Source organism: Mesoplodon bidens (assembly GCF_964165515.1).
Source record: "Mesoplodon bidens genome assembly, chromosome: 9".
In the NCBI taxonomy this organism is placed as follows: Eukaryota; Metazoa; Chordata; class Mammalia; order Artiodactyla; family Ziphiidae; genus Mesoplodon; species Mesoplodon bidens.
Genome location: NC_138166.1, coordinates 48,585,344 through 48,691,987, shown reverse-complemented (window position 1 = coordinate 48,691,987; position 106,644 = coordinate 48,585,344). Strand labels below are relative to the sequence as shown.

Below are 106,644 nucleotides of genomic sequence, written 5' to 3'. Positions count from 1 at the left end.
ACTACACTCTTTGTATAAACGTCTTCCCTGACTGAATGTGTTCTGTCACGGGCTTTGCTCTTCCCCTTTCTCCTCGTATGTATGTTGACCTGAACTATATGCCATAAACCTCAAGTTACTCATTTTAGTTTGTTTTTGTTTTGGGGTGAAGATTGAGTTTCAGTCGTTTGGATCTAGGTTTCCACTTAAGTATTAGTCAAGTATTAACAGCACAAGTTATGGATTAACTTTAGAATAGGAATTGGTGCATGGGGGCGGGGTGGAGTGTGTGCAAGAATCTATTTTATTTTTTTGGATGAAAGTTTATCTATTATACATTAAACATTCTTGCTGCTGCTGCGCTGCAAAGCCATGCCAGATTTGAGGTGCTTTTAAGGGCCGAATTATTCTCCAAGTTGAGAGATGTCCTTGGGTTGAATTAGAAGCCCTACCCAAAACTAAAATGGGATGCCCGGGCTTCCCTGGTGGCGCAGTGGTTGAGAATCTGCCTGCCAATGCAAGGGACACGGGTTCGAGCCCTGGTCTGGGAAGATCCCACATGCCACAGAGCAACTAGGCCCGTGAGCCACAATTACTGAGCCTGCGCGTCTGCAGCCTGTGCTCCGCAACGAGAGAGGCCATGATAGTGAGAGGCCCGCGCACCGCGATGAAGAGTGGCCCCCACTTGCCACAGCTAGAGAAAGCCCTCGCACAGAAACGAAGACCCAACACAGCCATAAATAAATAAATAAATAAATAAATAAATAAATAAATAAATAAATAAATAAATAAATAAAATGGGATGCCCAATGCCTCCACTGCCGCACCCCTGCCCTCCCCTTAAACCCTGTGCCTTTTGACAGCAGGTCGTTTTCACTGAGGTGGTGGACACTACAGGTATCTGTCCCCAGGCCATCAGGGACCTCTGAAACCTTCATGGCCTGGCTTTTTTTTTTTTTTCCCCATCCTGTGATTTTTCTAATGGATATTCAGGACTCTTGTAACCTCACAGCTATACAAGCTCCACTTCCTAAATTTTAAAAACTGTAATTGAAAGTTAAATTGAGGGTGCTGTTTGTAGACACTTAACACCCATGAAAGCCCAGCCATCGTGACAAATCCCATTGTCTTAAGAAAGTGATGTTGGCCATCATAGCTTCAGCACCTCCTGATTTTTAATGCTCAGCTTCCCCCCTCTCACCTTTGCTGTCCTATGTGGTGATTTGGTGAGAGAAATTGATGCCTATTCCCCCACCCCATCCCCAGCCCCTGCACTACATATGTTTCAAGTTTTATTATTGCAATACAAGTGTTTTTATGCTAGCTTTTCTCAAAAAAAAAAAAAAAAAAAAAAAAAAAAGAGGAGTCTTCATTTGGTTTTTGCTGAATTTCTTGAGTTTTGTTCAAACTCTTGCTTTGGTACCCCTTTTCAAAGCCCTGCCAAGATGCACTTACGGTAGAGCTCATATAAGGGCATTCCTCACTCACCGGGGTCCCAATTTGGCTCAGCTGTGGGTACTGCCAAGTGGGCTTCAGGTGTACCATTTGAGTCTACTAGGTAGAGATGGTACTCTTCTTCCCTGGCCTTATCAATGACCATTCTTCTTTCATCTCCTGTAAGCATATCCTCCCTCTAAGGAGGGTTGCGATCTTTCCAATTAAACAAGTCTGAGGTGGAGAAAGGACTATGGATCCATGGAAACCCAGCTGGTTGCCATTTGCATTAAGGCCTCCTAGAGGATATCGGGCACAAGGCAAACTGCCCTGCTCCAGCAGTGGCTCCTGGTTCAAACTGAGTGCCTTGTGGAGGTCTTAGATGGGAATACCAGACTAGGTCCCTGCGCCCAAGGAACTAACACAGGATTTTCTAGTTGCCCCTATAAGGAGGTGGGGCAGTCTGACCACTTCCTGATCCCCAGCATCGGGAATTGGGGCTGGGTTGGAACAGGAGGCAGTGGAAGGGGTGTATATATTAGTATAATGGCTGGAGCAGCTGGGACAGTCAGCTCGGCCAGAGGTTGGAGCAACATATCCTCACCCTCATTCCCTTTCTTTTCGTCCTGTATGACAGAATTTCCCTTGGTTTCTTTTACCATAAAGGTGACAACTGTCTGACTTTTCCTCACCCTGATGTAATAGCACAAGTGCTGCACACAAAGGATCATCATCCTTCCCCGCTCCTTCACAGAATTGCTATAGAGCCATTCAAAGTCCACTGTAAAACCATGAATAGCGATTGATCATCTGTAACCGTTAAAAGAATGCGTTTTTCCCTTGACATTAGCCAACCAGGCTGAATTTTGGAATGGTGACTTTGGTGATTTTAGGAACCCAGTGGAAACTTTTTCTCCCTGAGAATATCCCGCTTTCAGACAAGAACAGACAGGGTTTTTGTTGTTGTTGTTGTTCCTTTCCTCCACTGACATCAGTCTGTAAATAGAGAAACGGTACCAAGACAAAATGAAATGAAAAACCTGAAGAACAAACAGGTAACCCTAAACAAACCCTCAAGTTTGGTCTCGGGGTTTTACATATCACAAGAAACATCAACTTAACCCCAAGGCAATGTGACTCCTTGGAGAGCTGTTGGATCCAGACCAACAACACAGGAGACCACAGACGAGGTACTTGACACAACAAGGGTGACAGTACATGGTGCACAGGGTCCCAAGGTAACCCAGCCTAAACCCCTTGTGGAGATCCTAACAGGTACTGTGGCCACACATCATTACAATAAAAAGTCTTCCTCTCAGTCATGGGTTCATAGCTGTAATCACATCACTTAACCAAAATGTGCTTCAGAGAACTTGCTTTAGGGATAGTTGAAACATTCCCCACTTTGTAAAGACAGAAATACAAGACAAACAAAACACAAATGGTGCACACAGATGCTAGCATTCAAAGAAACAAACAAACTTGTTCACAAATCGGGTAAAAGTCCAAGAACTACTTTCTCTCTCCAACAGGGTACTTCACTCAAATACAAAACAAATTGGCTCATTCCAGAGGAAAAAGCCCCAAATAGAGGAAAAAGAGTTTCTGGCTGTACAAACCAGAGTGACTTACCCTACTGTACTGAGCCCATCAGCTTCCAGATGTCGACTCCTTGCTCCAACTGCCAAGCCCTGGGTCAGCCAGTTCCATTTCGGGGAATTTTGAAGGGAAGACCCTCAGGACAAGTGGTCCTGGCAGCTGCTAGGGCCTTACCTGAAAATTCCCCAACTGGGGATGGCTGCCCACCAGCAGCAAGGCTCCTGGCTAGCTTTGTCAAAATTCGTTAACTAAGTCCAAGCTTGTCCTGCTCACCGCACGACCGGCCAATAAGTCAAGAGATGAGCTCTTGGGGCAAGGAATAGCAAATTTTTTGGAAAGCCAGCAGACAGAGAACATGGCGGGCTAGCGTCCCAAAGAACCATCTTCCCCAAGTCAGAATTCAGGCTTCTTTTATACTGAAAGGGGAGGGGTTAAAGTCCTGGTTCCAGCCAGAACCCAGAGGGCGTGTTAATTTATTCCTGCCTGCAGTTGTTCACAGGTGGGCCTGGTCAGGATGTTTCCTTTGAGCTAAACAAAGGTATTTTAGCTAAATGCGTATTACCTGGGAGGCAGGGTTCCCAGCTGTGGGCCATTATGTATAATTTAAGCTTATAGGCAACATCCCTTTAGTGATTCACTTGTAATAGAATACAAAGTTTCTTCCCTATTACAAGTAAATATTTCAAGATGAGAAAAGATCTACTAAGAATAAGGTAAAAGATAAAACAGAATTATTACATCCCATTACATAAAAATTTAAAACCAATATGCCAAAAGACATTAATAGAAAAAATACAAGCCAGAAAATTTTAGAACATGAGTATTTGACAAAAATTTAATGTCCTGTGTATATAGAGAGCTCTTAAAGTCTTGAAAAACCAAGATATTTTCCAAATTTCAGTTGGTTCCTGATTAATTCTAGACAGAAGGTCACTTCATTCAGATACCTTGATGTACATTACGCAAATAATTTAACTTGGAAGAACATCAGGAAATCACAGTACTCAAAGCTAGGCTTTCTATGGATGTTTTTTGGGAGTTGAGGATTAATTTTAATGGCCACTATATTTAGTTTGCCTTTCTTACACATTTTCCAGACTAATATTAATTAAGACTAGGTTATACTGAGCAGAAATTTGGAACCTAAATGGCCCATCTGTCTGAGAATACATATTCCATTCTTTTTTTCTAAAGAGAATCTTGGCCAAGCTTTAGAGTACTCCCTCAGAAACTCCTGATTATTAGACTCCTAAATTATCCCAAAAGGTGTCGCTCCTACATTTACTCAATGTCCTTTTGTGCTACTACTTTTCCCCTAGATCTCTGTAGTAGTAGAACTCCAGGTGTAGGACATCCAGTTTTGAACTTTCAGCTATCTAATATCTATCAGTTATGGGTTTGGCTTGGGCCAAATGTGTAAAGGAATATTAAAGATTTGGTTTTTACCACTTCCTCAGATCCTTTAAAATGTACCTCAGATTTAAGTAAGGCAAGCACCCAGAAAAGACCACTGGTGCAGTATCTTCCTTCTGTACCCCCAGGATTTGCCTTTGGTTTGAAGCCCTTGGTCAGCATGGCAGGACACTCTACAAAACCATTACATGAAATTTATTATCATGTCACTGCTAAGAATGTTGTTGATTACGTTACACAATGGCCTCTTTATATGGACTCTCAAGAGTTATTTCACTCTGGCCTCAGCACTGGATATTTGTGCTTCTTCTGAACAGTTAGTTCATTTGCTACTATCTTATGGACACTGTGAGTTGGCTTTTCAAATATGCTGATAAAAAACTAGAGCTAAATTTGTGCTCCATCCCAGAATACAGGGCACTTTGGTCTCTGTTATTTATATTAGCCTCATTCTTGGCCCCCTTTTCCCTCTCATCTACTTCAAATGATGTTATCTAACTATACTTTGCCCAGCCCTGTAAGCCATCTTATGTCCTTTCTTCGAACAAGGCACTGTGGTGGTCATAACTGTCTTCAGACCATACCACCCAGGATAGCAATAGAGGCATAGCCAGTGTAGCTCATAAAATGTTCCACAAAGCGTTCATAGTTCTCCGTCTAACTCTTCATAAAAACAAGGCTGAGAGTTCTCCTCCTGTTCCCTCTACATCATTTCTTCCTTCTCAGCCAATACTGTTTCTTTTTTTTTTTTTTAATTACCAAAAATTCTAGTGGTATCTGTGCTGGTTCCTTTCCTAACTCCCAGTTCTGTTTCCCTTCTGGAGGTTACTGCTCTGAGGACCAGATGCCAGGCCACAGCCTCAGGATGTTGGTACACAAGGGCAGTGACCTCTTCTGTGGATACTTGCTTCTCACTGTAACATCGTTACGCTACTGCTCTGACAGCATCTGGCCCCGGCCAAGTGACTTCATTTTAAACCATAAATCAGATGCTGTCTCTCCACTAGAATGTAGTCTCAACTGCCCCCTTTTTCCTGTATCCCAGAGGATGCTGGAGGATTCAGGAAGATTCCTCTGTTTCTTGTGGCTTTAGTTTTCCTGGCCCTTCAGAAAAATTTAAGACACCCTAACGACCTGATATGATGTTGACTGAAAGGAGAGTAAGGTCTGCCCCATGCTCAATCCCCACCCTACACACCGGGGCCTTGAGAGAAAGAGCAGTATTATCTTTAGAGGGACACTAACCCATGAATTCCCAATCTGTAGTCTGTGTCAAAGGGAGTAGTGACCCTTGGCAGAGAAGAGAAGAGGAAGAAGAACCTGGCACTTGGAGGAGGTGTTGAGTAGACCACTCAAGATAGGAGGTTACACTACTTCCCTCCTTATTCCCTTTTCCATATTTTTTAAAAGGGGTCAGTGTTAAAGAGGCCTCTTCCATGCAGAGGTCAGAAAAGGCCTCTCTGAGAAGATCATATTTAAGCTCTGGCAAACTCATATATAGCTAAAGAATTATTTGAGGGAAGGTGTTTTTGTTGGGTTTTTTCTTTTTCTTTTTTTTTTTGATGGTTGGGCCGAATCAAGTCATAATTATTTATTTTCAGTTGTCAAATTTTTTCTTAATAAAGTGCCCATTCATTTCCTTTATCCATATGGAACTAAAAGCTTGCCTTTCTCTTGGTAATCTGTAAGCATTCATTGTATAATAGGATGACAACCCTTAGTCTAGTTTTGCAAATACTTTCCCTGGTTGCCATTTGTCTTCTATTTTGACTGATTATAATTTTTTACATAAAAATGTTCAAGCTCAAAATTTATGTCATTTTTATTCATCTCTTTCCCTCAAACCATGATGCATTTGTGATACCTGTGAAAGGAAAGGGGAAAGGATAGAAATTTGGGTAAGGAGCTGCAGAGTGCATGAAACCCTGAGAAGTCTCAGGCAGGCTGTTGAGGAGACCTGGAGCAAGGATCACCCATTCAGAGGAGTCCTGTGTCAGAGGGGAAGAGGTCGGCTAATGGACACCCACCGTGCTTGCTGTTGGCTGGGGGCAGCCCAGGGAGACGGAGACCTCAGCCTGAACAATGAGGCAGCTGCAAAGGTGCTGTACCTGCAGACTGTCCACTATGGCCTTCTTCACATTGGGTTCTCTTGAAGGGAGATGTGAACAGGGCACCTCCACAGCCATCACAGTTCACCCTTGGTGTTGGACATGAATCCATATCCACACATTTCCAGGAAATTTGTCCCATATGATTTCCATGGGCCACTTTTTCTAAAGATAAATTTTCAAAAGAGAGGTGAACAGGACAACATACAGTCCTTGCATCTGCAGTAAGCCTTCGGGCCACAACTGATGCTCACACCTCCCTCCTCCGCTGCCAATTCTAAATCCCTTTTGCCCCCAGCCATGCAGCTCTCCGTGGCTTACCTGGAGTTGTGATCCAAACTCTCCTTCTGGAAGGGTCTGCGTTCTTGGCAATCATACTCTTTTATCAGGCTAGGTTCCGCACCCATTCTTTCCATCCGCCATTGTGTAAAAGCAGTCCCACCTCCTATTGCTGATTAGGATCCTTTGTCTCTTCCAAAATGGTGACTCCTCTTCTTACATGCTGGTTCATGTGTTTTGAGGGGAGATCTGAGCAGCACACCTCCGTGGTCACCCCAAAGAATAATGAGGGAGGTAGTTGTACTCAACAGTAATAAAGAAACCCAGAAAATTACAACTCAATTCACGTGCTACATCAAAGGAGCAGAAGAAAAAGTTGGAAATAGAGTCTTATAAACAGGACAATTCATAATATAGTGAACACAGAATTTTAAATTAGCAAGGAAAGGAGGGGAAAAATACGACTTAATTTTAATCTAATCTCTGATACAGAAAGAATAGCTTAAACATATACCCAAAAGAAGAAAACAAAATGCACAGGATTGGGATACTCATTTATAAAAAAGAAGTATCTCTCTTGGTCAAAAGAAATGCCATAAATAAATTAAAAGGCAAATTGAAAAAAAAATTTTAAAAATGAGTAGACCTGTTTTTAATATTCTTATATAAAAAACTTTTACAATTTTATTTTTTTAAAGCAAGATTTTCTCCAACTGATGGTTGGTTTGTAGTTTATGATTTCATGTGGCACATCACTACATTCCGTTACTTTGGCTACATTACATAAATAGTTTAACTTGGAGGGTACATCAGGAAGCAACAGTGCTCAAAGCAGGTCATTCTATGGGAGCTTTATTGAGTTTTTCCTTTTTTTTTTTTTTTCCAACGTGCCACTGGGGGCTTTTGGTTACGCCTTCCTTAAACATTCTACAGAATAAAATTATTGAGTCTGTGCTATATGGAGCAGAAACTTGGGTCCTCAATGGCCCATCTGTTTGTGATTAAGAGCAAATTCCAAGTTTGTTCCTGAGGAGCATCTTGGCCCGCCTCTACCCCTCACACACCACTCATCCTGGTGCGGCACAATGATGGTTCTTCTGGTTTTCAAGATACAGAGAGAATGTTTCCCTTAACCCACTGTCCCCTGCCAGTTACTATTTAAATTTGCACTCTGAATCAACCAGACAGAATAGCTGTATGCCAGATATTGCCAGAGGGGTTTTACACTTTTCTGCTAACTGTAATTTCAGCCTTACTACTTCTATCCTGTTTTATATTATTTTATTACTCTTTATTGTTGTGATTGATTTTTCTTTTCTAACATATTGCAGTCGTCCATTTTTTTTTCTTTTCTACAGATTTAAACCTTTGATATCCTGCTTTTACCAGACCCGTGGTTATCTTTCTTTCCTCAGAGTTCTAATTTTATCTGAGTGGGGACACGTAAAAGGAACAGGCATATTATTGGAACAAAAATTAAAATTGCCCATCACTTCCCGCATGAAGCACGTGTACACTTCATTTTTGGCAAGGTGCTAGCTTTGAAAATACCAATGGAGTTATAAGGAGAGATCAGAAAGAAAACACCAGAGGATTGGTAAGCCTCTCTCTCAGCATTCTGCTCGTCTTTAAAATACCGGGGGAGATACGTGGAGATAACAGAAATAGGAATGTATACTGGTGCCAGCCGTGTCCTCTAGCATCTTCTCTCAAGGTCAACTTCATTCATTATTTATTTTCATGTATTTATTTTTGAATAGGGAATATATTTAGATGGTTCAAAAATCAAAAAATATTAAAAGTTTTATTTTTCCTCCACAGTCCGTCATCTGCCTAATTCTCATGACTGCGACTCCCCAAGGACATGTACCCACTTTCACTAGCTTTTCATGTATTCTTACAAAGTCCCTTTATACAGCACAAAGAAATATATATTCCCATTTCTTTAACGTAAAATATACTATCCTATCCAGGTTTCTGTACTTTGTTTTTCACTTAGCAATATTCCTTGGAGATCTTTCCCTATCAGTGTATAGTTTCCCCACTGTTTATTACGCCTGCATAGGGTTATATGGCAACAGCAATCTACCATTCCTTTATTGATTCCCATATTGATCCACCATTCTCTTATTAATTTGTTCCAACCAATTGCTATTACAAATAATACTGCAGTGAACAGATTTATTTATAAGGTCATTTTCCACCAGTATGAATCTATATATAAGTTCCCAGATGTGGGATTACTGGGTCATACAGTATATGCATTTTTAATTTTCATATTTACAGCAAGATTGCTTTTCTTAGGGATCCTAGCAATTTATACTTCCAACCAACAATGCATCACTGCTTGTCTCCTACAGCCCACACCCCCGATGGAGTGTTATCAAATTGCATCCTGTCATATATTTAAAAGCAGTTACTAATTCCATTTCTGTGAATACTTTGCCTATACTGTTTGCTCATTTATCCATTCTTGGTCTTTTTCTTATCAACTTCAAGGAATTCCTTACATGTTTGGGAGAGCAGCCCTTTTCTATAAGATACAGGTACTTTTTCTCAGTCTGTCTCTTGCTTTCCTTATGCTGTTTTTGCTTTGTAGATGTTTTATATACATATAAGATTTTGTCAGTCTTTTCCTTTATGACTTCTGGATTTTTATTTTTTAACATTTTTATTGGAGTATAATTGCTCTATAATGTTGCTTAGTTTCTGCTGTATAACAAACTGAATCAGCTATACGTATACATATATCCCCATATCCCCTCCCTCTTGCGTCTCCCTCCCACCCTCCCTATCCCACCCCTCTAGGTGGTCACAAAGCACCGAACTGATCTCCCTGTGCTATGCAGCTGCTTCCCACTAGCTATCTATTTTACATTTGGTAATGTATATATGTCAATGCTACTCTCTAGCTTCCTCCCAGCTTCCCCTTCCCCTTCCCCATGTCCTCAAGTCCATTCTCTACATCTGCGTCTTTACTCCTGTCCTGCCCCTAGGTTCATCAGACCCTTTTTTTTTTTTTTAAGATTCCATATATATGTGTTAGCACACGGTATTCATTTTTCTCTTTCTGACTTACTTCACTCTGTATGACAGACTCTAGGTCCATCCACCTCACTACAAATAACTCAATTTCGTTTCTTTTTATGGCTCAGTAATATTCCATTGTATATATGTGCCACACCTTCTTTATCCATTCATCTGTTGATGGACACCTAGGTTGCTTCCATGTCCTGGATATTGTAAATAGAGCTGCAATGAACATTGTGGTGCATGTCTCTTTTTGAATTATGGTTTTCTCAGGGTATATGCCCAGTAATGGGATTTCTGGGTCGTATGGTAGTTCTATTTTTAGTTTTTTAAGGAACCTCCATACTGTTCTCCATAGTGGCTGTATCAATTTACATTCCCACCAATGGTTCCCTTTTCTCCATACCTTCTCCAGCATTTATCACTTGTAGATTTTTTGATGATGGCCATTCTGACTGGTGTGATACCATATTGTAGTTTTGATTTGCATTTCTCTAATGATTAGTGATGTTGAGCATCCTTTCATGTGTTTGTTGGCAATCTGTATATCTTCTTTGGAGAAATGTCTATTTAGATCTTCTGACTTTGTGGATTGGGTTGTTTGTGGTTTTGGTATTGAGCTGTTTAAGCTGCTTGTATATTTTGGACATTAATTCTTTGGCAGTTGCTTCATTTGCAAATATTTTCTCCCATTCTGAGGGTTGTCTTTTCATCTTGCTTATGGTTTCCTTTGCTGTGCAAAAGTTTTAAAGTTTCATTAGGTCCCATTTGTTTATTTTTGTTTTTATTTCTAATTCTCTAGGAGGTGGATCAAAAAGGATCTTGCTGTGATTTGTGTCAGAGTGTTCTGCCTATGTTTTCCTCTAAGAGTTTTACAGTGTCTGGCCTTACATTTAGGTCTTTAATCCATTTTGAGTTTATTTTTGTGTATGGTGTTAGGAAGTGTTCTAATTTCATGCTTTTACATGTAGCTGTACATTTTTCCCAGCACCACTTATTGAAGAGGCTGTCTTTTCTCCATTGTATAATTCTTGCCTCCTTTATCAAAGATAAGGTGACCATGTGTGTGGGTTTATCTCTGGGCTTTCTATCCTGTTCCATTGATATATATTTCTGTTTTTGTGCCAGTACCATACTGTCTTGATCACTGTAGTCTGTAGGATAGTCTGAAGTCAGGGAGCCTGATTCCTCCAGCTCTGTTTTTCGTTCTCAAGATTGCTTTGGCTATTCTGGGTCTTTTGTGTTTCCATACAAATTGTGAAATTTTTTGTTCTAGTTCTGTGAAAAATGCCATTGGTAGTTTGATAGGGATTGCATTGAATCTGTAGATTGCTTTGGGTAGTAGAATCATTTTCACAAGGTTCATTCTTCCAATCCAAGAACATGGTATATCTCTCTATCTGTTTGTATCATCTTTAATTTCTTTCCTCAGTGTCTTATGGTTTTCTGCATACAGGCCTTTTTTCTCCTTAGGTAGGTTTATTCCTAGATATTTTATTCTTTTTGTTGCGATGGTAAATGGGAGTGTTTCCTTAATTTCTCTTTCAGATTTTTCATCCTTAGTATATAGGAATGCAAGAGATTTCTGGGCATTAATTTTGTATCCTGCTACTTTACCAAATTCATTGATTAGCTCTAGTAGTTTTCTGGTGGCATCTTTAGGATTCTCTATGTATAGTATCATGTCATCTGCAAACAGTGACAGCTTTACTTCTTCTTTTCCGATTTGGATTCCTTTTATTTCCTTTTCTTCTCTGACTGCTGTGGCTAAAACTTCCAAAACTATGTTGAATAACAGTGGTGAGAGTGGGCATCCTTGTCTTGTTACTGATTTTAGAGGAAATTGTTTCAGTTTTTCACCATTGAGAACAATGTTGGCTGTGGGTTTGTCATATATGGCCTTTATTATGTTGAGGTAAGTTCCCTCTATGCCTACTTTCTGGAGAGTTTTTATCATAAATGGGTGTTGAATTTTGTCAAAAGCTTTTTCTGCATCTGTTGAGATGATCATATGTTTTTTCTCCTTCAGTTTGTTAACGTGGTATATCACATTGATTGATTTGATTTGCATATATTGAAGAATCCTTGCATTCCTGGGATAAACCCCACTTGATCATGGTGTATGATCCTTTTAATGTGCTGTTGGATTCTGTTTGCTAGTATTTTGTTGAGGATTTTTGCATCTATATTCATCAGTGATATTGGCCTGCAGTTTTCTTTTTTTGTGACATCTTTGTCTGGTTTTGGTATCAGGGTGATGGTGGCCTCGTAGAACGAGTTTGGGAGTGTTCCTCCCTCTGCTATATTTTGGAAGAGTTTGAGAAGGATAGGTGTTAGATCTTTTCTAAATGTCTGATAGAATTCGCCTGTGAAGCCGTCTGGTCCTGGGCTTTTGTTTGTTGGAACTTGTCCCTTCAGGTAAGAAAACTGAGGTCACATGGCTAATAGGTGGCTAAGCTGGGATATGAACTCAGGGAACCAGGTTCCAGTGTCTATACTCTTAACCACTACATGAAATCGTCCTCCCTCCTCACCCTAGAGGATGCTCATCCTGCCCCTTTTACAGCTGAGGACACAGAGACCCACAGCCTATTTCATAGAAGCTCACACAGCTAGTGATGGGGCGGGCCAAAAACAAAAAGAGTTAAACTCATGTGACTACTTCCAAGTCTTGTGCTCTCCTACAAGGTACACCGCCTCCCTTTGCTATCCTAAAATAAATAAATAATCAAAAATTTAATTTATTTAGTCACATAAATGACCATGGCAAGAGATTAAGGGTGTGCCTCCCAGATCTTCCCAATCAAACCAGAGGGCCTCTAAGAAACATAAAGGTGCGGTCCCTCTGCCATCTCAGCAGGAGGCAAAGATAGAGAAGGAATTATCTCCAAAAAATCTAGGGATGTGGCTTTTGTCTACTGAAGTTGATCTCAGTGAGATCCATGGAAAGCCCATTAAGTTCTTGAGAAAATCATTCCAGTGGAAACTGCCAGCTGGGACTGAAAATGACAGCAAATGTACAAATTAAAGGAAGTTGTTTAATACCTCTCACCCACCCCCAAAATCTACTGGCAGGAAGCAGGATGATAATACATGATACCTTTCATGAAAAAGAAAGAATGACTCAGAGGATGGAACCAAGAGTCACATAAGATTATTCCCAAGCCTTGAAACCTAATCTAGGAAAAAACAGTTGCCCAACTGGATTTCAGAGCTGTTATGGATCAGTTTCCTTTTTATCTACCATTTTCTCTGCCTTTTGAACCAGAATGTTTATAACTATTATCCTACACGTCTCTCACCATTGTAGCCAAGGTATGTTGGGGGGAAAAACTTGTTTCTTTAGTATCACAGGTTCACAGGTTAAGAGAAATCAGACTTCAAGAACTTCACTTAACAGATGACATCCAGGAGCCTTATCTGCATCTGATTTAAATAATGTTTGACAATGAGGTTTTGCACTTTGAGCCAATAATATCATGAAATCCAAACTTAGATGATGAGATTTTTTTACTTTGAGCAGATGCCATAATAGGATGATACTCCTGGGAACATTGCCCCTAGGAAAGCAACTGTTTGGAAAGGATGCGAATCTTGGGGAATCAGAGGAAGGAGTGTGATAGGCAGAATTCTAAGATAGCTTCCACTATTCAAACTTTTGGTATAATTATACCCTGTATAACCCCCTCTCATTGAGTATAGAAGGGACTAAGAAAAGGGTGTGATTAGGTTATTAATCAGTTGACTTCGAGTTCATTAAAAAGAGATTGTCCCCAAGTCTGGCCTAATTAAGTGAACCCTTAAAAGAGTGACTGAGCCATTCGTAAAGGGAGAGATTCAAAATGAGAGAGATTCTCCTGCTGACCTTGAAAAAGGAGATACCACGCTGTGAACTATGCAAGAGGCTACACGGCAAGGAACTGAGAGCAACATCTAGAAAGTGAGAATTGTCTCCAGCCTATAGCCACCAAGAGAGCAGGGACTTCAGTACTATAACCACAAGGAATTGAATTCTTCCAACAACCAGTGAGCTTAGAATAGCACCCTGAGTCTCAAATGAGATCATAGCTCAGGCCAACACCTTGACTTCAGCCTGGTGAGACCCTGCACAGAGGACTCACCTAATCCATACCCAGCCACTTGACCCATGGAAACTGTGAGATAACACATTTGTGTTGTTCTAAGCTGTTAAGTTTGTGATAATTTCTATATAGCAATTGAAAACAAATCAATGACTGTTATACATCTCCAATGCTTCCCTCTTTTAAAAAGTATCTATTTATTTAACAAGTACCTATCTCATCATTCTATGTGGAATTGTGGGAATGAGGCAAATTACTCATAGTTTAGTATACATCTCCATATCAAGAGAGACCACACACAAATAGAAGCATCTGAACCTGATGTAGATCATAAAATCTTGTACTTTAAGGCTGTTGCTGTGTTTGGATGAGAATTTGGAGTCTTGAAAGGGGTTTAGTGTATTTTGCATGTGGAAGGAACATAAACAATCAGGGCCAGTGTGCAGACTATGGTAGATTGATTGAATTAATGGCCCCAGTTAATAGCTGCCCCATATTTAGGATGCCTGTAATCTTATATTCTTCTCCTACTCTGATTTAGGGCTCAGTCAGTTTACTTGCTTTAATCAATGACATATTAGCAACTGTGTCACAAAGAGTGGCTTGAAAGAAGATGCACATTTTCTGATAACGCTTTTGTGTTTCTGCCATGCTATGAGAACATGCCCATGCCAGCCCAATTAAATGAAATAAACCTGGAGGAAACCACGTTTTCCCACCATACCAGTTGAGGCCACCCTAGATCAGTAGTTAGTCAACTCCACGACACATGAGGAAATTTAACTGAGACTGAAAGAAACTTCTAATAAAACCCAGCTTAAATGGTTGACCCAAAGTGAGCTAAAACATGCTTATTATTTTGGGGGTAATTTGTTACACAGCAGAACTGTAGCAGCAGATAAATGACACATCAAGACATAAGCTGCTTAGCATAATCTAGTTAAAGGATACATATTCCATCCAATTTAAAAATTTTTAGGCACTTGGCATTTCTCACAAAATAGAATATTTCTCACCAAGTAGGCTTGTGAGTCACTCTGATGCAGAATTTGTCAACATAATAGATCCAAGCTATTTTAAGAAAGACCTCACATGTCTAATCCATGATTATCAACTATAAAGATGTAGCACCAATGACACTGTTATGTCTCACTAGAAATTCCATGTGCAGTCAATAAAGAATTCTTCTATCTCAATGACCTGACTATTTGGCTTGGCCTGGGAGTTCACAATCTCAACATTCAGATCCCTGAACACAGGAGGAAGCAATTTTAATTATTCATTTCAATTTTTCAATAATTTTCAGAGATGAGGAATCACCACAGATAAGTTAGGCCATAACTCTATTTTGAAATGTGTTTGTTCTCCTTTAAGTTTGTCTAAGATAGCCCCGTGTTACACATTCACCTGAAACAAGAATCCTGGACTTCATTATCTGTATCCATGACAGAACCTTTGAACACTCTGCACTGATATAGACATTACCACGCATTAGTATACATGTCCAGTTAACGTTTTACTAATACTGTCTGTTGGAGCCAATAAAATTTGTTTCAGAGGCTTACCACAAACTTATATACACGAAAATTTGGCAAATGGCATAGAAAATTCCTCAGATTGCACATCTACCTTGCTGTTTGCCCTAGTAAGAGCTGGCCTTTGTAACTAGGAAAAAAAGTTCAGAACTAAACTCTTGGTTTTATCCTTGATATATATTCTTTGCTCAGCCTTCTCAAACTCAGTAAATAGATAAAAAATATACCCAGGAACTAAGGCCATAACTCTGGAAATTATTTTCATTCCTCCTTTCCCCACATTTCCAAGCCATCAACAAATCCTATCAATTTCATGTACAAAATATTTCTCAAAGACAAATAGTTCTATCCGTTTTTTCTTCCTCATCCTATTTCTCAAAAGTTGCTCTTCTTTCCTCTGCATTAACTCCTTGCCCTTTTATCCATTCTTAATATTTTTGTTAGAGTGCTATTTTTAAGAATTTTTATTTTGAGATAATTTCAGACTTGTAAAACGTTTTAAATATAGTACAACTAGTACCATATACTTAAAGTTATCAAATGTTAATATTTTATCACACTTGATTTTTTATTTCTATCTATATATCTATCCATCTATGTATACAATTTATTTCTAAAAGACCTGAGAATTCCAGCTCAAGATCACACATTGCATTTGGTTGTAATGTCTCTAGTTTCTTTTAATCTGTAGTTCCTCAGTCTATAGCTCCATGAGCTTGATGCTTTTGAAAAATAAGGCCAGTTATTTTGTAAAATGTCTCTCAGTTTGGTATTATCAAATGTTTCTTCTTGTTTGATTTAGGATATGTATTTTTGGCAGAAATATCACAGAAATGGTGGTTCTTTTGATGCATTATAACAGGAGGCATGTAGCATAAACTTGTCCCATTACTGATGGTACCTTTGATTGCTTGGTTAAAGTAGTGTTTTCCAGGTTTCTTTACAGTAAAGTTACTGTTTTTTGCGAAGGTAATTGTCAAGATATGTTGATCAAAGCAGGATGTTGAAGAGATATTTACACACCCATGTTCACTGCTTCATTATTTACAATAGCCAAGCAGTAGAAGCAAACCAAATGTCTATCAACAGATGAATGGATAAAGGAATGTGATATAGATATGCAATGAAATATTACGCCACCTTAAAAAAAGAAGGAACTCCTGTCATATGCTACCACATGGATGAACTTCAAGGACATTATGCTAATTGAAATAAGCCAGTTATAAAAGGACAGATACTATATGATTCCACTCACATGAAGTAGCTGAAGTAGTCAAAAATCATAGAAACAGAAAGTAGAAAGGTAGTTGCCAAGGACTGAGACAAGGGGGAGGAGAAATTAGTGTTTAACAAGTATACAGTTTCAATTTTGCAAGATGACAAAGTTCCAGAGATCTGTTGCACAACAATGTGAATACAGTTAACATTACTGAACTGTACACTTAAAAATGGTTAAGATGGTAAATTTGATGTTATGTGTGGTTTTTGTTACCACAGTAAGAAGAAAAAACAGGATGGCCGGAACACTATGTAAAAAATGTTCATCTTTAGTGATAATCAAAGAAGTATTAAATAGAACCACCAGTACCAGCGATGAATATTATTACTTTTGTCATCTTTGACAACCTGTCTTTGCATAGGTTAGGGTGTAAATTGAAAACATTACCTTCTTTGAAAGTATTTTGGCAATAGAAATACATTAAACATGGGGAAATAAAAGGATATGTTGAAGTCCTAACTCCCAGTACCTCAGAAGTTAATTTATTTGGAAATAAGGTTGTTGTAATAGTTAAGAAGAAGTCACACTGAAATAGAGTCAGCACTTAATCCAATTTGGTTGGTGTCCTTATGAGAAGAATAGAAGAGATACAGAGACACAGACACACAGGGAGAGAAGGCCATGTGATGACAGAGATAGAAGGGCTGCCACTGCAAGCGAAGGAATGCCAAGATGGCCAGCAAACCCCCAGAAACTAGGAAAAGACAAGGAAGGATTCTCCTCTAAGGTTGTAGAGAAAGCAGGGCCCTGCTGACATGTTGATTTCAGACTGCTAGCTTCCAGAACTGTGAGACAGTAAATTCTGTTGTTTTAAGCCACCCAGATGATGATATTTTATAGAGCAGCTTTAGGAAACTAAAAGAGTAATTAATCATTACACTGTACAGAGATATTTTGAGTCTATGTAAATATCCTATATTACTGTAGAGATAGAAGATGTGTGTGTGTACATATATACATCTATATATTTTCTAGCTCTGTTCATTGGGAGGACTTAGAAGCAATGACACTCTAGAATATCTAGTACCCAGATCTTAGTTTCTACTTAATTATCTATTTATGATTCTTGTGTTAAACAGTTTTCTCCATGGTGGTTGCAAAATGATGATTTGCTAATTCCAGCATATCTTCTACATTAGTTGATATTCTACTGTAAGGAAGCATTTCATTCATTTATATCAGTATAGATTCAGGGACTCTTATCTACAGTTTATAATACATTACTATACTTGTTACCCAAATTGTCTTATATTTGGCCAGTGTGAGCCCCTTCTAGCTGGCTCCTGAATTCTTTTGGTAAACCTCCATTATTCTTTGGACATTTAAAAATTTTCTGGCACAAGAAGGTGTTCTGGGTCCATGCTCATGCTATTCCATCTGACAAAATTGCTAAGGGTGACTGACATGTGATCATCTTTCCAATTTTATCTTAAGTGTTTTCTCTTAAGATAGACCTATTCTGATCATTTAATCTAAGCAGCTCCCTTCTCCAGTCCCTATTACAACACTCCTTTAACCTTCACAGCCTTTACTTATTGACATTAGATTAATTCCTTCAACAAATATTTATTTAGCGCCAACTAGTGTCAGACATTGTACTAGACTTTGTTTATTGTCTTTCGTAACACATTGTCTGTTTTATTTACCAAACATAATTCAATGCCTAGAACATAACAGGTTCTAAATAAATATTCACTGCATGAATGAATAAAATGACCTGATACTAAATCCAATTAGAAATTTTGAGATGGTTTGGGGAAAAAAAAGGAACAGGGATATATTATTCTGTTAGACCAATTTATCTCAATCTTACCTCATTGTTTTAGCACTTAATTTGCTTTAGGCACACACATGGACGCCCAAATTTAGGTAATAAAAAGAAGCTTGTCATATAAAAGTCATTAAATATATTATTTATAAAATTACTAACATAAGTCCACAATACATTACTGAAAACTCTTGAGAACAGGTATATTTTAATATTCAATTGTTTTAAGATTCTGTAAGTGCAATTAATATAAGGTATGTTCCTTATATAACATATTCAATAAGGTAAGGGCGGGCTTCCCTGGTGGCTCAGTGGTTGAGAGTCCGCCTGCCGATGCAGGGGACACGGGTTCGTGCCCCGGTCTGGGAGGATCCCACATGCCGTAGAGCAGCTTGGCCCATGAGCCATGGCCATTGAGCCTGCGTGTCCGGAGCCTGTGCTCCGCAACGGGAGAGGCCACAACAGTGAGAGGCCCACATACCACAAAAAAAAAAAAAAAAAAAAAAGGTAAGGGCAATACCCTGTAATAAATGTTAAACTTTCTGTAGCAAAAAATCATACCAGGGCTTCCCTGGTGGCACAGTGGTTAAGAATCTGCCTACCAATGCAGGGGACACAGGTTCGAGCCCTGCTCTGGGAAGATCCCACATGCCGCGGAGCAACTAAGCCCATGAGCCACAACTACTGAGCCTGCGTGTCTAGAGCCTGTGCTTCACAACAAGAGAAGCCACGACAATGAGAAGCCTGCGCACCGCGATGAAGAGTAGCCCCCGCTTGCCGCAGCTAGAGAAAGCCTGTGCATGGAAACGAAAACCCAACACAGGCAAAAATAAATAAATTAATTAATTTTAAAAAAATCATACCAAGTAGGATTAAGAAAGATAATATAAGTATCCTCATTTTTGTTCAGGTCAAGTTCTATCATTAAATGGATTTTCTATGAAGCTGTGAAAAAAACTGAAATCTTTGTATTTGGAAATAGCAGACAAGGGACTGTAAACTTAAAATCACATATTTTTCTACAAGAATTCAAGGCAGCATTTCTCCAAAATGTGTTTATTTAGCTCAATTATTATATCTAGGCACTTTTTTTTGTTTTTAATTCCACTGAATTAAAAATTCTATCTGACAAATTAGGTCATTGAGGACGACAGAACTACTTATCTGCATAATTGTGTCCTTCATTTTCACATACAGCTATTAGTCCACAAGCACCAATCACATGTTTTGTCCAGTCCACATCTGTGGGACAATGCTTGTGTTCACCACTTTTTCTTCCTGAGTACACAGGAAGACTACATTTCCTAGCATCCATGGCAATTATGTCTGGGTAATAAGACATTACCAACCACCAGAGCATAGATAAGAGTGAGAGATGCCATTTCGAAGCCCATCTCTTAAAAACAACCATCATGGGCTTCCCTGGTGGCGCAGTGGTTGAGAAACCACCTGCCAATGCGGGGGACATGGGTTCGAGCCCTTGTCCGGGAAGATCTCACATGCCGCGGAGCAACTAAGCCCATGCGCCACAACTACTGAGCATGCACTCCAGAGCCCTCAAGCCACAACTACTGAAGCCCACACACCTAGAGACCGTGCTCCGCAACAAGAGAAGCCACTGCAATGAGAAGCCTGTGCACCGCAATGAAGAGTAGCCCCTGCTCGCAGCAACTAGAGAACACAACTAGAGAAAGCCCACATGCAGCAACAAAGACCCAACACAGCCAAAAGTAAATTAATTAATTAATTTTAAAAAAACCAAACCAACCAACATGACCTTTCAGCTTTAATTTCCTTTTCCATAGAAATCCTGGGTATCATGTATTCCAAATCATATAGCATACAAAATGGAGGAAGGCTGACATAGTTGCACTGTACTGTGATAAGAGTGAGCAGTAAACTTTCATTGTGTTAAGCCACTGTGATTTCAGGGATATATTTGTCACATCAACACAGCTCACAACATAATTTTTCCCTAAATGAAAATCAGTCCTCTCACGGCATGAGACTCCAATGATGGAGCAAAAAAGTCATTAAGCCATTCTCCCTTATATATGAATCTCACATATATCACAAGTCGACTTGTATGCTGTACATCAATGATTTCATCTCACTGCAGACTGAAATGTCAGCTAATAAATACAAGTGATAGTAATTGCCTTTAAACATTGTATGTCAATAATACTATGCAGAATCCAGCACTGCCCCTTGATCAAGACATTTTGCTAATAGCTTATTCAGTTTTCTTTCTTTTTCTTTCTTTCTTTCTCATCTCAAGTGTCCATAGCATCTCTGAGCTTCTCTGCCCCAGGTTTTTCTCCAGAGCACCAAGATCTCACCCAGCCTACTCACAGCCAGAGCCCACAAGTATGTGAGTCAGTGAATGAAAGACTAAACCTTCTGTCACATGGAGGGAAAATTCTGAGGTTTATGCTACATAGTTCATTACAGAATCCGCAGTAGGACCAAGTTCTGCTTTCCAGAATAATAGCCAGATCCATGACATAACCTTTACTGTCTTTCCTTCTGACCGCCTCACTCTTTCTGCTTCTATACTCTGTCTTCCTGGAATCACCTCCCAAATGAACGAGCTATTCTGGGGGGACCCAAACTAATTCAATACTTCTGTGGTGCTGCTACCTTTCATGAATTTATCTATAAAAGCAATCAATTTCATTCCCAATTGTTTTATTAAAAAGGAATTACATATTGTTTGAAAATGATGCAAAAACAGACAGCAAACTAGTTACTGAGGTACTAGGGAACAGATTTCTGATCCAATAAAATCCACTTTTTTAAGATGAGCACTTTTCTGTTTGTGCTTCTTTTATGTAAAATCCTTACCCAAAATCATGTATTCTCGTACATAGAGACATATATTCTATATTTGCAGTCGGAGCCCTAATCATTCCATATGTTCATGGCATTATTTTGAATTATAGTACATGTACATATTGGTATAGTGTGCTTATTGTTGTCAGTTTTCTTCAGTGAACCATTTTTGAACCATTGATCCACATTTGTGATTGGGAATGTAAAGCAATACTACAGAGATTCATTGGAGCCTCTGGAAAGTAGGTGCTGAAATGGAATTGCAAGTGCAAAGGTTTATTGGGGCCAAAGCTGTGAAAGATAAGAGGGGATGGAAGCAGAATTGAGCAAGGAAAATCTTCAACCCGTGATGGCGATCTGACACCTCTGAAAGGAAAGGGGGTGGAGGGGAAGCTGGATTGAGCAAAGAGGTCATCCGACCACAGTGCACATCTGACAGTCACAGCCAACCCAACAGAAAGGTCCAGAGAAAAGATTTCCCATCAGAGGAGTGCCAGACCCTAGGACTCAGACCATGCTCAGTCATGGCTGAAGGGTGCCTGCCCAGGAAGTTTCTCTGTTCAGAGGCCAAAGGCAGATCCTGAAAGTGCTAAGGACTGGAAGCTGACAGTTAACTGCTCTCCTTGCAGCTGAATGGCAAATTCTTTCCTGAAAGAAGATCTAAGCAGCATGCTGCCATGGTTGTCACAGTTTAAAAAAATATAAACACCAATATGAAAACTACAGGATAAATTACCTAAGATGAACTGCAGCCTATTAATGGAATGTAAAGTGAGATGATCTAACCACAGAAACCCTTGCAGCCCATGTACAACCTTTTAAAACTTCAGATTTATTAATAACATAGTACGGTTTCAATAAAAACGTAAGTAATATTACATTTTAATTTTGTGAAATGTGAATAAAATACCATCCCTACTTTTCTCTGTCCATTAGATTCTGGCAAACACTCAACTTTAAGCACCCTACTCTTTTGCTAGCCATTGGAGGAATAACTGTAACACAAAATGTAGCTGATCCACGAGTGTTCAGGTGACATACCAAGGACCAGATTTCTCATCAACTTTCACGGCGTCAATGACTATGTATACCCAGATGACTTACCAATCATATCACCAGCCCAGACCTCTACTTTGAGCTTCAAATTCATGTATCCAACAGCCTATGTCTCTCGGTTTTCTCAAGGGCACTTCAAGTTCACCTTATGTACAACTGAACTCATACTGTTTTCCTCAATCCTGGTTCTTATCCAGTATCTCTTATAACAATGGACAGCACTACCATTTGACACGGCCCCATCAGAATTAGCCCCTTTCTTTTCCTTAACACCATTTCCAAAGTATCCAATGTACCAACAACTGCTGTTTTTCACCTCCTAAATAGCTCTTTTGTTTGTTTTTATTTCCAATTCTCTACGAGGTGGGTCAAAAAGGATCTTGCTGTGATTTATGTCATGGAGTGTTCTGCCTATGTTTCTGAATAGCTCTTGAATCTCTCCATTTCTCTCCATCTCTTCTACCACCAAAGTTATTTCTCCAGTTATATCTACAATAGCCTCCTAGCTGGTCTATCCACTCACACTCTGCCCACCTCCTCTATCTCTTCTCTATATTACAGCTGGATTGATTGTACAAAAGTGCAAAGGATGACCACATCACCATCCTTCGCTCTTAAAATGCTTTTGCCTTTAAAGTCATGCATGGTTGTTTGGTCCTACCTGTTATCTTGGGTCTCACTTTCCCAACACCTCCTCCCTATACTCCATACTCTGGCTGCACTGAACTTTCCGGTAAACTTCTACACTCATCAGGAACTCTTCTCCCCAAAGGACTTAGCAATGCTCTTCTCTCTGCCTCAAATACTCTTTTTTACTCCACTTCATCCTTTTGCTAGCAGAGCAAACTTCCTTAGGAAATCTTTTGTGACCCTGATGACCAGGTCACATCCCCCTGTGATAAGCTTTTATAGCACCAATGACTTTCCCTCATAGTATTTATCACAGTTGCAATTTGACATTTATTTGTATGACAACTCGATGAATGTCTGTCTTTCCTACTAGAGTGTAAACTGCATGAAGGCAGAGCCTGTGTTTCGTTTGGTCCACCACAGTGTCCTCAGAACATGACTTGACTCATATTAACATATTGGGTGTAAAATAGATAAGCAGCTAGAAGAGTGTCCCATAAGAAATTCCAAAATGCAAATTTGTGAGGCTGCTCCATCTTAGAATGGTTTGCTTGAAAGTTTGGATCCATCCCCTCAATTGGGTATAGTCAGGACATGGGAAGCAAGAGCTCAAATCTTGGACCACTGATCCCAGAGGTCACACACCCCACCTACATGCTATATCTGTACTCAGAGGCTCCAGCCTTGATGTTGTTTTCTACTTAATTATTCTCTAAGTACTCTCTTAGCCTCAAATTTAGCCTTAACATTTTTACCTAATGCTCTCTTCTATCATCGGTGTAGACCTACGGACGTGAACTTCCCCAAAGAGAGCTCATCATTTATTGAGTGGCCATGGAAAAAAGAAAAGTCACAAACTTTTAGGGGATATTTGAAATCTAAAGCTGAGGTTTCATGAGTTCCTGAAAGTGCAGACAACCATTGCAACTGTTTTTTTAGGGCAACAGCTTACTGAAAAAAGGTGTTCTAATTTAAGTTCACCATTGGGACCCCAAACTCACCATGTACTCATTTGCCCTCTATGAGGGTGCTTAGTTGGGACAGAAATCCTCAGCATGGGGCAGAATCCCCACATTTTTTTACCCATAAAGTTAAGGGCTATTAAGGTAGCAACAACCACTGGGAAAGCTATTTGGACCTTCTTCCCTATCGAAGTATTAAGCCAGAGGTAAAATCACTGGTTTAGAGGGAACTGCAGAGATTAAGGCAATTATCAAAGATTTGTGAGATGCTGGCCAATGATTCTTATCCCCATTCAGTTCCTCAATATGGTCAGTGTGAAAACTGATGCTAACTCCAACTGCATTTTCCAATCCCCACAGTAGTCTCTTTCCTAGAACAGATGAATAAAGTTCCTGACTCCTGATCTGCAGGTCCTGATTTGTGGATTCTGTATTACTTTGTTCCTGCTCATTTGGACTACCAGTAGTAGTCTGATTTCACCTGGCAGGAGCAACAGTTTGTTAACTCTCCGCCTTGTGCGGAGAGTCTAGTCTAGTCGCTGGGAGTTGTGGCAACATTTCCTTTCTCCTAGCACATGGCCCTGACCCAATACTTCTACAGCCTCAAGCTGATCAATCCAGGAGAAGAGCAAGTGGCAATACCCTAGCTGTCTTGGAAAGGAATATGAGGTAAATCTTAAAAAAATCAAAGATCCCACATCCTCTGTTAAGTCCCAGGAAGGTGTGGCTGGGAGGGGGAGTTTCAATGACAGGGACATGGTAGGCTATTTCCCCTAAGGGGAAGACAAGTTGTACACAACACTAACAGGGAACCTTCTTGGATTCTGGAATCAGATCTAGATAGCATTTGTGTATCCTCTGACCAATTCATAGGTAACACAGAAATCTGCCCAGATCAGATTAAGAGAAGGCTTTCTAGTCTGCAACAAAAGCGGCCTGCTCGTTGGCCTGATGACCACATTGATCCGGTAGTATCCAAGATGCATGAAGCATGTATACCAACATGGTATAAGGAAACTCTGCTAAGCCTTGAAAGTAGTGTTACCACAGGGAAGCCTGGGGTTTGGGAGCTCATTCATGTCACCATCAGCAGGTAACTATTCTCTTTTTGAGTAACAACTCCTGGCGTGCTTCTAAAACCAAATATCTGATTATAGAGTCAGGTTAAGTATGCAGTCTGGGCTGCCCTGCATGAACTGGGGATCATCAGATCCACAATCCAAAGGGCCACGTTTACCCTAAAACACTGCAACAAGCGGTATATAAAAGAACAAGCTTTACAGGCCACAAGGATAAAAGTATTAAGTAAATGGGTAGCCCACTTGGAACACAGAAGCACAGACATTTCATACATTATAGGAAGTGCTTAATAAAAATCTCATTAAATAAAGAATGAACACATGAACCTGTTCCTAGCAATGAAAGGTTCCTACTACACAGGAGGCAATCAAATACTTTCTGAAGTAAATTTTGCCAGACTTCAGGCTTCATTAATAATATTTATTTTAAAGATCACTTTTTATTGTAACAAATATAAAGTCATCAATGTTTTACAAATTGTCAAAAATGCCTTAAGTACCAAAAAAAATACATCAGTAAAATGAATGTTATATTGTATTATTTGGTATATACTTGATACTGTCAACATGCATACCATATGTCAGAAAAGCTCATGCATTATTGGAAGAGAGAAAAAATAAGATATAAGTGCTATATTGTCTGATTACAAATTCATTGCTTCGGTTAGCTTTCTTTCTTCAGGGATACCATTTACCTGCAATGTGTAAGAATGAATATGGGCATGAGTTAAGCATGGACACTTTTAGATTTGGAGCAAAATGAATTACTGCAAGGCATAATTTTCTATCCTCTTAACATAATTTAAAATAATTATGTTGCATTATTTCTCTGCATTTGGTTTTCAAAAAAAAGGAAATTCTAAATTAGTCCTCTCCTTCTTGGGTCAAAGCTACAATGTTCTGTATTTCTCAAAAGGCATGGCCTGAAAATTCCTCCCACAATAAACAAAAAGAATTAGTTTGACTGCAGGACGTATGACTGTACCTTTTAATCGTGGCTCTTTAGAAAATATTATGTGGTTTGGAAGGGCAGAGAAAATGAGAAAGCCTGAAGTGGCATCAAAACTAATGGCTTGGGCCTGGTCCAAACGGTAGTGCTATTGTCAGCCCTTAACTGCTCTATTATCTCAGCTAGTGCTTAAGTCCAGGATTACAACCCCAGCAGCTAGTTCATTTCTTAAACTTCTGATGATCTTTTAAAAGAAAACAACTAACTAAAGAAAACAAACTTCAAAATATACCCTCCCTTGACAAATTCCATACAGCAAGCTGCAAACAAAATAACTTGATATCCATGGGACGAACTCTGTGCTTAAATTACCTTCATAAAGAAAATTGTGACATTAGCATAGTGCTTTGAGGTACTTGGAAAAAACAAATTATGAAAATCCTGCACAAATGTCGTTGCCTCTTTGCGATACCAGGATAACCAGGATAGAGGGTCAGCAAAGCTGTTGTGCACATGAAAATACATACATAGCACTGAATCCATGCATGTGCAGACAGAATGGAATAACTTATAAATTGAGAAACAAACTTCATTTTTTCATTCACATGAACAGAATGGGAATAAGGAATGTAACCTGCCCATTTAGCTCTTCTCTTCAGGAGGTACGACTATTTGGTGTTACATTTATCAGAGGCAGAAACACAAAAATCTAATATCATAATTATAAAAGATGCCAGGCTGGTCTCTCTCCCTTTAGCACTTAGGTACTTTGGGGACTCATCAAAAACAAGAACAAGAAGAAAACAACCAAGAAGATACGGTGTACTTTAGTCAGTAATACAGAAAATTACAGAAAAATATAAGAAAACAAGAAGGTAATAGGCTATAAGTGTTAACTAAAAAGGAGATGAAAGCTTTCCTGACTCAAGCAAAATGCTTGTTCCCCAAAACCCATCTTAGAAAAATAACTTAGAAAATTATGTTGAACAACCTAAAATCCCCCTAGGGAAATTCTTTGGCTCTTATAACATTTGCTCAGGCATAAATTGTCTTTGTATCTGGAAACGGTGCCTATTACTAAAATGTAGCAAGCTAACAAGTCTACTTGCTAAAAATTTATACAACTATTAGGTAAATCTCCCTAACATCATCTACTTAGGTTTCCTTATTTCTCCCAACGGGAGTGGGGGAGAAGTAAAATCTAGATTTTTTAAATATTCAAAAGAACTATTTACTACTTTTCTAGATATTGTCTTCCTTCACTCCTTGTCTGAAATAATTAAGAATCAGAGGTAAGGCATCTTAGGAGAGATGGAAGTCTGAGGTTAATGAGGAAGAAGTTCTAGCATTTCCATTGAAGAAGCTTTCTTTTAAAATTTTACCTCTTTAAAAAAAAAGTCATGAAATCAGTGGTAGTAGGGAATCATTTATTTCTTTGCTCTTTAGACAACACATATTTACAGCAGTTTGTTCCTTCATTAATCTCCTGAATGGTCACACAGTAGCACCACTGCATTAATATACTGAACAGTCTTGTTGAAACATGTTAGCATTTAATTAAAACAAGCAATCAAAATTGTGGGGGAAATTCTTATAAACATTATTTCATAATTAAAATCTGATGAACAACTTCATTATACTTGCCTCAAATCTTTGAAAAGTTGTCAAACGAAAATCTCCTTAAATTCCCGAAAGCAGTGATAGAGAAGATAATTTTTTGAATGAAAACAAGCAATACTTTTCGATATGTGCCTAAAGTTTTTATGAGACTTACTTAATAGCTTCCCTACCACAATACCACTATTCATACTCAGAATTCCACATCCAACTTACATTTTTAAAACTTCTCTGGCTTTTCCAAAAGAGCTACAAAGGCATTACTGGTTGCTCAGCAATTAGAACTAGGAATCAACCACTAATTAGAAAACAATCATGAATACGTTATCTACTTGGTACAGAGATGAATGAAATAATTGGCTGTGGAAATTTTTTAGGGACACTTGAAAGAAATAAACTTAAAGAAAGCAAGTCTTAGGGAAATAGAATAGTCCAGGGAGAATTGCCTGCCATCTTGTTGTCACTGGTCATGTTATAAGAGCTTTTTAAATGGCATTAAAACCAGACCAACCATTTCTCATTTATCCCCCTGAAGCCTCAGTGATTAGTCACAATGGTTTCCTTTTGTAAGAGTCAGTTTCAAGCTGCTCACTTACTGAGACAAATCCTGGAAGCATCCAAGCTAAGAATCTTTCATACCAAGGGGAAGAATAGGGAGCTTCACTGAAGGAAGGGGATTTTATTCAGTCTTCCTTAATTAGACAGGACCTCCATGGATGCTTTTGCTGTAAGATCATTTACCCTGTGTTTATCACTCTTACGCCAATCTACGCAATGATCTAAGCTATTATTCAGAGGTTCTAACTCTGATTAAGGAATGACACAACTGTTTTGCCTCACTTGGTGAAGCTAAAGCTTCATAAATTATCTAGTAGTATAATTATCTTTTGATCTATTAGCTTCTTTCATAAACATGAACTTATTACTTTTCATACTCACCTGTAGTCTGCTGTTGGGGAATCTGAGTCTGATGTGGCAAGTTCCTAGAAATGATTAACATCTTTTAGTAAAACCGTATTTGTCCACACACATGTTAGCAGAGAGCAGACACATTAGAATGAAAAACTTTATGGCTGGAAGGACCCCAGAAATCATCTAATCCAGCACAAACACAGCCCCCCACCTCTCATAAGTTTACGGATGCGGAAACTGAGGTCTGAGGAAGATGAATAATAACAATATTTGATAATATTCATGGAGTTTCTACTACATGTTATACTCTAGCTCACAACGACATAGGAGGTAGGTATTATTTTTCTCAATTTACAGATGAGGAAATAGGCTTGGAAGTCCAAGGCTACGTAGCCAGGAAGTGGTGGATAAAGATGAGAACATAGGACTCCAGGGCTTGTGTCTGTAACCTGTACACTTTCAGATCCAGGTCTAGAACACATATACACACTCACAGAACAACATATATTACCGTCTTCATTCACTGTGCCAAACCTGTGCTCCTCCACCCAAATCCCAGGGAATGCCACTGGCTATCCACCCAAATGCACCAGTCAAAATATGGAAGTCATCATTGACTCTTCCCTCTCGTTCAGTTTCTACAATGAATCCCTTGGGAACCCTTCATGAGTCTCCTCAAGCTCCTTTGAATCTGTTTGCGTCTTCCCCATCTCCACTGCTACCTTGGTTGAAGCCATCATCATTTCTCATTTGGAACTCTGCAACTGATCTGAATTATTTCCTCATTCCCATTCTTGCTCCCTTATAATCCACTGTGCACATTGCTGTCAGATGATCTTCTGAGACACAAATCTGATTATGTCATTCAAATGAACACATTTCATTATTTCCTTATACCTACTGCAAATTAAGTTTCAAGTTTCTTAGTGTGATCTGGAAGGCCATCAATGTATCTAGTTCCTACCTGGAACCCTTCCTGAACTTCCTGAAACAGAATCACCGCCACCATGGCCACTATCATCTCTTGCCCCCAACCAGCTCCCATTTATCCTTGCAAACTCAACCCAAAATTTGTTACAGTGGACTCATATTATTACTCCTATAATTTAAAAATATCCCACAAGGAACGTTAATTAAAATATTTAACTTATTGGGCTTCCCTGGTGGCGCAGTGGTTGAGAGTCCGCCTGCCAAAGCAGGGGACGCGGGTTCGTGCCCCGGTCCGGGAAGATCCCACATGCCGCGGAGCGGCTGGGCCCGTGAGCCATGGCCGCTGAGCCTGTGCGTCCGGAGCCTGTGCTCCGCAACGGGAGAGGCCACAACAGTGAGAGGCCTGCGTATCGCAGAAAAAAAAATTTTTTTAACTTATTATTTTTAATTTAAAAAGTAACATCTCAAGTACCACCTCTTCTATGCCTCCTCACTCTCTAAGCATCCCTTCCCCAACTAGGTTACCACGGAGCAGGCTTCCATACACAAGCTGTCATTGTATTTCTCCTCACATAATGTTTAACTGCCCCAAAGTGCCTTAACAGTAAGAACCTTCCTATTTAGTTTAGTATCCCTAGCAGTAAGCATGCAATAAATTATGTTTGGACGAATACATGCAAAAATGAAGATACTTACAAAGATTCACATAATACACATGTTTATTAACACTCATATTTACCCATGCATTTTCAGATTTTGATATGAAAATTAGTTTACAAAAATATACAATTTAGATTCTGTGTGGAAGAAATTCTAGGAGTCAGCCCCTTGCAACAGAGTAGGGCTTGATCCAAGCCAGGGATTTTCAAGGTTTTTTGTTTCTCTTCAGCAATGGAATTCCTTTTAATTGAAATCCTAAGCAGAACTCTTGATGTACAAAAGAGATAAATGTGAGGTTGCCTGGGTTGAAACAAGGGAGCCAGGAATCCCGCCTGCTTTGTCTCCTTTGCCTCACAAGCTGGCCCCTAAGGCATTGGTAAGAAACCTCCAAGAAGCAAAGTTTGAAAAGCGTTGATCTGAATCATTTCAGCCAGGCAAATATTATGCTCCTAATACAATGATCTAAACTCGAAAACAGTACATACTAAATACTGTTCAAACTTAAACTAATCCATAGGAATGTTAATGACTTCAAGTGATTTTTTTTTTTAAGTTTCAGTTCCTTTTAAAATATATAGTTAAGGAAATAAAATCAATTCTAATTCAATTTGAGGAAGTTACTTAATAATTCATCTCAATAATTACATTCTTTTTTTGCTATCCCCTATCAACCCTACTTATCCTTGTGTGGTCTCCAAGAGTACTTTCATTGGTTTGTTTATTCTTTCAGTATTTCACACAATGTATTTATAGTGCTTTTGATCACGAAAGTAAAAAGATTAATTTACAAACCACAGAAAGGAAATTAAGTTACAGATTTAAAGATGGGTAAACAAACATCTTTACTACCAAAGTCAAAATACAATTTCATGGACATTTGGGAGGGGGATATGAGTTTTCTTTTAACTTTTCAGGTACAACTACTTTGGGTCTATTCTACATTAGAAATGAATACAGCACACCTTGCGTGCACGCACACACACACACACACACATACACACACGTCCTCATTTCCTATCATCTCTAGCCCTACCCGGCCTATTAATGGATTAAATCAATACATTTTGACAAAATAAAGATACCAAAGAGGACAAAGAAAGCCTTTCAAAAGCCCTAGATCAGGATAACCAAATTCAAAATCAATCTGTGAATGAAGTAGCTGGACCCCCCTCTCTCACTGGCCAGCCCACCTGACCCTTCTGTGGAACACAGTTTTAAAACCACGGATCAAAGTCAATCTACACCCTGTCATTTCTTCTCTAGCCTTCTTTTCCCTCTTTTGCTACAACTTTCTAAACAGCAATGGCCTTGGTTAGGTTTGAAGAGAAATGGTTAGTTCAGAAAGTGCCACACAAATGAGCAAGAAATTTGGAGAAGTATGAGCAACTGTGTGTATTACACTGGTTTAGGGATTTAAAAGTATCTGCAGTGAGTGTCCCAATTAAGTTTGCTAAGTTTGAACAATGTACATGTGCTCCTCACAACTTCAACTGAAATTCAGATGAGTTACATACAAGTACAATGTGTGCAACAAGGTGCTCAACAAAAAAATACGTGGAGATTCAACATCCCCAGAGTCTCCAAGGTGCGCACACATGACTGATTTTGTGGTTGACCAAACTTGTGGCTACAAGTAAGCCTGTGAGTGTTAATATACCTATGATGGGCATATTTGAAGTATGTATTCCATTTAAAGGTTGAAGGGAGGTATAACTCATAAGAGCGCTGCTTCAGGCAAACTAGAAAAATGCGCACAACTGACTTTGCTATAGTTGAGCAGAGAATGCAGTAAGAAAATGGAAACACTTCTATCTTTAGTGAAAGCAGGCTGCTAAAGGCAATTAGACAGGAGAGTTGGGGTTGACTTCAAACAGAAGTCCTATAATCCTTCAAAGAAAGGACCTTTATAAAGTCATCAAACTATTTAGAATAATTAAGTTATTAGTGGACTGGTGGAAAGATTATTATGCGTAAACTGAATTATGTAGAAAAAAGATTTACAAAAACTGTAATTCTCTAAATTATTAGCATTAATTTTTTTCTATTTTTACTACCATTAACTACAGGGATTTAAATAGAAAATTAGTAAATTAGCTATTGCACAAACTCTATCCTTTAAGAAAGCAAAGGTAATAATTTGCAAATTAATAAATAAGTGATTTGGGGGAGTACACAATTATTTATTATTTGTGCAACCATTTTAAAGTAATTTGACATTCTTGGATATCCTGTAGAGTAATTCTATGAGTAAGGTTGATGATTATCAACTCATTATTTTCCTACTTGCTTGAAGACTCAAAAGCAAAGAAAGGTTGAGTGATTTGTATAAAGCCACAGAATCCATGCCAGAGTTGAAAACAAATGACATTAGCTTACTTATGTGGAACACAAAACACTTCTTTTGAATTAGTATGGATTCATTTAACAATAAGAAATAGTAATATCTTTTTGGAACTTCTCAATTATTAGCAAAATTGACATTACCCAAACCTTGAATTTTCTACAAAATTTTTTCTACAAAAATGCTGATTTGGACCCTATGACTACTTTTACTAAGGAACCAGGCCATTATTTTGCTCAAAGAAGGAAGGACACAAAGAAGTTGGAAACATCACCACAATTTTAAATTTCAAGATCTAATTTTAATTAAAATCAATGTAGAATATACATGGAATATAAAGAAGAAAGGAGAAATTCACTTATTTTAGGTTTTTTTTCCCTACTTTTATAAAGCTGAAAGCAAGCCTACCACAGCTTTAAACTGAAGAAGTCCAAATCTCTAGAACCAAAATCCATCAGAGAGATACTATATCTATCACTTATAGTGTATACTCGCTGAATTTTTTTAAAAAGTCAATGGCTCTGAATATCCTTGGCTGCTCGACACTTCTTGTCAACAGGAAATCATTATCTTGATCCCCTGAAACAGTCTCTTCAACTGATACTAACTTTCATTGAGACCTAATTTTTTATTTATGGAATTTTACCATGAAGCTGGTTCTCACTACTACCCAAGGGAAGACAAATGGAAAAATACTTTAGATAAAAGCTAAAGTGATTAGTTACTAAATATCTATAATTAGAAGACTTAACTCTACTTTTATACTTGTTAATTTGTAAAAGATTAAACACAACCTACTTCCTGTCTTGAGGGAGACCCAATCACCCTGGATTAAGTGTTATGTTTAGTATAATGAACAAGGAAAATTTTTGTATAGCCAATTAAAATCTTCCTAGAAAATGTTTGGGTACTTTCCCCTATTATTCCTTATATAAATTCCTCATTGACGATGCCTCCCACTCAGGAAAGATCAATCGATACTGATGTTGGGATTAAAAAAAAGAATAATGAAGAGGCAGATCTACCCCCTAAAAGGCCACATAATACACTACAAATTAAAGAATAAATTAGTTTTTAGAAAATTGAATATTTGGGATCCTCCAGTCAATACTTCACATGAAATCGCAAAATGAGCACAGTTTCCAGTTTTTATCACAGCACAGTTTTTATCTTTTCAAGGTTTACCGTTTCTCTGTCCCATTCAGATATCATTTTCTAATCAGCACTAATCTCTCACTTCTCCACACCACCCTCCTCGGCAGTTTAAGGAAGTGTGAAAATCTAGAGGCACAAAGCCCAGCACTCTGGACTGTCCCCTTTCACATTTTCTTTTGCACAGACCCCTCAGGGGGAATTAGGAGAAACTGTTCCCCCTTTAAAACTTCCCCCCCTCCCTCCACAACAGAAATACTAGAAATACTGAATCCTAAAACGTAGGTTCTTTAAGTATTTGAAGCTGGGATTCCCAGTGTTTTTTTCCTGCTCCACCATAATACATACGTCCACCAGCTTCCAAACTCCCAGAAGTAGGGCCCTGGGATCTGTATTGCAAAAGCCTCACAGGGGAGTGTAACGTGCAACTTGGTTTGGGAATAACCAGGCTAGACTACTATCTCTCAACATTTCTTTTAGGACCTAAAATTCTATGCCATGGAATTTGACTTTCTTAATTTAAATCATTACAAAAGCTTATCTTTGAAGTATATCAGTCAAATCTGTATTATATTTTTGATGTTACATCTTTGGTCAAAAACGTAACCTCTAATCACAACAATGATTCTTCGGGCAAAGCAAATTTACTTTTAAGAATTACTTTAGCATGTGATTTCTAGCAATGAATTGTAATAAGTCAGGGGACTGCCTATAGAGGCAAAAATTCTTCTTCTTATTAACGGTAACATGTATTCACTGAGCTACAAAGATGACAGATTAAGTACAGATGCAGACAGCCTGACTATACTATGGGATGGGGGACACTCTACAGAAGACATGGCTAGTGCTTCTCAAGACTGTCAAGGTCATGGGAAGCAAGGACGGTCTAAGAAACTGCCTAGAGCAGAAGAGACTAAAAAGATATGCCAATTATTGTGTCCTAGACAGCATCTTGGAGCAGAAGAAGGACATTGGGGGGGAAAACTAGTGAAATCTGAAAAAAAAAAAAAAAATCTGAAGTCTGGCTGATAGTAAAGCACCAACATTGGTTTCTTAGTTGTGACAAACTAAGGGACTGTACGATGTTAACGATGGGAGAAATGGGGTGGGGGAATCTCTGGGAACTCTGTATTATCTTTGTAACTTTTCTGTAGCTTGATAATCATTCCAAAATTAAAAAATTTATGAGAGCTTCCCTGGTGGCGCACTGGTTAAGAATCCACCTGCCAATGCAGGGGACACGGGTTCGAGCCCTGGTCCGGGAAGATCCCACATGCCGCGGAGCAACTAAGCCCGTGCGCCATAACTACTGAGCCTGCGCTCTAGAGCCCATGAGCCACAACTACTGAGCCCGTGTTCCACAACTACTGAAGCCCACGCACCTAGGGCCCATGCTCCACAACAAGAGAAGCCACCACAATGAGAAGCCTGTGCACCACAACGAAGAGCAGCCCCCGCTCGCTGCAACTAGAGAAAGCCCGTGCACAGCAACGAAGACCCAACACAGCCAAAATTAAAAATAAATAAATTTATTTTTAAAAAAGTTTATGAAACAATAAATATGTTAGCAAAGATCAAAATTAATTTGCCTTATATTTTTATATTATGTGATAATTTTTAAAGTCTGTCTATATCGTCTCTCTAATCTGAAAATTAGAAGGAACACTGTACAAAATGAAATCCTCCCTTTCTAGCAGGTGTCCCCTCTCCTGGGCCTGCTCCAGTTTCCCTTTCCACTAACTGTTCAATCACCTTGCCCATAACCTGAATCAGAAATCCTTCGAGGTCAATGACCACATTATCTATCCCTGACTTGATATCAAGATTGGTAAATAACCTAATCTCAGTTTTGACCTAATTTAGGTCTCTTATCCATATCTCGATTTTATCATCTGCAAATGATTAAACATTTTTTTACTGTCTAATTCAAGGTGCCAGTCTGGAGTCCTATGAAGCATTCTACCAAAAAGAAAAGATTATTGTGTAATTGATAAATAAGTGTGGCAGCCTCCCGTTACACAACTGTTACGAGTTCTATAGACCATTTCACTATACGAGGTTCGCTATATCTCGTGGACTGACTTCTTTAAGAGACCCAGGGGCTTCCTGGTGGTGCAGTGGTTGAGAGTCCGCCTGCCGATGCAGGGGACATAGGTTTGTGCCCCAGTCCGGGAAGATCCCACATGCCGCGGAGTGGCTGGGCCCGTGAGCCATGGCCGCTGAGCCTGCGCATCCGGAGCCTGTGCTCCGCAACGGGAGGGGCCCCAACAGTGAGAGGCCCGCGTATCGCAAAAAAAAAAAAAAAAAAAGACCCAAACAAGTTTCTATGCAGCTTTGAAGGAAAGCTTTGAATGTTCCTGAGTCTTAGTTAGAAGCCAACATAAACTTTCAGCCCTATTATGCCTGAATATTTCTGATGTCAAGTCTGAAGAATAAACACAAAATAATGTAGCTAGCCACATTATTTATTAATGATAAATTCAGTACAGTTAGTATGAATATATGAAGATGCATGCCCTTTTAGAGAGGGTTAATTAATAAAAAACAGGCAGCATTATCCAAGGATATACCTGGTTATCAAGTACTGTAATACCTCATCTAATATCTCATTTTAACAATGAGAATTCAATTCGATCCAAATGACCAAAATATTTATGTATGTGTGTACTTGGGCTGAAATAAACCTTCAAAAACAGGGAAGGAGTAAAAGCTGAATTTGCGTAAAGGACGGTTGTGATGAACCTGAAACAATAAATTCTCTACTATCTGGCATGGTTGGAAAATGAGGTTAATCACATATTTTGGCTTATAGGGAGTTACCATAGAGACCGTGCACATATTATCCATTTCCAAGAATAAAAGAAAGATAATATAAACTCAACACTGAAACTACATTGAATGTAGTTTAATTTTCCTCTGATGAGTCAGACACACTTGATGATCTTGCAGTGCCTCAGAATAATCATTGTGAACATCATCAATTATCTATGTATCCTATTTATATAGAAGTGCTAGTTAATGGACTTTTTCCATTAGCAGAAATCTGAATAATATAAAGGTTTTCTGGACTTAAAAATACATGTATGGTCAAATTGTTGTAAGTTCAATAAAATAACCTATTGCATTTGCAAACAGAGAGATCTGATCAACATAAGGACAGTCTTGATGGGGTTATGGAAGGACCAGGAAGATACATTTAGTTATAAACTAGATAGGAAATTTTATTTTGCTTGTACATTAGTAGCAAAATTGCAAAGTCCTAGTAACATAGAATCAAAATAAAATTTAAAGAGTTATCCTTATTCCCAACAAATATGGTCAGAAAGCATATCTAAAAAGTGACCAGGCGGGCTTCCCTGGTGGCGCAGTGGTTGAGAGTCCACCTGCCGATGCAGAGGACACGGGTTCGTGCCCCTGTCCCGGAAGATCCCACATGCCGCGGAGCAGCTGGGCCCGTGAGCCATGGCCACTGAGCCTGCGCGTCCGGAGCCTGTGCTCCGCAACGGGCGAGGCCACAACAGTGAGAGGCCCGTGTACCGCAAAAAAAAAAAAAAAAAAAAAAAAAAAAAAGTGACCCAGGCTTTTTTTCCTCCCTTAAAGTTTTACTGACTTAAAAACATTTTCAAGTTCCCCTATTCATTATAATGAATATTTCTCTCCTCTAAAATTTGATAGCATTGTTATTTTGTCAATAGAAGATTTCCCAAACTGTGTTCTTTAAATAGTTAACCTCTTCCGAACTTTTCCATGCTTTTCACAAAGCATATCATCAACACACCAAAGGCTCTGAGAACTCTTGTAGTTTAAACACAAAAAAAACAAAATATCCTGTTTCTCAAATGTATTTGACCATTTCATTTTTGAAAATATATATCAACCTTTTTTTTTTTTTTTTTTTTGCTATACGCGGGCCTCTCACCTTTGTGGCCTCTCCCATCGCAGAGCACAGGCTCCGGACGCGCAGGCTCAATAGCCATGGCTCACGGGCCCAGCCGCTCCACGGCATGTGGGATCCTCACGGACCAGGGCATGAACCCGTGTCCCCTGCATCGGCAGGCAGACTCTCAACCACTGCGCCACCAGGGAAGCCCGAAAATATATATCAACCTTTGAAGAATAAATATCGACATTTCACTAGCATTCTTGGGTAAAGAACATAAGAAATGGAAGCCTTAAAGAATTCTTTAATTATTTTCATTTTGAAAATGAATAAGGCTGTTCATAATTTTCATCTAAAAAAAGACAGGAGAGATTGTTAAATTGTGAACTATTACAATACTCTTGAAATTTTCCTAATTTTTCTCATCAGTATCTAATAATCCTGGTAAAGTAGGTTTCATGATGACCCTCTAACCATCAGAGGACATAGAAATCCATCAGTTCCATTCAGTACAACTCAATTTTGTGAGACTTTAATATTTACATCCCTGATAGAATATTGTTTCCAAAACTCAAAATTTTAAATGTATGCAATTTTCCCTACTGCTAATGGAACTTGAATCAATTACACACAAACACACACACATACATGCACACAAACACATACCTTGGTCTGTCCAACAGTAAGTACGTATTGTTAGAGGACTTCAGGAAAATATTCATAATACTTTTAAGAGTCTCACTCTCTACCGAGCTAGCTGGGCGCTCTTTCACAATATTTTTAGATTGCCAAGCTATTTTGGACAAACTTATAGTCTGACTGTCTATAATACTCTTATTAATTACTGTTTAATCTTCAGATTACCACATGCTCTTTACACGGTTGCAAAATAAGCATTTGCAATGGAAAAATGTACCCAATATGGTTCCCAAATAAATCTTTAATCAGTAAGAGGTTACTTTTATATCATATCCTAACGTGTGTGTGTGTGTGTGTGTGTGTGTGTGTGTGTGTGTGTGTTGGGGTGAGAGGGCCAGATTTTTTTGTATATCCATTGTATTTACAAAAGTAAACTGAAAAGGAGGAGGATCTCAAAAGCAAACCGTGACTTCCTTGGGGAAACTGAATTTAACGCATTTTAACATATGGTTAGAAAAGAAAAGAACAGCCATGTTCTTAGAAATAAATGACACTTTTACCTACAATTCCCTTATACCAAAACCGAGCTTCTAGACATATAACATGGGTTCTCAAGAGCAACTGGCCAGTCTCCTCAACCAATCTCCTCCACAGCTATCCCTTACAAAGGCCTCTTCCCAGGCTTTCTAACCATAGTCCTTCTAGCACTACAGAGAAGGTCTGTACTAATAAATTGTGTTTCTAGCCAAAATTGGAACTACTCATTTTGATATATAAGCAAATGACAAAAAACAAACAAGAAAACGCTGAAAACCCTGAGGCAAAAAATTTAGATTAAATAGATCTGTGGTGATAACATTAAAAACAATAGGTTAACAGAACCAAACAATTCTAATAGTTCTAAAAAATAATCCATTTGTTATGCTTTAGGACATGCCTTTCTTTTCACAGTTAACTCATCTTTGAGCAAGCATATGTTAGTTTATTAGCAGTGCCAGTTTCTTAAATATTAAGGTGAATGTCATCTTGTTTGGATTAGTGAAGGAAAAAAAGCATTTCCTGAAAGTAATTCTATTTATTTGGATTAGCACCATGGGGTTGGTGCTAATACTATCAGTATTTTGCTATTTTCTCCTCCAGTTATAAACAAATAAACAAATGCAACAACAATGAAGATGTCTGGTCTTGAAAGACATTAAGTAGATATATTCATGCATTAATAATTACGGTTCCAGGGGCTTCCCTAGTGGCACAGTGGTCAAGAATCCGCCTGCCAATGCAAGGGACACGGATTCGAGCCCTGGTCCGGGAAGATCCCACATGCCGCGGAGCAACTAAGCCCATGCGCCACAACTACTGAGCCTGTGCTCTAGAGCCCGCGAGCCACATCTACTGAGCCCACACGCCACAACTACTGAAGCCCGCATGCCTAGAGCTCGTGCTCCGCAACAAGAGAAGCCACCGCAATAAGCCTGCACACCATAATGAAGAGTAGCCCCAGCTCGCCACAACTAGAGAAATGCCGCACGCAGCAACGAAGACCCAACGCAGCCAAAAAAATAAAAATAAAAATAATAATAGTAATTACGGTTCCAAGTGGATACTTACTGCTGTGTTTGCATCAATGGCATATTAGTGCTCTCATAATTGTCTGCGTGTAGAGGAGGTATGATTTCCCCAGTCACAGGGTGAAACACAGGAAGTGTTGACAGGGGCCATGCTATCTCTCTATTCTTGGACATGTCACGAAGTTCTTTGGTAGATTTCTGAATAGCACTATGATGGACCAGTTGGATGCTAGGTCAAAAAGAAATAAAACCACATATATTTAAAATCACATATTAGCCCCACAGGTCATCAGTTTGAAAAAGTTACGAAATCTTTTTTTCTTTTTAAAATAAGAAGACATTATTTAACTTTGGGCATTCTACAAGTTATTTCAGAAAAAGATACATTTCATATACTTTTAACATAACAAAACTGAAAATTAGAAACTAACTTTTAAATAAATGCATCTCTCATTAAAGTAAGCTATAAAGCATTGTGTTACTATTACAGCCCTAGGTAGCAAACTACTATTCTATTTAATTTCTACGATTAAGATAAAACTACCATAGCTTTTATATTGTTGCTTCTGATGGGGCATTTATAAATACTCACATAAGTTTCATTTTATGGTAGGTTATTACTGTAGATTCAGGAAAACGTGTATGAAAGGTCTTTTCATCTGTTCTCTGGTTTATAGAAATGCAGATTGGGAAATCACATAATATAAATGGCAAGTTAATAGTCTGAATCTGAAATATTTTAGTTTTAATTTTTATCTATATAATCTTAGTTTTCACACACTTTTTATTTTTAGTCTCACCCCTCCTAAATATCTCTATTTAGAAAGCAGCTTTCACGTTTATGAAATAAACTATGAAAGATGATGAATGGAAAAAAAAAAAGCATGACACACATGTATGGAGCATGACAAGCAACTGAGAAATGAAAAAGAAATGATAAAGAAAATAACAGGAAGAAGACACTTACTCTGGTGTTTGCATGTTTCTCTTTTCCCTAGAAACAAAACAAAATTTATGAATTAAATAATAGCATTGATATTTGGAACATTAAGACTATATGCTCATGGATCTTGCACGAGGTGGAAATGCTGACACTGTTACTATTAAACGCAACCAGGCAGCATTTGCCACCAGGTTTATGATGTTACTTGGATGAGTACACACACAGAGATGGAATACTGGTGAGAAATGCACAGAAAAAAATGAAAAAAAAAAATGGAGATTAAGAATCAAGCTCTTGGAAATAAGTTCTATGACATAATGAAATCAGGCTACATGTAAAAATGGAAGAATTTGTTACTTGCTGCTTTATTAATTTTTTATCCTTTGTTTTGTTACCCTGACTTCCAGATAATCTCGGGAGATTATTTTAATTGACATAGATGTCCAGAAAGTACTAACTATTCATGAAGTGAAGACTCATTACTCAAATTATCATCTTATTTTCATTAATTTACTCTTAAGTTTTTATATATCTATATATACCTTTAAACATTTAGGTGGTATAGCCCTGTTTGATAGCAGAACAATTTCAAGAAAAATTCTGACCATCATTTCTGATCAAACTGACTGAGACAATTTATTTATTTAAAGTGCAATTACCATGTCAATAGATTCCGCAGTCTCTGCTTACACAGGATGGCTTGTATAACCAAAATATCTAGCCTCAGTTATTCTTGGGACTGTTTTGCCTGCAAGAATTTACATCTAGCCTTAATAATTTTTGAATAAAGTAATTATAACCTCTAATTTAATTTACTAGACTCAAAACTATTTTACTTCATTTTAAAGGAATAAAGTACTGTAGTTTGACTTGAACACAATTTCAATTCATTTATAAAGTGTTTTATGCACTAAATGAAACTTGGCTTTTAATGGAATCTTATATGTTATCTTAGTAGCTCTATAATTTTTTATTAGTGCTTTAAAGTACTCACACTCCTTCCCGTCGGCAGCACATGATATAAGCAAGTATTAGAAAAAGGACCAATGCTACTGCCGAGGGCACAGCCAGTGTAATTAGGAAATCCGTGTAATAGTCTCTGCTTTTCAAAGAATCGGAAGGGGGTTTGTATTCTCCACCATCAGGTAAAATCCCTTCTCCACGAATCACTTCCTGATAGGTGGACACTTGCTTTGTTTTATCAACCTGACACAAAAGAAGACAATTACACATCAAATTAATAGTTGCAAATATTATGAGAGTTTAAGATCTAGACATATCAAGACAGTCTTTGACTAATTTCTAAAAAGCAATCTTTTCCAATTACTTTATCACCTTGAACTTGCAATTATTTATGGAAACTAGGAAGAAGTAATGCATAAAAGTAATAAAGTAAAGGGTGTATATTGGCCTACTTTCTAGGTCCTTCCCACAACATATATACATACATAAATGTATACAAATATAACAAATATGTGTGCATGTGTAGGTGTGTGTGTGTGTACAGTTGTTGTTTTTCAGTTTACTTCCTCCAAAGCAGAAGTCCTTCACACCACTCTGTATATTTCTTGTTTCCTAGTGACAAATCTCTAGTGCAGATGTTACAAACTGTGAACTGGCTGACAACCAGTATGTGAGTATGGTTTCTAAGGTTAGTAAAAGAGAAAAAAAAAAAGGGAGAGAGAGACAATTTCTAAGTGACTACAACCTTGATCTTTCTGCCATCCAGCTGACAGAAGTAGTTTTTAGGAAAGATAGTTTAAGGAACAGGTAACCCATCCAATGCTACAGTTTCAATAAATTCTATTCCAGGCTCAAAAAATGTACAACACTTGGACTATATTAATTTACCTCCACAGTAATTGAACTGCTTTCACTATGTTGCATTTAATTATGCTAAGGTTTTTACTGAAGGCCACTACAAAAACAGCCATGTGAAACTTGTTACTACATTTGCTCGCCCCTTAAAAGGATGTTGGGGAGAATTATCTGTGGCATTTCTCAGTATCCTCTCCCATAAAACTTCACTGGAAGAATTTTGTTAATGATACAGTGCTAGTAAAAACTTCATCTTCTGCCCAGAAATTGAGGCTCTACCTCCTTTAAGAATGAGACCCAAATAACAGATGAATTTCCTCATTTAATCTGGGACATTAGGAGGCTTATTGTCAAACTTGACCTTAGGCTTATGTTTTGGTAAAGTTTAGGTCCCGATTTTCCAGTTCTTTTATATTTTATATATTATGTTTATTGTCTGACCCTTTAATTTAAACCTCCTGAAATCTTCTGTGGTAAGATGTGACCTATAAAGAAATACAAGTAAAAGGAAAAAATGAAAATTCCCAACCTTTCTCTTTATGAAGGCTTAACCCAGAAATTAAAATCTTCAAAGCAGAAGTCATTTTTAAACCTTTAGAAATTTAGATAATTTTCCTAAACATGAACACTGTACAGCACAAGCACAAATAAAATGGTGTTGTCAGGGCCTGCTGCCTACTGGCTCTGGTGAGAGGCATCTATTTAAGTTATGATTGCAGCCACTCAGTCTTCTGCACCCTTGTATGGTTAGCATGATGACTGAAATATTGAGCTTTGTAAATAATACACATAAACCACAGCATCTGGATAATTTTACTTGATTTGAGAAGATAGGGAAAGACCATTATTTTCCTAAGACACAGCAACATGGAAAGAGGAGCCTGGGGCCAAGGGCCACAGGTGCTAAGTGCCACAGTGTGAGCAGTGTGTTCTCCCATCCTGGATCTGGGAAAAGTGCCTGCCGCTGGTTCTCTACGACATGAAGTGACAGTTGTGTTTATGTGTTGATATTTGTTCAAATGTCAACTTTAAACTTAGACCTAATTCACTCACCACCAATCATCAAGAGTTGACAGAAGTTAAATCTAAAGGTCGCTAGAGAAGTGGAACAACCTTCCTATCTTCCAGAAAGGAGGATCAAAAAAATTAATATAAATTATATATAAAATATCATATATACCTTTCACATATAGGAAATCTTACCCATATGTTCCTAAGTCCTTGAGCATGCTAAAAAAAAAAGTGATTTAGAAAGAAATATTTAATATTTACGGGGCTGGGGGTAAGAGTCTAAATTTTCTCTGCTTTTCCTTTCATTCCTTGGTCTCTCCCTACAATCTGCGTTTCTAGGACATTGAATCATAGCACAATATCGCTTTATTTCAGATTTGTGATTGCACTCCAGTCTCCCCTTCCCAAGTGGGACAGTGGCAGCATATCTGAGGCTTCCTGCACATGTCACACTGACTCCAAAATCTATCTTGACTTAGCAGCCACCTGGATGTCCAGGGGGAACACTTGGACCACCTGCCAAGGTAATCTGGCCCCCACAACTAATCAAGAGTAGACTGAGTACAAAAGTGGAGGTACTATTTCTTAAATGGATGCACTTTCAACGGACTTGCCAAATCCTTAAAGTCAAGGGAAGTCAACGGCAGTTAACAAAGTAAACCCAGGATTTGTTCCTAAAAGCAATTCAGGTTTTAGTCAAATGCTATCTCCAGCCACATCACTTCTAATTACATTTGCAAAAACAAAATAAAGACTCACCAACGAAATTTTGCACCAGTCGATGTAAAATTGAGTACGAAATTTTTTATCACATGTTATTACAGGCTCCATTTCTTGACTGCATCTCAATTGATTCTGCGGATTTTCAACTTCTCGTAAACAAGAAGAAAATGGGACGTCAGCACCAACCATGACATAAACGCTGCAAAAATGTGAAACACTCAGGTTATCCTTTAAGAAAATTGGAAACACTGAAAAACAATCTACCCTGAAAGCAGGATTTATCCTTTTGAATTGAGGGATTATCTACAATCATCCCTAAGGTAGGGGCCTGGGCTTTAAAAGCAGTGATTCATGTAGGGGCTTCTTTTCATTCTTTCCTTTATTCAACCAATATTTACTGGGTGCTTTGGTGTACGAGACACTCTCTTGATTCCCTGTTAATTTCTAAAAATTTTTTCACCCTATTTAATTCAAAATAATCATGTATCATATTTCGATTACAATATTTGGTAGACTACATTCAAAAATATTCTTAAAGTAAGTTGTTTAGAAAATAATTTTATCACTAAAATAATTATCATTATTCATCTGATTTCATTTTTAATAATACTGTGATATTACATCCTGGAGGTGTGGAGCTGTAGGCAGACTTCTCCATTCTACCTAGAGTTTTGTTCATCAGCTTTCCTACTGCAGAGACCCCTACTGTTAGGTTCCTCATTATAAGGTCCCTCAATCTTTAAGAAGCTAATATAAAAGAAAAACTATTTTTTGGTAAATACAAATTAGGCAAACAAAATGTATTTTCTTGATGTGTATCTTGGCAACTAGGGGAAAAGAACCCTATTCAATTTGCCAGTAAGAGTTTCACAATAAAAGTGAAGATAGTGATAATAGCATTTAAATAATCTTGGAGCAGTTTAAGAAGGTAGAAATTTCATAGTTTTTTTCCAAAAGAAAAGGGAAAAGCAGGAAATTACTCTAAATAAATATTATTTCTTTTCCTAATGACAATGCTATAACTACTTACAAAATGGAATAAACCCATCAAAATTCCAGCTGTCTTCTTTGCAGAAACTGACAAACTGATCTTAAAATTCATATGGAAATTCAAGGGACCCACCCACACACAAAATTCTTGAAAAAGAAAAACAAAGTTGGAAGACTCACAATTACCAACTTCAAAACTTACTATAAAGCAGTAGTAATGAAGATAGTGTGGTACTATCGTTAAGGCTTGGCATGTAGATCAGTGGAATAGAATTCAGAGTCCAAAAATAAAATCTTTAGTAAATTGATTTTGTCACAGGTGCCAAGACAATTCAATGGGGGAAAGAATAGTTTTACAACAAATGGTACCAAAACAACTGGATATCCACATGCAAAAAAAAGAAGATGGACTCCCATCTCACACCATATAAAAATTTACTCAAAAAAATCAAAGACTTAAATGTAAGAGCTAAAACTATTAAACTGAGAAGAAAGCAGACACAATTTTTAATGACCTTGAATTAAGCAACAGTTTCTTCGATATGACACCAAAAGTTCCAGCAATAACAGGAAAAAATAGATAAATTGGATTCTATCAAATTTTAAAACTTTGTGCTTCAAAGGACATCATCAAGAAAGTGAAACGGCAACCCACAGAACAAAAGAAAATCTTTACAAGTCATATGTCTAATAAGCAACTTATACCTACAACATATAAAAGACTCTAACAATTCCATAACAAAGAGACAGATAATCCAATTTCAGAATGACAAAGGATCTGAACTGATATTTCTCCAAAGATGACATACAAATGTCCAATAAGTGCATGAAAAGATGCTCAACATCATTAGCCATCAGCAAAATAGAAATCAAAACCACAATGAGATACCACTTCACACCCATTAGAATGGCTACAATGAAAAAGACAGATAGTAGGAAGTGCTAGCAAGGATGGGGAGAAACTGGAACTCTCCTACTCTGCTGGTGGGAATGGAAAATGGTGCAACTGCTTGGAAGACAGCCTGGCAGTTCAAGAGGTTAAATACAGAGTTACAATATATCTCAGCAATTCCACTCCTAAGTATATACCCTAAGAGAAACTTAAATATATGCCTACCAAAAAGCTTGTACATAAATGTTCACAGCAACATTCTTCTTAATAGTCAAAAAGTGGAAACAATCCAAATGCTCATCAACTAATGAATGGATAAAAAGTAAAGTATCCATACTTTACTCAGCCATAAAATGGAATGAAGTACTGTACACGCTACAACATGGATGAACCTTGAAAACAATATGCTAAGTGGCAGAAGTTGGTCACAAAAGACCACATATTGTATGATTCCATTGATATGAAAATGTCCAGAATTTGAAAATTTATAGACAGCAAGTAAATAAATGGTGGTTGCCTAGGGCTGGGGATTGTGGTGGTGGTGACTGTTAATGGGTGTGAGAGGGGAATGTTGGGAGGATAAAAATGCTCTAAAATTGACTGTGGTAATGACTGTACAATTTTGTCAATAAACTAAACCCATTGAGTTATATATACTTTAAATAGGTGAATTGTATAGTATGTAAAGTATATCTCAATAAAAAAGCTGTTTTTTAAAGAAATGAAATGAAATAAAAGTATGGCACAAAAATTCAAAGGTATGTAAGTATGAAGTCACACACTTAATTGACAACTGTGTCCCAGAGTACCATTACACAGATTCATTTGATTGCTCTTTATGTCAATTTTGTATTTGGACTTAATTTGAAAAATTTTTTAAAAACTATGGTGTCTTTGGGAGACAAATAGTATATAATGGATTGAAATTTAAAATCAAGATAAACATTTATAAGTTCAGAAAAAGTAGATATAAGAAACCACTGGTGGGGCTTCCCTGGTGGCGCAGTGGTTAAGAGTCTGCCTGCCGATGCAGGGGACACGGGTTCGTGCCCTGGTCCGGGAGGATCCCACATGCCGCGGAGCGGCTAGGCCCGTGAGCCACGGCCGCTGAGCCTGTGCATCTGGAGCCTGTGCTCCGCAATGGGAGAGGCCACAACAGTGAGAGGCCTGCATACCGCAAAAAAAAAAAAAAAAAAGAAACCACTGGTAAAGAATTTTGATAATTAGTGAATAGAAACACATTCCATTTACAGGAATATTACTCAGCCATAAAAAAGAACAAAATAATGCCATTTGCAGCAACATGGATGGACCTAGAGATTGTCATACTGAGTGAAGTAAGTCATACAGAGAAAGACAAATATCATATGATATCATTTATATGTGGAATCTAAAAAAACGGTACAAATGAATTTATTTACAAAACGGAAAAAGAGTCACAGATAGACTTGTAGACTTGTAGACTTGTAGACTTGTAGAATACAAGCTTATGTATGGTTACCAAGGCGGAAAGGGGATGGGGTGGGGGGAAGGGATAAACTGGGAGATTGGGATTGACATATATACACTAGTATATAAAAAATAGATAACTAATAAGGGCCTACTGTATAGCGCAGGGAACTCTTCTCAATACTCTGTAATGACCCATGTGGGAAACGAATCTAAAAAAGAGTGGATATATGTATACGTATAACTGATTCACTTTGCTGTACAGCAGAAACTAACACAACATTGTAAATCAACTACACTACAATAAAAATTTTTTAAAAAGAAATATATTCCATTTACAACAATTTGTTAACTTTTAAGCTTCATATAAAGCCAATTTCTATCCCCTTATTAACTGCTTAGCAAAGACCATATTTTTCCTTGATAACTGTGAAATATATTTGTAAATACAGAAATAAAATAAATATTTTTAAAACTGTTAGAAGTTCTCTTGCTTTTACATAACATTGATTTGCATTTATAATTAGTAAGATTTTAAATTAATTCACTTCAAGATAACATAAATAGGCATAAGCATATGTTTTGGGTGCTTTGAAATGTTTTATTTTTTTCCTCAAATAATAAAAGCAATATAAAAACATTACATAAAACGTGGGACATAAAAACAATTAATTTCTAATACCAAGATCACGATTTTCATTTTCCAATGTACCTTGCAGAATACTTTTCAAGTGCATATATTTTAGCCTAATTGCAATCAATCTCTAAAATATAATTTTGTATCCTGCTTTTTCACTTAATGCGTCATAAGCATTTACCATATTGTACAGTCTTTGTAATTATATTTTTATAGAAGTATAATTTTTAAGTGCACACGATTTATTCAGTAATTATTTCAGAGTTGGACACGTAAGTTGCTTCTCATTTTTTGATGTTATAAATAATATTGTAAAGACTATCTCTGTGCATATTCTTTAATGTTACTATCTTAAAAGAGATGCCTAGAAGTGGAAACATTTTTATGACAGTTGACACATACTGCCAAACTACTTTCTTCTCTACTTGGATGATCCAGAAGCTTCACAAACTTAATATGTTCCGAACTGAGCTCATCATTACCCCACCCCACCTCCACCTGTTGCTCCTTCCATCATCTTCTCTCTTGGTGATTGGCATGGCCAGATGCTCAAGCACCATCATCTTTGACTCCTGTCCTTTTCCCTACACATTCAATCTATCATCAGTCTCTGACATTTACCCTGAAAGAACTCTCATACACACCTGTCCACTTTGTTCCATCCCACTACCACCCAGTTCTAGTCACTGTCACTTTCCACAGGGAGTGAAGCAACAGCCCCTTGATTGTTCTCCTTGAACCCAGTCTCTCTCACTGTTCTCAGGGAGCCTATCTGCAGAATGAATGATACCAGTTTAAAAACAGAAGCAACTGTATATTTGAAAGTTGCTAAGAGAGTAGTTCTTAAAAGTTCTCATCACAAGAAAAAAAATTGTATCTATGTGAGGTGTCGGAGGTTAACTAAAGTTACTGTGGTGATCATTTTGCAATATATACTTATATCAAATCTTGATGCTGTACACCTTAAACTTATCCAATGTTATATCATCAATTATATCACAATAAAACGGGAAAAATAAATAAGTTAATAAATAAAATGCAAACACACTACTCAAGAGAAGTAGATACTGGATTTGCCTTGTAAGTCAAAAAAACGTGTATTTATTGTTTCTTTTATAGAGCCAGTAAGTTTCAACATGTTGGCTTTTCAAAAAAATAATTTTGTACGAGGCCGTGTATAACAATTATAATTCTATGCTATACATGCTAAAATACATTTTTCATAATCTGCTGTTTTCCCAGATCTTTGACATGCAGCTTTTTTTGATTTGCAGCTATTGTGATAGGCTAGCTTTTTGATAGGCAGAAATTTAAAATTTTTATGAAGTGAAAGGAGGATGATCTTTACCTTTATGACCATAGCCACATGTTTTCAAACTTTGAAATATATGTAAACAGATGGGATGGGAGTATATTATCAAGTTCAAGGCTCTCAAGCAATGTTAACAAAACATGGTGACTCACAATCTTAGGCACTGGGTACTCTGAATAAAATTTGTTCCTTACGAAGGATTTTTTCTTCCAATTTGAACAACTCAATTTCCCTTTAGGTAAAACGCATTTACTGAGTCCTTTACACACATACAATGTGGAGAACCGCGTTACAGGTAAAAAAATTTAAGTCAAGGGCTTCCCTGGTGGCACAGTGGTTAAGCATCCACCTGCCAATGCAGGGGCCACGGATTTGAGCCCTGGTCTGGGAAGATCCCATCCCACATGCTATGGAGCAACTAAGCCCGTGCGCCACAACTACTGAGCCTGTGCTCTAGAGCCCGCAAGCCACAACTACTGAAGCCCACGTGCCTAGAGCACGTGCTCCCAACAAGAGAAGCCACCGCGATGAGAAGCCCACACACTGCAACGAAGAGGAGCCCCCGCTCACCGCAACTAGAGAAAGCCTGAGCACAGCAACGAAGACCCAACACAGCCAAAAATAAAAATAAAATAAAATAAATTTATAAAAAAAAACAATTTAAGTCAAAACTCTGTTTTTTTTCAGCAACAGCCAGATAAACAGATCCAGTGATTGTATTTTTTAACCTAATTGTCCAAGTAATGAATGTATTTTGTTCCTTATTTTATGTATATAGGAGACAAGGGACAGTTTAGAGAAGAAAGTGTCCACATATGCTACATGCTGCCTGGGAACTCTTGAGCTCTTAAAAGAAAATGCATCATGATTCCTGCCTCTCTGCTCCACCCCACTTCTTTGTTCTGTGCATATCAGTCAATCAAAAAATAAGATGAAAAATAAAGAAGAAATAAAACTAAATAAAGAATCTAATTCAGAATAAGAAATAAAACAGAATAAGGTCACTTCTGGACTCTAGTTCTACTGCTTGTTACTCATCTTTACTGGAGAAGGGATGAACTATCTTAACAGAAGAGGGAACTGGCACACAAGGCTCAGACCTTTCTGGAGTTTTTTGTGGGAGGATTTTCCTGCTTGCAGAAAGGAGGCATTTAGGTTTGGTCTATTCTTTCAGCCATGTGGTAGGGCTTAGCAGGCCTACTTGCTAAAATGAAAATTTTAATACAAACCATTTTCTTCAAAGTTCCCTAGTGCTTCAAGATAAAAACCCAAACAATTCTTCCAGGTGTACAAGGCCTTACATGGTCTGGTCTTTGCCTCTTTGGTCATTATCATTTCTGGATCCCTGTCCCCCATTTCCACACAAAGCAGGTTTCCAAATTGACCAGGCTTCCTCCTACCTAATGGATTTTGCCCAAGCTGTTCCTCTGCCTAGACTCTCGCTTTCTCATTTTTTGAGCTGGCTAACTTGTACTCATATTTTAAACTTAAATCAGGTTTCATCTCCTCTATGAACACTTTGACATGGACCAGAAGTGCGAGAGGAGCCGTCTCTGTGAATACCTCAACTGTGATAGGTACCACACTGCTTTCTAATTATCTGATTACTTGCCTGGTCCCTAATAGATGTGAGCATAGACTGCATTCTTTAAAATCACTGTACCCTAGAGACTAATACATTATTCCCCCATAAAAAAATACTTAATAAATGCTAAACTATGAAAGAAAAAAAATGAATCTACGCCTAGAACTTAGAAGAATAGATATTAAAGAAATACAGTTACAGACATATAAGTTAGACATATAGTTGCATTGATATTAAAAATTTATTTATTTTTATACTTATAAAAATGGACTAATATTGGTTTCCAATTTTTACTTTATTAAGCCTTTTTTTCAAAAATTCCAATTTCACATCACCATCATTCCCTAAAAGAAAGAATAGTTGCATCAAAAACATAGGAGGGGGCTTCCCTGGTGGCGCAGTGGTTGAGAGTCTGCCTGCCAATGCAGGGGATGCGGGTTCGTGCCCCGGTCTGGGAAGATCCCACATGCCACGGAGCGGCTAGGCCCGTGAGCCATGGCCGCTGAACCTGCGCGTCCGGAGCCTGTGCTCCGCAATGGGAGAGGCCACAACAGTGAGAGGCCCGCATACCGCAAAAAAAACAAAAACAAAAACAAAAAAACATAGGAGGCACGTTATTTAAGAATTAAAGACTGGTCTTCCCTGGTGGTGCAGTGGTTGAGAGTCCCCCTGCCGATGCAGGGGACAGGGGTTCGTGCCCCGGTCTGGGAAGATCCCACATGCCGCGGAGCGGCTGGGCCCGTGAGCCATGGCCGCTGAGCCTGAGCGTCCGGAGCCTGTGCTCCGCAACGGGAGAGGCCACAACAGTGAGAGATCCGCGTACCGCAAAAAAAAAAAAAGAATTAAAGACTATCTTGTAAATCACCAAACATGGGGACAGATTCAGCAGAGCACGACAGACTGGCCTAGGACCATGACCTTGCATCAGAGCAGGCTTTGGCAGCCTTTGACTTACATTCTCTTCTTCAAGGGTAACTTCTCTCTGAGCCCTTTACAGGGCAAAAAGCAGACAATTGATTAGAGGGAGTACTTTGTGAGACTGTCTAGAGAATAAACTAGGATCCTCTGTTGTTGACTGAGGATAGATCCACATGCTTTGGTAACAGAGGAAACAGTGGTAGGTTTGACAATCTCTTATGAAAAGTGAGTATATTCTTTAATCCTCACACCCCGTCATTCCCTTCCTAACCACCATTTACACCGCATCACTCACCCTGAGTTGGCAGCTCTGCCATGCCCAGAATGAAACATGAACCTGCTCCTCTTTCCACGAGCTTTATCCCAGGCTAAATGCATCCATGAGTCCTTAGCCTCTGGCTCAGTGTCAAGAGCAAAGCAACCCTAAGTCCACACCCAGAGAGAGCACAGTTGCCCTGAGGTTATGGGTCTGGAAAGTGAAAGGGAATCTTTTCAGGAGGTTTAGGGTTCCTTTGCAGGAGCTTACTCACTTTGAAGGAAATCTTTATAATTGTTTTCTGTTAGATTTAGAAGAAGTTTAAAGGCTGTCAGTGAGGTCGGCAGAGATGAAAAAAATGCACATCAAGAAGGACGAGGAGCTGGGATGCTGTAGAGGGGGTTCTTGACGACTGACATTTAAAGGCACTTTGGGCCGTGGAAGGGCTGTTGGTTTACTCTGAGGGTCTACTACTGGGAGCTCCTCTTTGTCTTCTGCTGTTGGTTTGAGTAACATGGAAAAGTTTGCAGTTAGTAAATTGTGACTGCCATGCGTAATAGGAAATACTTTCAAGGAGTTTTTTTTTTTTTTTTAATCAGAGACTGAGACTTATGCAAAATATTAAGCAGAACACGGTTATTAGGTATTTAATTAACACTTTGAAGTGTATAAATATATTTTTAAATAAAATTTTAGAAAATAAAGGGATGCAATTCCTTTGCATCTCTGATCCCACCCTCAATCTTTTCAACATTTCTTTTTTTTTTTTGCGGTACGTGGGCCTCTCACTGTTGTGGCCTCTCCCGTTGCGAAGCACAGGCTCTGGACGCGCAGGCTCAGCGGCCATGGCTCACAGGCCCAGCCGCTCCGTGGCATGTGGGATCTTCCCGGACCGGGGCACGAACCCATGTCCCCTGGATCGGCAGGCGGACTCTCAACCACTGCGCCACCAGGGAAGCCCCTCAGTATTTCATTTTTAAAGAGATTTACAGTCCATGTTATTTTCAAAACAAAGTACAGAGGCAAAAAGTTTTGTAAGTGAATTAAGAATCATTTGGGGCTTCCCTGGTGGCGCAGTGGTTGAGAGTCCGCCTGCCGATGAAGGGGACATGGGTTCGTGCCCCGGTCCGGGAGGATCCCACATGCCGCGGAGCGGCTGGGCCCGTGAGCCATGGCCGCTGAGCCTGCGCGTCCGGAGCCTGTGCTCCGCAACGGGAGAGGCCACAACAGTGAGAGGCCCGTGTACCGCAAAAAAAAAAAAAAAAAAAAATCATGATATACACCATTAAAAAGAAAGGAAGGCACAAGAGATGAGTTAAACACTGGATTTCTTTCTAAATTTAAGGCAACAGGGTAAAAAAAAAAACCCTATTTTTGTTACCTTGACATTATGTAACAACCAAAGGAAATATGCAAAATCATTCCAAGGGACAAATTTTTCTCCTGCAATTATACTCAAGTAGGATCTTATTTCATTGGTGCACATATAGGGACACTGGAGTAACAGAGTCGGCACTGGGTACAATTTATAGAAATTCTATTTTAAAAGACTTATCATATGAATACTCTGTAAAGGTTGCAGCTTAACATTAAATTAAAACTCATGGAAAGCATTTCAAGTTGGGAAAGGATCTGAGACAACAGGGTCCAAATAAATGCCACGGGACTGACAGCACATGCCTCCCGCTAGCAGGTGCTGGGGGTCAGTCAGCTAATGACTGAATTCTCCAACAAGTACTTGTAGGACAAAAAATTCTGTTCTTAATTTAGAGTCACATGCTCAGGCCCAGCCCTAGACTCAAAGATCCTGAATCTCTAGGGGGAATCAGAGGCCAGGAACCTAGGTATATTGTTCATAAAGCTCTACTGGCAATTCTCAGGCTAGACATAGTTGCACAGCACTGTTTTAGGTCAGAGTTTGGTTTAGAGAGCTGTGAGTTCAATTTAGCCTAGTTGTTTCTTTTTTTTTCTTTTTTTTTTTTTGCGCGAGCCTCTCACTGTTGTGGCCTCTCCCGTTGCGGAGCACAGGCTCCGGACATGCAGGCTCAGCGGCCATGGCTCACGGGCCCAGCCGCTCTGCGGCATGTGGGATCCTCCCGGACCGGGGCATGAACCCGCGTCCCCTGCATCGGCAGGTGGACTCTCAACCACTGTGCCACCAGGGAAGCCCAAGCCTAGTTGTTTCTTAAAGTGCCTCTATGGGTGGGGTCTACACTACTGGTTAGAGAAGCGGTGAGCCCAGAAGAAAGCACAATTATGGAAAACTCTACCAATACCTGGTTTTCATGTTGTTTCCTCCAACATCTTTTGGTCATTGTTTTAACAATTACTGTGGAACACATAACCTTAAAAAACTGTTGAAAAGATTCCACATTTGGAGAATGTCTTCAGGGGAGATAGCCCTGTTCATCTCTTTCTATGGTCCTCCTTTAATTACTCATTGGGAAAGAGATCCATGTTGTACCTCTCAAGTAAAATTTTAAGCTCCAGAATTATGTTTTCATAGAGAAAGCCAACCAGCAGATGATAGGCAAGCGATAAAGCAACTATTTTCCTCCAAGCACTTCTATGTGTGCTTGACTGACTTCAAAATCCATTACTGTACCATACAAGGTACAATGTAATTCTGAAATCTGTAACTTGGACTTTGCAGCTCACTGCTTATCCTTTATCCCCCTTCGGACTTCTCGCTCATACCTCATCTATGTCTATTTGTGATCTTTTCCCTTCTCTCCAACAAAGTTCTCCTTTAAAGTTTCCCTTAAATTTGATTCTTATTAACCCAGATATTCCAGTTCATTCCAGATATCATCTGTACAAATGTTACCAAGAATATGGATAAACGAAGAGTTGGAAAAGGACATGCTACTTAAAATATGATTTATTCCGTATCTTGCACATTTATAGGATTGTTTTTTTTAAAAGGCAGACCTGCCTCAACTTACAGAACAGAAATTAAACAGCAAAATTTCATTTGACATTGACATTTGATCTGTCAGTGTACCCAGGCATAAGGAGTGTTTCATAACCTCTACAAGAATGTAAGTCATACTCTGTAAGGCTTGAGGATAGACAAGTCCCTTTCAAATGCATTGTCTCGTTTAATCATTACAACAACCCTGAGGGAGAGAGTTTAGTCCCCATTGGAGCAGGTGAGGAAGTTGAAGCCCAGAGGAGTGCAGCAGTTTGCCCAGTGTCACCCAGCTTGTGAGTGACAAGGCCAGGCTTTAGGAATGGGTTTCAAATCCACCCCAGCCATCAATCACCACCACATGGTGGAAAGAATGTTAAAGGCGAAGAAATAGTTTCCTAGAATAAAGTTACAGCAGTCTGTGCATCCTCCTGCAGCTGATAACTGGGGCATCAATTTCCTTTGAAATTCAGGACCCTAAATAAACAGCTTCTCTATGGAAGGTACAAAAGACTTAGTGCTGTAATTTATGATGTGGATCCTGATCTACGATTAGATTTCACAGGACCTGGAACATCAGATATAAAGAACCATTAATGCAATCTCTTTGTCAATACAGAAAATTGCTAGTTTTTTCATATCTTTACAATAACTATTTCTTATTAAAAAGAAAAATGCAATAGGCCATCTTCCATCTATAATAAGTTTGATAAGATCACCATATTTAAAAATCCATACTTAAGGCAAGTCTGCTTACCCCTCCTTCATGTCATTGATGGGAAGCGGAACCCTGCCGCCCCTGTCTAGAGCTGATGTGATGTTTATGGCGTTCAGGCGCTCTGGCTGCCACACATTTTTCACGGCCCCAAGAAAGTCTCCGAGAACCTCGCTGGCCAACATTTCTTCTACGTTCATATTTTTAATGAAGAATTCTGCTTGATATGGTAACGGGAAGTCTAATTTTGGTGAAAAAGGGTATGCATATCTTTAATGAAGTAGTCTTTTGAAAGGGAAACAAAAGAACCATTTGAGATTTGTTGATTTCTGTCACAATCCTGGCTTTCGGGAACGATATTATTACTGACTTTAAAGGCTTTCTATATAACAGAGGATATATCTAAAAGCATGACGTACATTAGACCCAGAATTTTATCTACAATGTAATTAAATCTAAGGGACAGCAGGGCAATTCACAATTAGAGAAAAAAAATAAAAAGGAAAAGAAAAAAATGTCAAATCTCAAATCTGTCGCTAACTTGCCAGTGACGTGCCAGCCTCCTTGTCCTGTCAATGTACCCAGGTAGAAGGAGCATTTCCAGAACTTAGAAAAGTATTTTGTACTTGTAGTGTTTTAAAGCTGACAGATCTTCAAATACATTGTTTAATTTAATCATTACAATCCTACGTAGTGCTATTTCCCATTTGAACAAAGGAGGAAGCTGAAGAACACAGCACCATCCTTTCTAAATAGAGAAGACATGGCAAATATCTATACTTGCTTGTGGGCTGCTTATATATGATATGGAAAACCATATTTTTAATTTGCAGTGTTGCTGATCTTTTTAGAGCATGCTAAAACATCACATTTTATTAAAGTAAATATTGATTGTATTTTCAATAAGAACTTTGAAATCATAGCTATTTCATTCTTTGGATCACTCCATAATTAAATATTCTAGAGAAATAATATTTTAAATTTCTCATGAAATTCCATATCTCACATTGTTAGAGATTTAGTTAGCTTTTTCCCTCTCCAATGTCTCATCAATAATTTCCCTCTAAAGATGCCAAAATGAATATTTTAAACCAACCAATGTCCCATTCAGACTCTCAATATAAGAAACTTTAAATAAATATAATTTATTTCAGCTTCTCAAATGTTACTCTTCAATTACAAACTATCATTTCCTGTATTCCGGTTGTTCTGTTAAGACAAAGGATAGCTTTCTTTTTGTTTAGTAATATTTCTGTAAGAATAAAGGCTACTTTTTTTGAATACTTACTACGAGGCAGGCCAAGCTAAGGGAAAGAGGTGAATTACCGTATTTAACACTCACAAGCAGAAGGTAAGCAGGTACTTGTATTTTTCTCCATACTTTCAGAAAGGGAAGCTGATCTTTGATCATTTGAATTTACCTCATATGATTTTTATCTAAGCTAAAAGAGACTGTATATATAAAGTGCTCAATGGAGCTCCCAATATAGAGTAAGAACTGAGAAAATGGTAAACTTTAGCAATTCTTACAATAATATGCACAAGTTAATTAGTTGGATTCTGCCCTTTACTTAAAAAGGAAAAAAAGTACGTCTGGACTATACACGGATTTAAAGTCCCCAACAATAATTATATTATGTATATCCTCTGACTTATTTCATTAAAACTCATGTACTATATGTTCTTATTTCTTATACTATTCTTATCCCATGTACTATTCCATTCTTATTTAATAAACAAAAAACTAAAATTATACGATAAATAACTGAAACCTTGATGACTTCATTTATTATCAAGCCTCTTTAATATTAAAGGACATTTGATGCCAGAGATGAAGTCAAGGAGATATTCTGGCTTTCGAGTTTTCAGGAGAGTTTTCTGGAGTGTGGTGTCTCTCCCTAAAGACTAAGTTTTTCAAAGCCCTAATCACAGAAGGCTCTTTACTCATCCCCTACCCTGTAATTTATTCTGCTTATGATTTTGTTAGATTTGTTTGATGTATGGCCCATCTGCAATCTTCTAAAATATGCTATGTTTATTCTCTTTTATGTAGATAAGTTTCCTGTTTTATACTGATACATTTCCTGTTTTATACAGATAAACAGGAGCTTAATCATGCTACATTTTTCCCCATACTGAGAAACAGTCATGCAGAAAAATGTCATGAAGAACAGTTTCTTGGCAATAAATAATATTTATAAATAATACCAAGTATAGTTTTTGGGTATGCTAGAAGTCTATCATCTATTAATTTCATTCAGTGAAATTTTTCTTAAAAAGCGTACAGAACTTTTTCCTTATTATCAGTGCTACTCCTTGGAGAACTGTTACTTGGCTTTCCCTAATCCATGTGACCCTCCATGGCTCCTTTCTGAGACTTGCGGCTGCCACGCCCTCTGAGGCTCCAGGCTGTGCAGCTGCCTGCCGTCTACCCGGCCAAGTGCTGCTGCCAGGCCTCCCAGAGATGAGTCACAGTAGCTTTCTAACTTTGGGGAAATCCCATGCCTGCTATATTTGGATATCACAGAGGCCAAGGGAACAGTAGGCCAACAGATTGGTGGCAGGCCTCTGAGGCACTAAACCCAATTTAGAGAATCACTCTATGTACTCTTCTTGAGCTCCATGCTGTATGATTCTACATGACTAATTTCCCATTAGGTCTCCCAGAGCAGGAGACTGCTGGGCAGGGAGTTGCACTGAGCATGGTTATCCGGATATTCAACCCTTGTTACTTCTTTCCTAACCTTATCCGGGAGAAACGGCATGTGTACAGGCCATGCTCAAAGATGTACGTCCTAGTGTCCACATGCATTCCACCGAGACAAGCAAGGAAAAATGCCTGCCATTTGGTGCACTGATTTTCAGAGTTTGGGCCACTGACCCTTATGTAAAAGGAGGCTTTCAAAACCCACGTACTCGTGCTCCCTCAACCCTGATTTAAATAAGTAGCCCCTAATGCCAACTTTCAATCCTTCAGTCATCTAACAGTCTTACATTAGTATCTGCTTGAACATGGGTCCCCGCATGTGTACTATGTATTGAGTACACGTGTGTGGACCCATGTACTCTGTATTGACAGATGCCTGTGTACTCTGTATTGACAGGACTGAGACCAGACTTGAGAAGGAGGAGATTCAAAACTGCAGACCAGGCTACCTTTCAGTTTGTAGGGGCTCCCATACCTGACAAAGGGTTTTGAGTCCCTCTGAGAGCATAATAGTGAGGTTAGTGGTCCAAGCCCACTGCAATGGAAGTATATAACTAAACTGATGGATTCCCAAGGAGAAAGGGAACTTCGCAACCATTCTGCTCATTAAAGGTATTCCAAATTCTACAAGGACAGCTTGGACTGGATGCAAGTATCCAATTACAATTGGAGTCAAGAATAAAAATCTCCTTGATCCAAACATGAATACCTTCCAAAAGCCCTTGGGAAGTGGAAAAGTGGGTAGAGAGTCTTCTGTCCAGGCCAAAGGAACTGGTACTTGGACTTTCTTTTCATATATGAAGGTCATTTTAAATTTTAAACTAGCACATTTGTTGTCTGCAATTATTACAGCTAAAATGCCTGGGAAAAAACTCATGTTAAGGGTTTCAAAACCTTCCAGCAATCTTCTCCCCAGTTATGTACTGCATTATCGATTCTATCGAAATTGCTTTCTTTCATATACTGTAAAGGTAATTTTTAAGTCAGCCTTTACTGAATTATTATGAATTCAAAATTAGTAGGCTCTGATAAAATGTGTTGTGTTTGCTTATTTGTTTTCAATCGTACTAGTAAATAGAAGTAAGAATTTTCCTATCCAGGATGCACAACTGTTTTGCTGTTTTGGGGAGAAAAATGCTATATCAGTTCTTCTCCTGTCACCCTCATAAATGATATCTGGTATAGTATCCCATGATTTATAAACTTTAACCACAAAGTGTTTAGTGGTATGTATTTCTCCCATTGAATGCCAAAACAGGATCAGAATATTTGAGAGTGTAATTCTTGGAATCTCTCCTGTGTCCCTAACCTTCTAAATCCCTAGGCATCATTTACAATTCAAGCATGTGTAACAATAAATTGTTGTTGGACTCCAGCAATTACAGATGCATGATTAGCTATTCAGAAAGGAGACTGTGACCCAAATTATGGTTTATTTCTGTCCATCAACAGCTCTTTATCATCATATACAACCAGACTACCACCGATGATAGGTTTCAAAGTAAAATAATACCAATCATGCATTCTATGATCAGCCCTATGTCAAGCACATTTTGAGACTTAAATGATGGCATTCTTACCTCAGACTTATGAGAGAAATAGTATTCTTAGTCTCACTTTACAGATGATTTAACCAAGGCCTGGAGAAAATAAGTGGCCTCTATATTTGGTTCCCTACCCTGAGGTTTTCAGCACCAAAACACATCATGATATTTTATAATGAATTAAATATTGCTTAGTTTTCTACATTTTACTATTTCATTAGTTACAGTAAGTATGTGGTGCTTTAAAATCCTTAACTATGTTTTACATACATATAAAATATAATGAAATACTTCTTGCAAATAAGGAAACAATCAGCAACGTATTTTTCCATACCTACCTTCTGCTGACATTATATTAATTATCAAATTATGCCTTGCAGTCTCAAAGGTACGCCTATTGTAGGCAGTTATCTGTTAGAAAAAGAAAGTCATATTAAAGAAGTAAAATGTTATTTGGAAAACGAAATTCATTAAAGACAAAATGAAAACAAATTGTCATTCTTTCCATTTTCATTATTTGTTTATATACTTACAAAATATTCCCTCTCTGGACAAGAATCCAGAGCTTTTAGCAATATTGTGGGAAAACAGATAATTAGGTCTATTTAACATGCTAAAACAACAAGTTAAAATCAGAAAAACCCTTTTATAGAAGACTGTTAAGTGCCAGTAGCAATGCAGATGCATCATTAGTAAATGGATTAACCATTACGAATTACTTACCAGAGCTGTTCTAAAATTTCAAAAAAGCCAAAACAATATATCTGTGTACTTTTAAATGGAGCTTAAGGATCATACCAGAAAGTACACTTTAAAACAAGCACATCTCTGTTTTGTTTGCATTCAGTACTAAACTGCACACCAACCAGTCAAGAAATGTCACGAACCCTTTGGAAATCATATCTCACAATGGGAGTGGAGCAGTAAGGATCACAGTCTGAGAAGCTGATGGCAAATGCTCAAAAACACAAATCAATCCCTTCACAGAGTCAAATATTAGTAAATGTTTGCAGAGCCAATGAACTTACATCAAAGTCAATTCAGAAACAGCCACTGCAAACAACAAACAAAGCAAAGGCCAACAACAGGATATGGCTTCAAAAATCAAGGAATAATTAACTTTATAACAGATATTAAATCACTCAGACAGGCCTGCAGTACCTCAAAAAAACCCCAAATGATTGTGTAAAAGTCTTAGCATCCCAGCACTAGCCTTCTGGCAGTAACTGCAGCTGTAGTTGACACTGAGACAAAAAAGACAAAACTGACGCAAACTGAAAAGAAATATCTTGCATATTTAAAAACAAGTATCGAAGATTTTAATAGCATCACATATGAGCTTTAAATAAAATACATTACACTCATCAGAAATAATATTTGAGAGAACAGTGAAAATCAGAATTTTGGAATAAAAAATTCCAAACCTTTAACAATATTTCAAAGTACATATTCTGAAATGTGTATTATTCCACAAAGATAAAAGCACTTATCTCTCCACAATTTGTCAAATTTCTTTTGGATTTAATGACTTCTTTGCTGCTCTCTATTGGGACACATGATCAATTAGGTTCACATTGAACACTAAAATTAAGACTAGTCATTAAAATTAACGAGGCATTATTGTTCACAAGCAAATGAAGAAATGCAAAAACATTTGAGAATCCTCATGATTTTAAAAGTTTACCCTGCAAAAAATTTAATAATATTCTCAGTGGAAAAAAAAATACTAGATACTATTTGTTATAATATCTCAAAGCTAATGCTCAGAAAAAAAGGTTAAACATTTTCAGATTAATGGCAATATTTTTCTGGCTAGCCTTCCCATAATTATCACAAATTTCATTATTGTAAATTTCATAAATTCTAATAAGTTTTTTTAAATCAGAGGCTACACAAGAGAGTGAAGAACCTTTCATGAATCCAGAGGAAGAATTTTATTACCTGAATTTATATTTAATGCTTAATTTTAACAGCTGTAACAGAATGCAATTCTTCTATGACTTCTAATGAGATATTTAAATACTGTAATATCCTCAATCGAATTCTACTTATCATGATGATGTGAAGCCCTTCATAGCAAAGAGGTATGCATGTTTGTGCACTTTCTGATCCCCTATTTCTAAAATAGTGGCTGATCTATTTTAGATGCTTAATAAGTAGCTACTGAATAAATTAATTAGTGGATGTATATGATTAAATATTAGTTTAAGATATGCAAAATCTTTTGACTATATTATTAATAGAATATTTTTAAACACTGAAAATGTTATTATATATGGATGTAGAAATGAGTTATTTACAGATAAATCAATACTTGTGTTAGATGAAAGATATGCTAAGTTTTCATAATCTTTTTTTAAATTTTATTTATTTATTTATTTATTTATTTATTTATTGGCTGCATTGGGTCTTTGTTGCTGCGCTTAGGCTTCCTCTACTTGTGGCAAGCGGGGGCTACTCTTCGTTACGGTGCACGGGCTTCTCACTGTGGTGGCTTCTCTTGTTGTGGAGCACGGGCTCTAGGTGCACGGGCTTCAGTAGTTGTGGCCGTGGGCTCTAGAGCTCGGGCTCAGTAGCTGTGGTGCACAGGCTTAGTTGCTCCACGGCATGTGGGATCTTCCTGGACCAGGGCTCTAACCCGTGTCCCCTGCACTGACAGGCAGATTCTCAACCACTGCACCATCAGGGAAGCCCTCATCATCTTTTTAGATATTATTTGATACATATTCATAACATTGTATGTTGGTAGTAAGGTATAAGGCACCCCTGTGAATCCTGGTTCAACACGTGTTTCTCTCCTACCCTAGCCTCTTGCCTCTCTCCAACCAGAGTAACCATTTTGGATTTTGTGTTTATCATCCCATCCATTTTAAATATAGTTTTATTATCCATACATGTATGCTTAAAATATATTGTCCATTTTTCTGGTTTTTGAGCACCTATAAAAATAGTAAACTGTATGCAGTCTTCTGGGGTTTGTTTGGTTTTTTTCAACATTACATTAAAAACATTCATTCACGTTGCCAGGCAAGCTTAAGTTCATTGCTGCTGTAAATGTTCACTGTGTGAATACTCCACAATTTATCTATTCTCTTGCTGCTGGACTTCTGGATCTCAATTGGTTTGTGGGTTTCCAGTGTTTTCCTATACAAACATTGCTCAGTGAACATGACTGTGCATGCCTTTGGGTGGACATTTGCAAGTGTTTTTTTCTTTTTTTTTTTTTTGGCCATGCTGCGTGGCTTGCAGGATCCTAGTTCCCTGACCAGGGACTGAACCCGGGTCACAGCAGTGAAAGCACCAAGTCTTAACCACTGGACCGTAAGGGAATTCCCTGCAACTGTTTAAGTGCATATCTGGAAGTGGGACTGCTAGATCATAGGGTACAGTGATACTCAGCTATGTGAAATATTCCATTTTCCAACCCAAATCCACTGCAATGACCTTTACTGAGGATAAAATTCTCACTGCGGTTTTAATTTGAATATTCCTCCTTACTGAGGAGTGTAAGTTTCTTTACTTAAATGGCATTGATGTCTCCTCTTTGGTGAAATGTCTGTTCATGTCTTTTTCTTATTGAAATTGCAGGAGTCCTTTTTTATATTTTACATACTTATCATTAGTCAGCTATATATATTTAAAATATCATCTTCCAGCTTGTGGGTTGTCTTTTCTTTAATGTTTTCTTTTGAACAGAAGTTCACAAGTTTAACATGGTAAAATTTATCAATCTTTTCTCTTAAATAAAAAAATTTAGGTGTTATTCAAGATATCTTTCCCTCCCCCAAACTCAGAAAGATACTCCTCTACAGTTTTATATAATAGTTAAAATTTTTGCTAAATCCTTAATCTACCTAGACATGAGTTTTGTATTTCCTGTAAAGCAAGAATCTAATTTTATGTTTGCCATATGCCGAGCACCAGTCAATAAACTGACCTCCTTTTCCCTAATCTGTGATCTTCGGCACCATCTCTTTAGACATATATCATTGTTCTTTATGTAGACGGATCTGTCTCTGGGCTCCCTATTTGGTTAATTTGTCTACCCCTGTATCAATACAAACTTATGATTGATTACTACATAGTTACAATAAATCTTGCTATCTGGAAAGGAAAGAAATCTTTCCCCTTTTTATTCTTCTCTAAGCATGTCTTGATTTTGCTTTATTATCTTCTTTATAAATTTTAGAATTAGTTGCCAAGTTCCATGAAATAACCTACTGAGATTCTTTTATTGGAACTGCATTGAATCTATAGATCAATTAGGGGGAAAGTGATGCTTTCATGATTTTCAGTGCTCCTATCCCTGAATGAAGTATCTTTTCATTTATATAGGCATTTTTAATATCAACAAAGTTTTATAATTTTCCCATACAGAACTTGCATACCTTCTGTTAGATTTATTCCAAGTACATTATAATTTTGCTGCTACTAAAAAAATGGTATCTTTTAAAAACATGTATTTTCCTCAGTACTTGTTATTTAATGAATAAATATAACTAAATTTTTTATATTGATCCCATAGCTTACTGCTAGGCTTTCTGAATATTTTAATAGCCTATAGACTCTTTATATCATTGACTATTCCATTTCTTCCTTTCGAATAGTTATAAATTTTTCTTTCTTTACTGTACTGGATAGGACTTCTAATATATTCTGTAATAGATGTGATACAGGGGGTCATTCTTGTTTTGTTCCTGAATTTAAATGGAATTCCTCTAGTGTTTTCCCATTAAAAAATGATGTTTGCTATTATTTTTGATAAATAACCTATTAGGTTAAGGAAGTTCACTTATATTCCTAGTTTGCTACGAGTTATTTTTTTCTTATCAAGAATAGGTGTTGAATTTTATTAAATGCTTTCTCTGAATCTTCAAGGTGATTGTGTTTTTCTTTTTTAATCTAGCAAGGTGGTGACTTACATTTATATACATTTTTTTATAACTTTACTGAATATTTTTAAAATTATTTTGACAATAACTCCAAATAACCTTCTTTCTTATATCTACATATATTTCTATCTTATATCAACATTGCCTTAAGAAAGCAGATTTATAGATAGAAATCACTGAAATGTCATGTTAATACAAACTTCAGTTCAAGTGAAGAAACACCTTCTCTCAGCCAGCGCATATCCAGAGTCCACGGCTGATTAAAACTTTGGAGAAAAATGCAAAACATGTAATCTCCTGAGAATCTACAGAAATTCTACAAATTTTTGGTGGTAGAAAACATGCCATGCAGGACATATGCAAACTCCTGGCAATTCCACTAGCAGTTCCTATGCTGGTGCCCTGGTCACTACCAGTAAGCTTTTATGGAATTGAAGAGTTAAATTCCAATTTAAGATCCTAGAGGCATCTAGGCATAAAACTATAGTAGGCCTCTCCTGCCATTAATTGCCATTATAATTCTGATTTTGTTAGGTATAGTAAAGAGTGAAACAATTTTAGCTTTTATATCCATTCATTAAAAAAAAATTAATTCCCATTAAAGGTTTGATGTCATCATTGTTTTTGTTATTGTTTCAATTTCTAATATCTTCCAGGTATGATATTAGGTACTGGTAAAAATCTGATTAATTATAGCACCATCATCACTCCCAAGGTAAAGGTCAAACATATCCGCATGGCTTACAGAGCCCTCAGAGATCTGCTCCTACCAACATCAACACCTCCGTTCCCATCATTTGCCTTCTGGAGTGCATCCTGTCCTCTAGCCACACTTGTAGTTCTCTAAGACTATGTGGTTATGTTTATGCCTCCAAGATTTTGATGTGCTGCATCTTCTGCCTAAAATAGCCTTCCTTCTACTTAGTGAATTTCTATTTACCCTCTTATAACTCTGCATCAAACAGCACCTTTTTATTATAACAGTTATGTCAGTGCTGGCTAAGTTTGGGTTTCCATTCAGTGCTTCAACCCCTGAACTGTAAGACATGGCAGGGCACAGCTACTATTCATCTTTCTACCACCGACACCTATCATAATGTTCAGCACACGGTAGGGGCTCAAAACACGTCTCCTTAATGACTGAATGAACATGAAATCTGAAATTAAAATTTGGAGAAAATAAGTGTTTTAAGTTTTTGTTCATTTTCTTAAATAGAATTCATAGTAATTTATTTCTTTTAAATAACTTTTAATTTTTTTCACTAATTTAGATGGCGCTTTTTTACATAAAAGCTGAAACAAGAAACTCTGTAGATGAACAGAAAGGAATGGTACATTTCCAAATGTTACCTAGTGTGTTTTCATGCATAAAATACTGAAAACCACTGCCATGTAATTTTAATTACAACATTTGAAACTCAAATTACAAAAAAACCAAGAATATAATTTTGCTCTTCCTAAGTAAATTACCTCAATGATTGTTGGTTTCCCCACATTTTCAGCCGTTGGAGACCCATATAGGACTCCATCACTATATGGTGTCCTTTGGATATATCGAAGCCATCCAGGCCGGTCTGGGTAACCCATTAAATTTGTGTTAAATGTTATGGGATCATTACTAATCTCGCCTAGGTAAGAAACACAGAAGTAAGATATAAGACAGTTATTTTCACATGTTGCTTTGATTGTTTCAATAAAAATATGTCCGTCTAAAATTTTTTTCTTAACATTTGTAGCAAATTAAATACACACCAAAAAAAAATCTATCTGGGAATTTAGATTAGGGCCTCATGCAAGAAAAAAATCCTTTTGGTTGTTTAGTTAGTCTAGAAATCTGATTCAACAAAGAAAGCATATTCATACAATTTGGGGGTAAATTTCCTTTTCTTTTTTGGGGGGAGGAGGTCACACAGCAGTGGAAAAGTTCTACCAATGAGACAACTATCTTTCAGGAAAATACCCTAATCATGTTGATGTATTCATTCTTCTGAGAAACCTTCCTTTCATGAAACTCTGAGCACTATCAAACTCATCTTAAGGGATATCTCAAAATTATAAAAGTGTCATCAAAACAAAAATAATGTAATTTAAAAACAACGGAGGATGAGTTGAAAAAATCCAAAAGAACTGCAATAACATGACATTTATTAATAATAAATAATAATGGTGTCATTTTATTAGCATATGCCTGGCCTCTACAGGCACTATTTCATCTGATTTTCAAACATACCAATGAAAGTAGTACTCTTATTAGTCCTAATTTTATTGATGAAATATGTAATTTTCCATGTTAATTCTTCATGGTCATATTAAGTGGTGAAACTAGAATTTACTCTTGGCTGACTCCAGAAACTATGCTCTTAACTACATTTTTTTTTTTTTTGCGTTACGTGGGCCTCTCACTGTTGTGGCCTCTCCCGTTGCGGAGCACAGGCTCCGGACACGCAGGCTCAGTGGCCATGGCTCACGGGCCTAGCCGCTCCGCGGCATGTGGGATCTTCCCAGACCGGGGCATGAACCCGTGTCCCCTGCATCGGCAGGCGGACTCTCAACCACTGCGCCACCAGGGAAGCCCTCTTAACTACATTTTCTTCTCCAATGTTGAAGCTGCTGCTCACAAGGTTTAGCTATATAGTTTTGCAAAAATAGAATGCCCCTCATGAGAACACATTTTTTAAGTAATTGATGAAAAGACTGCCTTGTTTCTTGAATGCTGGTGAGAACATGCTTAACTATATTTTATGAGTGTTTTCAGGTATGCTATTCATCATATAATCCACAAAAATAATATTTATATTAATTCTAATGCTGGAATTTTCAGAAATTCATTTTTATTTGTTACTTAAGAGTCATAATAACAATGTATTTTCTCTTGCTATTCTTTCTGTATCTTCGTTAATTTGATGGCATTTGTGACAATCCAACATAACATAATTTAAACTGATAGTAAATTAAATAGAACTTTGTAACTGGTATTACTTTGAAGAAAAATTAATATCCATTATATGATTATGAAGTTATATAAAATTATCTCATACTGTAAAAGTTTTTTTGAGAACTCTTTCTTAATACCATATTTCATTCTCTTCTACAACATATGTATAGTTTTCCAAAAATCAATGTACTCTATAAGACTCTAAGTCTTAATGTGTAAAATTGTAATTGTACATCTATAATTATTTCTCTGAGAATACAGGTAGATCACTTGTCAGAAGCACAAAATTCAAGACTAGGAAATCAGAAATACACTTTCTTTAAATTTCAAAAATGAGTTATTTCCTTCGGTAATTAAATTTCTAATCATAAAATGGGAAATATTCTACAACAATCAATTTATCACATATCCAGACCATGTCAAGTAATGTCAGTAATACCTGATCTAGATTATGCACATTGAACAAAAAGAAAAATTTAGTAAATTAACCACTTTTTTTCCCACCAGAACATACCAGGTTTTGGGTAAGGTGGAAATTCCCCCTTAAAATACTCTCTTTCCAAAACATGAACAAAGAGGACACCTGCAGATGGGTAGACATTCCGATCAGAGTGCACCTTGGAGAAAATAGTGTACACTGAAAACAAAGAGGGAAGATAAGAGACAGAAAGACAAATAATGAGATCTGCTTTTGAAAATTCACTTACACTGTAAAGAAGGGTTTCACTATGTAGAAATTTCTGAGAAAACTGAAGCAACATGCAAGATTGTTAAGAAGTTTGTTTTAAAGGGGAGTGGTTTTAGGACAAAACATGGAACAACTCTCAACTTGCTGTGTTTATAGACGTTTCAAATATTATGTAAGCAGAATTAGGCATATTTAATATTTTTAATTATTATTAAATAATAAAGACATCCATGAAATCTCTTTTGTAATTTTTATGGAGATTATTACCAACAAAATACATCATGAGAACTGACCAGCTATATAATTGCTGCAGTATATTTTTTCTTTTTCCTTTTTTCAAAGCAAAATATAAAGAGTCATTTTTCTAAATGGTAACAATCTCCACCATATTAACTGTTTGCCAGACAGAGCATATCAGACTACATAATACCATTGACATATGTAAGGTGACTTTCATATAGATTGATACTTATAAAAATGCATTGGATACTCTTTCTTTGAGTATTATTCCCCCCCTATCTTTCCTGGAAATGATTTATTCCACTTTACCTGATCTCGACATTTAATAATTCACACATACAATCTAGTCTATTATGCTACCTCCTAAATAAGCAATAACAATTACATCATAAAATTCAGTGCAAATCATTTCTTTAAGTGAAATGGGGCAGATTTCATGATTTACTGGTTACTTAAGATACATGATGTGAGTACAATAAAATGACCAAATTGGTTTGATTAGTTTCAACTGATCGTTTTTTCCTCTGATATCATCATCTCCACCAACACGTTACTGCCATTACCCTTGTCACCTCTACAATCTCTTTTGGTTTTCTATCTTCCTGTTTGGCTACTGGCTGCAATTTTTAAACAGATAAACCCTATCAGGCAAGTTCTTTCTCTTAGTCACTGATGGATTTGTAAATGTAGTAATTAACCTTAAGAACCCAAGGCTGCTCACTCCCAGGCTCACAACTAACTAAAAGCCCTTGGATGGCAAAATCACTGACAGTGAATTTTTCAGCATAAAAATAGAACTCCCACAAAAATGTTTCTTTATCTGTGAAAACTTGCCCCTACAGTTCTGTGGACGGCTGCCAAAAATGGGGAACTGAACTAAAATATTTGGCTTGTAGCTTCATGTATCCATAGCTTTACTACTAAAAACACAACTTCAAAGGCTGTGGTAACTGAAGGAAGGAAGCGGCAAGTTAGGTTTCAATTAGATACATCGGGAGACTCGTTCTTTCCTGACCTGTTTTGTACTAGCACTGGTAAGCATTCCCATTGCATTTAGAGTACCCATGCTCTACCCAAGAGCAATTTACTCACCTGTGAAAATGGTCCCGTTCCAAAAAAACAAGAACAAGTGAATCACAGAGAAATAGTGAGAATGAGAATTAGAGATTTTTCACCAGCTGGATTCCACGGCATCCCCTGAACGCTAGGTGCTGTGGAAAATGTGAAGATGAAGGAGACCCAGTCCCTGCCTTTCATGAGCTCACCATCTGGTTTGGGAGACCAACACTCCCCTAACTAGGTATGACCCCAGAGAGACAAACTGCTCTGGCAAGACCTGGAAAGATGGTGAAGAGCAATGGAAGCTGGAAAGACCTGGGAAAGGTTTATATAAGAAGGAGAATTCAATATGGCTTTTAAAGTGCTAGCAAGATTCTGAAACTCAGAGATGGGCAATTTCAGCGGTGAAATGTGCAAGATACAAAAGTGGGATACTGCGGGGCCCTCTCAAGAAAGGGAATTAAGCCAGTAATGCTAGATCCTGGTCGGGGGCAGGAAAACTGGGAAGATGGGTCAAATTATGGAGAGCTGTGAACTCCTGGTGAGAAGTTATTTCATTCTATACAGAAAGGTGTTTAAATTCTAGATCACAATCCTACATCCAAGGCACAGGAATGTTTTGCATAATTCAAAGGAATCTCTTTGGAGCTTATCCAATTTATTCTTCCTAGAGATTAAAAACACCTTGAAGTCCAGCACTGAACTTTATTTACCTTTGTTATTTTCTCGGCACCTAGAAGGTGTCTGGCATATGTGAATAATTTTATAAATGGATGAATACATTCTAATACAAAGCACTGTAGAGGGAAACACAGTTCTTATGTTTGTGGACTAAATATATATAATACTTAACTTCATTTTCAGTTTTGTAACTTAAATTAATTATCATATGTGTGTAGCAGTTTATGGGCTACCATCCTCCATTTACATTATAAACTAACAGTCTCCCATAGTTTTTGGTGCCATAAGGTGGTAAAAGCTAGCTTATAAATCAAAAAGAAAGGTTGTTCATATTAATAATATTGAAATGGTTCTATTTTCTATATGGCCCACGGCAGGGCCTAAAATAGAACCATAAAAGGGTACTTGTCACTGTTTATTACCTCACTTCAAGGACTAGCGTAGAACATCTCACTTTCTGCTTTTATTAAAACAAAACAAAAAAACAACAACAAACAACATTTCTACAATCTACAGAGCCAAACCACAATCTACCATGGCCCTCCTGGCTTTTAAGATTACATGCACATTTATTTATTCATGTGTAGAACTGCCTTTCTGCAATCTGCTGAACTGCATACTTGCTGGTCAGTTACCTTGGCAACTCTGCAGTAAAGCCTGCTTCACTGTAAGTATAGTATGCCATTCACTTTGAGAAAAACATGATACAGATGTATGACACACTCATCATCTAGAAATGGAAAATGACTAAGCCACTATGTTTTGTTTGTGAAAATAATACTTCCTTTCTGTAGCATCAGTTTAAATTATGGGCACCCACAGAACATTTTAGAGAAGTGCCCTTTACCTTACCTTTCCCATTTGTTACTTGCAAAACAAATAGCTCTTCAACACAGGCTATTTGGACAGTATTTACACCTAGTTTCCTTTAAAACCAACAAGCGACACAGAGAATTCAGAGTTATGGGCTCTTGTTCTAAACATGAGCGATATAAACCATACTGATAGGGTTTGCACTAACACCAAAAAAGGCTGTTACTTAACGGTGACACATGTTGCACTCACATATGTCTAGGTAGTACTCACAAACAGTAAGCTTGACACATATTGTTTTCCCTAAAAGAAAGTCTTGAAAACGAAATGTAAACACTTGAAGAATCTCTGAAATACACATCTCTGAAAAAAAGCTCTGAAACGACTCTGAAATATACAAGCATACAGTTCCGTGCTAATCAAGCTGAGGTCACAGGGTCTGGCTGCTCTGTGTATTGCATGGCTCTCCAATCGTCTAGGGCTGCAAATCCATTACCTCTGCAAACACATGCCACTGGATACAAATGAAACTGGAAACCAATCTGTGGCTAAATCCGTGCAAATCCATCACCATTAATGGGCAAAACAAACCAAAAGTCCAACCCACGGGGGGTCAAAAACATCATCTTCAAACCACAAGGGTAGCTAGATTTGCAAAGATTAAAAACTGAAGACAGGTAGTCATAAATAATGGAATTTTTTAAAGGAAAAATTACATATCTGAGTTGAAAAGAGCAAAAGGATATGTGGGCAAGTGGCCAGGGTTATATTTTACCCTCCCTAAATGCAGGTCCAATATTCCTTGTTAACATGCTACCAACATCTTTCTATAAAACTGTTCCCTGTATGTTTTCGTCATAAGGCATAGAAACTACAAACCATTTTCGACAATGTATCTTACGGGACAGCAGAGAGCCAAGAACCAAGTAACAGACGGTGATGGCGGTAGCAATAAAGTGGGACATCATGCTAGCTAAACAGCATCCTGTCTTCCTTTATTAATAGTCCATTTGAAATTCTCTCCCTATGGGAGCAACACTGAGATGAAAATATAAGGGTGCACATTTGTGTGCTTATTTACAATTACTTAAAAACAAAAGCAAATCTGGATGTGTTTAGTAAACATCAAATTTTGAAAGGGTTTGGTGGTGCACTGCTAACGAATCTAGAGCATAACACTTCACAATTATCACAATTATTTTCTTAATGGCATATGCACGTGCACAGGCACATACGAAGTCCACTCTCTACAAAAAAGTCCGGAGAACACCTACCAGCCCTTTTTCTGCATCAAGAACAAGGACATGACTATAAAGATAAACTGGCTGCTGAGTGTGACACCCTACAAGTCTCAGCTAGATTTAAGTCTAAAAGTCTCTCCTCTGAAGTCATAAAGGATTGTCAGTATTCACGTCAAGGTGATCTCTCTCTCTCTCATAGATGCTTTATCAACAAATTAATCACTTTAAAAGGTCCACTTACATCATCATTTTCTAATTTTTGCAGTTTGAGAGAATACAGTAAAATCTCAGTTTAGCAGGAACCCCAACGAAGGAAACATTTTAGAGAGCTGAGTTTTCTAAAGTACTCGGCGGTCGATCCTTCTTCATTATGGCATAAGATCATCATTTGGCGCATCAATTATTGCACTCCCCTCTATAATACAATCATGCCCTTATGGACTGTTTGGTTGCCTTGTCATTTACCGATCCCAGTAGCACTAGCGGGTCACTGTCTGCTAATGCTTTTTATGGTTGTGTGTTTTATAGATTTTCTGTGTTCTCATCTGTAGACACGTTGTCAGCCGTCACTTCTCATTGCTATCCATATGTTTCCTGTAACAGCTCCTCTATCGCTTCTAATTTGCTGCTATTAATCCGCTGCAGGTTTAGAAACCAGGCTACCAAGTGAGGTGGGACTGCATGTTAAAGTAAGAACAAATTTGTACTGTTTTAACACACGCAGCACTCTGCTAGGTGTGAAAAAGAGGAGCCTGCGTTTGCTGCATCAATTTTGGCTACCCAGAGACCCTTTTGTGGTGTATTTCCTGATTCTTAGTTGACACAGTATACTTCTGAAAAGATGATCTTACTATAATTGGGAGACAGTCATTACTTGAGGAGGTGGCAACATAAACTCTATGTATTAAGTGCATTCAGAAATAAATAAGGGTACCACAGAAAGTCTTAATTCAACCCATATGTTATGTAAACAAACTGTCAAATCAAAAGGAGGGGTTTAATGTGCTGTATAAAATAATTTCTTACATATTTGATGTGTGGGAAATATACTGCATAATTTAAATGAAGAGATCTATTGATTAAGTGATCTATTACCCTTAGCAATAGCTAAATCAGCCTAAGAACATAACACACTAAAATAAGTAATTTATTAATAAGAAACTGAAGCCTATTTCCAAAAGCATTTCAATTTTGTTAATTTGCCTATAGTGTTCAGAGAGTTTTAAGACGTAAGCTACTCATTGGGAAACATGACAAGGGTGCTTTAACTGAGTGCAAATTAGTTAAATAAGACAGTGCATATTTTCCAACTGTTCATAGTATTGCCTTAATAGTAAGTATTATTTGAAAAAAAATTTGGATAAGGATGATGAAGAAGACTTTTAATATGTTTAAAATACAAAGATAATACTGAATAGCCACTTATCTGGTACAGCTTTTAAAATAAACTTTTGCCTAAGCAACTAGGTATCCCAATTCCTCAAAATCCTATTTACAGAAGAGACACCACGTCTCTGCTAAAGAATTGAAGTATTATTAAAAAGAAAGTTACACAAAAAATACAATTGCTGAAAACTTACTTTACTATATGATCATGTCTGATAATTAGAAAACTGTTAAGTACAGACAGAAAAAAATAAGACTTGCCTTCTCTTTTACAGTTTTAATAGCTGAAAGCTCTTTATGAGGCTCAGAGCCCCTGTATACACAGCACTCCAAGAAGCTGCTACCAATTAATGGGAATTGATTATAAGAGATGAATTCCATTTGATATCTCTGCACCAAGAGAACTCATTTCAGGGTTTTCAGAGCTTGATATATTTATGGTTTCCTTCCTAATTTATTTTTCAATGTGTTATTTCTATAGTCTAATTGAAATTTAATTACTAAACCAGATAATGTCTGTAGAAAAATAGTTTGAAAGGCATCAATATGCAGCCAGGTACACAACCTGCTTTGGTTTTGTTTTGTTTTTTCCTTTTGAAAATTTACCCTGTGTTTTATCAATCCAGCTTTATAAGTCTTGGCTTAGAATCAAAAGCTTTGCTCGGCGGTCTGCCCTTCACCCCTTAAGTTTACTCAGCATCAAAGTACTGAAGGCCATTCACTGGGCAGTGGTCAGCTATTGTTTTATTTCAGTCACAGATAGTCCACACCTGGGCTGTAGAGCTCATCATGGGGAAGGCATTAAATTGCCTTTTAAAACTTCACTCCTCTAAGAGATAGGACCACTTTTCTCTACATGAGGTAGAAAAGAAACCACTACTTGGATCTTTTTCTACAAGAAGCAGAAAGGTTACTTTGTGAGATTCCCCTTCCCCCAACCAAAGCCACTTACCAAAATCATTTTTCTATACTAGAGTTAAATATCCTGATTTTTCCATAGAATGATCATGTGTTTGTTTCGTTGTTTTTTTCTTAAATGTAGGCTGGAAAGTGGTTGCAAACCATTTTTAATTGGTAATCAATAAACTTGGTCTCATAGAACACTGCAATTGAAAGGGGCTTTAGATGTCATCCTGTCAGGGTGTGCCAAATAACTTTCTCTACGAAGAGACAAATCATTGCATTACTTCCAGCTTGGATATGGCCTCAGCATTCTACTCAATCCAGGATTCCTGACAGATAACATCAACTGGAGTTTGCATGCAAAAAACCAAGTTCAGTCCTTTATTTTATAGTTAACAAAACTGAACCCAGAGAGGCTGAATGACAGGTTCAAGCTTACAGGACTCGTAAGAGGAAGAGTCAGGACTTGAACCCAGGGTAGTTACGTATTTTGTTGATTTGCTAACATGAGGTAATACATTTGGTGGCTGTCCATTACATTATTACAACCCACTAAAGTAAACTCATTACTCTCTGTGTAAGATATTTTAGTAATGCAGAACTATAATGATAGGATTTAAATTAGAGGAGGAGACCAGGAAGGGAGAAACTAAAGAATGAGTTCAAGAGAAACTGAGGAAATAAGAGAATGAGACAGTCTGAACTGGTTACCTCAAGATGCATTGATCATTTCGATTTTGAGAACTACAGTTATGGCTCAGGTTCCAAGGAGAAAATCCAAGGAGCATGAAGTTTGAAAAAGGAAGAGATGGAGATTCTAGAGAATGCTATGCTAAAGGCCTTGGAATACATTTCACTAAGAAGAGCACTATAGTAGATGACTCAGCTGAGCTTGACAGCCGGTTAGAGAGTACCTTTATGCAAAATCAAATAGGAATGGAGGGACACCCTTAAAGAGGACAGAAATTCTAGGGATCAACGTTAAAAAGAAGAAACTGAAGAAAAGGGAAAGACTGCAATTTCGTGCAAAATAGTGTGAAGTCCAGAGGAAGGGTCTTTAGTGATCTCGTGTGGGCAGGTCCCAAATCCCTGGGAGACGACAGAAGTAAACTGCAGATGGCAATACTGAGAGCCATCTGGGGCCATAACTGGGAAGGTTAGAAAACAGGAAGGGGCTTCCCTGGTGGTGCCGTGGTTAAGAATCAGCCTCCCAATGCAGGGGACACGGGTTCGATCCCTGGTCTGGGAAGATGCCACATGCCACGGAGCAACTAAGCCCGTGCGCCACAACTACTGAGCCTGCACTCTAGAGCCTGCGAGCCACAACTACTGAGGCCGCGTGCCACAGCTACTAAAGCCCATGCGCCTAGAGCCTGGGCTCAGCAACAAGAGAAGCCACCACCATGAGAAGCCCTCGCGCTGCAATGAAGAGTAGCCCCGCTCGCCACAACTAGAGAGAGCCCGTGCGCGGCAACGAAGACCCAACACAGCCAAAAATAAATAAAAGAAAAGAAAAAGAAAACAGGAATAGCGGATGTGCTGAAGAAGCCAAAGGCCCTCAGCCTGATTAAGGAGCAGCCCAGATAAGGTAGTCGGGGGTGATTCCCCTGAAGGAAACAGAGAAAATCCCTTCAGAATATCTAAGGAGGGTGTGGGGAAAGGACTGTGGGACAATGCGCTTAGATCCTAGAACAAGTGAGTCTAGTGCTTTTGAAAACAACTTTTTGTGAACTTTTCATGAGAGTTTACTGTTATAAAACTCTTTTCTTTTATATTAGAGATGAAAATTCCTTAAAAATGCAAAGGTGTTTGTGGGTTTGTTTCAAAGACAGCAGCGTAGAAGAGATGCTGGGAGCCTTGGTCCCACTGTGAAACAGATCTGGGAGTAGAAGGTTCTAGCTGAAGAATAATTTGATGCCAGCTGGAAAAAAGTCAGTGACCCCCAGCTCAGAAATGTAGGAAGAAAATGAGGTAAGCCAGTAGTCACTCCTACAAGATACCTAGAAAGTTCTGTAAGGCCATTTTATCACATAAAATTACTGCTCTTTTCAAAATATTTTAAAACTGTTGTTTTTTTAATAGATATTCTGGTTACCCCAAAGTTATGGAAACTAGGCTACTGTTCTGCTAATGTTCTGTTCATGACCACATATAGCCAAAATTGTGTGTGGGGGGGTGGGGAGTGTACGGTTAAGAGGGATTATAAAGACAAGTAATCCAGAAATATTAAGTGAAAGCTCATATTGATAATTGATATTTTTAAAACAACTAATCTTTTGGTTAAGTAGTAAGTCTTTTTCTCCCTGATGAAATGCATTATTTCAAAGGTCCTGACATATTGCTAATGAACACATTAAAGATAGGGAAGAAAAATTTAGAAGGACAATCATTCAAGGGTCAGGCCATCTTTTCAATAGAAAACAAATGCCATCTAATTAGTTAATAGCAAACATACCAATTTGGTTTTGCAACAAAAATCATTCAAAAAATCATCCACAACTAGCCAAAATATTTTATGACCATTTTTCTAAGGTTATGTAAATACTGTTTTTAAACGATTTACGTTAAATGTACTTCTTAATGTTTTTCAATGTTATAAGTAAATTGTTATAATAACCACACGGACAATTTTCATAAGTGGCAAGCTAGTGACTGGATAAGGGGCAACAATAGGTTAAAAACAAGAATTATTTTTGGTTAAAAAAAAGGGAAAACTACAGCAAAGGAAAAAAACTTGGAGAATAATGGATTAAGAACACAGAGAATCAGAAGCTTTAGAAGATTAGGAAAACAAAATTTGATTTTATTCAGATTGACTTATCAAAAAAAAAAAAAAAGTCCACACATGACTTAAAAAGCAAAAGGACTATTGGAAGCGGACATTTAATTGACTCCCCAAAAGGGATTTAGATTTACAACCTAAACTCACCATCTTTCTTCCCAGCAGTCATTTTTCTGCTGATAATAAAATTGTTGGCCTGTTTGGTCTTCCAGTTAACTGTTCCATTTATGCCATCAGCACAGCTTAATAAAAAAGCTTTTCAGAATAAAACAAATGCACAAAAAATGAAATTAATGTCAAATTAAAATGACTATCACAAATCACCTACTACGTATTAACTGGTATCAGATTCTTTCCAGCCCCAGCGAGCTGTTTAATTCCACTCAATAAATATCTGTTGCATGTCAATACAAGGAATATATGGGGATACAAAGTAAAGACACAGTTCCTGCCCTCCAAGGAGCTTACAGTCTATAGGGATTGATGATTCATGTACCAAAATATATATGTAATATATAATATAGTGTATACGTATAGCAATTACACATATACACACAGTGGTAGAAAGCACAGCTGCTACAATAGCACTGAGAGGGGAAGCAATTTTCCCTGGCTAGGAATGTTGTGATAAGTTTAAAACGTCTTTTAAATTTACAGTTGAGTTTTGGAAACATTACACTGGCAGCAATGAACAGAATCAGGATCAGTGGATACTAAATAGGGGGATATCTCTGGAGTGTAGAGTAGCAGTCAGCCCATAATCAGGGGTTGAAGAAAGGAAGAGTAAAGGTGGGGCCAGTTACAAGACATCATGGGAGAGAATACTGACAGTACTTCTCAAATTGCTGGATGTGGGCTAAAAAAAGAATCAATAATGGCTTTGAAGTTTTGATCCAGGATGACACAAAACAGTGATATATTAGGAATGCCAAAAAGGAGTCCACTTCAGGAGAAAGATGACAAATGTATTTGGGGATATGTTAAATGTGGGGTACCAGTTGGATATCCAGGTGAAACCACCTAAGAAGAAGATGGAAATAGAGCTCTGGTTCACAGGAGAATCTAAGGCAAGCTTTGGATGCAGATTTGAAGTTCATCACCAGAGAAATGATTGTTGAAGCCAAAGCTCCAGTGCAATTCCTTAAAGAGATCATGCTCTCAGGTAACACACATTAGACTGTCAGGTACAAAATGATCTGGAGAAGATACACATTCACGTTCCTGACCTATTTGCCTATACTATTTCCAATCATCCAAACTACCAATCTTACTGCTTACTCTCCCACTTTCCATCCTTATCTTCCAGACTTGATATTTGGGTACCATTTTCCTAACTACAACATTGGGTCACCATCTCATTCTCCCTTCCTCTAGCCATCTCAGATATGTTCCCTCTGAGTTCAGCTCAGTTCCCAAATCCCCCAGTGTGTACCCCGTAGTTTTGTCCTAGCTTCTGGAGTTGAAATATATAGCAAGAAGGAATGCACGAAAAGTGGGAGGGACAACAAAGGCAGAAGAACATGTTAATAAATACATTTACATAGCAAAAAACAGAGGATAATTCAGCAAAGAAATAAGAGACAAGGCGGTCAGAGAGGTTGGACAACTGAGCCTGAAGTGTCATATACATATGTCAACGGAAGAGTTGTCAAAAAGGAGAGTGTGATCAACATCCTCACTTACTGCAGAAAGGTCAAAGAGGATGAGAGCTTAGAAAAGACTGCTAGATGTGAAAGGGGAGAAGTTATTGGTGACTCCTTGAAAGCAGAGTTCCAATAAAGTGGTAAGAGTAGAAGCCAGACAGCAAAAGGCCAAGCCGTAGATGCAACAAACAGAGTTAATCTTTTAAGAACACTGGCCAGAATAGGGAAGCAAAGAGATAAGATGATATGTCAGACTGAGGAGCAGCAAGGTGGAGAAAAAGATTGTTTATTTTAGTGTAGGGAAACAAATTTTGTTTATAAGCTGAGGAAAAGACATAAGGAGAGAGAAAGAGACTAGGTATAATGAAAAGGAACATAAATGATGAGACACAATCCCAGAAAAACTAGAATGGGTGGGACCAAGCAGAAACATACAATATACATGTACTTGTATATTGTACAGCATATACAAAACACATATACTTTATACAAGCATATAAAGAAAATACTTCATGAATCAGAGAGTAAGGACAAGTGAAGAGAGAAACATTTGTTGGGGTACAGGACACTTAATGTTGAAAGGGCTCCTCACCCTAGTAAATCAGAGGTGAAATGGTTATTTCCTTCTCAAACTGAATTTTGAGTAAAATTCTAAACTTAAACTAAATTATAAGAAATACCAAGTCCCCTTCCAAAATGAAAACAAGAATACAATTCAAAACCCAAGTTATTAAAAATAATCAAACAAAACCTCAGGTGATCATTTCAGTGACACCTGGGAGTGGAAATCAAAGGCTTAGCACCCCAAGTGAATAAATGAGTTGGTTGGTATTGAATTTTTATATTATGTAAACCTAAGTATACTAATTTTATAACTACTAAAAGACCAATCTTACGGCTGATTCACCTAATAAATGGTTGATTCACCTAAGAACTAAAGTTATGTCCTTTTAAATCTAGATGAAGAATACAGTAGTCATTTCCTAAATAATTTAAGCTAAAATAGGATCAGAAATGTTCATGGCCTCTTGTGGCAAAATATCACACCTCCAAGGGTTTTCCTAATTGCTGGGTTCCAAAGGCAACATGCTAGTTACATAAGAATCACCTGGGCAGCTCTCTAAACATACATATTCTCACACACCCCAAAAACTACAAAATAAAAAAATTTAAAACACATATTCGTGACTCCACCATGGAGAATCTAGGTAGGTGGGTTACACAGTTTCATCAGGTGATTCTCACACACAAATACGAACTCTAGAAGACCAACAGAAGACCTACAGGACCCAAGGGTATATAGGATATTCAACCAAGTCACATCAAATGTGGCAAATGTAGGGCTAACCTTATAACAGAAAACTTTACTCTCTCTTATCCCCAACTGGCCCACAGATGCAGCCAATTTGCAAGAACATGAAAGTCACTGCTGGAAAGTGGGAAATCTCAACCTAGAAATACAGGAAGCAAGTGGCCAAGTTCTTCTCTACAACTTTTCAAAAAACAATGTATATATGTGGACCTGACAAGCAACATTTACATTTAAATCCATCACATCACCTGGTCCTGAGCAAGGTGCTTTCATGTAGATTGTCTAGTTCAATCCATACAAAACCAAGAGAATCTGTTAACATGTCTGAAGGTTATAGAGGCTTGATCGAACAGCAGAATCGAGTAAACCCTGTAGGCAAGCAGGCAAGCAGGCATGCTTCAGAATTCTCCACTTTTCCATGGATTGGGGAGTTACTATAAAGAAAGAAGGGTTTGAGTGTCCAGACAGCACCCCTTTTGTTCCTTCCTTTATTCTAGCCCAGTGGTTCTCAGACCATGCTCTGCATAAGAATTATTGTTCAGTTATACACACAAAACTACACATAATGTACTTCATAGGTAATTTAAAGGATTTACTAGGGTAACTTAAGTCTATGAAATTTTTTGCCTCATACTCTGGCTTTTAGAACCACACTAACCCATAAGATTTAATGTCACTGCACATCCTTGCCGGGTGAACCAATGTATCATTGCTCATGCACTTATGTAAGTGCAGCCTACTTGGCTTTTACAGACAAGAATTTCAAAATTCAAAAGACAAATTTGGTGCCTCAGTTGTTATAAAATAGAGGCAGGGTAAAATAGTTTAAACACATCTCACAGATATAGCTCTGTTTTAAGGCTGGCATTGCTTTGAGCATATTCATTTTTTTAAAGTTTATATTGATCCCTCTAAAGTCCTGCTTTGACCACAGAAGACCACAGTCCAATAAATCTAAATAAAAAGACAACTTTTTCCTGCTCTACTCACCAGACAATGTCAATAAAGGCAAGACACAACACCACGGATAATGTGTCTGCTTAAACATTCAAGTTCCACACCCTGAGGGAGAAATCTCAGTAACACTGAAATATCTGTTTTTCACTGTGTGTCCAAGGTCATGGATCCACTTAGCTAACTTCTTGTAAAGAAAATTATTGTAATCTGTACATTGACAAATGCAGAATACTCATTGGGGGAAAAAAGGTAGTATTTTAATAAGTTTAATTTTCATTAGAAAAGGAGCACACCATTTTTTTTCTATGAGGACAAATTTCCTTAGGATGGGAAAACATGACTCAATTTTTGAAACTATTTATTCTATACATTACTTTTCAAGATTAAATCTAGTGTGTAAAAAAAAAAAAGTCAGCCTGTATAGACTGATTCTTGGACTCCTTCCAAAGATAATGGACCATCCTCAGAAATCCTGAAAGAACTCCACTGTGCTCATTGCGTTCATGATAATCTATGCTACAGTTGTACCTGGATATGAGTTTTGCTCTAATTCATAAACACAAAAGCAAAGAATAATATGAATCTTGTGTTTACAGAGCCCAGACTAAGAAGACATTCACACAATTAGCTAGCATAGCATGATATACAATTTAACCAATTCCTCAGTGCTCCCTCTCAAAACTCATCAAAGCCTGAATTAATCCAATGGTGACTGGCATGCCCTTAAATTCCCTAGAAACCATTCAATACTTAAAGTTTGTCTTAAGGTTCCATGATTCATCCGGAGTCTTGTAGCAGCATGACTGCATCTCAGCTGGCCTGGGGCAAACACTCTCTGAAGAGACAAGACTCTTTCCCAAACCTGAATAATTTGCTGACTTAGTGAGGAAGGGTTTGCTATTTAATAAAAGCAATTGAAGAGCTGTGAATAGTGACTGATTGCTGATGAGCTAATCAAAATGTCAAGGGATAGAAATAATAAATAATAATTTAGTCTGACATCACTGTCCAAGTAAATAGCAGAATATGCCAGATGAAATATAATCTGATTAACACACTCACCTTAGAACCAAACTGTCAAGTCTTTCTCTGTCCACTGTTTCATCTGTCTCTTTTCCTATTTCACTCAAAGGGGACACAGACTTTGTTTTCATAAATAGGATAGACAGCTCATGTCGCCTACATCTCTTCCCTTCTCTCATCATTCCCCATGTCATTGTGTCTCTCCCTTGCCCTCTACATTTTCTCTTCCCTTTTCTGTGTAACTATCCTTAATACTTTTTAAATGCTCTCTTATACTGAAATTTTGATTTTATATTTTTCTCTCTAAAAATGCTAGCTGACATCATCATTAGCTACCAAGTTTTGAGTGCTAAGTACAAGGCACTAAACATTTTATACGTAACTATTCTAATCCTTACATCATCACTATGTGAAACAGGTATTATTACTTCCATTTTACAATGAGGATAAGAAGTCTTAGGAAATTATGTAGCTTATCCCAGATCATTATGTTTAGTAAGTAGCAGAGTTGGATTTTGAACTCATTTCTTGATTGACTTCAAAGTCCCCGTTATCTACTCATCAATACGATCCCCAAATGGTTAAATGGGAAAGTACTCTGTGAACTGTATATTTCTTAAGTAATTTGAGATATTTTTATTATTACTAGTAGGTCCTCTTCAACTTACTTTTCTTTCTAGAAAAAAATAAGTTTTCCCTGACTGCTGGATTAGAAACAGCTAGTAGCAAGGAGGCAATACCCATGAGAATTAATCCTATGTGTTATGTACGTATGTACACACACACACAATTCATTAAAAGAGGAAAGCTAAAAGGTTAGTTGGAACCTATGGAGAAAAAAATGTCTTTGCTGAGGAGAACTGTCCACCCCAACTTCAAAGGGAGTCAGAAAAAAATATTCCTAAGAGGAGTGTAATAGCAAGACTTCAAACCAAAAATGCCAGAATGAGAAGCCTCTAAACTTTGTTAAAACAGAAGAGCCTGGCAGGGCAGAACGTAAGTAATTAATATAATTTAAAGTTATTAGAATTTTATAACTTTAGCACAAGCTAGGTAAGATTTTAGACTTTAGAGGGAAATAAAAATTGGGAGCACAGAAAGGTAGTGTTTAAATCAGCATCTCTGGAGACAGAGTGCCTGGGTTCAAAATCCCAGTTTTTGTCCACTGGGTGGGTTATTCAATGTCTCTGTACCTCAGTTTACTCATCTGGTAGGGCCAGAACAGTGCCCACTTCATAGAGTCATTGTGAATATTAAATGAGATAACACACTTAAGACCCTTAGAAGAGTGCTTAGCACACAATGATGTTCTCTAAAAATATAAGCTATTATTACATTTACTCTTCACTTAATATGAAGGAAATTTTAGAGTTCTTTAAATGTGTTTTTTTAAAAAAATAGATGTTCACATGAAAAAACTATTGTCACTACAGTTGGCATTATAGAATATAGCACTCTTTCTTTTTTCTTCACTGTCATGAGACACATGAAAAATGATATTTGTATGGCAGAGTGGAGTAAACGCTAGCGGCTGCTCACCAGCGGAAGGAGAAGCCCAGGGGCTCCAACCACCCCAAACTTCACAGGGCTAAGAAGACGGCATCTTAGCAAGTCTTCATTCCCAGTACCGGCCAAGGCAGACTGGTTGAGAGCTGCAAAAGCCAGGTGTGATAAGAAGCAAGTTATAATTGAGGATACGGGCAGGGGGAAGTGTAAGCTGGGACAAAGTGAGAGAGTGGCATGGACATATATACACTACCAAATGTAAAATAGATAGCTAGTGGGAAGCAGCCGCATAGCACAGGGAGATCAGCTCGGTGCTCTGTGACCACCTAGAGGGGTGGGATAGGGAGGGTGGGAAGGAGGGAGAGGCAAGAGGGAAGAGATATGGGGACATATGTATATGTGTAACTGATTCACTTTGTTATAAAGCTGAAACTAACACACCATTGTAAAGCAGGTATACTCCAATAAAGATGTTAAAAAAATAAGAATGAAATAAAATAAAAAGAAGCAAGTTATACTGATATCTGTACTCTCTGACTCTCACAAACTCTTAGGTATTTTATTCTGAGGAAATAACGCAACAAAAGCAAAAACTGCATGGACACAAGATTCGACTTTGCATTACATATATCAAAACTGGATGAAAAATTAAATATCTGATAAAAGAAGAAGTGTTGGTTTGATAGAATAGTTCATGGAGAAGGGAGGGTTATCCACTTCTCTTTGGAGTTTTACACCTTTGCTCAAATAGCCCAACCAAGACACATACTGGGTTTTCACTGCCCGGAAATGGTACTATCTATATTCTATCTGAGAAACACTAGATGCATAAGGAGCACCAGTGGGACCCTTGAAAATGGGATACATAATATATTAAGTAGTTACAGGCACCATTACAATTTAATGTCCTCATCTGCAAAATGTTGGACTGTTTTGAAATTAATAAAATTAGCGAAAGGTAGAATACAAAATACTACGCAGACGGTGAAATCTAGCCTAATAGTGCGATCTAGTGGGAAAGGATTAAAAGGCAAAGCGGGTTAGGGAAGCAAAACTGTAGGAGAAAATTCTGCTAAAAATAAAAAATATAACAATAGTATACTAATGGGTGTTTACTTGAAACAGTCATTATTTTTCTTTATTATAGAAGCCACAAATTTTCACTGTAATACATTCAAATAGTATAACCAGGAGGGTATAAAATATAAAAGTTCCCTCCAATGCCATCCTCCTAATGCCACTGCCGAGGGTATCCACTCTTAATAGTCCCTGCATCTTTCCATATGCTATGCATATGCAAACGTATGTTGATACACATACACATATAAACACACACATACACCATGCTTTTCTTTACATAATGTGATCACACTTTTTCCCTTAGCATATATCTTGAACGTGTTTACATGATATCACATTTTAAGACTGCAAAGCTTTATGCTGTGTGGCTCAATCATAATTTATTTATCATCACCTCAAACTCAGCCTGTCCAAGCTAGGACTCCTGATCTTTCCCTTAAAGTTTGGTCCTCTTCCGGCATTCTTCATCAGGAGAATGGTATCACCATTCATTCTAATGAATACAACAGAAATCTAGAAATCATGCTTGATATTTCCTGTCACTCTCCACCCCAAATTCAATCCACAACCCACTCCGATTGCTGTTTACCCCTCAAGATGTCCCTCCTATCTTCATTTCCCCATCACCACCCTAGCCTGGGAGGTCATCATCTCTATTCTGGGTTACTAAAGTAGCCTTCGAAGTACCGCTTCTATTCTGACCCCTCCAATCCTTTCATCACAATGCTGCCTAAGTGCTCTTTTTGAAATGCAAATTTGATCAAGTCCTGCTTAAACCCATCCAAAGACTTCCTGTTGGTTTTAGGATGAAGATTACACTCTTGAAGGTAGGCAAAATTTGCTCCCTGACCCCCTATCTAGCCTCCTTTCATATTGTAGTTCCCCTTCCCTCCCGGCTCCAACATCACTGGACTTTTTCCAACACCTTCTGTTTGCCAGGGCAACCTGCCCCAGGGCCTCTACAGAGCTCTTCCTTTGACCTCAAATATACCTTTCCTCTTCACCTCACTTAATGTTTACTCATCCTTCAGATCTGAGTACCTTCTCAGAGAAGCCTTCCTGAATCCCCCCTGTCTGGCCAAATCCCCTGCTTAGAAATTCTACTAGTGTTTGTAGCACTTATCATAGTTCTGAGGGCACATTTATATGTGTGATTAATTGATTAATCTTTGTCAACTCTGCTAATGTAAAACTTCCCTAACGGCTGGGAAAGTGTATTCCCCAGCATCTAACACAGTCTCAAAACCAGTCAATTCTCAAAAAATAAATGAATAAAAAAAGTATGTTAGGAAGATGACCCAATTTTTTTCTAGTTTTTCATTATTACTATCAATCCTACAATAAAGGTCCTTATATTTTTATTTTTCATCACTTAAAGGAGTATATTTGTAAACTAAACTAGAATTTAAATGGCTAGACAAAAAATAGCATACATTTCAAATTTTGATAAGCACATGTAGCAACCTGTTCTGTTTCCACTTCTGCAGTACTGGCCTTTCATTAGAATCAATTCTATAACTACAAAAAAAAGAAACATGTTAAAGGTGCTACACTGATTAACTCTTTCATAGGACAGAAGAGCCACTGACATTTTACCGCACAGTGAGAAACACCAATTTGCTAAGGAGAAAAAAAAAAAAAAAGAAAAACCATGCGGCTAATTTTTTCTTCTTCTGCATTCCAAGATAAAAAAATCAACTTTACTTCTATGTCTATTGCTGAAGAAATCAGGAACTAAAATATTTCACTTTAACTGCTCTAGAAAATTAACTGCGATCTCTTCTTTCAAATTCACAGTGAACCCCAAATCTCCATAATAATCAAAGTGGTGACCAGATGAATGAGTGAAAAGCTAAAGAATGGGAAAGAATTTACACTGGAGCTGCCTAACTCCTAAACATTTTTGAAATGAGCGGCTTCATTTGTCAGAAGAGAAAAAGTCTGCCTTCCGTGTCACAACAGATGCCGTGGCGATTCCCGTGGTACAGAATGCCAAAGAGCTAGTCTAAAAAATCTGATTAGTCCAAGGCAATTAAGTAGAAAATGAGACGTGCTAAAGACGAGCGCTTTTTAAGTGATAAGACACATTTAAACCGGGATTGCATAAAGAGTGCATAGAAATTCTTAGATGAAGACACGAAAAATAAGAATTTTACCAAAGTGGCCCAAGAAGAAAACAGCACTTCAGCTTTACTAATATGTTGATTTTTGCAAGAATATAACATTAATAAGCACAGCAACTCATGTTTCGAGGCTACCTGTTTATTTCCTAAGATAACTTCTTGAAGTTTTAAATTTTAAACGTTGGAGATCATTTGCTTCCCAAACCCAGGAGCAGAGAAGCAAGTATTGCATTCAAGGAATTGCAAGTAGCCGCCCGCTGATCAGGTGCGTGAGCGCTGACAAGCCAGACGCTCATTGCTGAGCATTTCTCTCTCGGAAATATGAGCTTAGCTCAGGAACGCCTGTGGCATCTTCAAAAACTGGGAACCCAGCCATCACAAGTTGCCCGGTGTATTACTACTATCCCACAAAAGTGCACGACACTTTTATAAAAGATAGAGAAAGTAAGAAGAGGAGAAACTTGTTCAACATTAAAAATACACTTCACATAGTCAGGGTTAGCTTGCCCATATATCTGACCTAACAATTAGAGTGGAGGAGAAAGTTCTGGGTGTGGGGAGAAGAGGCAGGAGTAAAAGAGGCAGGAAAAAGTTGGTTTAAAAAGATGACTGAAGAATGTTCTCTTCTTTCTTCACATTTCTCATCAGAGTCTTAGTTTTCAAGGGTCAGGGGCATAAAAATCGTTGCTATGGAGTCAGATGTGTTACAGGTTATCAGTTCTTAGAAGTGGGGTCCTGTGTGCATACTCTACAAATTAATTTTGAGCAATCACATTTTCAAAGTTAGAGATTATAATCAAAATAAACAATCAATAGGCAGATGGAGAGGAAAGAAAAATCTGTCCCGAGACGTGTTTGAAACACTAAGACTGGCAGTCAGAAACGAGGCTAACTTGAAAGGAAGAGAAGTTAAAAGAGCACAGGGGCAGCAGCTACTTTTGATTGAAAGGTTTTATTTTCTATTGAAAAGCTAAAAATTGTAACTGTTAAGTATTGCAAGGACATATAAGGGGGGGCGGGGACTGCAGAAGGGAGAATGGCTCCACATTTCCCCTGAGTAAGAGGCTCCAGCAGCTGAGGTCTCAGCTGCCCAGCAGCGGTCCACTCCCCCAAGCCAGGGCGCCCCCCCAGGCATCTGTAGCCACTCTGCCTGAGAAGCCTGTTCTCAGCAAGCAAGAAACACTAGGAAAGGAACAACTCTAGGAAGCAAGTTAAAGCCAGGATAATTTGCAGGGGGGGAAAACTTTACTTCTCAGATTTTCATGTTTGAAATGAAATGAGAAGGGAGGAAAGAATGTGTTAAAATGTCCTGTTGCAGCTATTTTCAAGTTGTAAGAAATCAACCTGCAACACATAGGGCTATTCTTTTTAGATAGTTGATCAGAAAAAATAAAATGTTTCCATCACAAGTATCTTTGCTATCCTACACTAAAATGTTATCATGGCCTTCAAATTAAATATCCATTACAAGAAAGGTAAATATTTCTGATACTTTAAAATAAGAGACCAAGTAAAGGTGTTAAGTTGATTCCCTTCCTGAGCTGCACTGTTAGAAAGGTCTCAAGTTGAAATCCATCTCTACCTTTCACCCACTGCAGCTAGATGTGCTTTCTGAAGCAGACAGAAGAGAGTTTATGTCTTTTAGTCTTCAAGCTAAACATTTCCAGACCCTTGGAGGATACCTCCTATGACAGGATTGCCAGACCCCTCACCATCCCCACGGACTGTTCTGGAAGTTGTCTACTTTGTCAATGTCTCTCTTTAAACGTGACAGCCAGAAATGGACACAATACTACAGATGTGGTTAATTAGATCAGGGTACTGTTAATTTTTGTGACATATGGACACTACACTATTATCGGAATCTAAATTTGATAATTTTGTAGCCACGTTATGCCACCAGTTCATACTAACTGTCCTTTTCCTCAAAAACTGCCACCATGTAAAGTCACCTCCTTCCTTACACACCAATGAATTATGATGCATTTACTGCTATAAAATATATTTTTGAATAGCACTACAGCCTACTTAAACCTTGTTAACTCTAAATTCTGTTATCTATTTGTAACAGTAAACCTTTTTTCAAGTCAACCATGGATTTTAAAGCAAGCATCTTAGATCTTCATCACAGTTATCCATAAAAATGTTGAAAAAGAGAAGACCCAGGGCAAAGGCTTGTGATCCTTCACTAGGGACGGCTCCCAGACCCAAAGCCCGTAAACCCCACACCTGGTGGGTACTGGTTCAGCCTGCCTCATGCTCACAAAGCAATCCTGCTAGTCTAACACAGCATCTCACACACAGGAGCATTCTAAAGCCTTGACAAATGCTTAGCTGAAAGCAAGATTCACTTATCTTTCAAAGCAAAGTGTAAAAAATCTACACATATTAAAATTATAGTCATGTAAAAATATATATGCACATGGAACAAAGACTAGAAGGGAAGGAACATCAATGGAAATGTTTCTTCTAGTGTCAGATGGTGGAGATTGTTTTTTATTCAATACTGTCTTTACTATAGTTACATTGTTTAAAAAAACTAAATTTTAGTTAGACAGAATTTTGCTTGGAAGCAGTTCAGAAGCAGTTCATGTGGAACAACTTTAAGAGCATTGAGACTCTATCTGATTCTACCAACCTGAAAAATACTTGTTGATCTTTAGAAACACCAGCTGCCCTTTCTGAATTATGCACTGGTGCTTTTGGCTTAATATTTTTAGAAATCAGGGAGATAGCAAACTGGAGAACTGGATCCTAAAGTTTAGAAAAAGCCTGGATGTCATGCATATGTGTGTGCCCAAGTGTCTATCTGTCCATGTTTGTCCGTCTGTCTATCTGTCTACCCATGTCTATCTGTCTTCCTATCATGCCTGTCTCTCTGTCTCTGATGGAGGGATTGGAAAGGATAGAAAGAAAAAAATCACAATGTTAATATTTTTGTGAAGCTCTGGACTTAAACAGAGCTCCAGAGCAAGAATCTCTAACGGACACATAAACCCATGTCATCTATTCACTTAGAGTCCTTTTTTACACTAAGAGTAGGAAATAAGACCAACAATAGAATTTACACTTGGGTATTTAGAACTGACTTAACGGTAAGTTTTAAGAAAAGGGATCAGATAGAGTAAGTGTGGACAGTTAGTAAAAAAGAAAAAGAAACAAAGTAGCTGGTTATTTTGGAGAAAATATGATCCATAAATACTGCACTTATTACAATCCCAACCAATCTGAATATCTGATTGAGAATTTTTTAACATGTCAGGGTTTCTTCAATGCTTCAACACTTTGTTTGGAGCATGGTTTTTATCAGTGAAAACCAGTGCTAGAAACTGGATACGTGCTACTTTTTTCTCTCATCGGTTTTCTCACTGTCCCTTGCTAATTTTCAATGTCTGAGAGACAAGTGAAAACTCTGCTTTGCTAAGAAAAACAATTTGTCCACCATACTAGAATTTAAACTAAATATATGAGGTAAATCAACAGTTTTTGGATTTATGGCAAACTCTTATAATAAATGGATAAAATGATCAAGTACTAAGTCCAGTTAATATTGGACAGCTGAAAATTTTACTTTGCTTAGAAATAAATTTTTCCTAATATACTAAAAGGTAAGCCAAATGCATGTGGTAAATCAGCAGATTCATAGAGCCACAGCAAATTGTCATCTAAAATAGATAAAATGTCCGACTAGAAAGTCCGGTTATTATTTGACAAGTGAAAATTAAACTTTTTTGTTTTGGAATACAATTTTCCCACCACCCAAGAAATTAAGCTAAACATATAAGGCAAATCAACAGCTTCACAGATACATGGAAAATTGTCTTAAATAAATAAAACGTCCAATTAGAAACTCTAGCTATTATTTGACAAGTGAAAATCCCACTTTGTTTTGAAATACAATTTTCCCACTACACTAGAAGTTAAAATACAGGTGGTAAATCAACAGCTTCATAGATCCACAGGAAATTCTCATAAAAATGGATTAAAATGTTCAGATACAATGCCCAGTTATTATTTGATAAAGTATATAATGCACATTAGCACCTCTTTTTGCTTTGCGTGTAATCTTGTGCAAAACGGGTAAGGAACAAACAACAATGGGAACAAATATCTGAGAAAATCCAAAATTCACTTATGATATCAAATGTCAAGAAAGTGTTTTAAATTCCTGTCTATTAAGTTGGGGGGTGGTTTTAAATGCAGTTTTGTTGTTTTAGGTAACATGTTATCTCAAGTATTTATCTATTAACATTGTACTTTTGTTTTTATGTTTAACACTGTTTTGTTGCTTTAGATTAAAAAGTTTTATCAAAACTACTTATCTACTGATTTTGTTTTTTCCTTAGCAAAATCTATTTCTGAGCAAAAATTATTTCATATGTAGAAGAATAAAAAACACAAGGAAATATACCAAATGATTACTATGTGTATGTTACAATAGTGAGATCAGAGGAAACTCTCTATTCTTTGGTTTTAAATATTTCCGTACTAATGTTGTTCATTTAAAATTTTAATTAGAAAAAGTAATACTATTTCCTTTTAAAAAAACTCTGCAAATTTAAAGTTATTTAGATAGTTAAGGCTCCTTGAAGAGAAAAAATGGAGGAAATTAATTTGATCCCATTTTCAATTTTTAGAAATTATACATGTGCAACTCTGTGAAAAATGTATATTATTTAGGCACATATATATGCATAGATAAAGTACAGCCCATAATGTTTACTGGGGTTATCGCAGGATGAAGAGATTACAGGTAATCTTGATTTTCTTCTTGATTTTTTTTCCAGTTTTCTGGAGTTTTTCTTCCCTAAATTTTGTACAATGAATAGGAATTACTTTTATTATGATAAGGATAATACTAAAGCTGTTTCTTTTCTCACACCCCCCTGCCAAAAGAAATCCTGGCTAACATTTTGAAATAAAAATTCAAATAGGTTCAAACTTGTTCAAACTTTAAAAGTCTTGGGATAGATTTTTAAACCTGAATTTTCTCTATCACCTATACTATTTTTTAATTTCATTTTTTAGAAAAAAGAATGTCTATCAGTTAACAAACAAGTAGATGAAGTAACTTTCCTGGATTAAAAATGCTAAGAATTTGACAGTCCAGTGGTCACCAGAACAGTACTCTAGCATACATAATAAATCCTGAAATTATTCTACATTGAAGAAAAGAGTGAACATCCTAAACATTAAATAAAAGGCACTAGGCACTTCTAAACAGTATAATTATGTTCACCCAACTTCCTAGAAAAATATCTTTCAGTGTTGGGAATCTGCACTTCATTCATTCACATATCTGATAGTCAACATTTTATTTCTGATTAAAAAGTAGAATCTCAATAAATGTGCTACAGTTTTGTTTACTCCTAGAAAGGCTCGCTTTAAGTGAGATCTCTGCCATCGTATCATCTACAATGGGTCAAATTCTTATCTGTCCTCCTACAATGGGTCAAATTCTTATCTATCCTCTATGTATAAAATAATCTGTAGCAATGTTACTGAAATATGCTCAGTTTTAGCCTTTATATACAAATGTGTCTCATCTGTGTTTCAGGAACCTCACTCAGTTGTAGGCAACTGGTTTTTCATTTTAAACTTCTTTTACTAAGATTATCAACAGATTGTCCCTTTTCTCAGTGCGTTAACACTGAGGCACTTAAATGGAAACCCCCGTTAAGGCTTTTTTTCCAGCATCCTTCATCAGTATTTTAAATTCTTGTAACTCACTGCAATTTTCTCTAACGTAAAATATATATGCTTATACGTATAAATATACACAAATACTTGCGGCCGAATCTCGGCAACACGCTTCAAAGGATTAAACGTGCGGTAACCGTGACTAAATGTATTCATTCACCCTACAAGATTTATAAAAATGTAATGTTGCAAAGAGATCTAGGTCTCTGCGTAAACCTCGTAATCACCACCACAAGGCCGTAGCTGGGTGCCTCCGAAGCCCGCCAACTACACTGGAGGCATCCACAGCTGTTTCTAATTGTTTTGCTTTCTCGAAATAGTGCACTTGGTGGGGCAAACCGTTCTGTTTGCAGCATCTCTGGCCCCCAGCCGAGGTTAACCCTGACCTCAACACCCTGTTTGGCTCCTAGCGTTTCATGATTCCTTTTCGCTGCTCTGCAAAACCTAAGAAAAATGAGATTTCCGTCGCCGAGAAATTCGCTTAGAAAGAGGGGAGAATTAGGCGTTTCAAATGCACATTTTTGTGTTCTCTCCAGATCGGATTCAAGAAAAGGAAAAAAAAAGATGCGTTTGTGTAGAGGGGGGCGCAGCTTGACACCCATTTCCTACGGCGCGCCTCTGGGCCGCACAGCCCCATTCGCGGGGTAAGCCACAACCCCCCCCCCCGCAAATGGTCAACGACCCCCAGCTCTTTGAGGCAGGGATCGGGAGAGGTTCACCACCAGGACTGCTGGGGGTGGGGGTGGGGGAGCAATGGGAATGGAAATTGGAGATGGAATTTCGGCGCCTCTGGGCAGGGAGGGGCCCGCGGGAGGGCGCGGAGAAAAAAGGCCAGGGGTCAAGCCTGGTAGGGGACGCACAGGGCCCGGGAAGTGGGGTGCGGGGCGTCCTGGAGGAGGGATGCACCGGGGATTCCGCAGCAAGAGGGGCTGATGCCCAGAAAATGCACCCGGGTACCCAAAACCCGGGCGGGGGATGGGGAAGCGGTGGCCTGTTGGCCCCAGGACCTCCCGTTGCGCGCGGGCCACTAACCTGTCAGCAAGAAGGTGCCAGTGGTCGCGGGGCTCATCCTGCGTGTCCCCCGACACTGTCCCGTCCAAGCACAAGGGTCTCCCAGCTCCCACCACCAGGGCAATTGCATTCTTGGCCTGCCTAGGCCAGCCGTCCTCGATTCTCCACTCCCCTCCCTTTCTTCTTTCCTCCCAGCTTGGCCAGTTCAGCATCAGCATCCTGCACCCCCTCCTTAATCCCGTGCTCCCTCTAGCGGCGGGCCAGTGTAGCGTGGCCATCGCCCCCACCCCCATCTCCCCCATCCCCCACCCCCTCCGCCCCCGCTCCCCCCTCCGCCCCCTAGCCCGCGGAGCACGCTGGGATTTGGCGCCCCCCTCCTCGGTTCAGCCTATATAAGGCTCCCAGTCGGCGCTCTCGGTACACGCGCTTCAACTTCGGTTGGTGTGTGTCGAAGAAACCTGACTACGACCTGAGGAGACCAGCGAAGAGGGACCACCGAGCCTCGTGAAAGGTCCGCTGAGCGGGCTCGCGTCCGGAGCCACTCCGGGCTGCCGAGCACCCAGCGGAGCCCACGCCTGGCACAGGTGTGGGACCCCGTCCTTGGTGTCTTCGCAGAGGAGTCCTCGCGTGGTGAGTATGCGGTGAGGATGTTTCTTTTTTTTTAAGATCACATTCATTCCCCCTTCTTATCGGAAGCTGCGGGAGATGGAGTAGCGCCCGGAATGTCTCCACGCACACCTTGTCACGCCTTCACTGGCTGTGCCCCAAAACTGCGTGGAGAAACCTAGCCTTCAGGGCTTTGATTTCCAGAACCTAAGTCCAGATACGGACTGTAGACACATATGAGCTGCGGACAAACATGAGCTGCAGACGGACATGAGCTACAGACCAATTTGCAAATGCGCTGCAAAGTGATATGCACTACTAACTAATTGGCGCTTCAAATGCGCTACAAACTGATGAGCGCTTCAGATGCGCTACAAACTGATGAGCGCTTCAAATGCGCTACGGACGGATGGGCGCTTCGATGCGCTACAGACTGATGGATGCTTCTTTGCGCTAAAACCAGTATGAACTTCAACGATATGTGAGCCGCAGACTGATGACTGATTTGCGCTCTAAATGCGCTACAAAATCTGAGCTGTAGAAGATCAGCGCTACAAAAATGATAACGATTAGCACAACAACAGCGCTTCATTGCTCTGCAAGACACAGGAACCGCAGAGGTACATGAGCTGCGGAACAATTTACACCTAAAATGCGCTACAAAGTAGTAACAGCTGCAGAGGTACACAAGCTGCACTGTTTTGCGCTACAAAGAAACCAGCTGAAGCGCACACGAACTGAAGAGTAAGATTACTCTGTCTTCTTGGAGGAACCCCACCCTTTGTCTCTTACACACCTTTTGGAATGGCTCCCACTATGTTTTTCTACAGGACGGTTCTCTGCATGATGGTGCTGTTAGACAAAATGGAGCCCTGGGCAAAAATCAGTGTTTAACATTCTGCCCACACCATTCCTGCTATGGCAGTGGAGTGGAAGGGCGCTGACTTGAGCGTAAAAAATCTTTTGGTGGTGGCGGAGCGGGCTGCCTTGCCTAGTTGCGCTTGATGAAGTGGTTCTATAGTTGTAGTGGTGGCGCGAACTGGCGTCCAGCAACAGTTTGTGGAAACTGTTGGTTTGCTTAGTCTTGGAAGGTGCGGGGTGGTGGTGGGGGGATTGGATCTGGGGGTGATTGCTCTTGTTGCATGAAATGAATCTGCTTGTTGGAGGCTGGTGGGAGGGGCTTGGGGAGGGGGGAATCCTGGGAGAGGCATGCAGCCAGTCTCAGACCTGCCCCGCCCATCCTAGCGCGCCTTCTCTGCAGTATCTCCTCGGAACAGGCTTAGCACCTCCCAGCACCTACTCAGAGCGCGCCTCCTCTGCGGCGCGCCTTCCCAGAGCGCGCCTTCTAGACCCTGCCTCCCCAGACCCCGCGTCTCCCCGAGCCCTCCTCCTCTGAGGCGGTTCCTCTAGACCCCACCTCCTCTGAGGCCGTTCCCCTAGACCCCTCCTCCCTCTGAGCCCCCCTTCTCTGGAGTGGCTCCTCCAGACCGCACCTCTCAAAACTTGGCCCCGCCGTGAACCAGCCTCTTCTGGGCTGGCCTATGGCCCCACCTCCCCAGGGCCCACCTGCGCCTGCGCAGTGTGAGCCCCCCACCCCTCCCATCAGGTACCTTTCCTTTGCGCCTGCGTCTTCGCTGCCTGCGCCTGGCTGCACAGCCCAGCTCTCCTGCGGTTTCGCCGCTGCGGTTTCTCTTCTGCGCTGGTTTTGCTTTTTATCCACCAGTGTCTAATAAATATAAGAATAATAAATAAGAACAATTAACAACAATAGTAATTATACATGGCATTAATAAGCACTTTGCATATGTTAAATAACATAATCCCACAATTTAAACTCCTGATAGTGGCTTATGAAGGGTGCTTCTAAGCTGACGTGGCTGGCGCCTCTAAAGGCAATCTAGTTAAATGTTTTTACTTCAAATGAAAAATAAAATATTTTAAATACTTCTAACATCATTAAATTTTAAATTAAAATTTTAATTTTTTAAAGCTAAAAAACTCAAGTTTTTTTTGACACACTAGTGGACCTTTGTGGTGGGACCTACTGGAATCAGATGCTTTGGTGGCTACAAAATAAAGAACAACTTGAACTTTTGTTTCACAGGAGTTTTAAGTGACTTTGTTGGTGCTACTGGCTTGGCCTCTGAGCAAGGATGAGGTGTTTATCTGGATTTTTTTCTTGGAATTTTAGGGGATTAGCCCTGGCTAACTTGCCTACATAATTGTGCCTGACACATTATAGGCACAAATAAGTGTTAAATGACCAGAGTAAACTGGTTTATTCAGTGTCTTCCTTGGTGTCTGCAGTTGTTTTCTGGTTTTTTGCTCCTGGCTATTTCCTATGGTGTTTTGCTGTCCTGGGTTGTCCAAGACATTGCTTGCCTTATCTCTCTCTCATTCAACAGGATCTTTAAAACAGAAAAAGAAAAAAAAATTTTTAAGCTCCAATAATGTAAGCAGTAATTATAATTCAGAGCAGCTAAATTAATTCAAAACACTCAAAATAATTAGCTTTTTTATAAACTAAAAAGCAAAAGCTAATTATTTAAATTTGGGGCAAGTGGATTATTTAATGGTACATAATTGTCATTTAAAATTTGTGTAACGTAACAAAGTGGTTACATGAGAAAATATAGATTGAAGGTTTTAGCTGGCATTTAAAAATATCTATATAAAACAAACAAATAGCTAACTGCCAATCCGCTATTTATGTTTCTAACTAAATGAAGAAATTTTAAAACCTGGTTCCATATGTTAGGAACCATGAGCCAGGACTGTTACAGGGGCATTTAGCAGCACCCAAAAACCTGTCACACCCCACCAATCACCCCTCCCCCCAGCCCCCAACAAGTATACAATCTATGGATAACATGTGCTAATCATAATTACCTTCCAGTAAGTCCCCAGGCCCCTTTTACCCACCTTGCTACCCTGACCCCTCTTCTCTTCAGAATTTGTGTCTGCATTTTAAAGAGGTTCAAAACAATGGTTTGAAAAATGTGCATATTATTAGAATTTGCATTTCGCAAATAGTACTCATAGCTCTCAAAAAGAAATGTGGATGTTTGCAAATGTAAAACAATTAAGCACTGTTTAATGAAGTGTCATTTACTAGTGCGATGTTTAATGTATGGCGGGTTTTGGCTACTTTTGCACTTTGGTGTGTTTGTAGGGGGGTTGCGGGGGATAGAAAGTTTCAAAAGTCATTGTGAAGAGTCAAAGATGAAGCAAATGTCTTTACTTCTTAAACAGAGTAATACTGAACTCTTTTTCGTGTGTAAAGGTGGCATCTGACCCAGGGAACTTAGCTTTATGCTGTGTGTCCTTCCAGGTTTTAGGCACGGGGCCCCTTGACCCACCTCCCCAGTCCAGCCCCTACTAAGGGGGTGTTTAAGGAGCCGTAGTCCTATATTCAAGTCAAGTTACCGTTCTCCTGTTCCCATGTTAACTGGTGCTCCAATTGCTGTTTAAACATTTGTAAACTTTACTTACATTGTTGACTTGCCTGCCCACTGCCCTATCACTTTTAATGGTTAAACGACTCTGTTCTGGGCAGTTAACTCTTTTAGGACTTAGGGTCCCACCCCAAAATTACAAACCCCGGGGGTGTAGACCTTAGGCCTGATATTGGTAAAAGTTAAGGGCCTCAAACTGGTGATCTCCTAGGTTAAAAAAGGCCCTGAATTTGTTTGACTGGCACTGTATTTAAAAATTTTACAAGAATTAAAAGTTGGGGGGGTGGGGTATGCATCCCCAAGTTAAATAGTTGCAGCCCCTTCCTGTTTTCTTATCTCCAGTCTCTTCTCACCTTTATATTTCCTTCCTGTCACCAAAAGCATTTGAATTTTAAACTCTTATTGATTTTCTGTTTCCATAAACAATACAGTGATTGTTTGCTGATTTCCTAATGTACTGTTATTTCTCTCCTATCATGTCTTGCAGATGTGAAAACCATCAGACCTGGGCCTCATTAAAGCCCACCCCAGTGACTGTGATTGACATATAGGTTGTTAACCTTCCTGACCTGGGTCACGCTGCTCCAGGCCATGCTGTGAATGCCTTTTCAGAAGTCTTGTCTCTAAGTTTTTAAGTATTAGTGTCTTGATGACAGAAGTGACACCTGAGTCACCTGACCTGCGCTTATTAGTTGCTTTTTAATGGGACATTAAAACTCTTAAGTTTAATTAATAAAAATTGCATTATTTTGTGACCTCATACTCTGAGTGTCACCAATATAATTGTCTTTAAGCAGCTGGAAATGAAACAATGTCACAGGCTATGATGTGTTAATTACATCTTCTGATTTTTTTTCTAAACTTGAAGATTTTATCTTGCATGTCAACTATTAGTTGTTTCCATAACCTAAGCTATTAAAGTAATTAAGTAGCATTTGAAACTATTAAAATGGCACAGTAATTCTGTCCCTTAAGGACTCTACTTGCTGTATAGTCACTCCTTGACGAGGCCATACCCACAGTCCAGGGCATAAGGGAAAATGGCTGTGGATGGCAGGGCTGGCGCAGGGGAGGGGCCTGAAGAATGAGGAGGGGTCTTAGGAAGGAAGGAGGAAGGGGTATTTCTCTACAGCCAGGCATCACGTTTGATTACCATCACCTTTTTTTTTTTTCCCTTGTACACTATTGGTTGAAATATTAGCTATTTTTCACCTAACTTCTCTGAAATAACACGTTTATCTTTGTGGCTTTATTTTACATAATTAATTTGGTGTCCATTTTTTACCTTGATGGGTCAGAGAGGAACAGGTGACCAGGACTGCCAAGTTAAAATGTAGTGAATAGGCAGTCTGCCTGCTTTACATATTATATTTTTAAACTTTTGAGCACTTTCCTACAGTTTTCCAAATATGAGAATTTGATGCCTGTTAAAAAAATCATCAAAGTGTTAAAATAATTACTCGAAATGAATTTAACCCTATTTCCAGAAAATAATCAGGCCCTGTGTGCTGATTTATTATATGTGTGATTTATTGTCACCCTACCCATAATTAGGACATTTAACCCCCCTGTCCCCTCCCCCCCCACACACATACAGTCACTCACCACACTAGGAGTGACCCATCCCACTCTCAGTTATAAACTTTTGGGTGGGGATGTATTGACAAACCTTGTTTAAAAACCTGGGATTGCACACTGGTGACCTGCAAGTCTAATGAGGCCCTGGATTTGTCTGACCAACAGAGTATTTAAAAAAAAAAAATTAGTATCTTTAGTGGGATGTGCATACCCAGGTTGCCATAGTTGCAGCCCCTCCCTGTTTTAATCGCAGCCTCATTACACAGAAATTTAAAGTTTCTGTTCTTTATTAATAACTTTATTAATATCAGCTAACAGTTATTGAATACTCACTATGTGCTTTACCTGCATTATTTAATTAAATCCTTATTATAAGTTTGAGGTATACTATTATTGGGCTTCTTGGAATGTCCCATTTTATAGCCCAGCTACTCCTAGGAGACGTCAATTAATATTTGTTGATTGACTGCATAATAAGGAGGGAAACTGATATTACACAGGTTGCTACTCATTGCCATTTCTGTCCCAAAGGGAATTCTCTTTGGGAAATCAAATTATAGTCTGAAAAGTAATTTAGACAATCCCACTGGTTTGATGGCAGTTGTTTGTTTTGATGACTAGTTGCCTTCTCTGTAGAGGTGGATCAGGGTCACGACAGTGGGCCAGAGTGCCCCTCTCCCCCCAGGATGATGAATACAGGCACTGTGATTTTTAACTCACCCCCCCCACTTCTTTTTCTTGGTTTTCTATTGGCTGGAATAGTAGCAACTTTTCAGGTAACTTCTCTAATAATAAACAGTTATAATTTTGACTTTATTTTGTGTAGTTTTCCACTATCAATCTTTGCTTGAAAGTTTCTTGCTCTGCTTTCTCCTTATAAAACTTCTTGTTTGGAGTGTCTCCTCATTCTTTATTAGTCAGTAAAGGTCATAGTGCTGTTGATACAGTTGTGTATTGTTGAATCATGATGAACAGGTGGTTCTTGAGGAGGAAAAAGTCATTTGGACATCAAAAAGTAGGATGCTTTTCATTATCTACTGTCCTACTGATTAATATCTTTTTTGCAGGGCTTTTGTCTGTTTATTAACTATTGATGTGAGCAAGCAGAACAAAGAGATGCTTTAAATAGTCATGTGTTTAGAGTACTTTAGTAGATACTTTAAATGATAAAATCTTTTTTGTATTGTGGTGCTTTAAATGCATATGTTGAATTTACGCTTTTATCTTCACTTACAGAAACAAAAAGCTTCTGAAAACCAAAAGGCGAAAGGGTGGAAGAGGAGGCCAGGATCCAGGCCTCCATCCCCACCGGAGTGAAGCTACACCTGGGAGGTCTCCTCCCACCCCACCTCTCACCCTGGGGCCCGACTGCCCACCTCCTCCTCCTCCTCCTCCCCCCAACGATCCTGCCTCCCCCTCCAACTCCCCCTGCAGTGGCCAAAGGGGCCAGTACAACCCCAACCTGGCCGAACGAAGGCGGGAGGATCTCTCTGAAGAGATCAACAACCTCAGAGAGAAGGTCATGAAGCAGTCCGAGGAGAACAACAACCTGCAGAACCAGGTACAGAAACTCACAGAGGAGAACACCTCCCTCCGCGAGCAGGTGGAGCCCGCCCCTGAGGAGGAGGAAGATGACATTGAGCTCTGCGGAGCTGCAGCCGCTGCTGCCCCAGCCACTCCGATCGAGGAAGAGAGCCCAGAAGACCTTCCCGAGAAGTTTGACGGCAACCCAGACATGCTGGTGCCTTTCATGGCCCAGTGCCAGCTCTTCATGGAAAAGAGCACCAGAGATTTCTCTGTTGATCGCGTGCGCGTCTGCTTCGTGACAAGCATGATGACCGGCCGTGCTGCCCGCTGGGCCTCCGCCAAGCTAGAGCGATCACACTACCTGATGCACAACTACCCAGCCTTCATGACCGAAATGAAGCATGTCTTTGAAGACCCTCAGCGGCGCGAGGCTGCCAAACGCAAGATCAGACGTCTGCGCCAAGGCATGGGGTCAGTCATCGACTATTCCAACGCTTTCCAGATGATCGCACAGGACCTGGATTGGAACGAGCCTGCCTTGATTGACCAGTACCACGAGGGCCTCAGCGACCACATTCAGGCGGAGCTGTCGCGCCTCGAAGTCGCCAAGTCGCTGTCCGCACTGATCGGCCAGTGCATCCACATCGAGAGAAGGCTGGCCCGGGCAGCTGCCGCCCGCAAGCCGCGCTCCCCGCCACGTGTGCTGGTGATGCCTCACGTCAACAGCCACCACCAGGTAGATCCGACCGAGCCCGTGGGAGGTGCCCGCATGCGCCTGACCCAGGAAGAAAAAGAAAGACGCCGAAAGCTGAACCTGTGCCTCTACTGTGGGAATGGAGGTCACTACGCCGACAACTGTCCTGCCAAGGCCTCGAAGGCTTCGCCGGCGGGAAACTCCCCGGCCCCGCTGTAGAGGGACCTTCAGCGACCGGGCCGGAATTAATAAGGTCCCCACAAGATGATGCTGCTTCATCACCACACTTGCAAGTGATGCTCCAGATTCATCTTCCGGGCAGACACACCCTGTTTGTCCGAGCCATGATCGATTCTGGTGCTTCGGGCAACTTCATTGATCACGAATACGTTGCCCAGAATGGCATTCCTCTGAGAGTCAAGGACTGGCCAATACTTGTAGAAGCGATTGATGGACGTCCCATAGCATCGGGCCCAGTTGTTCACGAAACGCACGACCTGATCGTCGACTTGGGAGATCACCGTGAGGTGCTGTCATTCGATGTGACTCAGTCTCCGTTCTTCCCCATCGTCCTAGGGGTGCGCTGGCTGAGCACACACGATCCCAACATCACGTGGAGCACCCGATCGATCGTCTTCGATTCCGAATATTGCCGATACCATTGCCGGATGTACTCTCCGATACCACCCACGCTCCCACCACCAGCACAACCGTCATTCTATTACCCGGTGGAAGGATACAGAGTTTACCAACCCGTGAGGTATTACTACGTCCAGAATGTGTACACTCCAGTAGATGAAAACGTCTACCCAGACCACCGTCTGGTTGACCGTAACATAGAAATGATCCCTGGAGCACACAGTATTCCCAGCGGACACGTGTACTCACTGTCGGAACCCGAAATGGCAGCTTTGCGAGATTTTGTGGCCCGAAACGTGAAAGATGGGCTCATTACTCCCACCGTCGCACCCAACGGAGCCCAAGTTCTCCAAGTGAAAAGGGGGTGGAAACTGCAAGTTTCTTACAACTGCCGAGCTCCCAACAATTTCACCATCCAGAATCAGTATCCTCGACTGTCTATTCCAAATTTAGAAGACCAAGCTCACCTGGCAACGTACACTGAATACGTACCTCAAATACCAGGATATCCGACCTACCCTGCATATGCCACGTACCCGACCTACCCGGTAGGATTCGCCTGGTACCCCGTGGGGCGAGATGGACAGGGGCGATCACTGTATGTCCCCGTGATGATCACCTGGAATCCGCATTGGTACCGCCAGCCACCGGTGCCCCAGTACCCACCGCCGCAGCCGCCGCCACCGCCCCCACCTCCGCCGCCGCCGCCATCTTACAGCACCATGTAAATACGCATCATATCCTTCAGGATCTCTGCCCTCGAAATGAACTCCTGTTCAGCTTCTCAATCAGTGACTGTGTGCTAAATTGGGCTATTGCACCTTCAGACCAACCTGAGGCACAGGTTTTCTCTGAAACGGCTACAGAAGGTCAGGGCCACCCTGGACTGGGGCACATCCTAAAGTACCAACAGACCTCCACTGTTTGGTGGGAGTGACAAAATATTTACCAACAAATTATCTCTGTTTTCCACCTTAACTGCCAATCTAATTAAAATTTGTAATAAGTTTACTTCCCAGCAAATCCTGGAAGCCTGGGTTTTACCTGCTGAAACCTCTGTCACCATGTGAATGATTGGCTGCCAGGTTCCTCATTTAATAGTTACTGAGAAGCTGATGCAAACACAGTAAATGCTGTTTTCTTCATGGAGGGGGAGACAAGGAGGAGGAGGACATGACTTTTCTTGCAGTTTCGGTACTCTCTTTACACCTTTGGAGGACCGAGGCCTTATTAAGGAAGCCACAATTATTGGTGCAGTGGGAAACGGCTTCCATGATCTTTTTGCTGCACCCTTTGAAACTTCACCATCTTCAAACTCCACTTTCATGATGCAAGGAGCAGCAACTCGACTGGTTCCCCCAGGAGCAGGCAAAACCCTTGCAACAGAAACACCTCAGGCCTCGGAAGGAAGTACACTTAGTTGGATGTTGGCATGTTTGAGTGTGCCTTCACATCCTGGTGCAAATCACATGTACCCAATAACTCTGGCTTTGTCACAACACCTTACCATCACCATGCCAGCAATGGCTTCCACAAAACCTTAAACCTGGTAACCAGAGACTATTGGTGGCTCCAGGTGTGTTAGATGTTTGTGAAATGTGATCATGTCTCCGTCATGTATGAAGGCTAACGAGTAGCAAATCAAAAGGACTCCTAAATCCCCGTACCCAACTCTTAAAGGGGAGACTCAGAGTTAATGTTACCACCTTGACCTGGAACTTCAGGAAGAATTTTCAAGAGCATTGTTAATTGGCTGGAAGAGCATCACCTGAAGTCTTGGGAGCATCTATCCATGTCTCTGCCTCCATATGCACCTGGGCATTTCATCGTCTCCCCTCACTAGACTGTAGCACTAGGATGCTTAGGGAGGGGGAATGATTTTAGCACCCTCTAGGGGATGGAGCCGATAAGCTGCCAAGGAATGAAAGGCCTCGGAAAGCAACTCAAAGCAACAGACAACACGAGCTGTCTTCAATCCAGTGACATCAGCTGGTGTCTCCTGGACGCTCTGTGCTAACCTGGGACTGCCTGACTTCCTTGAGCCTGGTCCCTTGCTACTACCTTGAACTGTTCATCTAACCTCTCTCTTTCTGTTTACTACTGCCACTAACCCTGCTGCAGGATTTGTGTCATCCTGCCTGCCTGGCTGCTAAGACTCTATTTTGCTGCCATGCATGGAGAAGAAAGAGGCAGGCTTCCCGGAGCATGTGTTTCAACACACAGTCTCCAACAGTTTGAGCAGTAGAAAAACAACATGGTGTACATTTCAAATTGCCTGTCATGAAGAGGAGTCTAATGGTGAAGTTTCACTTTTCATCAACATCATCTTTCACATATTCATTATCACCCACCCTTATCCTTGCATGTTTAAATACTTAAAAGTTTTAGCTGTAGGTTGATAGTGTCCTTTTAACAGTGTTTTAAAGTGGTGACTCTGCTTTCAAAAGTTATTTCCATTGAATTACAAAGTACTATCCAAGTCTTACTGTTAAATTAATTAAAATTGATAAGTAAGGTAGTGTAAAATATTTCTTTACTGTGAACTCTTACAACACTGTGAATGAGGCTCCTCAGAACTGGAGTATCTGTATAATAGTTCATCCTGTTCATCTTCAAACTTCTGTTTTAACATCATCCATAATTTCAATGTTTTTTTGATTGGGCCTTTAAAAACTCACACAAAATGATACACAAATTCAAGGAAGATACCTAATTGGCTATTTAATTCAAAACAACTTTTCCTTTCCCCCCCCCCAATGGAAGCAGAAAGCTTGTCAGTCACTCGTGTTTTAGAGTAATTACTTTTTAAATGGTGCATTTGTGCTTCTGGACTTTTTGAAGCATCACTTCAGTTTACCTCAGATACCAATCCATCCTCCATACATTTGAATTTTAAGTTGTTCTATGTCACATTTACAGTTGTCAATTGATCTTCAAGCTGCAGAGGGCCTAGAAATGGGCTGTTGTCTGCAGCCCTGGCATGTGCACATGGACATTTGCCATCACTACAAGCAGAAGTCTGGAAATGTGGCAACAACAACTGTCAGGGAGAGCATGGTGGTGTGGGTGAACAACTCACGGATGAAGTCCCTGACATGCTTCTGGCTGTTTCATAAAGCTTGTGAAAACCTGTTTGGCAGTGTGTACTATGCTCTACAGCTATATATGCTATCTAGAAGTGTAGGTGTTAAGGATAAGTAATCTCAAATTTATTCTGTAGAATCAGAATTTTACTAAGTTTCCTTTTGCTCATGTGATTTATTTCATTGCTGTTGGTCAACTATTTTAATTGAATACAATTTTTTTGGCATTTCCCAACAAAATGCCTTATTCATCAGAAAGGGGAAAGCAAAGAATTAAATCTCTAAAGAAGGTGGAAAGGGAGCAAAATAGAAACAAAGGAGATAAATAAAACATCAAAATTATTAAGCAAAGCCAACAGTCTACCTTTTGAAACAAAATGGCAAAATTGATTGACTTTTGGCCCAAATTTTCAGTGTTAATTTAAAAAATCAAGGAGGAAGGTATAAGCTCCCATTGTTAGGCGGATGTGGAGAGAACTAGCTAAGGTCACCACGTTAGGTTGTTGAAACAGGAAGTTTACATACATTTCTGAAGGGTCAATTTAGTTTGAGCAATGAGGTATTTGTATTAGATACTGGAAAATGGAGAATTAGTTGGAATAAATCATGTGAGCTAGCACAGTGAACTTGCAGGTGCACATCTACATAGTGCAGTCTGGATTTCTGTTTAAGTTTGCAGGTACCTCTTGGACTCCTGAATTGATCCAGTCATCATCCACCACAGATGTCTAACATCAGATAGAATTCCAAGACTGACAACAGAGAACACTCTGCTAGAAAGACCTGGGCAGAGATAAAGGACCACCTGCAGAGATGAAGAGCCTGATGGGAACCATGCTGCGTTTTCATCTTAAAAGAAGAATGCACATCTGTTGGGACTGAAAGTTCTTTGTTGTTTCAGATTGTAGAATGCTATCAAATTGGTCTGTGGAAAATTGCATTGTTCTTATATCTTTGTGTAAT

The 106,644-nt window shown here is 38.8% G+C and overlaps 2 protein-coding genes across 3 annotated transcripts; one reads left to right on the top strand and one right to left on the bottom strand.

Annotated features, from left to right (window-relative positions):
- Nucleotides 1-25,481: 25,481 nt before the first annotated feature.
- On the bottom strand, nucleotides 25,482-94,299 carry SGCE (sarcoglycan epsilon). Of its 2 annotated transcripts, XM_081244299.1 has the most exons (13): nucleotides 94,121-94,299; nucleotides 77,892-77,999; nucleotides 68,466-68,588; nucleotides 66,487-66,644; nucleotides 60,463-60,535; nucleotides 55,916-56,114; nucleotides 44,245-44,407; nucleotides 41,651-41,862; nucleotides 40,681-40,707; nucleotides 40,306-40,377; nucleotides 39,754-39,942; nucleotides 28,571-28,614; nucleotides 25,482-25,760 (listed from the first exon to the last, which is right to left on the bottom strand). In XM_081244299.1, the coding sequence occupies exons 1-13, from the start codon at nucleotides 94,227-94,229 to the stop codon at nucleotides 25,744-25,746; spliced, it is 1,494 nt and encodes a 497-aa protein (XP_081100425.1). In that variant the 5' UTR covers nucleotides 94,230-94,299; the 3' UTR covers nucleotides 25,482-25,743. The 2 variants fall into 2 exon arrangements, with proteins under 2 accessions (XP_081100425.1, XP_081100424.1); XM_081244298.1 differs by lacking the exons at nucleotides 40,306-40,377; nucleotides 77,892-77,999 and having other exon boundaries at nucleotides 25,484-25,760; nucleotides 94,121-94,267.
- Nucleotides 94,300-95,357: 1,058 nt separating this feature from the next.
- On the top strand, nucleotides 95,358-102,445 carry PEG10 (paternally expressed 10; the record flags this gene model as incomplete). Its single annotated transcript, XM_081244401.1, has 2 exons — nucleotides 95,358-95,449; nucleotides 100,975-102,445. The coding sequence occupies 2 exons, from the start codon at nucleotides 95,358-95,360 to the stop codon at nucleotides 102,176-102,178; spliced, it is 1,296 nt and encodes a 431-aa protein (XP_081100527.1). The 3' UTR covers nucleotides 102,179-102,445.
- Between the last annotated feature and the right edge of the window lie 4,199 nt (nucleotides 102,446-106,644).

Excerpts from the sequence above, each read along its gene's own strand:
- SGCE (XM_081244299.1), bottom strand. The coding sequence starts at position 94,229 with ATGCAATTGCCCTGGTGGTGGGAGCTGGGAGACCCTTGTGCTTGGACG. Across the intron at positions 68,589-77,891 it reads GACTGCTGGGAAGAAAGATG|TGTACACTATTTTCTCCAAG; the intron begins GTGAGTTTAGGT and ends CTTTGTTTTCAG. Across the intron at positions 39,943-40,305 it reads TACCATAAAATGAAACTTAT|CATCCAACTGGTCCATCATA; the intron begins GTGAGTATTTAT and ends TTTTTGACCTAG.